Source organism: Ischnura elegans, chromosome 1 (assembly GCF_921293095.1).
Source record: "Ischnura elegans chromosome 1, ioIscEleg1.1, whole genome shotgun sequence".
Taxonomy (NCBI): Eukaryota; Metazoa; Arthropoda; class Insecta; order Odonata; family Coenagrionidae; genus Ischnura; species Ischnura elegans.
The window spans coordinates 81,225,520-81,331,747 of record NC_060246.1 but is presented as its reverse complement, the minus strand read 5'-3'; the positions used below and the strand labels follow the sequence as shown (position 1 = coordinate 81,331,747).

Sequence of the window (106,228 nt, the reverse complement as noted above, 5' to 3'; positions counted from 1 at the left end):
TATAGTACTACGTCTCCTTGGGTTGATGATATGGTAATTTCCTCTTGCCCTCCATATCGCTGTACTACAGCCATTGAAGTAAATGTTATCTCACCTGTAGTGAAATTACTGTGCTGTTCTGAACACTGTGGTATCACCATTGCATGCATGATGAAGATCTGCTGCCCTCTCCCTCAGGAGATGAGAAGGGTAATAACAGTGGCTTCCTGTCACTAAATTTTAGCATCTTCACTAGTAACTGTATCATTCCATTGCCCTATCTTTCCCTAGGATAAACCAATACAACCAAGGGCAGATCCAGGATTTTTTCTGGGGGGGAGGGGGCAAAAGGGTCTGACTGGCTAACGATCTACTCGCACTTGAGAATAAAAACAAGATTAAAAAGTTACTGCACAAAATATTCTCTTTATATTGATATGAAAATAAATGACCAAGGCTTTGTAAAATACTAAATAAAAGGCAATGATAACCATATTAATTTTTTTTTGTTTTTTCAGCATCTGAGAGGGGCATGTGCCTTGCTTATCTAGAGATCTCGTTGACCCACTATGTGCAATTTGGCTCACACGATAAGTTTTAAGTGTTCTAAGAAATAGTCCAGTAGGATGTCCCTCCAGCATGTTAGCGTGTGGTATACAACCCATAACATATGTAACCTTTTCCTCTATTTTACTTGAAAGTAACCGAATAAAGGAGTGAGTTTGAGTAAATTATGAATTGTGGCCCCAAATTAATATTACCTATAATTTATATGTATTTCCAATTGAAATTGATAAGGGAGTTCCTTGATTAGGCCAAATCTGACATTCTTACTTAAAGAATGAAAACCAGAGATCCAGAAATGGCACAACTAATAACTTATGCATAACTAGGACTGGAATATATAAGTAGTTTGAAACCTAACATATATTATACCTGACTTTTCTGTGAACATAAGTTGGGTACTCAGGCAAAAAAAAAACAACTGACAATTTCATTCTCTACCAAAATTTCAAAACTTGAAGGTAAAAATTCCAACAGAACATTAATTTGTACAGAACTACCTATGTATTTTATATTGATGCAGGTTAGGAACTCATGCCAGGTAATTACAATTTCATGCCCACAAAATTGATAGGACAAATGATTTTCCACTGGAATTTTCTCACTTATAGGAGACTTCAAAATGGTACACAGCTGGCAAGTCTGCAGTCATTTCCTTGGGTAATAACAAGAATCAATCACAAAAAAGAACAGGCAAAACAAGACCTGGTGGACACTCAATCATATTACGCTCACTCCTCTGCTTTCATCGTGAGGAAATAAAATTAAAAATTTTCTTTTTCTTTCCTTCATGTAACTGATAAATCCATGAAACCTTTCTCAAACTTCAGTTCTTGATCCTTCATCCACCCAAGGGAAAAGTTCTTCAGCAGTTTAGCGATGTAACCAGTACATTTCACCACTTAATTCTAAAATGATTTCATTTTATCATATCATCTTTATTTAATTATTTTATTGAGACTTCATTTCCATTCAAATTTTAGCACCAAACTGACTTTTGAGATTGCTAAACATTTTTTGATGACTCATCATAAAACTGACCTGATCATGTGTATATATGTACAACAGAATTTAAATGCCTATGATATGCATGCATTAGGCATACTGATATATTATTCTGGCATACAATTTAACGATTTTAAAAACTATCATGGACATCAATATTCCAAAAATACTGTAATGGGTACGATTATATAGGTACCAAAAGTGCAAGGAGAGTTATTTCTCGCAGTGTTACTTACCATAGGATAAGTCGACAACAATTGATATAAATATTTTTTCGATGGGTTACTACAGTTAAATCTCTCTTTCAAATGTACAAAACTTCAGAAATAAAAATAAATATATTCTTGTAGCAATATGACTATACATCTCACCACAAAATATTTGGTTAAAGCCATGCCGATGACTTAATTTTAAGATGTTCAGAATTAAAAAAAACAAAATTCATAACAACAAAAATGCTCATGGCATTAACACACACTATATCTTTAAAGAAATGGTCCCCAACAATTAGACCAACTTGAAGGTTTCACAGCATACAATCATCCTAGATCACAACATTTCCTCACCAAAGAGATGAGATCCATGTACCACATTTTCACACACCAACATACACACTAACACAGACCAACTCATGCACACACGTAAAAAAAACTTATATACATAGTTAGGTACGGCCATTTCTGACTGGAAGAAGGCTAATCATTTGCCATTGTTCTGAAAACTGCTCCAGCAAGTAATTTTGATACACAATTCCTCCAAGTTCCATTCAAAGATTAACAGAGATGGTGACATACAACACCATGGTTAACTAACATGAAATCACGTGGTTTTTGAGGGCACTGGAATAGTATTATCACTTGGAGTGTTCACTGAAGAAGTCACAGTTCCCCCAGGAATGGATGCAACACTAGACATTTGAGCACTGGGTGCAACTGGCTCTTCTCCAGGTATAGCAATGGTAACAGACTTTACACCTGTTTTCCCATCCTTGGTAGTAGAAATAGCTGGAGATATTTTTGGTCTTTCAGCAGGAGGCCAACCTTGTTGTTGCTGTTGTCTTTCAGCTTTACTTAAACGCTCACTGAGGTCCTTCAAAGCTATTTGCCTGTAAGTCACAGAAATGAGAATTTGAAATAGTCATAGAATGAGGATAAATTTTCTTTCAATAAATGCATTCAATGCAGTATTCAAAAAGGGAAAGTTTTACAAACCTCCGCCGTTCCATATCATGGGGATCAATTCCAGGCAAGCTAATAGTTATAGCTGTGGGTGCACCAGCATTATATTTCCGTACAGGTCTTGAACAAATTCCAATTTTTACCAAAGAACCATAGATGGTGTTACTTACAACAGCAATAGGTGGCTGAAGAACGTTTGGGAAAAAACTACAAACAAAAGGGAGAGAAGATGAGATACAGCTATTATTTATCCTTAATTTTTCTTTTATGTATCTCTTCCACAAAATGCAACCGTATCATAGAGTGCTTATAAATATCGAACATAGCTTTTAGCTACCCAAGGAGCCATTAGATGAATCTCAAATTTATCAAAAGAATCATAGATACAACAGTATCAACGATTCACTATGAAACCATTATCCCACAAATATTTTAGTTAGTCAGTTCTTCAGATGATAACAAGCTAAACTATGGAGATCATAATTATAGGTCAACAATCTTGGGATTGGTTTGACACAGCTCTCTCATACGCTAATCTTACTATGGTGACTTCTCTTTGACATCCCAGATAAAGCACTATGAAAATAATTTAAAGCCTTCCTTCATCATACTTCACATACACTTAATAGTCCAACTATTATTATGTAAAAGCAAAATATTAACATTCCAAAATCCAAACTATAAGAGCAAAATATTAATATTCCAAAATCCAATCAGGCATGTTAGAAAATACAGAAGAATACCTAACATGAATTAAAAGTAAAACACAATGCCTAAGGTTTCTATACTGGACATAAATAACATAACAACATTGGGGTCAATGCATTCAGTGGTTTACTGCCTTGCATCATTTATAGGTACCCGTAACTGAAGATAAAAATCATCATAAGCAAACAGATTAGCACCCGTTCCCAAAGTTGATAATATCCGACTGAAAATTATACACAATAAAACCGAGTCCTTCAGGATATAAAGCAAACTCAATGCGGTGCTAAGGTTTATAAATAATAAATGGGAGGGGAGGGACCACTACTAAATTAAACAAGGCACAGGAGAAAAAAGTGAGCTTGCATTATTTTGCTTAAGTGGCAACGATCTGTTTCTTTGGGTTTTGAAATTACTTATCCAACAGTGATGCTCATGGTGACAATGACGTTGAACAGAGGCAGTACTTAGTCCTCCGACATCATCCTATTGGCTATAATTATTGGGACCAATTTTCTCTTTATTCCCTCAGTCTTCAGTAATAGCGAACTTCCACTGCCCAGGGACCAAAAACCGTCACTACTTAAAATTATTGTAAGATTTCATGCTCTCCCAGAGGCTGTATGTGTCACCTGGTTCTCGGGTAGCCGGAGTAAAAATACTTCCATCAACTTTTACTTGTTCCCAAGAGATATCATGCTCAACTACAGCTGATTTTCCACTGAATTACACGTGTTCTCCGTTGCCTTCCGATGGGTCGCGATCTTGGCTGTACCGCAAATTCAAGGGACATGGTATATGCTGGGGGCCTTCAGTCCAATAGGGTCTTCGGCCCATAAAACTATTTCTTTGATTTACGAATAGAATTTTTGAATAGCTGTATTGTCTCTCGGGAATACTTTAGATATAAAAATTGTATGAAAGACAAGCTCCAGTCAAAGGCTGCTCTTATGTAAGGTTACCACCCTTTCCACACACACAGGATATGGTGCAACAAGTATCTCTGCATGTGCTACCACACGAATTTTGCAAATTTAAAGAATTAGTTTAACCATGATGACCGAAGTAAAATTGGTGCCAAAAGCTATACCTGAATGACGAAAATGAAAACACTTGTTTCAAGACAGCAGATACAGGGATGGACAACTAGGTAAACCTTTGCTGATATCTGATAACACATACCATTCTTCAACTGCGGTTAGAATATGGCAAATAATAAAAGCAAACCAACAACAAAATCTCGATAGCAAGAAAGATAGCAGAATTACGCACCTGGAGAAGGTAAAGCTGTCAGCCATGTCACCCCGGGTTCCATTACTGTGGCGTTGATAGAATCTCAAGTATGTCCAACTTGTAAGAAGTCCTGAAGTAAACATAGTTGGGTATGTGCTTTCCAAAAGTCCAACGATCCAGAATATCAAGGATAACGTCAAAACGCTCAAAGGAATATTCCTATTCGTAAGTTTTCCAATCGGTGTCTTAAGCAGCAAGTGATCCGGCATTATCTGTTTCACTGCAACAGATACTGCAGCAATGTATCCAGCTAATCCGTGAATGTGTACAGTAAACAACAAGTCAGTATTAAACGTGCACATATACAGAAACAAATAGAACACCGCACTCAAAATAGCGACACCAATATTGATGATAGCGAAAAAGGTCATCATTTCCATAGCACCCCATAACGGTTCAATTAATTTTCCACATAAGCCAACGGTGATAATGTCAACACAAACTTCCCAGAAGTGAATTTCCAAGAAACAATACGTAAAAGCTGTCCAAATCCAAAACACGGGGGGCATAAGATATCCAGGTGTGACACTAAGAACTCTTATAGCAGTCTCAGAAAAAGACAAGAAATAAGTGCAAAAAACAACAATGCATATAAACTTAACAGATGCGCTGGTATTTCCTAATAATGCAAGAAACTGCTGCCTCAAATACGGTACATTTTTACTGAACGCCCTGAAAGACGCCATTTTCCAAGATGTAACGTAAAACAGTATAACAGCGAATTTACATGTCGTTCTCGATAGGTCGATGTTCATGCGTTCATGCAGTGAATTTCCGATTTAAGGTGGATAAAAAATGCAAAATAATACGTAGTAGCCAGGGAATCAGGGACTCAGCGTTCTAGAAAATTGCCAGAGAAACTAGCTAATCAGATGGGACAGGAACCGGGTGCTATCCGTGAAAACATCGCCTATTTCCTTTGTAGAGAAGATGGTTATTTTTAAAAAAATCCATAAACATAGCAAATTGGATTTATAGTTTATACTTAGCGATTTGAATTTATCCTAAGTGAATGTCATAAAATGAGAAATAGACATTCAGCTGTTTTTGTGTGATGACTTAAATTTCTTTTTCTTCGTCTGATATGTGATGAATTTCGTAAAATGTCAGTAACAATGTGGTGTACAACTACGCTTATTCAATTCAATGTTTTGAAGACCTTGGTTTTAATCTTAAGTGATTAATGTTAAATTTTCCGATATTGCTTTCTGGATACGTACACTTTCGTGCCTATTTCAATCACACAAGACACCCGTCAAAAATGCGTCGGTAAATATACTGTATAGTATGGTCAATCCTTTGATCTCAACCAGTACGTAGTCAATCCTTTGATCTCAACCAGTATGAGCAAATGCTCCTTAGAAGTTAAATATTCGGAGGGTTTTTTTCTTGCAAAAGCTTATTCGTAAACCTCGACGGAATTCCATACCGGCGAGAGCACAGAAATGTTTATTTCAAACATCCGTAGCGAACATAAAATGGAGACTATATTGAAGTATTTCTTTGGAAATGCATTAACAAATTTTAAGAGAAAAGCTTCAATAGTTAATTAGTGAAGAGCGCAGAGCAATAAAAAATGCTGAAAAATGTACAGGAGGGGGTTGAGAAGTAAGATTTTGGCAGCCATTCGACGCAGATTGAAGGTTTGCGAAAGTTCCCAGATACATTCCAGTGAATCCTTCTTCCATTTCCTCTACTAAATATGCAATAAATAAAGAAAGCATAAAACACATAAAATGGCGGATGCATTTTGCTAGGGTTATAAGCGTTATAAGGGTCGATTAGGGGTATTTTTCCTATTTGTTGAGCCGCATAGGTTGCATCAAATCCCAATAGGAAGCGCTGTCCGCTTGGCCTGTTATCGTGCATTCACGTATATGTAACGATTAGAGAAACGCTGTCGATTCGTGATTTTTTTACGTGTAGCCGTGGCCTCTTGCAGGGCAAAATGCAATTTTTAGCGTATTTTATCTTTGTGAAATGTAAAATAAGCCGTGAGATTAGGCAGACGTTCCTGATTGAACTTACTGGCAGGTTTACTTAATCGTACTATATCCCAGCTTTGGATAGTGGAGATCGTCTACGACTCTTTGTATTGAAGACTGATGAAAAATATTTATATCTTTGGCATATCTTATTATCAATTTATATTTCACTTTCATTGGAGAGAGAGAGATTGGTTTTTTAAAAATGCCATGTTAAAGACATTGATTTTGTGCGTCCGGACGAGGTGTGTGGCTTAGTCGCTGATCAATCCCGTTGATTTCGTCTTTTTGTATTTTGGTTAACGGGAATCTTGCGGAATGAAAATTTTTGTCAAAATTGTGGCTTTAGCTCCGTCGTCGTCGTTAGTAGAATCTTTGTGATCGCTTCTACGAGACGTCAGAAGATCAACAAATCAATATGGAGGGAAACATCGAACGGGACTGTAGTGCCCTGGGATTGTTGTTTCAACAAATAATCACAGACTTAAAGGTGAGTTAACCCAATTTAGCCGTTATATGACAGATATTTTCTATCCATGTTTTCGTCATCTTTCATTGAATACCTAAGCACTCTAAACGTTTACCGTGAGCTTGGAATCTAATATTTATAGAAGTACCGAATGCCTAATTTATCATATCAAAGTGGTATGTTAATCGACTAGAGTCTCTCTATTGGTAATATCAAATTTCTCAAGGATTTGCGATGGCCTGAGAAAATCGTAAAATTATACTAGTGTGTGTGTCTTAGCCCATTTAATAAGTATACATCAAAACAAAGTACCGCGATCACTTTTTTCTTTCCGTGGGATAACCCCGTGCACGTCGCTGATAGTCTAGTGTAGTTACAGTAAACAGCAAATGTATTTCAATTCTGGGGTAGAGCTTAACGAAGCTCTAGCGTTGAAATCTAACTCACTGTTATTTAAGTCTTAACCCCGATAGGATTACTTGTTTTATTTTCTGTGAGTACCCGTCATGTTGGAGGTGGCGGTTTTTTAGTTTTTCATTTTTTGTCACTGTAAGCGTACTTAAATATCACAAATGTGTATTACTCTTATCACTTCGGTAATTTTACCCAATGAATGATGGGTGACATGAAGCGTAGATCAAATTTTTTAGTCTTAAAATCTCTACCTCAATTACTTGTTATTGGAGAGAGATTTCTATTTATTTCGTTTTACTCCCTGATACCTGGTCGTAAAACCGAGTTCTAGTTAAATGTTATAACTTCATGTTCATTGCTTTTACGAAGAAAGTACTGTTTGGTTTAAAATGGTGTAGTTTTTAAGATGATCAATTTTATGTCGATGTCTATTATTTTCGATTTATATCTTGCCATATCTCTCAGTAGATTTTGATTTTTATGTATTCCCTATCTTGCTGCCAAATATGTTAGAGCCATCCTCCATAAACTTAGGTTGCTAGTTTATCACCCCCTATGAAAAAATTGTATAAACCTGTATAAAATTTGTATACATTCTTATACAATTGTCATGACAATGTATAAGAATGTATTCAAATTTTATACAGGTTTATGCAATTTTTTCATTGGGGACCTTTATATATCTAGTGAATTGTTAATAAATATATTATTTTTACTCGTTGAAATGGCATTCATAAAGGTTATTGGATTCATACATTCACTGATAAACCTTTTATCTGCAGAGACTCACTCCGCCTTCCTTAGCCTTCCCTTGTGAAGGCCTTTGGTACATTTTTTGGATCCCTGGACACATCAAGGGAATCTTTCAAAACGAGATAGGAGTACTTTACAGCATCAAAAGCTACATTTCCTTGACCTGTTGACAGTATCCCTGCCCAAGAAATGATCTGGGAGCTACTTCAATCTTCCCCAGCCATCTTAACCTTTTCTCATACTCGTCATAAGGGACCATTGTCCTTCGCTCCCACCTACCCTGCCTCCACATTATGCTAATTCATTCCTTCCCCAAATTTTAGCAACTAGAAAGAATGACGAGCTATTCAATTTCGTGTATGTCCAATATGCCTCATGCTGAAGATCTTTGAACTGTTGTGTATTAAAATTTGTGGAGAAAAAAGTTATTATTATTAATAGTTTTTCACAATGATTATAAAATTCCATGCAATCACACCTGAAACAATGCAATTCGTCAATGAAAGTGATGATGAATGAGTGAGTTTGGAAGGCCTACTTTACAAAGGGCGACTAGTAATGATATGCAAGTTGCAATCATCTGATAGATTAATGAATTAAGGGACATCTCACACCTTGGCTAAAAATTAGGTGCATAGATGATGCAAAGTAATTAATTTCCTCAAGCTTATGTATTTCCTACAATTTTATGGTGTTGTGAAGATTGCTATGCCTCGTTTTTTTTGGCATTTCAGATCCCAGAGTATTGTAGTATTGAAGAATGAAGTAGGGTAGGTTGCTTCTGCCAAATATCATAATAATAATAGTTTTATTGGACATTAAACAAATTAGAATTTGCAATAGTCTTCGTCATACACATAGGAATTATTTATCAGTAGGCAGAGAATTGCATTTACATGTTCTCTGCTATCAGAAGTAGCCTTAGCCAAGTCATGATTTTGGCATAAAAATTTTTCATAACCATTAGTTTGTGCAACCATCTTCATTCAAACACCTACCTGGGATCTAAAGCGGCATCATTTCATTCTGTGGGTAATAACCTCCTATGTGAAACAAGACTGGTGTATTTGTAACCGTAGCAGTGGGGGAAATATCTTACTTGCATTAAGATTTAGAGAGGTTTGTGTGGTGGCTAGAGTGCTAGATTCTCATTCTTGAGTGTCTGGTTTAACATCCCATTGGTTTTGGATATTTTTCAGAGACTGGACTATCTCTTTTTGTGTCCTTGATAGAGGAGAATTCTAGCCCATCAGTTGGATAGAGTACTAAGCCATGGTCCCCGTACTACTTTTCGTAATGAGCAGGCAAATGCAAACACCAGGTTTCTCTCCACTCTTCTTTCCCAAAACGGGAATTTTTTTCAAAAACACACTCATGGTGTAAATGGCCTTAGCTGCCAGTTGCCTACTCTAGATACTATACTATGCCATACATTAACTGTTGCAAACATCCTGTTATTAAAAAATGGGCTTGTTCACAATATTTTTTATTGCTGATTGTGGTAGAGTCTGAAAAATGATGAGATCTGCATTTAGTCATTGCTTTGATCCGTCGCCTACTTCTCAAGTTGTCTGCCGCACATAATCAAAAACTTTAACTCTTCCACAGATAAGTTAATGATATCACACATTCATGTCAGGCAGGCAGCCCCTTCACTGCTCTTCCTCTCCTACTTGCATTGACCATTCGTGGCTCTTGGTTGTTGACCCTCCTGTAATCAATCCCTTTCCTCAAAGAGTGGTTCTCCCAGAACAAGGTAATGAACTGGGGCCCTTCTAAAGTCACCAATTCATGAAGAGTGGGTAACAACTTTCTCGTATTTTTATCTTTAACTTATGGAGAATGGCTGAATAAGGAAGATGTATTTTCATTGTAAATTATATTTCTCATTCATCTTCTGTTTTCTTTTCATTAATTTCATTTTGAATCACTATTATGTCGGGAAAAGTTAATATTCTAACCTTACTGTGGCTATTAGTTGAAGAAAGAATTACTTTCTAATGAAGAGTCGTGATACCAATTTCATGCTGACTATTTTTCCCAAGTATACACTACCCTAAATAGTGCAAGTTCTGTACCTAGCGACACTCAATCTATTAATTTGGGATTTCTTAAAATTACTTCTTCAGAAGTGTTGAATGTGTTAGTAAACTTGGATATCAACAAATCATCAGGGCCAGATGGTATTCCACCGATATTTCTTAAGAATTGCTCGCAATCACTCACATTTCCACTCACCCTGCTCTTCAACCATTCATTAGATAATGGTCTTTTCCCCTCTTACTGGAAATTAAGCTACATTACACCTATATTTAAGACTGGTGATAAAACTGATATTAGTAATTATCGACCTGTAGTAACTCTCTCCTGTGTACCTAAAATCATGGAGAAAATTCTGGTTTCTCGAATTACTCCTCATTTCAAAAATATTATAGTACCACAGCAACATGGCTTTATGCGTGGTCGATCAACCTCAACCAATCTATTGGTGCTCCAAGATTTTATAGTTAGTGGTTTGGAGTCCAATTATCAAACTGATGTGATATACACTGACTTCAGTAAGGCTTTTGATCGAGTGAACCATAAGTTATTGATATCCAAATTGTATTCCTTAGGTATTCATGGCAAGCTCTTAAGCTGGTTCGAGAACTACCTAAAATCCAGATCTCTAATGGTCCGTATTAATCATGTTTTTTCTGAGCCGTTTCCCTGTCTATCTGGTGTACCTCAGGGCAGTCATCTAGGACCTTTACTATTTTGTCTTTTTATAAATGATATTCATAATATATTCGATGACGTTAACTTCCTGCTCTTTGCTGATGACTTAAAGATTTATAAGCATATTGCTTCCCTGCAGGATTCTCATGTGCTACAGAAAAACATTGACCTACTAGTGCAGTGGGCTGATGCAAATGAGTTATCACTCAATGTACCAAAATGTAGCGTAATGACTTTCCATCACTCTTGCACGCCCTATTATCATGAGTATACCATTAATTCCACTGTATTAGGTAGACCTACTGCTGTCTGCGATTTAGGTGTTTGGTTTGACAGCCAGCTCTCATTCAAGGTACATCTAGACCGAACTGTCTGCGATGCCCTAAAGAATTTAGGTTTCATAAAGAGAACCTGTCTAAAATTTAACAATCTTCATGCTTTAAGGACTATTTATATAGCTCTGGTACGCTCAAAATTAGAATACTCTATTGTAAACTGGTCACCTTATTATAACACAGACTCAATACGGCTTGAACGGGTCCAAAACAAATTTCTCAAATTTATTAATTTCAAATTAGGAATACCTCATTCTAATTACAATACTTCATATCTTCTATCCCTTTTAAATCTGAAATCCTTATCTGACAGGCGTTCCTCCATTGATGCCCTATTCCTTTACAAAATTATTAATTCTTATATTGACTGTTCCCTTCTTCTTTCTTTAGTAAATTTTAACGCACCCCGACATAATTCCAGAAATCCGCACCCATTTGTTATTAACTATCATAGAACAAATTATGCCTTTAACTCCCCGCTATCTAGAATGATGAGGAATTTTAATAGACTCGGCCAAAGTTACGATTTCTCTATGTCCTTTTCCAGATTCAAATGTCACCTGTGGCAAAGATGAACTTTTTTACTGAGAACATGTTTATACTTTAAATTTTATTTTGTTGTATCTCTCTACATGTTTTATTCATTGATGTGCAATTCTGTATAGATTTTTTTTTTCTTCTTTTTCTGGGTTTACTGCATGTGTGTTCAGTATTTTGTATTGTTTATCATATGTAAAACTATATGTATGAATATGTTAATGGGTTATCCCGTAAATAAATGAATGAATGAATGAATGAATTTGGATAGAGACAATTTTGTACTACGAATTTAGTTTTTTAGGAAAAAACTGAATTTACTGCCATTTTCTGGTGACCATATGGGTTAGATATACATTTTTAATGCAGTGAATAGGTTTTAGTGTGTTTATACTCATTTTTTGTCATTATGTATATATTCTTTCCACTCCAAATTGAATTAATTCCAGTTTTTAGGTGAGGCATAGGAGTCATGTTGTTGCGTAGTCATGTTCACTCTGTGATTCCTGTTTTGGTTAATAAAAAGAAATAGCAGTTAGTTCATTGGCAAGATCAAGGTTGAGGACATTTTTTGCTTGTAATCAGGCTATGAGCAGTGCTCTTCCCAAAATTTTTATAGGGATTTCTAACGGATGGTTTGTTTGTAGAGTTGTTGAGTATGCATTCTAGCCTGCAAAATGCCACAGCATGAAGGTAATTTTCATTGCGTTGCAGATACTAAATTTGTTATTGTATTCTTTCCCAAATTCTTCGATCAATAAAGAGGTTTTCAAGAGCATCTCTGTGTTTCAATTTCACAATAATCAATGAGTGGAATAGACTTAGTTGTATCTTTTTTCATAAAGCTATGAATCAAATTTTTTGGTGATGCAAAGGAAGGTTTTTGTATTTAGGAGATTGTTACTGCTTTACAATTCATGATTTTGTGAGTAAATGAGGAATTAATTTGTGGGGACACAATAGTTGCTATAATTAATAAGAAATTTGGAGTGGGAAATTGCACCCTAAGGGATGCTAATGTGATGTATTTCAGAGAGACGAGGGTAATGGGTTAAAAAATTATGGAAAACATGTTATTTAAAATGTAAACAGCTGAAGGCATTTTCAAACCAAACATTTTTTAACATATGGAAATCGGTGAGGTTGTGCTATCGAGCTGTGTATTTGAAGCAAAATATCAATAAATAGGTCATAAAATTTTGTAAATCTTTTTGTATAAAACAAAGGCAAAAATCGTGTTAGTTACACCATTTATAGCTCTAGAATTGCTGTACTGATTTTAATGATTTTTGGTTTTTTGGATTCGTCTCAGTTTTGAATAACAGAATACATACACATTTAAAAAAATAGTGAAAGTTCATGAAAAAATTGATCCTGATCTTAGGGTTATATTTTTATGAGTAAAACACTCACTATGTTAGACATTTCAATTGTTAAAACATATTTAAAGTAATATTAATATCATTTAATTCAGGTGAAACCCAGCTCGAATCAAGTTGTCAAAAACACCTCTCTATAGTGTGTGTAATAAATCTCCAAGAAATTGTTGACTAACAGTAATGGCCATGTACCTGTCAATGAATAGAGCAGATTGTGTAATTTGGGCAAACAATTTTGGTGGCTAAGAACAAAGACGTGGATGATTCTAACTTCATAATTCAGAATCAAATCGTTGGTACTCTGTATTCATTCAAATCTATTGACTGAAGTAAATGAAGACGAAGTCCCAACTATCAATCTGAATTTTTAAACTCCTTGAATGTGCCTGCCTTATCACCGTACAATTTACAGCTGAAGGTTGGCTCAGTGGTCATGATGCTTCGAAACGTAAACAAACCACATCTATGTAATGGAACATGTTTGGTGATTAAAAAAGACTGGTAATCAATGTGATTCGTGCAACTATTACAATGGAAAATTCAAAGATTCATAGGGGAAGTTCTCATTCTGACGTTTCCCAGGATCCTAACTGATAGACCCTTTGAATTAAAACGAATTCAATTTCCAATTCATGTTGCATTCACAATGATGATAATAAATCACAAAGTGAGTGTTAGTACCCTGAATCTATAAATGCTAAGTTTTTCTCATGGTCGAATATATTTTGTATGCCTCGTGTTGGTAAACCATCTGCGTTATTTGTTCTTCTGCCTGATAACAAAAGAAAAACTGCTGTATACCAGAAGGTACTTGACTAAAGTGACTTGACGTGAATAAAGCCAAATATGTAGGATAGACTGGGGCACATTTACGCATCGGGCACTGGGTCAGGTTTGTGCTGTGCACTTTTCCGAACCGAGTTATATCTAGCATGCCACAAGTCATGGCATATTAATGCTGCTCTCTAGGGACTATTTTCACAAGATAATGAGCATCGGTCGAGCATTGTGTAAACTTGCCCCAGAATGGAGTGAGTCTTGGACATAAAAACATTTTTTTAATATTAAAAATGAAAAAAGGGCAACATCTGAATGCATAAAATTTTGACTTTATTAACTGCTATATAAAACCGCAATGTCTAAAATTTCATAAGTTAAGACGTAAGATTTTGGAAATTCATTGAAATAAATCGTGCATGCGTGCAATGATCTACCCTGTGTAGATTGTATAAAGAAAATATGTTTCTAACAAGCCATTGTACAGCTTATTATTATTGATTTTTTTTCTTAATTTGCTACAATAAGTCAAAAATTATTAAAAAAAAGCACAGTCTCTCTTGATTTATAGTTGGTGTAACTGAACTGTTCATTGATTATTAGGCGGTACGCCGTTTGCTGGATCAGCCAGTGTTGATATACATATATCAATGTAAGCCTGAAATTTGTGGAAGACATATTTCTCTTTAACAATTTGCAATTTATGCTGCAAGCTTTAAGCATTCTGTGCATAGGACAGGTGGAGAAAAAACTGTGCAATTCAAAACGTTAAATAGAAGTTGAAAGTTTATTTTAAGAATTAATTTCCTATTGTTTTTATTTCAGAATGGGACACCACTTTGGGAGGACCTCATTTCCAAGGCAACAAAACTGCATTCTTGCCTCAAGTAAGAAATACTGCTTTAAGAAATTATATGGAATTCAAATTTTAATATGAAGTTTTATATTAAGCATGTCACACTTTCTTTCAAATAGTCTGATTTTATCGAAAGTGGAAAATACCCTAATTCAATAGTTTACTTTGGTGTTTCTGTCACTGAATGAAATAAATAAATATATATTTCATATATCGATCTTCTGCTGCTTATGTATATAGTAGAATATCGATAAAACAGAATGCTTGGAACCAGATGCATTCTGGATGAATAGTATTTCCAGTGAATAGGTCAGTTACCTTTGTGTATGCAACACTGCAGCACAGAAAATATTTTTTCGGAACATGCATAGGCATTAGTGGAAATGATCTGTTGTTGAGGAAAGTGTCAGGTAATGAGAAAAATCCAATCAAATTCATAAAATTTATGGTCAAATGTTATAAAAAAGACTCAACACGCTTGAAAAAATTATTTCTCGGTAAATCACGAAGGTGGATAATTTGTGAAAGTAATCTTTGTGGGACCACCAGCAAATGCAAGGAAATTGGCAGAATATTTTTGAAATCCAGCCAGACATCAATTTTCCCCCCTCTATATTTTTCAATGTGCATCTGTCGCAAATTTCAAGTCATTTTCACAACTATTAACATAAACTTATCTGTAATTACAAAAATCTTCCGATTGGAACTAATGCCACTTTGAATGCGTTACCATACATACTAACCGTTTTTTACTCGTAAAGTTAATATAAGCAGTCGCAGCTAATCTTATAAGTGTTAAAACACAAGTATTTTGGGAAAACTACTTAGCATTCACTTCATAAGCAATCTTCCACGAGTCTGCATGACTCATACGGAGAGAGGCCCTTCAGGCTGCACGGTTCACCTGCCTAATGACCAATTCGAGAGTGTCTTGAATTCTCGGGGCTCAGCATGCCCAAAACGCATGTTCCTGTCTCTTTCCTGCTATTGTGTGAGTGTGCATCTTTCCTTTCATTCTTGTGTCCTTGTCCATTCCTTCTGTTGTTGAGTGGTGAGCTGCCCCAGTTGCTACTCTTGTGAGCCAAGACTGGAAGGGAATCTTGTGTGTATAAACCACCGCCAAAATCATGGTAAATCTAAGCTTCGTGGTAGAGCATCCAGTCGGCCACCGAAAGGTCCTAGGTTCATGTCCCGGTCAGGCCGAATTTGTACCCTCTGATTTCTGACTTTTTCCATCTACCACAGCTCCATTGTCCTTATCCTTTTTCTACTATGTGTTCCTATTCCTTTCTTTCCGTCTCTATGAATTTATTTGTATATTTGTGCTTAAGGCGTCGTGTGAATGAATGAAGGAGTGTATTCGTATCGGCTTTATGGTCATGTTGCTCTGAGTGGATGATTAGGCTTATCGCTCATCTTGAATGAAGTGTGTATTCATGTGTCTAGATAGACTGGTAAGACTCCTTTCGTAGGAACAACTAAGACTTTATTGGTGAGAACAGCTGCACTACTACTCCTTTATTCCGTAAGGTGGGAGCACAATGAAAAAATATGACACATGCGTGCAGCAAAACACAATTATTAATGAAGGCATGCATCGTTTTCCTATAATGTTGCAAATCTTAAACCCTGCTCTCTCTAATTCAGGTTAATTTTTTTGCGCTTCAGAGAAGCCAGTTGTGACATAAGGATATTTAACAATGCCATCTGCTACTTGGGCCAGGGAATGCAGATTTGTGGTTCATTATTCTGTACAGGAGAATTATTTCTTAATTAGAGTCTTATAGTTTTTCAAGAAGAAGATGAATTAAATCTTCATATTCTTGGGTTGCAAAAGAGAAAGAAACATTTGAAATGATAACAAGACAGGCACTTGTTAGAGGAGCCTTCAATAGAAGAAATAAGTCGTAAACGTAAACTCGAATCGCGTAAATAAATAAATACTGCCAAAAATATATATACTTATCACATCCCACAATCACACAGATTGTCATAAGTGAATATGCAAACTTAAATACAAATAAAAGCTGAAATATAGAGATATAAACGCAAACACAACAATGATACAGCTGTGGCGAAGGGATGAAATGATGGCTGAAAACCATGCAAAAAAATTCTTCCTAAAATCAAACCACAGACCTACTTTCCTGAAAGGTACGTGGATGACTGAGCTACCAAATTTACTGTAATTACTAGCATTTTTGGTAGTTTATGCAACTGATTCCCCCCCTGATGTAGCTATGTATTGATGGGTCATTCCTCCTTTCTACCTAAACTTTGCATTCCACCTTTCAAACTAAAAACTCCAAGGCCGTTTTAAATGGAAAAAAATTGTATTATGTATTTGTGGTTGTTTTAATTTTTTTCACATTGACATAATTTAAATTCATAATGTAGTAAACACATTAAAAGTCCATTAGGTTGATTCAATGGCACTTCCTATGTATTATAAATATCAATATTTAATTTAATTGGTTTAGCGTTTTCTGGTCCACGATGTCAAGCGGTGTTGCTTTGGGTAAACCTGCATCACAGTTTAAAATTAAATACGTTAGCAGTTTCATCTCTGCTGCTGAGGACTCCCTCAGAGTAATGGCATTTTTTAATGCATGTTAAATTTAACATCCTCTGAGAGTGGTGGTATTGGGGAGGAGTTGAGGGCAATTGTGGCGCTTTCTCAAAGTTTTTCTTTCTTTTCTTGAAATAGCTGAAAGCCAGGATCAACTTATTACATGTCCTTGTTCTATGTTGAAGGTGTTTGTATGTTTCCTTATTTCACGGTACTTTAAGGAGAAGGTAATCTCAGCACAACTCATAATATTAAATAACTCATTTTGCCAACACTTCAATTTCCAATTTTGTCAGTATGACTCTGAATGAAACATGTGATTTTTTTTGTCATTATGAAGTACAAAAAGGAATATTTTACGTAGAACTTGTGTAAAAAAATGTTTTTCCTGCCTAGATTCCCTAAGAAAACTTAATTTGTCTCTGCAACTGTAGCAAAATGCTATTGTATTGAAATTTTGGAGTTCCAAAAGAGGGTAGGGTTAGTATCTCTTTGTTTCGACCGTATTTGATATGAAAATATAAGCATTAATTTTTCAGTTCCTATCTTAATGGATACTTTTTAATTCCAAATATCTTTTCTAGAGCAACAATTCTGGCAATATCAGCCTATCTTGATGCATTTCAAAGGATAGCAGATTCAGCTACCAATACTAAAGGTCAGTAACTTTACTTCTCATCGCTAGATGTGGCCATATGTTTTTAGCTATTGTACACCTTCATAGATATCATATATTTTGCTTTAAATCTTACTGGTTGCAGTTAGATTAACATTTTATTACTCATAATTTTCGTCTTATAACGATAGTGTCATATTCCTGGTCAAATCACTATTCTTGATTGATGGCATTATTCATTTTTTTAATGCATGATTTTATATGAAATGTGTGTTAAAATGAAATATTTATATTCATGTTTCTGCTCACAAATAATTGTCTTATTCCTGTTTCTTCATGTTGTTTTTATAACATTAAATCTTATTATGATCCACAGGAGCAACAAAAGAGATTGGTACTGCCTTAACTAGGATATGTCTTAGACATAAAGCAGTTGAAGCTAGAGTCAAGACGTTTACTAGGTATGTATTTCAAAACTTAATTGATATTAAATGATTGATAATTTTTACTTTTGCCTCATCATGTTATGTTAACTATTCGCATTAAGTATTCACATATTTATTGGTGGCATTGCTGGTCATTCACTCATTTTTTCACATAGCCTATTCTGATAGTGGATGAGAAAATTTTTAAAACTTAATAATTTATAAACCCGCCTTTGCATTTCAGTGCAATTATGGACTGCTTAGTTACTCCTCTTCAGGAAAAGTTGGAAGACTGGAAAAAATCTGTGATTAATTTGGATAAAGAACACTCTAGAGGTACGTCTTTTTTTCTTACTAAAAAATTTACAGTTTATAGGATCATCTTTCTTCTACAGCAAACTCCTCATTATCCAGGTTAATGATGGGGAGAGGTGGCATGAATAATCAGAAAACACGAATAATCCAAACTCTCCCTATAATTTCTTGTAATTTTCGCAAATCACCTAATGTATTATCATTTACATACATACCATATTTGACGGCATATGAGAAACACTCTTATTTAGAAGGCCACAGGCAAGAAAAATAGCTTCAATAGTCCGCACGACTAGCGCAGTACTATAATAACTTAAAATGTGGTTTCTTATAGTTCTCACATTTGTAAAAGCCAAATAAACAAAGCAGAAATGGGCGGGCAAATCAAAGCAGAAACAAAAGAGGGCGGAGCGAGCGCTATTAGTTTCGTTTACTCTTTGATGGGAATGGTGCGGTGTTGGAAGCAAACCATCCCTGTTCTCTCTTTTGAGCTGTATTTTTGTTGGCAAAAATTTAGTTAAACCAGATTAAATAATTATGGCTGATGTAGAAAAAGTTACGTGCGTCTAGACCTTTACCTGGGCTAATAATAGCATTCAGTATTGAAAGTTAACCTGTGTCCTTCATGTATAAGACGCAGGTAACTTTTTTGAGAACAAATTTAAGAGAGAAAGTGCATCTTATATGCCGTCTAATATGGTATTTATTCTCGTGACTGAGCTTAACCCTTTCAATGCGGCACTGTGAAATGATAACTTTGCCGGTAGGGGAAAGTTTTTTTTTTACAACACAGTTATTTCAGCCCTGGGCTGTCATCTGCACTGAATGGTTTAAAGCCACCGAGTGCCTCCTCCGGGTTGCAGATGGTGGGTTGATCTCTAGATATAGAGGTCTATATGTAGAAATCTAGAGGTTAGCTGCGAGATAAGAGAGTTCTCTCATCTAATAAACTGTCATGGATAAAAAGCAGCGGTATTCTGAAGTGGTATTGGTCTATCCTTATGTAAGGTTGACCATTTAAATAATATTGAAACTTGTGAAGATGCCATCATTTGGCAATTGGGGGCCACCATTATGCCTATCATCACCTGGGGGGAGAGGGCAGCAGCTCTTCTTAACATGTGTGAAGGTGGAGACCATATTGGTTGGTACAGCAACACACATTCCACTACGGGAGTGGTAACATTTATTTTAACGGCTGTAGCGATGTGGAAGGGAAGTGGAAACTACTATATCATCATCTTGAGGAGTCGCAGCTACTCCACTCTCTTTATATCATGACATTATGGAATTCTCTTGAGTAAAATATTCTGAAGGTAAACTAGTCCTTCATTCGGATCTCTGGGCGGGATCTACTCTAGATGGTTAATCAGTCAAAGTTGATAGAATGTTAAGGATAGGAATATGGAATGTTAGATTGCTTCGCACCTGCGGTTGGCTAGAGAACATGAAGGTAGAGATGCAAAGAATGAACCTCAACATAGTAAGCATCAGCAAAATGAAGTGGCCCAAAAAAAGAGACTTTTGGAGTGGAAACTACAGAATGATACACACAAGATCACTTAATGGTAATGGCGGAGAAGGGATAATGCTTAGAAAGAGCGCTGGAATATGTGTTAAAAGCTACCTGTAATTTAATGAAAGGATAGTAATGGTGAAGCTAGAAACTAAACCCATAGCTACTGTTGTGGTGCACGTTTACATGCCTACATCCGATTATGAAGATGTAGAAGATGTCTACCAAGAGAGAGTGGAAGTTATCAAGCAGATAAGAGGGGAAGAAAATCTTATTATTTTAGGTGACTGGAATGCCGTCGTCGGCGAAGGTCAAGATGGAATGATAGCTTGGAAATATGGATTAGGAAATCGAAATGAAAGAGGAAGGCTACTTGAATTCTGCATTGAACACAGGCTAGTGGTTGCCAATTAGTGATGGCATAAACGACTTTTTTTGGAGCTGCCTCACCGCTCATAGCACACTCCTGAGAGCCGCTCTCATAGTGCGACACAGCGAAGCACTTCTAGGTTGAGGGAAGGGGGGAAGAGGAGAAGGTGGTGAGGGGGGATTTCTGAATGAACATTTAAAATGCAACATTTCCTAGATTACAATTTGAAAAATTGTATTCAAATCAATCACGTATTGCATAGTCACAATGTTTAACAGGTGATATAACTAAGGAACCGTTTCTGCTGATAAGTTATATCTTTCATGGAAGACGGAAAATGTATTCCGTCTCCTGTGCTTATAGATGACGGCAATTTAAAAAATTCTGTAGTAAGAAAATATTCAGGGATGCCGACTTACAAAAAATATTGGGGGGGCCCAAACCGGGGATCTTGCCCAAGGAAATCTAGCCTGGAGGAGAGAGTGGTGGTAGGTCAATAGTGCTGATGTTATACCATTTTACAATTTTACCCTATTTACTCTAAAAAGGCTATTCAGGCTTCCAGCCGGGTGGTCTCCCTCCATTCTGCCAGAATGGAGGGAGACCACCCGGCTGGAAGCCCAAATAGCCTTTTTCATATGTATTCGCCGGGAAAGCATGAGATTTTACTTTACCCTATTTATTTTGCCTACCTACCCACCTTATTTCATAACTAAGCTGTTACTTCTGTTATTGATAGAATTTTTGTATTCATTTTTAAAATTCCTTCTCTCATTTATCTGTTCTTTAATTTTTTCAGAGTATAAAAAAGCAAAAGCAGAGCTTAAGAAGAAATCTACTGATACTCTGAGGTTACAGAAAAAAGCTGCTCGGAAGGGTGGTGTTGGAGGAAATATGCCCAATATTGGCAATAACACTGGTTCTGGAGGTAATATATTTTTTGAATCAATTATTTATGTTATCTATTTATTCCATGCAAAGTTATTTAACTAGCCGTCAATCTTAAAAAAATCTGAATGCACTTTTTATTTGTCAATTACGTTTAATATTTATTTTATATGGTGCTGTTACTTCTGTTATTTTTTGTATCAACTTTTCCATGACAAAATAAGGTTGTGTGTGTAATTCTCTAAAATCATCTCATTTCATTTCTTTAGGAAACATTATGACTACTAGTTGTGGTCCCGGAGGTCCTGATCTTCAGCGTCAATTGGATGTGTCAATGGCTGATGTGAATGAGAGGAGACATCTCCTAGAGGAAGCTGAACAAAAGGCAGCATGTGCTGCCCTGGTTGAGGAGCGCAGTCGTTACTGTATCTTTGTGGCTTGCCTTAAACCAGTTGTGGTTAGTGACCAATTTTCTTGGAAATGGTTTTTACATATTTTTATCGTAATTAAGTGGTTGCAAATTTGTGCCTATTATGGGAAAAGAAGGGTTGGAAGTTATTAATTACATTGTAGTCAATGGTGCTCCATATAAACCTATATTCTGTAATCATTAGTTTACATGCTTTTACTCCTGAAATCAAGCAGCGATTATAATCAGAAAAACTGTTACTTCACATCTGTTTACAATTTCATGTCAAGTGTTTCATATAGACTCTAATAATAATAAATAACTAATTAATTTGTGAAGGAAACTGAAGGGTTTTAGTGCTGAAGGTAGTCTTATTTTTGGTGAATTTTTGAAAAACCTTTCTACTTTATTTAAATGTTTAAACTGTCACACATTTTCTGGTGCTTGGTTATTATTTGATTTTATGGATCGTGCTTCATGAAAGTCAAATCTTACCACATTTTGGATTATCATTGCTCAGATTTTGCATGTCACTTTTTAAAATTTGCCAATAGCATACTCAAATGATTGTATCCTCAAAAAGAAGTTTTTTAGGAGTCAGTAGTCAGCGGAAGCAGAATCAGTAACTTATAATTATTCTTGGCTGTGGACATTGCCGTGATTAGCCCTATCTCAAATCATCTCCTCTGAGATTATCCTAAGTGCATGACAAGTTCAGGATGACATCTTTGATATCTTATTTATGGCTCACGTACATCATGAACGCAATATTTTTTTAACTGAATTTGAAAAAATGAGCACTCAAGCCTCATGACTCACAAAAGAGTGATTCTATATATCAATACTTATAAAAGATTTTATATGTCTGTTTGCCTGTCCGCTATGCATTTCTATATGGCTTCACGGATTGAAACCAAAGTTTGTACATAGGTGCATGTCCCAAACCCCACAGTGCTACTTCTTGTTGTGTCCAATGCATTTTTTGTAGCATTTTCTTATTAGCATTTGTACTGTCATGTACAACTTCTGTAGTTGAACATCCTACCAGATAGGCATAACTCTTGGCTTGCTAATTGGGAAAACATAGCTCTAAGCATTAAACACTTAACTATTAATCCTCTTGGTGCAACCCATTTAGCTAGAGTATGCAATCATATGACATTTTCAGTCGGCGCTCGTAAGGATACACGTAACAGTCAATGGTGTGGTGAGGTTATAAGCTGATCCTGAACAAAGTAAACGGAAATCATTTTTTCCATAATTTGCTTTTTTACATATATACCATCCAACTCATACCTGCTTTGTTCCTTTACCTAAAAATCCTGCAACACTGGGTGGACTGCTAGTTTTGAATTGTGTGATGTAAAAAATTGTTATTTTTCATGTGTTTTATGAATTAGAAAGTTGCATTTATTTTCCTTCATAGCACCCCTTCAATGTAATTACATAATGCCTGATTTTTAATGCATTTTTGTCATGTTTACAAAGTCGGTATTTCAAAGTATCCATAGTTTCCAATTATTTGAAGTATTTCTGTTGTTTCACTCATAATAATAATTTTTAAAAGTACCAATGAAACAAGTCTTTTTTGGGTATAGATATCTGTTTAAATCATTTGTCTTCTGATCTTCCTTGGGAAAATGTTGGAAGGTGTTTGAAGAAATCAGAAGGGGTTTATTAATGCTATGTGATACCCTCACAAATTTTTTGTGATGAGGTTCATGTTCATTTTTTTAATTACATTTATCCAGCTTCTTTTCTTTTTTATTTATTTTTATCCCCTTGGGTGCATTAATAAATAAGTGTATTGTCTTAATTTTTTGATTAAAGGATGAAGAAGTGGCTATGCTTGGAGAATTAACTCATCTTCAAGAGGTCTTGGCGCAACTGGAAAAGCACACTGTCGATCCTTATTCCTTGCCAGAAGCTAGTGAACAGGTAGTGTATATTTAAAAAAAAAATTATAATCTGAATGTACGTATACAATTCAGCTAAGTTACAAAGGTTACTAATTGAAGACTATTCTAGAATATATGTACTCTGGACTAAATATTTTTTTTGGGTGAAGGGTTGGGTTAAAAGTAGAGATGTGCGAATAGTATCCGTGAATACTCGAATACTTCAAATACTAGAAAGTATTCAAGATCTCAAATAGCTATGCTAAAGGTACCATCGTGAATATCTCGAATACTTTGAATTTTGCGTCATACACTGTCGCACGCACGTCGTTGGTAGTTGACTCGGAAAAATGTATAGAACTGTAGGCGTTTAGTGCATACAGTGCCGTTTTAGGCAAGTTGACGATTTACATCAAATTCACGGATTAGACCAGTTCCAAAAATCCCTGATTGCCCCCACCAGAAGAACCTCAGTGCCGTGGGATAGTAACTACGTAGCACTATTCCCAAAATCCACAACCCCCTCCATCCATCAGTCCTTGGCTAGCCCCAAGATCCGCTATCCCCCTCCATTCAGAACTAGCCCGCCCTCTGAGGCTTTCCTCTTCTTTGAAATAAAAAAAAGGTCACAGCTCATGCAGGGATCATATTACGAAGACCTTAGCTTCGAAAAAAATACCAAGTTACACGAGAACAATAGAAACATGTTTCACCCCCCCCCCCTTTTCTCACCCATTGACCTTTTTCAGCCTACCTGCTTCAAAGTTCCCAGTTTCTGGAGGTCAACTGCTGCATGAATCTCCTATTAGCCCAAAAGGTATCTTACAATGACTTTCGGCAATGTATATTGCACCTTTATTGGATTGAAATATCAGTAATGTGCGCGTAATTTAAAAAAGATTAAGACCAAACACGATGCATTTCTGACTTTATTTAAGCATTTTACGCGAGGAAATAAATGTCAAAATATGACGGAGACTTAGCATTCTGGTTGAGACTCGATATGAGCAGCAGAGCTTCTCAGAAGTTGCTGCTGTATTTTTTTCCGAAAACATATATCAAGTTACAATTTATGAGTTGTGCTATAAATCTCTTATTGTTATAGTCACAGACAAAGGGATATTTTCTCAGGATATTTGATTTCTCCCTGCTAGCAATTCGAATTCATCTTATTTCGTGAGAACTTCCAAAGATGGACAGAAAATAATTGAAGAAAATCCGGTGGAGAAGCGCGTGTAATTTGCAAAACGCCTCTGATTGTCCGCTAGCACTTGACAGCAGGAGTGGGGGTAAAGTGAGCTACCTGTTGAAAATAAGAATTTGGATGAGGCCGAGTATCAGATGGGCGTGCCACTGAAATGGCGTTTGGTAGATAAGAATGTTTACGTCAGACAGAAATCCATCATAGCAGTGTAAATGTATCTTGTGTTTCCTGCTGCATAGGCAACCGAGTCAAACATTCCCGCGTTCATCGTTTAGTATTCGAGGTATTCGAATATTCGAGCAATCATTTAATATTCGAATTCGATATTCGAGTTCGAGAAATCTGCTATTCGACCCATCTCTAATTTCAAGTGTTAGGATATCTTTACTTTGTTGGTAACCCTGTTATTGTGTGAGATTTTTTCCAAGATTTTTTTAATCCCCATTTTTAAATGGTGAAACGGGAGAACTTAATGCAAATGAGACCACCTGTAAATGGTAATTAACAAAACTTAGTAGTATAGTCTGAACAGATTATCATCATTTGCCTGGCTCATATTGCATATAACGACCATAATTGGAACTATGACCAAAAATCGTTGACAGTAGATGAAATTCCTCGTCTAATTTCCTATTAGTAGCATGTAAAATCAAAGATTTGGGAGGTGAAGAATAGTACATGAACAATGCATACATGTGAAGCAGTGTGAGTTAAAGTATGAATGAGTAATGCATGCATAAGGATTAATTGAAGTAACAGGCAGCAAATGCAGTGTAAGCTTTCTCCCCTTTACAATCCTCTGGTAGAGAGATCACGCAAGTTCATGGAATGTATGTCGAGTTGTACATTCCTGATGCCATGGAATTATGAGAAATACCATTGTGAATTTCTAAAGGCAAAATACAATATTCTTTGGTTGTTAAGGGTTGTTGCATTGGCTGAATATCTAGAAGAAACAGCATACTGAGGAAAAACTTAATAACATCCACATGGAATGCCTGAAGCACACAATTATATATTCAAGTATTTTTCTTGGCGCATGGGATTTAGTATTGTAGTAAGTAATTTTTAAGTTGTATCTTTCCCTCTTGGTTTCATATTTTTACAATTTTACATAATGCTCTTTTCATAGAACTTAATGGTTGACATTCTTTTGATGTGTAACATGATACCATGTTGGTAAGAATTGACTTCAGGTAGGTAATGGCTTCATGCTAAGCAAGTTGCAAAATTGAAACTAAATTGAACTTTACTTCTCCTCAAAGTTTACTTGAATGAGTAAGAATTAAGAATAAATTTTTACAAAATTGTCCACCATTTATCGTATGTTGTTGTAGTATGTCTTTATGGTTGATTATATTACTTATTTTACCCTCAAATTATAATGTAATAAGTATGCATTGTAATTTATATAGGTTATAAGAGAACTGAGAGGTGGGAAAAATATGGGCGCTCCAGGAGGTAATTGTGGCTGGTCTTTGACAAATACATTGGTGTCTTCGTCTGCTGTCGGGGGCCACCTCACACAGCACCACCACTCCGTAGGTGGTCGGGGTCACCGTGGAACTCCGCCAAGTAGCCCGTCCTCATCCTTGGGATCCAGGAAATCTAGTGTATGCAGTAGCATTAGCTCCTTAAATAGTTCATCCTCAGGCAGTTTACGTTCCCATCCATCCCCATCTCACCATTATTGGCATCGTTCTCTATCACAGGTAAGTGTGTACATTTGCTGTACTTTTGGGGCTGTCGATGGATATTTTCTCTTGGTAATTTTTTTTAACCATCTAACCTGATGCTTAAATATTTTCTGTTGAATACATCTGATTCCTTATGCTATTAGGCTACATAGGTTCAAGTTATTTCATAGTGGTGTAGTTTTTGCTCAGAGAATTCATATTATTTATTCTTTTATCCTTAGTAGTAAAAATCACTTATCTCTGTATCTGGGTCAAGTAGTTCAGGCTATTTCATCATCAGCTTTTGGCTTTTTATATTTATTGCCTTTACTGATATTTCTGCTGTTTTTTTTTAAGTAATTGACCAATTGCTTTTTTACCTTCAGTTTTAATGATTTTGTGGTGTATCTGTAGAGTCAGGTTATTTTTGTAGTTTTTTGTAGTTATTCACTTTTATAAGTTATTTCTGTTGTAGAATAGGGTCTTTTGTCTGCATAGGCATAGTATTTGTGCATTACGAGTTTCTAGATGATAAAGTGGTCATCTGTTGGGGATGTGGATTAAATCAGCTGTAAATAACTTATTGCTTTGGTAATAAAGGTTCAAATAAAAATACAATATGAAATTAACTTTCCCATTTTTTTCAAAATTATAATTGCAGAGTCTTTAGTTAGTGTGCTGTGGTAGTCAGCACCTGGCTTATGATTGGAATTTATGTCCTTTGCCGTAAAATACTTAAGAGAATGATAGAAACTTAATGTGGATGTTCCCCTAGCTGCAAATGTTTTTGTCTGTTTAGGCATTCTTCAGAAAGAACTACTACATTAAGTTTTTTATTATCCTTTGCAGTTTTGAAAAAGGTAGAAGCTCTTCCAATCCCTTTTGTATCTCATTCCTGAAACACTTCTCATTGTCTCAAATTATTTGCATATTTGATACTAGAACCTTTTTGTCCAGTCACAGCGTTGGATCAATTAGGCCTAACTTAAAAAATAAGTAGAAGACTCAAGAGGATGTAATAAGAACAATGAAATTATTTAATAAATATTAATAATTTATTATGTACACATGCACATTCATGAATGTTTTTAGCCATTTGTGATGTACATTTTACCACCAGAGGAACATAAAAAATACTAATACCAAACAGAAAAAAATACGAATTTCTAATTATTGTCAAAACTAAGACCCCTTAGTAAAAAGTTCACCTCTCGTTTTACTGAATCACTACATATTTCCATCCTTGCTAATACCGATTCATTTTAATTTGTTCATTTGTTAGTGGTTCCTATGCTATCCCTGGCAAATAAGAACTTTTGATCTACGCCCTATTCATTATATAGTGTTCTACTGTATATGTAACTAATGGAATAGAGATCAAATTGTGGCAAATATGGAGAGAGGTCAAGGATTTTATAGTCTTTAAATTTCCACAATCCAGATCAGAATCTTCTCTATTCTTTTTTTTTTACACTCGTATGCAGAAGTGCTCTCATACAACTCTTTCTTTACTTCTGTATTCCTCTAATGTGCTGTCCAAATAGTTAAAATGTTGTCACATTCACTTGTGCAGTCTGATCAATGTGATTTAGAACTACACTCAAATAGAAAAATCTAAAATTAATCTAAGTCTTCACAGAATATTTTTAGCCTCATTGGATGGAGTGTAACTGCCCGGCCAAGAGTTAGTACTCTACTTCAGGCACTTTTGCTGAGTATGTTGTGATCTCTTTCTCTTGGATACCTTGAGTCTGCTACACTTATCAGTCATTTCAATAAGTTGTCATTGCAAATTTTGGAGTAAGGAGAAGTATTGAAAGTTGGAAGTTGTTAACAACAAATGAGAAATAGGAGGACATGTACAGTGGTGTTTCAGTCAGGAGCCTACTGCATGCATCTCTGAAGCCTTAAAGGAAAACCAGAAAATATAGGTAGCTGCTTCTGTTCAGTATTGCTATGAAGAAGGAGGAATGGATCATTTTAAGAAGGGAAAAGCAGTTGTTTTTTGTGAAGTACAGCAGACTCCTGATTATCTGGGAGCGGTTTATCCGTGTTGTGGATTATCCGTGCATGCGTTAACACTGCTACGATGTATTGCGAGGTCTTTATAAAAAAATGAAATCGGACGCAAAAGCAGAAGGATATTTGCATTTTAATGCATGACTACACTGCCAGGCCTATTATTTCCATTAGAATGCCCTGCATTAAATGGAATTATTTTATTTACTTGCTGACAAGGAATGCTTCCAGTTTACTTGTTCGTCTGCTCTTGCATTGCCGTGCCGTGGACTCACATGTGGTTGAATACGGCCCCCGGGAACTGGAGATTTCATTGCACTCAGGCATGTTTACGTCATGACTAGTGTAGGTCAGACTGGACAGGAAGGAAAAAGTGGAAGTGAAGGCAGTGAGGGAAGTGGAATTGGAGATAGCATGAGTCATTGCCAGGCAATTACTTGCGTAGACAGTTTGCCATAAGCCCTGGTTTCCTGTAACCCCTATTGGGCGATTGGTTGATCCCGTGCCAGTTGCCATCACCAGGGTTCTGTGTTCCTGTTTCCAAGCATCGTGGTGCACAGTCGTGCTCGGTGATCACGGATCCGCATCCCACAGAAGCTGCATCTTGAGCAACTTGTGCAAGACACAGCGTGGTGCCTGACAGTGTAGTTTCCTATGCCGTGCGGTGGTTTTGAAGCATTCATGTAAACTACGTTTCTGAATTTGTGATCTTGCAGCTACAGATGCGCGGTTTTCAGAAAAGTATTACACGGAGCTGTGAGAATGTGAGTGCAATCACGTTATCGCCACTAAAAAGATTGTAACCAGAAATGAAAGCTCTTTAATTATTCTAGTTAGCAATAAAAAATAACATAAAACGTGCGTAGATAGTAATAGATTGATTGATTTTCGTAAATGATGAAAATTGCAGGAAATTATAAGGAGAGTTTGGATTATTCGTGTTTTCTGATTATTCGTGCCGCCTCTCCCCATCATTAGCCCAGATAATTAGGAGTTTGCTATATGTGTTGAATCCTAGGAAGTTGATCAAATATTTAAAGACAAGTAGATAAATGTAATTCTTCTGATGAAACTTATCAAGTGTCAATATACCAATTAGTGTCCATAGGCTTTCTGTACACTAAGTACCTAAGGCTGCCATGATTTCTTTTCTTCACTAAGCCATGTAGCTTCCTATCACTACCAGCACATCCAAAAGGCTTTACCAGTCAGGACTCTTATTTATTCCAGCCTAATGCATATTAGATATGGATTTGATAGAAAAGTAAAGGGAACAGCTTATGATGCCAATCAGTACAAAATCTATTTTATTGAGTTTCATTTTGATGCATGTGATTGAGTATTGTTTTACAGCACCAATCTTAAATCTGAAATTTGCTAAATTATGTAAAGCCACATCCCTAACATGATTATTCAGTTTACTATGATAGACCTATGGAATTTGTTTGGAATGCTGCTGTTTAACAAAGTTAAATTTAATTTTCTCCTGTTTAGTACTTTTACTTAAATTAATAGAGGAAAATTACTGACAGTCTTTTTTAACAGACGGTGAATGCTAATTTTCAGTTAATTAAACTTTTTTTGTGTTTTTGTTGATACTTCACCCATAGTTTGGCAGCCATGAATGATGAACTGTTTGCTTTCAATGTGTGCAACTAGTGAAGTTATTAAATATCCATAATGATTGTTCTAGAAGCATGGGAAAGAAATTATTTGTTGCCAATGTAAATACCAGTTTGTTGAAGAAAAATCACCAATGTGGAAGTATTTCACTTAATCATTTTTTGATGAATTTAGTTGTTTTTTATAAGTTGGGAGTGTAAATTACCCCAGTAATTTTTGTTTCTAATGCATGAAATGTTATTTATTTTGTTTCTTGTGTTTTTTTTATTTTCATTGCAACCTCATTTTGGTGGATTTGGTATATTAATGCCCACACATAGCCACCGCTGACTGTGACTGGTGTTTTTTCTTCCTCTACATCCTCTGGAGACTCTGGCTTTGTTTCCCAGGACCTTTTCCCTCCCTACTATCCGTATCACACCAATCATTTGTCTTTATGGCAGGCTGGAATCTCACCACTACTGGTACCCTCAGTTCACAAGGTATCACTAACTCATTACTCTTGTTATAAGATAACAATAGTATATTTTGATGGCTAAAAAATTTGATGTCTTAGCTAATGAAGTGTATTTTTTTCTCTAAATTTTATTTTTTGTAATGAATTTTTTAAATTACTATTTTCTGCATATTCGTTGCATGACATATTTTGCCAGTTACATGTATATGTATTGCTTTAACAATGCCTTTGGATGATGCCTGAGTGCCTGCCTTGTACGTGAGCATTATGTTGAAGACTGAGGTAAGAGATAGTATTTAACCTGCGACATCAGGTCTCTTCTAGGTGGAAATAGAGATCCTCCAAGAAAGCCATTTAAAGTAAAGTTAGAGTTTATTGGAGATTGGTCTTTTGGATTTTTAAATTTCAAGTTTCTTCATCCATTTCAGCCCAGAAAAATATTTGTTTGCAATTTTGCAAATATTTTGGTATGTTAATCCTAAATCCACCTAAAGAATGTCGGCAAGATATTTTGGTGATATACCTCAACTTTTTCGAGAAAAGACTTGTAGCCACGTGGCTACTTTGGGCGGTTAAGGAGTCAAAATTTTGCGTGTATCTGTGATTTCGGCCTTATGTTCGATAAAATAATAAAGGCATTTTGTTCATTGAATTCGTTTTTGGGATTTTACATGGAAATAAACTTTGGATAAAGATTTTAAATACATATTTTTGGGGGATCGGGTTGGTGTGGTTGCTAGAGTGTTGGCTTCCCACCCGGTGGGCTCGGGTTCAAATCCCGGCAGCGGCAAAGAATTTTCAGAGACTGCCCGATCCCTGCTTGAATGTTGTGTGGAGAACATTTCAAGCGCAACTCTCCGTCCGTCGGAAGGGACGTTAAGCCGTGGTCCCCTTGGCGCCTTTCTTTAAGAGCAGGCTAATGCCGATGCCGGGTTTCTCTCCACCCTTCCTTCCATACCCTTCCCTCATGGCGCAAATGACCTCAGCTGTCGGTCGCCTCCTCCAAATACCCTACCCTACCCTACATATTTTTGTGTGATTTTTCGCTTCTGGACACCAAGGGCAATAATCCACTTAAAAATACAACCTGCAACTTAATCTTGGGGGCAATAATTAATGTCCCATAGAGTCTCCACTGTGCCATTATATAGGAAAGGTGCAACTAGGATGTTTGTGACTAAGAGGAAGGTTACCCATTCTCGATAGTGAAAGGTATTGTACCCGGGGTGTGGTTTGGTGTAGCTGGTTATTCTGAGATGTCACACAGCAACACAATTTGCACATTTTTAGGAAATGTAATACTTCCATTTCCGGATCTTTACAATTACTTTTTGAGTAATTGTTATTGAAGTACGGTATGTAAAGTCCACAGAGGTATTTCGAACACAATGTTCTTACTCAGCTGCTGCAGTAATCACTGGCGCTTGGAAACCTCCTGTTTTCATCATTTTGAATGACTAAGTGTTATCAAACCACAGAAGATTGTGTTCAGAACTGCAGTACACTAAACTACTACCAGGCTCCCAACTTGGAGTATTTTGATGCTCCAGAAAAGGCTGTACAATGGTACGCAGAAATGCAATTTTTGACTCATCTCTACCAGTTTTGCAGCTCAAAATCTAGTCATTGTGTATACTTGCTTCAAACAGTACTTATCTCATTCCTTTCCTTAAGCCGTGGTCACATTAGGCTTTTTAGCAACCCCTACTAGCCATCCGCTGGTAAATATCACCATCAGCCATCGGATCTGTAGGGTTCACATTATAAGTAAATACATAGCCGCTAGTACAGTTGCTGTTGATGACTTGAAAATGCTGTGTGTGCGTGCAACATGTTATCTGTTGGTGTGAGTCATTACATTTTGAGACGTGTGTTAAATATTGGAGTAAGAGAGTTGTATGAACAGTTGTTGAAACAGAAGGTTAATTTCTAAATTTATCTAGAAATGTTATCATGTGAGTCTCGGCTTTCGGGCATTCCTCCACATTGAGTTTTCTATAGGTGACACGATTTAGACACCCATGGCAAGGAAGATTCTTTGCCGAACTAGTTGTGCACTTCTCCTGGAGAGAGTGCAATACACCTCAGCCACATCTTTCATAACTCTGACTGGAATACACGTGATAAGATAACTTTCAAGTCTGCTCAATCCACATTCACTGCATTCAGAGAGATCCAGATTGGAAAGTTCCAGTGTCTGCGATGGAAACAGCACCCAGAGAGAGGCCCTGAAAAGGACCATTCACAGATGGACCTATCGGATGACCAACCAAAAACCCATGACATGGAGGGCCCGGCAATGGCCCTTACAGCCATGATAATAACCGCAATATTATCAATTTGACTGGACACTAACTGAACGATGCAGCTATCTCCATACTATCTAAGGGTCTGAACCTTGCCATTGCCCCTTACACCATAGCCAAGGAAGAAATCGTGGCAGCAGTAGAGGCTGCCGCAAGAAAGCTGTCAAAGGTGAAGGCAGATGATTACAAATCCAAAATTGTCACATTTCTCTGTGGAAAAACGTATAGACCACTATGTCAGACCTGAAGTCGAGGATCGAACGGCAGACTAGGGCGCTCATCAAGTGGTCCTCAATTCCAGAGGAAGAAAAGCAGAGACTTCTTCCTTCAGCTGCGATATTTCCTAGACTATATGGTCGACCGAAAATTCACAAGCAGGGAATACCACTCCGTCCGATTGTGAGCACAACTGGTGCCCCTACGTACAGGCTGGCCCAATACCTGGACGAGACACTGCTACCCTTCTCAGGATACACACATTCCCTCATGAAGAATTCCGCCCACTTCTCAGAGATCCTGAAGTCAATAAAAGTGGCGAGAGATGATAACCTTGTCAGTTTTGGCGTAGCGTTTGGCGTTTTTGACATTCCCATCAACAAAGCAATGGAAACCATCAGGAAACTCGTTGGATAGGACTTACCCAACGACTTCAGCAACCTTACCAATTTTGTTTGAAGAACTTGTACTTTGTTTTGGATAATAAATTTTACGAGCAGACCCTGGTATCAGCAATGGGCTCCCCTCTCTCACTGGTTATGGCGAACATCTTCATGAAGGAGTTTGAACGAAAAGCCCTCAGCAGTACCGTAAAGAAACCTTTGGCTGAGGTACGTGGATGACGCATTCGTCATTTGGCCCCACAGTTGACAAGATCTAGACAAGTTCCTTGGACACCTCAATGGGCAACATCCCGGCATCCATTTCACCTTGGAGACAGAAAAGAGTGGTAAAATCCCTCTCCTGGACGTCATGGTGGAAAAGAAGAGGGACGGAAGCTTTGGGCACTCCGTCTACAGGAAGAGAACCCTCACCGACAGATATCTATATGCTACTTCCCACCACCATCCCTCTCAGAAGGCCGGTCTGTTGAAAACCCTGATCCACCATGCTAAGACCTTTTTGGACCAAGACTCCATGCGAAAAGAAAAAGAACAAATCGCCAAGACGCTTCATAGAAATGGCTACAAGAAAGAGATGGTCCGAAAAAGGACTTTATGGAGTGACAACAAGGGAAATAAATCTACAGAAGATTCGTCGTGAGAGAAACCCCCAGCATACATAGCAGGAACTAAAGAGAGAATCTCCAGAATTCTGACCAAACATAATGTGAAGACCAGGTTCACTTGCTGCAAGAAAACAAGGGACCTTCTGCCTAAGCTGAAGGACAAGATCTTGCGCTTACTATACGGGAGTGTATCTACTGCAATGCTCCTGTGGCAAATTTTACGTAGGACAGACCGGGCGATCTATCAAAACCATGATAAGGGAACATGAACCTGACCTGAAGACATTAGCAGGATGGCTGGAGAAACTCGTCATCTATGGACACTTCAACGCGGAGGAATGCTTGAAAGCCGAGACTCGTATGGAGAAACAATGCCACTTGTTGGTGTCAACCATATTCACTATTGTTCACAAAAAGAGGTAGAAAATGCAGTACATATAACAAAACTAAGTAACACTGCATAAAACCCACAAGACACGTCTTAATTCACCAGCTGCTTGTGAGTTACTAGAGGTTCAAATTGGCTGGCTGGCACCAGTGAGGAAATCACGTGACTGCCAGTTTAGGGTATGCAGCACTAAAAAGTTAAACATGTTCAACTTCTGATTGTGGCTATTAAACACTTAGCCAGCAGTTATTTACCAGCTGCTGGTTCTGGATCAGACTAGGCTGCTTGCTGACAATATTACCAGCGGCTGGGTAGAAGGGGCTGCTAAACAGCCTAGTGTGACTGTGGCTTTAGTCTTGTGTCTTTACAGCTGAATCCGGATTAAATCACAGCTACTTGGTTTTTATATAAATTGTTGATATTTCTTCTGTCATTATAAAACACTCCAACTTCTTTCAAGATTGAAGCATTGAATTACAGTCTATGTTATCAAATGCCTTTTCTAAGTCCACAAATGCAGTGTATGTATGGTCGTTCTTCTCTATTCTCATCTTTACAAGCAGCCTATGGGCCAATATGGCCTCTATTGTACTCTTGTTTTTCCTAAATGTGAATTGGTCTTCATCTAGGAACTCTACTGCTTTCTGTTCTATTTTCCTTTAAATAATTCTTGTTAATATCTTCGTCATATGAGTCGTCAGGCTAAGGGTCCTTAAATATTTAAATATCTTTGTTGTCTTCTTTTTTGGAATAGTAATGATGATTTTCTAGTCTGTTTCCATGTTTCTTGTTATGTACATGTTACAGATATTTTTGTTGAGCTGAGGATATAGCTTTTACTCTGCATTTTTAATAACTTCTGCAGGAATAAAGCCAATTCCAGGTACTTTATTCATCTGTAGGTCTGTTGCTGCTCAAATTTGGATCTTAAGATTGGAGTTCCAATGTGATCCCTTGCAGCTTCACTTTCCTCTTCAATTATTTTCAGTGCAAGATAATTTCTGTTGTATTACTCTTCGAGAAACTCCTTTGATCGATTCAATTTGTCTTCATTTTCAATCAGGAGAGATTTGTTTGTGCTCTTAATAGCATTGCAGCTTGCGCTCTGCTCTTAGAAGTGGTTCCTCTTTATCCTATCAACAGCTTCTACTTTTCCCTGTGAAAGGTTGGTCTGCACATCCTTTCAGATATTCTTCATTTGAATTTCCCTAGCTATCCTTGCTTTGCGAGTTATTTTGTTCCCTATTTCCATGTAGTTAAAATACCCTTCTTCGTTATAGCATTCTTGTACGTTCTTCTTTTTCAATGAGTTCTATGACTTCATCTGTGATCCATGGATTTTTCTTAATAGCTTTTCTTCTGCTGAGAACTTCTTTTTGCCATATCCTGTGGTCCACTTTAGTGATATTCCTCCTTTCTTCCTCTGATTTCTCAGTAAAATTCTCTATCATTTTACTCTCTACTGTTTCTTGAATTGTTAGGTGATGTTGAGCCTCCTTAATTTTTTCTATCAGTTACATATTCTGTGTGGTTCTCTTCAGCTTCTTGGATTTTCGTTGGCATTTCATCATCGCGAAATTACAGTCGCTGTCGAAATCAGCCTTTGGATAGCTTGAGCGGCTTTTCACCTTGTTTTTAAATCTCTACCTTCACCAAGATATAGTCTATTTGAAATTGTTTCATGTCTCATGAAATTTTCCTGGTGTATATTCTTCTAACCCATAGTCTCCTGCTATTCTTCTGTCTATTCCTTCTCTGATGGCGGTGTTCCAATCTCCTAAAATAATAATATTCTCTTCCCCTCTTACATGTTTGATTACTTCTGCAATATCTTCATTAATGTCTTCTTCATAGTCTATCAGTGGCATGTAAACCTGTACTACTACCAGTTTGGTCTCAATCCTAGCCATGATTATCCTTCCATTATGCTGCAATTGGCTTTAAACCCCTATTCTGGTGCTCTTTCTCAGCATTATCCCAACTCCAGCATTAACATTTAGACATCATTTGCGTATAACCCTATAACTTCCACTCCAAAAGTCTCCCTCTTTTGAACATTTCATTTCACTTATTCCAAGTTTGTCAAGGTTCAATTTTTGCATTTCCACCTTCAAGTTCTCTAGCCTTCTGAAGGCCCTAAGAAATCTAGGGTTCCATTTTATTTTCCTCAGAATTTATCACCTTAGAACGATGTACCTTCTTGTGTAGTCCACGCCTGGAGATCTGAATGGGAGACTTGTTTACCTCCACAAAATTTTACTGGAGAGAATGCCATCATATCTTTGAAGTAATCGGTGGAGTAGGTGTGACTACTCAGAAAAATAATGTGGTGGTTTCACCTTGCAGTCCTTGTGGCAGCACTTCAGCCCTTAAAGTAAATGTTAAAATGCCTACAGTTAAATGAGTTGACCTCTTCCCCAAAATATGAGAAGCATAATTGCTGGTGGCCTCCTGTTGACAAGTAATGGCATTGTCACAAACTTAATGTATCATTTGGGCACACTATCCTTTTCTAGAATAGACCCATACCACCTTGGAATGCTGTTGCTTTTTGTCCATGACTCTTTATTTGACGAGTAAAGTCTCTCATATTACAGCTAACCTCTATCTCTAGAGGTTGACCCACCATCCACAACCCACGGGACGCACTCAGTGGTGAACTTAAGCTGAGAGCTTTAATTCGCAGCTTTAGCAATACATTTTTGGGTTACTGTATGATCATTTCATTGTTATCGTTTAAGCCAACATTCTCCAAGAAATAAGCTGACCTAGGTGTGTATTGAGTTATATGATTATTAAATTTGTAGAATTTTAATTTTTGTTTACAAATAAAAAGGCATTTTTGAGTTGAGATAATGGTATGTATGTCATTCTGGATTGGTAAAGTTTTCACACTAAGTCATTACAAGTATTTGGATTATTAAGTCCTATAATGAATTTATATTTAAAGTTTCATTTGCTGATTATGATATCTTGGTAACTGCATAATTGTTGGTAGCATTAAACTTCATCATTTCATTTCATGTTTGAGTATTATGTGAACAGCCCTGGTCAAAAAATGAGCCACTGTATGCAACGAAATGTAGAACTCTTGAAGTTAAGTTTGCCTTTGAATAGGTAACTTCACTGTATGCACTCCACTTTTTCCTGGTTCCTGAGCTGAGGCAATAAATGATAAATTTTGGGGTCATGCTGTGCTGAGGAAAGACTTGCTTCAGGCAGCAATAAATTTTTGGGTCACCGTATTATCATTTCATTTTTATTGTTCAAACCACCTGTATGGCTAAATAATAGCCCTGTTGATTTTCCTTTGAACTATCTGTTGCCGTGTTCTGAAAATATGTGGCATCAAATTATTCTGAGTGTAGTGGTGGGCATTATATTTGTGGTTAGCTTGAGAATCCTTATGCTAGAATGCTGTACAACTCTCATTCTAAATTTTCAGATAAATATTTTTATATTATTATTGATGCATTTACTTGAGGTGCTATGTGAAAACCTGTGTCCCTACTTGGTTCATAATTGTGTCATAATTCATAATTAAATTTAAGTTATATATACAGGATACAAATTCTTAAACTTCTTTTGCACCGCTCATGAAGCACCAATATATTTTTCATGCTAAAAGTGCTGAAAATGGCCTTTTTATTTACCAATGTCACACACAACTGTGTGCATACATTAAATAAGTAGCAACCAACTAACATGTCTTTCTGAACCTTCAAAGACGTGATGGGGGTGCAGCATGGTAAAATCAAGGTTACTAGCTCACCTATTGGGAGTGGTGCCTTCAGTCCAGGCCCAAGTGAATCATTTTTTTGACTGGGACTGTGCAGTAGATATTAGGGATGTGCGAGTACTTGAAAATTTGAGTTGAGTCGAGTACTTGGTACTCAACTTGAATGATTTGAGTAGTATTACAAATATCGAGTCGAGTAGTTTCGGTTACAGAGATATTGAGGTCAGTAAGTTCAGAAATCTTCCGACGGAAGGCGCTATCATGAAACTCTTGTAGTAACATCGTTTATAAAGTCGTTATAATGTCTTGGCTTAGGAGTTTCAGCTATTGTGTACATAGCAGTCAACCAATATGCGTAGTAGTCGCTGTGGGTGCCGAATACCTTTTCGTCAGTCCGACCGTCTTCCGACAGGGCGGAGTTTTCGGAATAATTGGAGTGGACCACATATGTGCTTAAACTTTCTTATGTGATACTTTTGTATCCTAAAATACTTTCTTTACTCAAATGCTGAGGGAATATGTAAAAATTGTTAGGATTTCTATGGAAAAAATGCAACTTTTACGTTTCAGCGGGCAATGCCGGTTTTTCCCTGTATTTAAGGTCACAAGTAAAGCCATCTCTTAGCCTTTTTGAGCATGAAGTACATCTAATGCTAATTTTCGTATATTACTTTGGTGCTTTTGGTTTCCCTCATGAACTAGCAGAAAATAGTTGCTATGGTTGATTAATCGAAGTAAGAAATAAAGAAAACTTCCTTTTTGATCTACAAAGCTAAAGCTAATTTCTAGAGTTTGTTCACTTTGTCCAATAATATTCAAGATCATCCTAAATCGTTGATATCACTTTTTATAAAATTTCCCAAGGTTCCCAGGCATTGCAACTTTGGAAAGAAAGTACTTTTCCAGCTACACAAGTGTGTCGCGAAAGACATTTTTCTGCAGGCAGCAAAACTGTAACATGGAGACGTCAAAACCTGCTGCCTGAGCATTTAGAACAATTGATTTTTCTACATGAAAATTTGAAAGGATCAAATATTACATGATACATTAATGTATACACTCATAATTAAAATTGTACAAATATCTTTGTTGAGGGTTCTTATGAGCAGTTTGGATACATACATTGACGAAATATTACTAGAGGTTAATTCATTTCAATGGTGCTTTTGGAGCTGTTTAAGACATATCCATTTTCATTTGTCTCCTAATTGTAACTCAATCACCATCAATGTTCCTCATTATATTTCCCTTTTCTACATCAAGCTAAGCATTCAAAATAGAAAATTTGCTAGGGGATTGAAAAAAAATGAGAATGTGTTGTAGCATGCATTGCTGTATTGCCTAGTTCAAAAATTACCATACTCAACTTGATACTTGCGAGTAGTTTTCAACTCAATTCGAGGTCAAAAAGTTCTACTCGCACATTCCTAGTAGATATGTATCTATTTTCTGTACATGCTTCTTGTTCTCATAGTGAAAGTATCTATTGTTGTGAGTGAACTGTTATTACTTTTTGTTAGAGATGTGCGAATAGTATCCGCGAAAACTCAAATACTTCAAATACTAGAAAGTATTCGATATTTGAGATCTCGAATAATTATTCTAAAGGTACTATCTCGAATACCTCAAATACTTTGAATTTCGCGTCATACACTGTCGCATGCACGTGGTTGGTAGTTGACTCGGAAAAATGTAGAGAACTCAGTCTTTTAGTGCATTTTGCACCGTTTTAGCCAAGTTGACAAACTACATCAAATTCGTGGATTGGAGCAGTGAAAAGAGTTCGACGTGGGGAACCAAAATCGATTGGGTGAAAAAATCCAAAAATCCCTGGTTTCCCCCTCCAGGGGAACCTCAGTGCCATGGGATAGTAACTACGAAGCACAATTCCCAAAATCCGCTACCCCTTCCATCCATCAGCCCTCGGCCCCTCCTCCGATGCTTTCCTCCTCTCCGAAATCAAACAAAAGGCCCCAGCTGGCGCAGGGTTCATATTACGAAGACTATAAATCAAAAGCTTCAAAAGAAAATATCAAGTTACAGGAGAGGTAATGGAATCGTGTTTCACCCTTCCCTCTTTCTCCCCCACTGACCTTTTTCTGCCTACCTGCTTCAAAGTTCCCTGTTTCTGGAGGTCAACTGCTGCATATGAGTCATCTACTAGCCCAAAAAGGTGTCTTAACAATGACTTTCGGCAATTGATATTACACCTTAATTGGATTGAAATATTTTTTATGTGCACGCAATTTAAAAAAGAATAAGACCAAACACGACGTTTTTCTGACTTTATTTAAGCATTTCACACAAGAAAATAAATGTCGGAAAGACGAAGAAATGCAGCTGAGACCTAGCAAGAATGTATACATCAGACAGAAATCCATCGTAGCTGTGTAAATGCCGAGACGGCATGAAATCATTTTTTCGCGAGGTGGTATGTCCCCTTAGGATATTTGAGAGAGATGTTAGTTGAATCAACTACATATATGCCCAAATTGTTTCCATAAAATTAAAATATTCCATTAGTCAGCTAAATTCCTGTTTCAATTCTTTAAAGAAAATCACAATTACTCACTAAAATCCTGAGTTTTACTGCTGCATAGGCAATCAAGTCAAACATTCCCGCAATCATCGTTTTTTTCGTCCATCCCCTTGAAAAACAGTGGATAGAGCTTCCACTGTATACCTTTGTATTTATATATTCATCAAGGCAAATAGAATAAGAAACGTACGTTTAATATGCTTTGCGCAATTCTAGTATTCGAGGTATTCGAATATTCGAGCGATGATTTAATATTCAAATTCGATATTGGAGTTTGAGAAATCTGCTATTCGACCCATCTTTACTTTTTATATTTGAAAATTTCATTTTCCTAGAAAAACTATTGGAATAGTCTTTTAAAATGGGGGAATTAATTTTTATGTAGGTGTGATTTTTTTTCCATTTTGTTACTTAATCATGGCCTTACATAGAGCAAATTAAAAGGTGTTTTGCTTGCTAATTACATTTTTTATTCTAAGGTTGTGGTAAATAAATTTTGCTTAGCCATTCTACTAAACTAAACTTTGCTTGTTTTGCTTGTAGAATATATTGAGGGGAAATGGATGCAGGAGTTACTCGTTCATTACTTTAGTAGAAAGTAGTTCATGCAAGGTAGTAGCCATTGGTTGGTCAAGTTATTAAAAAAATGTCTTCTCCTTTACCATCCTTAATTTTGGAAGGCACTGCCTTAAGTTAACATCACCAAATTGGACCTTTGCCCACCCCAAAATGCATATCCAATCCAAATGAACATAATACTGGAGTAAAATATTTTTGGCTACTGCCTTGAGTTCATGCACTGATTAAGCATTTATTATGCCTACTTTCTATTATTATTATTATACTTCTAAAGACTTGATGCACTAATTAAACCTTTTATTACCATAGGTATCTCCTGAGCCAAGTGGTGGGAGTGGAGGAAGTGATGTTAGCACACCAGTGCCTCCTGGAAGCTGTAGCAGCAGAGAGAATGAAGATGAGTCTTCTCCTGATGGGTCTGGAATCACACCTGGCAATTCTGTGACTTCGCCTTCATCTTTACCCACAGCAAGTCCTCCTCTCCCTGCTGTTGCATCGTCCACGGCTGCTACCTGGCCAAATCTTCAGGAAACACATCAATTTGAATTGTCCTCTAACGTTATCTCTGGCGATCGACCTCACACAATTTCATCCGGTATGTTTTAAGATCCATGTTTCAAGTATGAGTGTATTTTGTGGCCCTGTGTTATGGAAAAATTGAATCATTTGAAAAGTAGCTTTTATTTTCTACAGTTGGTGTTGCATGATATTAATGTACTTATTTCTAGTCTATAGTTGAATTGAGTGGAAATAATTATTCCTCAGTTAGTACTGTAATGGTGCCAACCACCCAAATTGACAAACATGAACAACAATTTATGTACTAGTCATTTTCCTTTGTCACCTGTCTCCTATTTTAACACTAGAACCGCGGACTTTTTCGTATACCTAGAACCGCGGAGGGGGTCATTTTGACCCCTCGTCTTTTCTTGCCATATTTTTAGTATTTTGGGTTTCTTTTGGATACTGCACTATGTGAAATGAATTATCTGAGATTTACAATGAAATTTGAATGATATATGGGCGGCATAAGCGCTAGATAGGCTACCCGCCTTGCACAAATAATGCGTTTTCCACATTTTTACTATATGTTCGGCTGAGGATGGAGGAAAAATATAAATTTATTTAAGAAAAAATAAACACTTTTATTGGTGCAGAGAAGCATACAGTAATGAAGAATGTCAAGTCAAGCAAAAAAGTCAAGCTCCAAGTTCCTTGCTCCGTACGTGCATACAAAACTGCAATGAAAGCTTCCAGTTCATCCATAGATACCGACCAGTCCTTGTCCCCACTTTCTTCACGAGCCCGATTTTCCGTGCACATCTTCATGTGCTTCAGCATAGTTGGAGTTATCACCAAATATTATGCTGAGCGAACATCACCCTCAGTGAAGAAGAAGATTGAAGACTAGCACTCCCCCGGCGAGAACCACCTCGTCCTCGTACCTGGCCACGAGGAGCGGCAGCAGCAGACTCAAGCGGCTCGTCGTCTTCAGCAGGAGCGACAACAGCATCGCCACTCCCACGTCCTCGATGGCCCCGAGCACCACGGCAGAGGCCCTGGGCAGTTCCAGGGCGACCCCGTCCCACGAGCAGGAACTGTGGACGCGACTTGGTCCACGGGAGGCTGTATTTGTGGACCACGTCCACGTCGTTGTGTGCGGGTGGTTGGCGGCTGATAGGGAACGTACTCCTCACCTTCATTACCTCTACCAACAAAAAAAAATGCTTTATGAAATAGATTTGTAACATTTATCAAAGAATGCGAGTAAAATAAAAATAGGAAACTTACCAGTGTCTTCGCTTGAATCTTCAGTCAAGGACTCTTCACTGTCTTCCTCAGCGTCAACGCCGCCGTCATACACTTCAACAGGATCATCCTCCGCCTCAGAGCAGTCCTCAGGCACATCCTAAAGTTGCTCGAGAATACGAGCGACCTGTTCTGCGGTGTATTCCTTTGATCGACGCATCGCTGGGCGTTGACCGGAGTATCACCCTTGAAACGGTATTGCCCTTCGTTCAGCGCTGAGCGATGCAGCGCAACAATCGAACGGGTGAGACGAACTGCCGCGCAAACTGATGAATTCGGATGAATTGCGAAGTATTACATTGTAATTCATGTAATTGAGCTGGCAACTACAATGACGCTACACTGGTAGGGGAGGCACGGTAGGGGAAGGAAGGAGCCTTCATCTACATCTACATCTACATAATACCCCGCAAGCCGCCTAAAAGGCGTGTGGCAGGGGGTGTTAGGACACCAGCCGTTTACAGCTATTAAAAAAAAAAAAGAAGTGCTCTAACGAGGTTGGGACAAGCGTTTATTAAAGTCCTTTATTGTTCGGGGGAAAAACGAATTCTTATATCTATCCGTTCGGCTAAAAATCTCTCTTAATTTATCGCTTCTGTCGGACCTGGAAATATAGTGTGGCTCTAAGATTATGTTCTCTGTGTCGCTCTTAAATATATCCATTCTTAATTGTTCAAGCAATCTAAGCCTAGCGCGCAGCCTCCGAGTCTCCAACGGCTCCCAGCCTAATTCGCTTAACATCTGGGTAACACTGTCTGTACGCCCGTAGCGGTTTTTGACGAAACGCGCAGCCTTCCTTTGTATCTTATTCAGCTCGCGGATTAAGTCTTTCTGCACTGGATCCCATACACTCGCTGCATATTCAAGGTGCGGTCGGACGAGAGCGAAATAGCACCTTTCTTTTACTTTCTCATCCGAAAATCTTCCCACAATACGCTTGACGAATCCTAATTTCTTCAGGGCTATACCGCAAATATTCTTTATATGAGTTCCCCACGTGAGGTTCGAGGTTATCGTAAATCCCAGGTACTTCACTTCGTCTGTTGCCTTTATGTTAATGCCATCCACTGCATAAACATTGTTAGTGTTGGACGAATTCCGCAAAAAATGTACCGCCATGCATTTGCTCAGATTAAGTTCGAGTCCCCACTCTTGACTCCACAAATGAACGTTGTTTAAGTCCAATGATAGATTTCTATAGTCAGAGTGATCACTAATTTCGCGATAGATGACAGCGTCGTCAGCAAATAAACGTATTTTACTGCTAATGCGGGAGCACAGATCATTAATGTATATAATGAACAACAGGGGGCCGATTACGCTACCTTGTGGAACACCTGATGTAACTTTTACAACATCAGAGCTAATTCCGTCAAGAACTACTTTTTGTTTACGATCTCTGAGGAAGTCGCGTATCCAGTTTACAACTGTTTCGTTTAATCCGCATGACTGTAATTTGTATAAAAGTTTGTTGTGAGGTACAGTGTCGAAAGCTTTCTTAAAATCTAGAAATAGTGCGTCAACTTGTCTTTTCGATTCACCAGATTTTATAACGTCGTGAAGAAAGAGCGCGAGCTGTGTTTCGCAGGATCTATTTTTTCGGAATCCGTGCTGACAGTCATGGAGGAAGTTACGTCTGTCCAAGAAAGTCATGATATTACTAACAACGATATGTTCAAGTATCTTGCCTATAATTGATGTTAGCCTTGAGTGGGGGTAGCCGAGGAAAGGGGGGTGCCCGGAAATTTTCGCGTAGGTCCATTTCTACGCGGCTCGACTCTTACATTCTTTCATGCGTCCGCTGGGCGGGTTGCCTTTATCTGCGGCCTAATAAGAAACGACAGAGGTAATCCATGCGATTCCCACACATTCGACCTTCGAAAATTACGCTTGCGGTGAATTTCTGCTGAGAAAATATAAAGTTCGGGAACGACAACAGAGCAGGGGTCAAAATGACCCCTACCGCGGTTCTAGGTATATTGTTGTCTAGTGTTCACAAAAATAGTCCTAAAGCGTCGGAATTTCGCATGAATACGCCTTTCTACAATTCATTAAAAGTCAGAAAATGTCAGGTTTGTGAAAAAAAAATTAAGTGTGAAATTTACATGTTGAAAATCGTAAGGGGTCAATTTGACCCCCTCCGCGGTTCTAGTGTTAAATTACAGTGAAACCTCGTTAAAGCGAGTACAGGCTATAGGGACACCCCCGCTATTACGAGAGATAGCCGATGGACCGTCAATTGACCCTATAATAAGAGTGTTAAAAAATTCGTTTTTACGAGACCCTTTCGGTGTTGGCTCTCGCCATAGCGAGGGTTTCACCGCCGGAAGACTTTCATCAAGACTCTTTAACCTCTGTAATTGCTAGCGATCTGTCAGAAATGAAGTTAATGGAGTGCTCAGTCTCAAATTTATGTGGTAAACTGTCGTTCGATAAATATAATGATTGATGAAACAATGCTTTGCATGATTTTTATTCAGTGCGGCGCTTATAAATTGTTTGAATAGTTAGTCGTTATTTGAGTAAGGAAATTTAGTGATGCAAAAAAACATCGCCTTTCGTCTGGATTTATGCTTACGTTTATCGGATAGATGTTTATCTGTCGCCGCACCACTCCTATTCCTGTATATCTGTTCGCAAGAGGTATATTGGCTATTATTTGCTCCACCTCCGGTAAAGCGACAATTCGCTATAGCGAGTGTTTATTAATGCATTGTGGGGTGTCGTTATATCGAGGTTGCACTGTATAACACCGGAAGGTCTACACATACAAGGCCTAGGAGTGGTTCAAGTCCATTCATCTGTTGTAACTTGGCTTCACTACTGTCGCTGCATTTTAATCAGAAAATAAGAAAGGAAAGGAATGAAAAAGATCTCAGGCTGGCCAATCTCGGTCATTCGTGAAAACTTGGAAAGTTGGGGATATTCTTATTCTGGAATCCCAATTACTCTGTAATGTGAGCAAATGAAAAATTGTTCTGATTTAAAACTTTACTCTAAACAGTAATGTTTCCTTAATTATTTACACATAGATGTATCTTTAATATTTTAACATTCCATTTTAAACAAGTCATTCTTGATAAGTGTTGAAATTCTTTTGTACTGAAAATTTGCTCCATATAAGTGCATGTAAGAGGTGCACCTTTTTTCTCAGAAATTGCAGCCGAAAATGGGGGTGCGTCTCTTACACAAACTTCTTATCTTCCTCCTCCCCTTCACCGGTTGCAAGTGCGAAGGGAACTGAGTGGCCTTGGTTTTCAGTGTGAGTCTGTCATCTGAAACCCTACGTCAAAAACAAGCGGCAGGCAATGGAGTTTCTCCCTAAGTGATGTATTTTTAAAATGCTCTTGTTTGCTTTTCTTACTTGTAAGCATTGCGCCGTCACGTCAGTACCTCAGAGGTGAACATGGAAAAGATCGCGCGGGGTTTTTCGCTACGGAGGGCGTGCTAAATTTACTGTCACGAGTGGGCATCCCGCGGCATTTATAATGCAAATAGTAATCGCATATCAAATTTAGAGAAACGCATAGTTTTGAAGGACAATACCTGGTTAATAGTCAACATCTGTCGTTCCGAGTAATTTCCATTACGCTAAAGACCAGATTTTTCAAAAATCATCTTCAGACGCTATTATGAGGATTATTGCTACTGAAAATTATATTGGTGTCAAAACCTGCTGTTTAAAAAATTTAAACGAGTGAGTACATTGTTGGACTAAATGGTGGATAGAAGAAATCGGAAATGCTTATAAGTGAAGAGCGCTGAAGGAGAAGTCTAGGGGAAGGAGCACCCTCCCTCCGTCTTTCAAACAACGAGGCTACGAGCGAAGGAGCAATGGAAGAACACGTCCGATCTTGCATGTGACGTCGTTGCCTTCAAAGCGAAGAGTCAATATCGGAGCAATGTGATGTACGCAGTTTGCATTGCTCGATGTTTCCAGTCCATCTATCCTTGTTTGAATGCGCTCATGCTACGCTTGTTTCTTCCGAAATGGTCCTATTTGGACTATGTTGAATATTAGTAGCCTTATTGTGACTTGAACCTCGTGCGTGTCATACAATCATACAATTGCTGAAAGCTATCGAGATATCTTCGAGCTCAGTAGGTGACTCACCTAGCATTTAGCCTCCACAAACTGGGAGAATTGAACCTGGTGGACCGAAAAAGGTCAGTTGGTGAAATGGGGTAGGGATGAAACACGTTTCCATTGTTCCTGTGTAACTTGATATTTTCCTTTGAGGCAAGTGACTTATGGTCTGTGAGGTCTTGGAAAAGAAAACGGCAGAGGCTTTGGCTGATGGAGGGCCGGGGATGATTTTGTGCAATCTACGCCATGGTTATTTACTTACGGCGCTGAGATTCCCCCGATTGTTGGTCAATCTCTTGGGAAGGTTCATGCTATGTGCCTGTCGTGTTTTGCCTTAAAATTTTCCACGGCTGCAATTCTATGGCAATACTCCTACGAGAGCTTTTAAACAAAATTGATCGTACGTAGGACAAACATCGTAGAGCAATGGCATATGCAAAGATAGGATCTGATCTCTTTCTACTCCCTCTTATGGGACGTTGCATTCACGAAAGCTTTGATTTAAAATTTCAGATTCAGTTTCTTTTACGAATTTGGAGTATCAGGTGAAGGGCATTATCCATGGATATTTGGATCCGAGGTATCCCATCCAACCATCCCTCGTAAGCATCATAAGGTTAAGACTACAAGTGAATACCTACATATCTCCGAGCGCCGTACGTATCATGTAAATTTAGCTGAAAAAAATGCTGCGTATAATTTTAGTATTGAAAGAGGAAATTTTGATAACTGTCGAAAGTCCTGGCATATTCTGCATAACCTCGCACTAGGGATAAAAAAAATTCCACAAAATTTTTTTCTTTAGCTTCGATATTCAAAATAGAGGTGCGTCTCTTACATGTGTGCTGCTCTTATACGTGATTTACGGTAATTTAGCTTGACTTGTATGCAAACTTCAACAGTATCACAATGGCAGACAGAAAATTTCTAGGCTTTCCTTGCCATCTTGAGGTCACTAAAATTATTCACAACAACACTATTTCCTTGCTTTAAATGCTTAAATAACGTTAGAAATACGTCAAGTTTGGTCTCATTCTTTTTTGAATTACGCGCACTTTATAAATATTTCAATCTAATAAAAGTATAATGCCAATTGCCGAAATTCATTGCTAGATACCTTTTGGGCTAATAGGTGATTCATGCAGCAGTTGACCTCCAGAAACTGGGAACTTTGAAGCAGGCTGGCTGAAAAAGGTCAGTGGATGAGAAAAGGGGGGGCATGAAACACGTTTTTATTGTTCTCGTGTAACTTGATATTTATTTTGAAGCTAAGGTCTTCGTAATGCGATCTCTGTGCGAGCTGTGGCCTTTTGTTTGATTTTGGAGAAGAGGAAAGCGTCGGAGTGGGGGAGGCGAGTGCTGAATGGAGGGGGATAGCGGATCGCAGGAAATGCGCTAATGTTGCTATCCCATGGCACTGAGTTTCTCCCTATGGTAGTTTCATCTCCTGGGGAAGATTCAAACTAAGTGCCTGTTGTTATTAGCCATAAATGACACATGGTAAACACTTCATCTCATTTATGTCAAACAAAGGATGCGGGAAACGAGGGGACCGCGATCTTCAATCGATCAGTGCGGGAAAATGATACTTCAGGGAACGATGGATGCAGGAAAAAAATTACATTGCCTTTATGGAACTTTATTTGAGACCAGGAATGGCGAACGATGAATGCGGGAAAACGATCAATGCGGAAACGATAGATCGGGGTTCCACAGTATATAGTTCCTCTTATCTCCTGGAATAAGGCATCGGGGGAAAGAATAAAGTCCAGGACAAGCTACTTATTTTTTTCCAAAATTGAATCTTTAAAAAAATGAGGGAGTTGAACTAATTTGGAGAAATACATTAATACACATCCTACATGATCTCCTATTTGTTTATTCTGGCCTTTGTGACTGATGCTAAAATCATTGAAATCTCAGTTGTACGTATCACTATAATAAGTATACTTCTAACATCATTCTTTTCACCAGCATATGAACGAGGACATCAAAGACCACCTTTGACAGTATATACATTTAGGCCGCCATCATCTACATCATCATTGGACATTACTCTCACTCCTGGGTCTGCCTCACAACCTGCCAGTCCTAGTGGGCTAAGTTTGGAAACTGTGTCAAATAAAGACTCTGTGCAGTCTGGAGGTGAAGGAGGATCATCTTTACTTCAATTTTGTCACAGACCTCCTATACCACAACGCTGTTCATCTCTTGAAAGACCAAAGGTATGTTCCCTTTTACTGCTCAGTTCTTGTGAGCTTATCATTGATGCCATCAAAATAGTTGTGAAATTTGCCAGCTTCTGAAGTGGTTGTAATCAGAAGATGAAATGTAGTTGTAAGGGTAATTTTAAAAGTGGTTCATTCCTTATTAACTGGACCATTGCCCAACAAATGGTCAACCAGCCTAACGAGCAAATGAATTGGATGAATCATTAAAATTAATTTTTATGTGCTACTTCAAGACAACAAGAAATCTAATAACTTTTTTTGTGTTCCTTAGCTGCCTTCCCGGGGCCAGCACATTGGCAATGAGAGTAATCTAATCAGCAAGGTAGCTGATCGAGGCAGAGTTAAAAATGAAGGGCTGGACAATAAAGAGAGTAGTTCTTACAACAATGATGGATCTCCCCCACCAATCTCTCATGCACCTCAGATTGTTAAAGGTATGTATGATCTTCCATGATATGATTTCATGCAATATTTTTAATTTTGAAATTGTTCCATTTTGTTTTAATGCTTATTGGGAAACTTGCACTTGCATTTTTTTGTTGTGCTATGATTTTTCAATTATAAACCAACCCTACCTCATATTCATACCCCCCTCAACTCTTAATCCGAATCATTTTGGAATGCCATATTCTCTGGGAAATAGTACACTATCAAACTGCAACTTACGTTTATCTGCGTGGATTGCAGATAGACTGCATATGCAATGTTTCTTATATAATATGTGAAAGAGTGAAATAATTTAGATTTTTATATTTTGTCTAAAGTGAAATAGTTGACAGAAAGATTTTATTTCATTTGTTGTTTTATTTCTATTTTAAGTAAAGCATGTAGTCATAAAAAGGGTCTGCTCTGGCCTTATGCCAGTTGGTCATTTTTGTTCTTAAAGGTCGGTTTGTAAAAGAAAATAGCTGTTAATTAATTGTAGGGAGCTCTTAGCATGATATTCCATTACCCAGGCACCAATGGAGGCATTTAAAGACAAATTTAGTGTGGAACCTGGCTAAATTAATGAGAAAAATTAATTTGGGGTTATTTTATTAAAAATTAATTTTTATACCTTGGGTTAAATTAATTTTTATACCTTGGGTTAAATTAATTTTTATACCTTGTAACAGTTTACTGTTTGTTCTGTGGAAGAATGATAGATTTCGTTCAGTATGCATTGATTTTTTGCACACCACAGAGCCTTCAAGCTAATTTTGTGTTAATTGCTTAATATAATTATGAAATTTTTCTATAAACCAGGCTTTATTTGTCAATTACTCCTTGTGCAGTAGACTCTCGTTATTACGAAGTTCTCTGGACCGAAAAACCGGAGGTTCGTAATAACGAAGTTCGTATGAACGTTTCTTTCAGGAATTGTCAAAAAAAAACAGTATGCAATAAACGCGTTTAACTATTTCGCGCCGAGCTCCTTCACGGTAAGTTGCTTTTGGCTCTACGAAGGGTTTGAGATTTTCTTTTTCGCCCCGTACAGAGTTTTTTTTCGGCTTGGGACTGACCAGGTAGTCACATCCTCCCCTTAATGACCTTTCCTAGCAGGGTCCCGGACCCTTTCCTCGGCAACTGAGCAAATATAATCCTCGACCCTTTTCCCCGAAGGCAGCCCATCCCGGCGTACTTTTGCGGTCAGTTAATTGTTGCCAGTGCAATTTGAATTTTTTAAATTGTTACTGTTGCATTAAATGTCAGTTCATCAATGTATTCCTTTCATTTTGCAATGCCTGTAGAACTTTTAAACGAAGTTCTACGGTTATTTTTAGGGTTTTCAGCAAAACGGCACTATATCATAGACCAACAAATACTTTAAAGGGAATGAAATCTGAGGTTGGTAAGAGGTTATTAAAAATAGTCGCTGTAATTTTGGCTAACGACAAAGAACTGAGAGAATCATATTTTATTACATTACGAGGGCTTTTTTTCATAGAAGTTTAATCGAATATTCTATCGAATTTCACCGCAAATGTACACTTAGAATGTAGCTAACAGAGTAACGTATATTTTTAGATGTAAATCATTACAATATCGCTCCTATAAACTTGCTAGTGAGTTATAAAAATAACAATTAAACATCTAACCTTAGCGTCTCCAAAAATTGTTCTAGGTGATGATCAACTCCGTTAATATGAACGCTAGAATTCCGTTTAAAATTTGGAACCAATCAGCAGAACATACAGAATGTAATTCCTCGCATTGATTTTCAATAAATGCAACATGAACGTTTTTAGTTATTTTAACTTATAAACAAATAAGTGACCATGAGCACCTTTCTTGAGTGGGTCACTAAGTGCCGGAATGGGCCGAGATAATCCCCACGCGGACAATAGGAAAGGGCCTCTCGCGCCGAGGGACCCGAATGGCGGTTGGGACCCACTTGGCATGCTTGACCGCGAAACCGTGAATACACGGCCTTTGGCCTTTTGCTTCGAAAAATTCAAGCCGTGAAAATCTGGTCTTCCTTCTTTAGCATCAGAAAATTCAGGCCGTGAAATCACACCCTGCGTAGGGAAGAGGTTAAATTACGCGAAAATATATATAAATAGGAATATTCATTTCAGTTACTTGACAGAAGAATGCGGCATGATGCTATCTAGGGTTGATATCTTCCCGAATACAGTTAGTCCGATATACGAACTAGATGCGTCCCAAGACCTTGTTCCTAAGTTGATAAACCTACAGTCCGGCCGCCGAGAGTTGTCCGATGATAGGAAGAATGGTCTAGGTTGGGGTAGGGAGCAAGGTTGCCAAGTACGAAAGGGAAACGCCTACGAAGGGTTCCGTGAAGGAAGGAGCCAGAAGGGATGACGAGCGTGAAGGACCCAGCGGAAGAATCACTTGGTTTGGTGATTCGAAGAAAGGGCTTGTTTGGGTGGATCAGGCTTATTTCAGTGCTCCTTATGCATTTGACGTTGTATGACTAGATGAGGGTGTGTTAGGTGCGTTTGGGGGACAGCGATTGGCTGTAAACCGTGCTGGCCCAGGGTTATCTGCCTCTCCTATTGTGCCGTCATTAGACAAATCTTGCCGGCCGGACTGTATGCAAGGAATCGAGGAGTGCGGTTATCCTGCGGAAAGCAACACTGCGGTACACGTATGCGCTAACTCTCGAAATTTGACAAATTTGAATGCTCGTACCCCTGAAAATTCGTAAATAGAAAGTGTGTAGGAATACTATACATCCAATTTACAAGCGGTTATGAGTGGGTCACTCTGATTCCACAGGAATGAAGCTTATTATATGATGTAGCGTATAAACTGAATAAAGAGCCATAACTGACGCTCTTGAGCACAGTACACGAGAAGAACTTAAACGTGGCGCGATTATTAAAACTTATCGTAGTGAATTTCCACCTAAATACCGTTGCTTATGTGTGGAACATAGTAATAAAGTTCATTTTGTAACCGCTGGGATCGGGACTGAGGTTCGTAATGTGTAAAAACAAAAATTTCGTAATAACGTTTCATTTACTATAGCTTGTATAGGCCTTTTCGTCGGGACCGACGATTTGCTTCGTAATTGCGAGGACTTTGTAATAACGTTGTTCGTATTAATGAGAGTCTACTGTATTGTCATTAACAGTGAAGATTGAGATCACTTGAAGGTCAGTGAAGGACTTTTTCTTTCTTTGTTCGATCTCATTCACTATAGCATTTACATTTTTCACTCTGAGATTAATTCTGCTATAGAGACACCAACTGACATGGGTACTCATGAGAATGAAAGGCATTTCCTGTTTTGGAACGTGACCTGAAGGGAAAAATGTTTTTCTTTCTGGGACGAGAATTTTGCAGAAGAACTTGATCTTGGATGCTATCATACCGAGGTAGTTTTATACCAAGAGTGGCATTTGAATTGACCTATGATTTTTTTGTTCATCTGAAAAAACTACTGGTAGAGTGTTACCTTGATGAGTTGAATAACCCATGTATTCCTTCTTCAGGGATCATAAATCCTTCTGAAAATTTGTTTTAAATTTTTGGATGCTATGATTTGGTTTTGTTTATGGTTTTGAATTTGGTTATGTTTGGTTGCTGTTTTAAAGGTGTGGCTGCAGCAATTACAAAATTAGATGTTTCTAAAAACATCTAAATATGTTACAATTACAGGAGGTTTTCATCCTTTTTAAATTAATATGTATTTCACTTTTGTTTTCTAATTGCTGACCATAAATTTTGATGTTTTTTTAAAGGTGTCCAGAGTTATCAGCAGCCTCTATATGTGAATATGAATGAGTTGGCAAGTATGGCGGCAAAGAAAGCACAGGCCAAAGCTAATGCTTCCCCTCCACCTCCTCCACCATTCCCTTGTCATCAACAGCATTCAGTCCCTTCTCCTGGGTCAGCTCCATTGTCAACCAGAAATCTTCCTCCTCCTCCTCCGCCTCCGCATGCTCCTGGAGCTCTTGAGAGAGTAAGTGTCAATAAGCCTACTATCTTTAGTCACTATGAGGTGTTGGTGATATGCAATAAAACAAAGCAAAAAGTTCATCTCTATAAAATTAGGTTTTGTACTGGGTATACAGTCCAGGAATTTGCTGTTAAATTAATCACGGCCTCTCTCTTCGCTTCACATTTATCAATCCTGAAATTCTTGCTCCTATGCATAGAATGACGGGCTTTCTCTCCCTAAGAAATAGACATTCTGAATCATTAAAAACCTTAAGAAACTTAACGCGGTCGCGAAAGAGCGTAAATATAAGCTCAAGCGCCCGGCACACGTCAATGCCGAGCAGTAATTCCAGTGTCTCACCGTGACACAGTAATCAGCATTATAGGATAACTTGTAGCATGAAAAACTTAAGTGTTGGTTCTAACTCAACAATTTTGTAGACTTAAACATGGCCGCTGGCTGGGAACGGAAGGCCACTTTCAGACGAGACGACTTTCCGCCAGCTGCCGTTCAAGGCACAGCACATGGCGTGGCGAGCTTGTCGTCTCGTCTGAAAGCGGGCTCAATGTAGCACTGCCTGCATTTCACGCAGTTGACGGCACACCATTCTGCCAGTGATCACGGCAGCCATCAAAAGTGCCGTACCATCAACGCCGTGATTTGTTTAGTTTGAAGACATTCATAAAGACCTATTGTTATTTGAAACCACAAAGAGCTAGCTGTTGGGGGAAGGGTAGGTAGGAAATGAAAGGATAGGGGATGCTAATTATTAGGAGACGGATCTTTGGTGCTCCACTGAGCTTCAATGCAAAAATAAAATCATTTCAACACACCCTCGATTTAAGTTTCTTTGTATTTGATTGTGTTCAGTTATGCCTGCTTCTTTCCCGGCCTTTCTTGACCGATTGGCAACAGCTGTAATCAATACCAAGCGATTTTGTGGAACCTACCTTCCCTCGGCACCTAGGTGATGGCTATTAAGTGGGAGCCCTTGACATGAAAAATTTTGTTCAAATGTAAATTACACATTACTCTTGGTTATACCATAGCTAACCTTGTTTACTATGTTTGTTCACCTCACTTGTTTAGAAAAGTCATGATTGGTTGTGATTCGTGTTTGGACTGTTTCTTATCATGGCCATGGCTTTAAATATGAAATGAAGGGAAGGAATATTAAAATGCTGTAAATCTAGTGTTACTGTTCGCACAAGGGGAAGTGAATTTGGCTCAGGAGGATTTTATGTGAAAGACAAAGTATTACTGTGTAAATTTTGCAATAAAAGACTTGAATCTGTTAGACATAACACTTCGTTAATGCACATCAGTAGTGATACATGTTTCTCATCATGTACAGTGAGTCCTCGTTTAACGTCACTTACCGTTCCTGAAAAATGTGACGATAAACGAAATGACGTTAATCGAAGCATAATATCCCATAAGAAACAATGTAAAAAGTGAATATCGGCTCCTAGACCTTACAACTCCTGCGCGAAAAAAATGTTAGCATATCATATCTGGGGCATTTTTTACGGTGGGAATGCCAAAGTATCGCATAAATACGAGTTCCTGCCTTCATCGATAGCAATAGCAGCAGTGACGTAAATCCTTCTCCATTCTTGTATCTTCCCGCATTTGCTTTTCGGCTTCATTATGGTGGTCGCCCGGGCGAGCGTCGCCTGGGCATCATCATCGCTGAAACATCATCGCAGTTACAGGAACCAGAATTATTGAGAACTCGGCGTAAAAAGTGACGACAAAAACTCCAAGTTCTACACGGAAAAATGCCTTGAAATCAGTTTTTAGGTTCCTGAAAACCATTATGTCAAGTAAAACCTTGCGCACCTACGCAAGAATTCATTTTGCAGAAATTTTTGCTAAAACCGTAATCGCAATTAAGAATAAACACACCGTTTTACACTTTGCTTGGACTGACTGTATTACCGCCCACTAATTGAACAACCTGCAACGCCCGCCGCTTCACCTTTTTTTTCGCCCGAAATTTAAAAAACTTGACGTTATCGCGAAGCGCAGGTGCAATAAACGAATGACGGTCTCAACATTTTCGTGACGTTATCACGAAATGACGTTAAACGGGGTGACGTAGAACGAGGACTCACTGTAAACGTGGGAAAGAAAGGGGGCCTGCGGAATGATGGCTATCATTTGATCAGACAGTTACTCAGTCAAAGAAGATGAAGATGGAGAAAGAGGAGTTTGTTGATGCTACTACTGAACCATTTTTAAATTCTGGAATTAGTGTAGAGAAACTTAGTAATCCAAAAATTTGGGAAAGGCTCTCGAAGTACATACATGAAAGGTAGTGGGGATTTGCTGTCTGCTGATTGTATTCGCCAAGAATACATCCTGATTATAGGGAAGGAGAAGTAGGAAGACCTTAAATATTGTGTTGTTGGCCTAAATTCGTACAATGAAACTGATAACAAATTTCAGTACTGTTTGGTCAATTTTAACTCTAGTCTTCCTCACAAAGACAATCCCAGGTGAAGTGTTCACAGTGCGCCTTTTCTTGCTCACTCTATGATATTAATGCTTGAACCATTGAATATATACTATGAATACCTTGAACCAATATAACTTGAGCCATTTCCTTCATTCGGTTTTATCAGAATTTTTTTCCAGTTGAAATTGTATTAAATGTTATGTAAAATGCATAAAAAAGTATAGGCAGTCATGAAATGTTTACCAAAAATAATAAAACACCTAGAAATGTGCAAAAATTGTAACATTATGATAACACCGCCAAGATTTTCTTTAGCACTGAAATCATATAGTTTAAAAACGAATTTTAGCCAAAACTAAAACCACTTTCAAGGACATTTTACTATGAGATTTTGAGGAAAAGTAATTTTAATTATTTTCCTTTAAAAAATACTGTAGGATGAGTTTTGCAATAATAATAATAATAAAACAGCTGAACAAGGGGTACAGTGGAACCTTTATCTATAGTTCCCACTTTTATTTGCCAATCCTGGGCCAAATTAAGTTCCATGCGGACAATGTAATTTATTCTTCCATCTATTGTTCCCCAAAGTATCATTTTCCTGCGTTGATCGTTTGCAAATCATGTTGCTGCTGTATTATTTTCCTGCATCCATCATTGGACAAAAATGAAACTGAGTATTATGTGTCATTTAAGGCAAAATATGACGGAGACATTCTAGCCAAACTCAATTTTCTCTCTGTAGAGCTTCATGGCAGTTGAATCAGCATTTTTTTCCGAATACTGATTTTCATGTCTGTTTTTCCTTCCTGCATGTAGCGAAAGTTTTTCAGCTCTAGCCACGTTGCACACATAGCTAGATTAGTTTATGACCATTGCGAGTTGATGCAAAATTGCAATGCAGTGCTGCATGTTGCCGAATAACTACACTTTTCGATGTACAGATAATTTGAGCTGTAATTAATGTTTATAATCAATATCATATTTTAAATTGTATATTTAAAGTGTGCAACACGATTATTGCAGAGATGCGTATTCATAAAATCTTCAAAATGATGCCTGATGACAATTTTAGCTTTTTTTCCTGGTGATAATGAATGCGAAGGACAATAAAATCGGTCGGTACATGAATTTGGGAAATACTAGCTAGGTTTGCACTATTTCACTGAGAATATAATTTTATTCTGTAGATTTCAGAAAAGCTAAAACATAAAAAGGTTCTTCGTAGTATTTACTTGCACCCGAACATAAAAATTCCTGTGAACTTATCATAATCATCATGATCATGAAGTGATCATAATCGTGTATCTTGTGTAATTTGTTTTCAATGTGGTGCAGAAACCAATTTATTTTTTGCTACGGAGCTTAAATTAAAAACGTTAAAAAATTCTATTTTTGCAGTAGAACACAGGTTTTTTAAAGAATGTGAAAAGCTATAGATCACCTTAAAAATGAAAATTTCTATGGAGCTATCCATAACATTGCATCAACCGAAGGGGCTCATGAACCTATGCCACTCATTGGCTGTAGGTTTTAATGCCCAGATAATCTATTTGATTAGCCAGGGTATAGAAATGATGATCCATTAACCTGCCAAATCATAGCCAGAAATCGGAAGCATTTCTTCCTTATAAATGATCACTTTTGTTAAGAATTTTTTTTTTTTAATTTGTTAATATTGGCCAATGACAGTCAAAGACTGTGGCCATGTATTAATTATCCAGTTCACTGTGGTTAAAAACAATCCAAAATCAACATTTTAACCATGTGCTTTATTTTTAAATGTCCCTAGTGTGGATGACTTTAAGAATGAAATTCTTAATCTATGCATTTCATCATAGATAACTCAAGGCAATAATTCAATCCTATTTAGTATGAAATCACTTATGTCATTTTTATGATGTGAAGCTTCTAAAGCGATGGATTATTGAAATTATTTGTAAAAACTTAGAAGTATATTTATTGGTCAAAAACATTTGAAATGGTACTGATGGATTCTTTTTTTTTTCAGCACAACAGTAAGCGAGAGAATGAGTCCTGGGGCGACAGTCAAGGAATTTCAATGTCCAGAAGCAGCTGTGAAAGTTCTGGTGGTGTAATTTCCTCGCATGTATATTCTCCTCCAGAGGATCATTACTCCCGACCAATTCTACAGCCAAGTAGTACTTCTGCCTCGCAACAAATGAGCCATTCTCAGCATGAAGGTGAGAGACATTTTTTCCTAACTTGACTTTGTTTTAATCGCTTAACCCCCTTGTAAATGCCATGATGTTTTGCATGCACTGTTGTATAAAAATATTTTTCCCAACTTTAATCTAGTTTTCATATCATGCTTAAAAGTCTCTTCTCTATTTAAAAAAAATTATACTTTCCAAGATTTGAACTGGAGAGTTGAAACTATGAAATCTGATATTTTGTTACATCAAGGTTGATCAATATATGCCTCTTATTGCGGTCCTTGCATAAATGCATTTGGCTTGAATAATGTATTACCCATTGTATTTATATTTTTGTTAATAATCGTGTCATAGTCTCCAGTGGAACAGAAATATTCCTAATTTGTTATACATTGATATTGGAGACTCAAATAACAGATGGTAGCACTGCAGTCAGTGACATCAAACTGTCAAGGTGGCTCCCCAGACACTGATAAAATCAAAACAAAAAACAGCTCTTTCACTCAGAGAGAACTTATGCATTTATTACTGAAGCTATAATCCTTGAAAGTCAACTGTCTCTGGCTTTTATCTATACCCATATTCTCCCTTAAGTAAATACAGCTTATATTTCACCGGCTTAAGGTATAACTTAAGATATGGGAATGTTTTTTATGAGCCCATGTATTAAGAACCAGTTTGTTTGCATCTTTTTCGATGTTTTACTAAGTTTCCTAGCCAATTGATAAAATGGAGTGTTTGAGGACTCTTAATCATATTCTTCATGCATAATTTGATATATTTTCTTCTTTATGTAACCATAATTCATCATCACTATGGTTTTTGTGTACTTTTATGGTCGTAAGTTGTCTGCTGGACTGAATTGGGTTGCAGTGCCAATGTATTAGCATTTTTCTGTTTAGATAATTGACTGTAATCAAGTACAAAATTAGTGGAAAGGCATATTCGTCCACATTACAGTCTGGTTGGCTTCAGCATTCACTGTTTTTCCCATTCACAATTAAGTGGTATCTACCCTTTTGGAGTCTCCAATAGGGTTATACTTCTCTGGGTAATTCAGGATAAGTCCTCAAACCCTAGGTAGTGGAGTTGAGTTTTGCCGGGGTAGGTTGCCCCTACCCAAAGGTGTTTGTGTTTGTCCATTGTTGATGATTATTGAATTCACCTGTTGTAAGAGGCCTGTGTTGTTTTCGGGATGGTAAGGATAAACAAAGTAAATAAATATTCTCTGAAAATATTGTTGCTGAGAAAGATTTTTCTTTTACTCAGGGAGCACTACATCTGTCAATCGCGGAGGAACCCTTCTGAGGAGATCGTCCACTCAAGGTCCAAAGCCACCCCCACCCATCCGTCGAACGTCATCAATTTCTAGCACAGGTGGAGTGGCAGGAGGGCTAGCGCAGCTACGATCGATGTGTTCTCCTCCAGTTCCCCAGCACTATAATCTTGGTGGCGATGAAGCTACAAGTTCGGCTCCTCCCTCTCCTCTTCCCCCTCCACCTCCGCCACTCACAAGGGATTCATTTGGAGGAGAATCTCGTGGTAGCCTTGAAAACCTTCCACCTCCTCCTGCCTTCCTTCTGGACAGTTCAGATACCTTTTCTCATTGTTCTCCCAAGTCCACTAGAAGTGATTCAGAGACTCAGAAAGAAATTGATGGACTATGTGCTAGCATTAGTGGCCCCTCTGTTCCTATTAATACCTCAGTTAGTGTTGCGAATGCAGTGCGTACCCTAACTGAATTAAACCATCAGCCTGCCAGTCCAGGATCATTAAGACGGGCAGCTCTAATAGGAGCACATCCTAATAGCAAACCAGAGAAGGACAATACAGCTAAAAGTGGCTCACCAACCCGGGCCAACCTAATCCAGGTAACTAATTAGTTTTTATTATCTCCGCTTGTTTATCCTTCTCTAACTATGAACTGTGTTTCCAAAAGTAATAAAATGAAACTGATGACGTGAACATGTAACCATGTTACGAAACCCTGGTTGTGCTTTTTAAATGAACCTTAAAAAGTTTATTCTTTCATTTTCCATGATATTGATGTGTTTATGGTAGATGTTATGTAAAATTTGGGAAATTATTTGGGGCTATTGAGATCACCAAAATACAAAATAACATGAACCAAGAGTAAAGGTATTATCTCCACCAATCGTGGAGGAGGGTGCTCAGAGAGGCAAGCTACTAGTGATCAGATGAATGAATAATCCGATGAAGGAGAACAATATAAGACCAAGAGAAACGCAGAGCAGTTCCTTCGACCTGAAGATGCCTGGAGGATCACTGGCAAAACTGTTGTCCATGGCGATACTGGACAAAGCGCAACCAAAAAATTGGAAAAATCATCATTCACTCTGTTGAAACTTGAGAAGCAATAGTGCTTCCCATTTACATGGCCGTTAAAATTTTGCACCTTTTCAGTGCATACTTTAAGTCTATGATTGGCTCCTTGGACTTGGACAATAAACTAAGGCTATTAACTTTAATTTACAACCATTTCGTCAACTTTTCCATACAACCTTATTGGATATGAGGACAGTGGAGGTATTGGAATGGGTCAATGAAGAAATGACATGGAAAATGGAGCACAGAAGAATTGGAAGAAAGCAGTTGCAGGGCTAGGTAGTAGGAGGTTTAGAAAATTAAGTATTAGACCGTAGTGGGAAAATAATGGGGCTGGAGAATGTTGGTGGAAAGGAGAAAGGAAAAATGTAAGGGCTGCTTGGGAAGGGAGAGGTGGGTGGGCCGATATCTTCGGTGTAATTTTTATCAGAAGTAAAAGAGGGCAAGTGATTTTTTTAAATTAAAGGTAAAGAAAAGCAGTTGGAGACAATAGAATTAAATGGGTTCATAATGGGTGAAAATATTTTGTTATCAATTTGTAAGGCATTGTGAATAGATTAGCCAAATTGAGCATGAAGGATGGAGGCTCAGATGGTGATTTCGTGGCAATGGAAAGAAAGACTTCTGCTTACTAAGGTACAGATAGATGGGAGAGTAGATTACTTCTTTTTGGGTTCTCTCCAAAAACCGTGGTTTGCTTGTGGTTTTTTGGCTTTCTGTTTCAATACTAAGTTATGCATGCATGTAATTAACACATTTTTCAGAATTTTTCGTGATATCTTTGATGTATTTTAGTATGACAGAGCAGCAAATCACAACACATTCTTTGGAACTTTCTTCTTAAACTATCTCTTATAAGTGTTAATGGATTGTCTTGGTCCAAAACTCTTTGAAAGTTTTTTAAGAGAGTCTCATTCCATCATTTCCAACTCATTCACAATTTTTTGCTGCAGGTGAAAAAAACTCGCATTGCAATTTAATAAATAGTTGCTCTAACAGACCTAGTGCAACTTAATAGAGCTACTTACATAAAATTAGTGTCTTTTTAGACCCTCTGAGGACAGTGGCTTTGACTCTTTTTGTTTTTAGGCCCTTAGTGCTAAGTTAGGTGGTGGTGTACCTGGAAGCGGATTGGGACCTGCATGGGGAGGAACATCACCCAGGAGGAGACACTCTGAGGACCTATGTAATCTTAGGGCTGGATCTGTCAACACTATGCCACACCCAAGAGACCGAGGGGGTACAAGTCATGGGAAAGGGTCTGCTTTGAGCAGTTCACCAAGTCGGGGACAGGAAGATTTTTCTATGAGGGGGAAGCACTCCCCTAGCATACAGGCTGAACCCTTAAATTCAAGGTTAACTCCACAGCAAATAGCGCAAAAGGTGGCTCAGCAAGCAGCACAACGGGCTGCTGCTGTTGCAGCACACAAGGCCGGGGCAGATGAATATGTCAGCCATCAGGTATGAGAGATAATTGCCTGTAATTTTGATGTTAACACGTCGACCGCTGCGCAAGACATAGTGACTGGCAATGAAACTTCCCACCTCGCCATGTTGGTCGTACATGAGACCGACCACAAATCGACTTAATCCCAGGGTATTTCTTACGCCAATGGTTACTGGGAGAGATTGTTTTGGCGTGGACCATGACTGAAGTGGTCATTATGACTGAATCACCTCATATTGGATTGAAATTAATTTTAGATTCATTGTAATGATATCTCTACGTGACGTGAATCAGTATTATGTAACGGATGAAAAAAAAACACCGATGGCATCACAGGATATATGTGCCAAAACACCATGGCGGTCAACGTGTTAATGGTGGATGTACTTCCATATGTGAAATATAACTGCTTTCAAAATTAGAGCATAAATTAATGGTTTTATACAATAAATTGTGGTGAAAATGCATGTATTCCTAAATTTTCAAAAAACCTCATTTATGATAGTGTAGTAACATTAACAAAATTAAGTACCACATATAGTCAATGAAATAATGTATGTATTACTTAATTTATCCTATTTTTGTCAATGAATGACCAGTGAATTTTTCTTTAAATGATGTGAATCTTAAGCTCATAGTTTTTGTTGCAGATCATTGGGAAATTGTTTTCAACTTAAAATTTTTATTATTTATTCATGTATATTTTCTGTACTTCAAATTTTTAATAGCTCTTGTTCATATCTGTCTTCACATTCTTTACGTTTGTAGCAGCTGCAGCAGCAGCATCCCACTCATCATCCTAAGGCAGCTCGAGTTCGTCAGTGGATTAGCAGCCGATCTCTGCCAGATCCAAAGATTTGCCATGACTCATTGATGGATCAAATACGTCGGGGAGCACCCTTAAGGAGAACTAGGGGAGTTGTTGGAGCATCAGAATGTCCCATGCCCCAACTTCGAATTGACAACTGATGCCAATGTATTCATGAGTGGGAAGATATATTGTGGAATATTAGGTAATATTGTACGGAAGCTTAAATAACTGCCATGTAAATAAGCTGTGCAGCTAACTTGCCATGGAAATGTTGAAGAGAGAAAAGATTGCACAGTTTTATTGATAAGGGCATTATGTGTGATTTAATTGGTTTGGTACGGATGAGGCTATTAGCCAATTTTTCTATTTATTTTTGGAAAATATTTATGTTTTTAAAAGGAATTACCATAATTTATACCTTGGAAAGTATTTTATACGTGTCATTTGTCGTTTCAATCAGCCTGCATGCTTTGGAAGCTGAAAGCAAGAGGCGATTTGAATTTTATGTGTATGTCCTTATATTTGACATCCATAGGATCTAAGGGAGGACATTACTTATATTACTAGATAGAAACTCTTCAGTAGTACGGTCCTGATTGGGACTTCATGCTTTGAAAGAATTATACGTGAGCCTGTTGACTTTTATCACATTTTTGTTTAAGTATTTCCATAAAGATTCTGGTTAATTAAATTTTTGTAGAAATATGGTATGAGTGATCATAACTACCTCAGGTGGCAACCACATAAACCATGTTTTTACAGATTTATGTTGAGTGCTCTCTTACATGAGATAGGTTATCAGTCATCATCCATCAGCTGAAAGCTACCTTAAAGTGGCAATTGGTGTAGAACGCATATGGGAAAATACAGACCCAATCAGTCTAATAATTTGTTAATATCAGACAGTTCAACAATGATATTACTGTTTTTTCCATCTTAAATTGAGTTTTTGAGTCATGAAAATATTTTATCTCAGACTGACCTGTGAAATGCTTGTATTGTGCCCAGTAAAGTTGCAAGGTGCTGGTTTTGTGGTTTTTGCCAGTGTTCAGGCTCTGAACCATTTTTTATTTTAATTTACCATATTGGTGCCATGAAACTAACTATACCATCAGGCATGGATTGGAACCGTATACTAAGTGATAAGTTTTTCATATTGGCAGAAAAGATATATTTCAGTACTGGATCTATTAGCTTTTTATTTGAACCTTTGCATGTTTTGATTCAGCTGGATGCTGTATGTATCATTACAGAATACAGGAAAATAATGTATGAAGACTGGAAGGAAATGAGCTTTTACTGCTGAATTAGATAAGTAAATATTATTTTAGGAAGGCAATATGAAGTGAACTGTTAGAATTTTTGTCAACTGCCATGTCTAGTTTTTTCCATGGAGATTGATTTTCTCAATCGAAGAAACATACACCATTATGCTTGTACAATAATGTTATTTGTTTCTTATTGACTGTTATCCACTACAGTGAATCATATCCATAGTAAGCAATGGATAATTCTTGCCATAGAGTCAGAAAGTCTACTCAACATCTTATCAGTATCATAGCACATTAGGTAGCAAAAACCAAAAATCCTATCTCAACTATGAGAGTATTAATTGTTGATGTTAATCATAAAAAGGAAACTACTTCTAAACATTCTCTAACTGGACTGTCTTCACAGTAGTCTGACTGAATATTAACAAGTCTTGTTTATAAAAAAAGGATTTATTTATTTTTTGCTTTAGTTGTTTGGCGTTAAAATATTTATGAGTGCTGAGTAGATAAGCTATTTATTTATTTTTTAATTTTAGATGCTTTGGGTTTTATTTTAAAATGGAATATGTATCTTGTGTATTTACTTGGAGAAACTTGGTGTTTGGTATTAAAGAGGATAAGTGCTTATTGCCATTTATCATTTGACAAATTTGCGATTCTTAGAGACACAAGTTATAGTTGATTGCTTCAAAGATGGTTAGAAGCTCCTGAGGAAATCCTATTCTGTAAATTGTTATCTACCATATGAATCAGTACGATACTGGGGTGGTGAAGATTTTTATGTGCATCATTCAATATCGTTGGAAACATCTGGGAGTCCCAAGTTCTTATCCTATGGTTTTAATAAAAGGGATTTATGATAGCATTGTGAAATGTAGCTGGTATTGAAAAAAGGTAGATTAAAAACTAATGTAGTTGTGTCAAGTATAACATTTTATACTGATTTTCATAAGCTGATGTGAATGTTTGTACAGTTGTTTAAACAAGGTATCTCCTAAAACTTAGCAGCAAGAATAGATTTATCAACAGTTTTGGTTTCACAGTCTCTATAATGACAATATATGTATCACATGAATCATTATCAAGTTATGTTTCTGTAAAATATTTCAGTACGTTTCCAAAATGAAGATGAAGTATGGAAAAGTCTGATTAAAGTTAGTCACTCAAGTAAATGATCATACCAAAAGAAAAGTGTTAGCCATCTTTATACCTGGTGGAAAAAAATCATCAGCATTAAATGTCTTCATATGTGTCCTCAAAATTATATGGGAGGCTGTGGTGATTTCATGTAGTCAATACAATGTACATAACATATTCTACAACATCTTGCCTCATTTTTCTATGGCTTTTGTCAAGGGTATATGTTCCATTGTCTTGGTCAACATTAAAATCCTATATGCTACACACACACACTTTTGGAATAATGCAGGGAACTAAAACATATCTTGTATGGTTTTTGCAACTGCATTCATTTGTATAAGGGCAGCTAGTCATAAGTTAAATCCATATAAGGGATTTTAATGTATTGAACTCTCAATTGTATCATGCATGTATATGTTGACTGCTGATATTTCCATCTTGTGTCATTGTGTTGTGTGTCTTTTGGTTTTAAGGGCTGATGAATATGTGATTCACATTTTAAATGCAAAATAAATTCAAAGTGAAAGCTTGTTTTTCATTTTTGAAACAAATTTGTTTGAGGTGTAACTTTGTGAAAGCTATTCATTATGAAAAATAAAAAAGAAGAAACTTTGTGCTTTCACATGAAATATTTATTCACACATTTACATGAGCATGGTTTCAACGTAAGACGTCATCATCAGGTGAACTCTACAGAGGTCCATCACATCATTTATACCACACTCATAGGGGGAGGGAGGAAGGAAGGAAGGTAATTAACTAGTTTAAACGGATTGGTCAACGGAGATGAGGGAGGGGGAAACAACTTGGTCATATGGTAGAAAGAAGTTAGGGGGAGGAGGTTCCCTTGGGGAGGGTATGGCAGGTGGAGGGAGGTTTCAGGTGAGAGAGAAGGCGAAGGGTTCATCATGTCATTAGCCCAGGAGTTTAAGGAGTGGGAGGTTTAGAAGAGGGGAGTGGGAGTCATACGTAAAGTCATTAACAATGTTGTCATTGGAACATAGATGCTGCAAAATTTCCGTCTGCACCAAAGTGTCTAATCTAGGTCCTTTGGGTTCAATATGAAGCAATTCAAATACATAATCAATTTGACGACTGCTTTCTAACAAATGTTTTGCAAAACGTGATTTAGTCTTTTCTATTTCTCATGCAGTCTTGGTTGGTGAAAGAACACTATTCCTATGGGGGACATGGCATTCTTAATGTTAGATACGTAAGATATTGTACCCCAGAGGTTACTGTGAAGATACTCCATACCCCCCTGCATCTCCCAGAAGCCTGTCCCCCACAAAGTTTTACCGTTATCAAAGCCTGTATCCACTTCTTCAGATAGGGCTGTCCATTTTCACCCTTATTTAATGCCTGCCAAGGTGGTAGTGTGATAGTAAGCTTATGACTAGCGTTAGATGTAGAAGTTAAAGTGGCTGAAGTGATGTATAAGTATGTAGATTATATCATGCAGCAGATAATACATGGGAAATCCACCCATTTTAGCCCTCATAGTTTCCATAGCCTCTCTCCACCGTACAACCCTCTTCCCTTGAAAATGTCGAGCCGGGAAAAGATTGGCTTTGATTGTGAATAGAAAGAGGGTTTATTCAATGAATGTGGGATGCTCAATTGCAATGCTGTGGAAGGCTGTGAATGATTTATCAAAGGGTCAACATGCATGATTTTGCCCGTTAAAATTTCCCCATTTGAGAGAACCTACAGGTAATCAACCACATCCCAATTACGACCTTTGATTGCTGATGAAAATTAAATTATTAGACTGGAATATTCTTAAAGGTCTCAAAGTTCATTTAAGCCTACAATGGAAATGTGTCAAATCCGTACAGCCAATTTAACAATAGGCATTATCATAACGCATTCGTTGAATCTCGATATTAGGTGAACGAGTTTCAATTCAACGGTCTTTATTATTTATTAAGTGAACCATTTTCCGGCTGTGCCTTCCTTAACGCGATAATCAATGACCAAGAATTTCATCCTTTTAGTGAGAGAAGAAAGGAAATAGCATTCCGAAGTTGACTTCAATTACAACAAACTTTGAATACGACGACCATATTACATGGCATAAAACGACCACTCCATATTTTTTACGAGTTCGAATCCACCAGTGTATCGAGAAAGTGCGGATGAAAGAAAAATCAAATAATACCGGGCTTAATAGCTTTCGATGATCTGCGAACGTACCTCATGTTTGCGCCTATTACTAGGTAGCAACATAAATATGTTCTCCTAAAGGCGATTTCAAGTAGTATATGAGGGATTACATAATGTAAGCCGGACATAAGGCCTTGAGAAAACCAAGAATTTATCTAAATCGTCATAAATAAATATCAATTGAGTCTGGATTTTAACAGATGACTTACATCACGAATGTCATTAACAACCGATGCAAGCTTCTGGATTTCTAAAATCAACACCAGGATAAAAAATAAGCTTGGTCAGCAACATATTTTTCTACAATTTAACGAATATTTACTAAAAACAACTAAAAATAATATTTATAGCACAAAATAGTCGCGAGCGCCTCTAATCGGTGCGGACACGTTAGATCAAAAACAATTGCTGTTTGAGGGAGTGTTTCTTCTCGCCGTGAAAAATCACAACGGCATCAACTATGAGGTTGTCGTAAATATACTAACAGGAAAGTGTCCGGCCTTGGCGAAATCGTCGAAAAGTCGATTGGGTTGCATCATACGAATATCAAAACAAGTTGGCCGTGACTGTAACCTGAGTTGGTGTAATTCGATGGAATGTCTTCTTCTTAACTAAGTCGTAGCCCTCAGAGGCACATAAGTGATTCGAAATGCCTGTAATTCCACTTGACCGTTTGCCTCTGCCAAATTTACGAACGTACGTTACTGTCAGTGTGTTGCTACTCACAAGTTCTGTGTTTTATGCTGCTGAAGTTACTAGTGACCCCGAATGGAAAAACAACCTGACGACTTACGCTACGGATACCAAGACGGTAGAGGTAGAGAAAAATGAATCTACCGTATTTGTCATGCCTAATGGCATTGTAGAGGAAATTATTCCAAAAAGATTTAAGCCCAAGGAGGTGATGGCCTTCATGATCCGCGACCCTCTATGTATTTGGGTAAGATTTTAGTCTTAAACTGTCTTCTTTAGTTAGCCTTTATCTAGCATCCATATCCACATAATTTAATCCAAGGGTGTTGCATTGTCGTAGCATATATATTATCACTTCATCATTATTTATCTCGAGTAGCGTAATAATTTTATGGAACAATTACGCCGTAAGTATTATTTGCATATTCTCTTTCCGTTGTACTAGCAAAGCAAGCCCTGTCCCTGCTATAAAAAGGCTTTTAGTGTTGTTTAAGTTTTATGCTGGTGTAATCATGAGAGTTTAGTGGAGTATTCCTCGCTCAAGTCTCATGTCAGTCATAAGTGTAGCAGTTAAGGAAGTAGCTAAGAAATTTGTCTGTTATTAATGTTACATTTTAGAATTATCCGTCATGTTAACAATCTTGGTGACTCTGTTAATACTGTTTTTTTTATTTTAGTCTCTCATCAACGGAGCTTACTGCTGTTTGATTCTATTAGGGAAAATAATACAAGGAGCTGTGTTTGGGGAACTTAGAGTGTCTGAACAGCAACACGTTCGCGACAAATTCTGGAATTTTTTATTTTATAAATTTATTTTTGTTTTCGGTGTAATGAATGTTCAACACCTAGATGATGTACTTTTGTGGTGCTCATGGTTCTCCCTGCTTGGGGCTCTTCAGCTCTTATCACAGCTATGCAAGGATCGTTTCGAATATGTGAGTTGCTATGTTTTACAATAAATATTAGGTTTTTATATTTGCTATGCCGTTACATATTACTTTGTGCTATCCTCTTTACGTTGAATTTCTGATTTTAGTTCTACAAATAAGTCATTAGAATAATTTCTTGCCTATGCAACACAAAATTAACACTGATGATAAATCTGATCGTACAATGGTATCATACCAGAATATTCTCTCACAGTTGTTTTGTGTAACTTCTTATAGTGGGACTATTTTAGCATTTACTTATCCTTTATCAATTTATTTTGTGAGGTTTCCTATTCAGTCTGTGTCCTAAGAGTGACATTATTTTCCAATTTTTGGCTAGACATGGCTCTCGGTTTTTTGGAGAAATCTTTCTTGTAATTATCACAGGAAAGTTCAGAATGTGTGTTATTGGAGCCTGAAAGTAATAAATCCTAGGAGATTGTTTTAGAATGACCAAGTTACACTGGATTGTTGGTTCAGATTTTTTTCTATTTTATACTATATAGTCTAGATACATATTTAATGGTTTTATGATCTCTGTCTGGATATATATGTATTATATATTTTATAGATAAATATCTAATGTTCTTATGTGTACTTAATTTGTAGAGTTGTAATGTTAGTTGCAGTTGAGCTTTGATTACCCATCCTATTATGTAAATGCAAAATCAAATGATATTTGATGGCGACACTCTTGGTTGTTCACAATAGTTTTCTTTACTATTTGTACTTTGGTTCCTGTGTCACATCCTGTCTGCCTCTTTTGTGCAACTCCGCCTCCCCTCCGCATATGCCAGAAAAAAATAGTTATTCTGAGGTAGGGAAGGGTCAGAAAGGGCAAAGTTGTGGCAAAAAAATATTTTTTTCTTGGAGGAGTGTTGGCCAAGATGGGAGTTAACATGTAGGAACATTGGATTGTGAAATGATAGACGGATGATCTAACTAGTGGGTAATCAAGCAACGGGCAATCAAGTCTCAACTGTATTTTGTATTAAATAGTAACTGATTTACAAATTTATGGATTTCTCATTCCTTTATACTATTTTTTCTCTAGCTCTCATTTTCCCCCACAACCCCTCGGTGGAGCCACATACGGCTCATGTCCCTTCTTGCAGCAATTCTCATTTTTTCTTGGGGTCTCTTGGCTCTGAGTGCTGCTGTTGGCATATACCTGGGATTGAACACTTTTGCCTTCATGGCTGCTGAGGTAAGACCTAATTATGACTAAATTTTTCCATTATTGTGTAGGAATGAATTTTCTTTTTGCCTATTGTCATGAATATAATCACGGGTATCTTCTTCAGGGTTGTTATAAAATTTTGCAATTGAAGCCTTGTGCCTGTAGTCCTGGCAAAAATCACACTTAAAAATGGAAGGAAATCAGCAATAAAAAATATTACTAGTCGAAAGAGTTTAAAATCAATTCTGTTTTTGCATAAAAACAGAATGTTTTGCATGCCTTATTTTTCTTCCTAAATTCAACTGAGTTTAAAATTCCATGCATAAGAAAGTGCATTAGACACAAACCATTGACAATTTCTGAGTAAAAAATTGTCAAATCACCACTAAACCACTAATTTTGAGAGAAGCTTAGTTCATCTATGGCATCGAGGTCCCTTGAGAGTATAGGACAAGGGTTACATCTAAGGTTTCTAATGTTCTATCTAATGCCGTTCTATTTTTAAGTGTGATTTTTTTCAGCACTGCAGGGATAAGGTTTTACTTGAAGAATTTTGTTGTATGTGTTTTCCATTTCACTGTTCTATGGTAGTTAGTGTCAGGTGGTGGTGGCATGGCATATGATATCTTTTGGTTCTTTACTTTTCCAGTGTTTGCTACTTTCTATCAGAACTCTTCATGTTATGCTTCGCTATGGACTTCACCTTTATGATATCAGTCGGCATCATGTTGAGACAAGACCTCACCAAACCCCTGTCAGTACTTTTGAAGATGCATCCAACCTATCCGCTGAAGATGATGATGATGGGAGCATAAAGCAAATTCCAGAAGCTGTTGCTATTGCATCATCAACCACTTTATCCAGATTACATGACAAAGGTTCTAAGTTCAAGTGGTGGCATTTCAGTGCAGTCTTTTCCCATATTTGGGCACACATTGAAGATGGATGTGTGGTTAGGTGGCTCGGAAGGTTCAGGAATATATCCTCAGGAAATCAACAGAATGTTGGCCAGAGGAAGGGAGGCCTTTTCTCATGGTTGCGCCGCAGTCCAAGATTGACTGGAGATGGTGGGGATAATGGACCAAGCACAAGTTCAGGAGATGGAGGGAGGGAATCATGGTTCCCATGGGTCTCGTGGTACCATGTTGAGCTCTGGTTTGAGCTCGGGGGACTTATTCTCGATGCTGCTCATCATTTGCATATGCTACTGTGGGCTAATGTTTTTCTTTCAATGGCTTCCCTCGTCATATGCATGCAACTGAGATACTTGGCTCATGAAGTTCGGAGGAGGCTTCAACGGCATCGTAATTACCTCTGTGTCTTGAAGCATATGCAAGATAAGTGAGTATAAAAATAACATCCTAAATTAATTCTTCACCTCAGTGCCTAGGGCATTATGGAACTTAGAGGCTATATTTTAGTGGGAATAAAGTGGGGGTATTATTATGGTGGGTTTTTCATCATTATTTTCTCTGATATTGGAGGAATTTTACTGTTTTATAATTAGATTTAAATTAAATGAATGCAGGCAATTATTGCGATCAATAGGATGAAAATGGGCATGCTATTGACACCCTTCGATCCATTTTAGCCCAGAAAGGTTACTGTAATGCCTTTGATGCCCTGGTTTTCAAAATGAAATTTTTTATTAATATGATACAAATTACGTTTTTAAATTTAACCTACGTGTCATAGTAACCTGAAATTATGTAATTTTGTTGCCCTAAGAATTTTTAATGAGGTCAAAAATGACTTTTTGGAGTATGTGGGTGTAAAATCAGAATCCGCTCTTTAATAATAAATATTTTTCACTCATTTATAAAAAATAGGTTTGCAATAAATTTGCAGATGCTGTGCATTGGTTACTTTTCTCTTAAATTTAAATGTGTGTCAGTAGTAACCATTAGTTATTGATAGGGATTTAATATTATATTTCCTAATGTCAAAAGTTTCTCATGCAGTTTTATGTATTGGGAGAATTAGCCACTATTATTAAGAGTTGCATTATATCACAGTGCCATCAAATTTCTCATTTTGCAGCTACCCCATGGCCACTGAAGAAGATCTATCTGCCAACTCAGATAATTGTGCAATATGCTGGGAAAAGATGGATGCTGCCAGAAAGCTTCCGTGTAGCCATCTGTTCCATGAGTATGTGTACATTTTTTTAACCTAATTTAAGTTGGAAGACTATTAAATTTTCAAATTGGCTAGGGAAAATACTTAAAATCTCTCTATCTTTTCACATTTCAAAGAAGAAGGTATGAAATCACTGCCACAGCATTTGAAACACTGTTTTTCTTGTCATTCTACCGTGATGTAAAGTGGCTTCATAACAGCAATTACATAATGGGTTCTGCTAGAAAAGTATTGGACCTTTATCTGGGGACTAAAAGCTGGAATGCCTGGATCATTGGAAACCTGATCACTGTCAAAGTTGTTTTCTTGGCTACACACTTTCTCCTTGGGGTGCTGCCTTTGTTGGAAGCATTCTGAGAAAGCTTTTATCGGAATGGAGTTTAGCTGGTCTTTCGCTGCAGCCATAATAACCTCTCAATTCCGAAATCCTGATTCTTTTAATAGCTCTTGAGTTTTGGAGACAGCCAAGCATAGCAGGGGGCCGTATGAGGAAAGTAAGGAGTCTGCTGAACCACAGGAGTCAGGTTTTATCCCAAAAAAAGCTTAATAGATAGAGTTTATTTGCTCAAGGACTTTTCCTTTGGAGCATTAATAAGTTTACTCAAACTCGGACAGATGTAATCAGAAAAACACACAATAATAGTAAAAGTACAATCTGAAAGTATTCACATTCAAGTGTGAGCAATCATAGTTGGCACTGACTTGGAAAACATGCAAAATATATAATCAAAAATGTACAGTAATTTTAACAATCACATTTGAGGTAAACATATTTTCATAAACATTAATTGCCATTGAGATAGTACAAATAATAATAATAATATGTTTTATTTGCCCAAAGGCCACGGTACATTTATCAAGGTATAAGGTACGTCAATCATAAACATAAGTTACTTAACAAAACATAAAATCAGTCAACGCATATATCACATAATTAACATTCAAAACAAAGAATAAAAAAAACACATTGTATAAAATTTCGTCAAGCCCTTCCTTTACTCACATAAGTATTCCTCCAAAGAAAAATAGGAACCTAGTAGAAGGAACCTTTTTAATTGCATTTTAAATGCACTACATTTTTTAATATTCTTTATATCAGAAGGAAGTTTTTTGTATAGTCGCATCCCCATTTCCTTAGGGCCAAGTTTGTTAAAGTTTGTTCTTGTATTAGTGTGGTGTATGTTGTGTTTGCATCTTGTGTGATGGGAGTGATGGTCACTTTTAAGGGGAAAGCTTCCAATATTTGATTTTATGTACAACACTGTAATCATTATGTAAATGCACGGAATTGGTGGAAGGCCTAGCTCCTCGAATAAGGGTCTGCATGAATGTCTGTATGGTTCATGGGCTATGATTCTGACAGCCTTTTTTTGAAGTCAGAAAATGTGCAATGAGTTAAGATGAAAGGAACCCCAAAAAATTATGCTGCTTAGGATGTGGGAATAAAACTCCCCATAGTACAGACTTAAGGAGTGTATCCCTTCTCACTGTACTACTGAGTTGTCTCAGTAAGTAACATGTGGAACTTAGTTTATGACTCAAAAGATCAGGGTCCAAGAAAGATTTGAACTCAAATATACACCCAGAAACTGGAATAGAAGACACTTGCTCAATTGATTTATGATTGCTCTTAATAAGTAGGCTTGATGTGAGATTTTTAGTGGTAGAGAAATGAATCAATTTGCTTTTTCAGCGTTTACAATTAAATGGTTTTCATTGGCCCACTTATCAAGTAAATCTGTAGCTTGCCTTGCTTCTTCAATCAGGTAGCTTTGTGAAGAGGAGATGATCACGTTTGTGTCATCTGCGTAGAGGATTGGTGTAATATTATCTGTGTATGATAAAGGTGCTGGTAAATCATTGATGTATATCACGAATGGAAAAGGTCCAAGAATATACCCTTTTGGGACACCCTTTGAGGATAAACAAATGTTAGAGGTATGAAGAAGGATTTGGTTCTTTCCCGGCGAATGCTGTTGATGAAATCTTCTCGAGAAATCAGCCGGGTGATGATGGCCATTGCTGCCAACGTTTCGATGGCCTTCTCTGCGCCAGATTCGCCCTGAAGACGATGGCAGAGAAGGCCATCGAAACGTTGGCAGCAATGGCCATCATCACCCGGCTGATTTCCCGAGAAGATTTCATGTTAGAGGTATGTTTAATTCCATCGATAAAAAGATTAACTGTCTGAGATCAATTGAGAAGGTACGATGCAATCCAGTTGAGAGGTGTGCCTCTGATGCCCAAACTATCTAGTTTGCACTAGAGCAGCTTATGATTTAATGAAATGAATCTACGCGGTAGTAACCCCGAAAACCTGTCTGCTATAAGGGATGGTATCTGCATAATAAAGAGACATCAATTATTTCCAAACATTTTTTCTTAAAGATAGAAGCTGAGTTAAAATGAATATCTACTGATGGTTCCACTAAATTATATGCATGCAGAAGTCTGATACCGTATAAGCCTGTGTAAGAGGCACACCCCTATTTTGAGCATCGAAGCTATGAAGAAAAGAAATGTTGCGGCATTTTTTTATCCTATTGTGCAGTGTTGCAGACGTATGCCTGGAATTTCGACAGTTATCGAAATTTCTTCTTTCAATACGAATTGAAAGAGGAAATTTTGATAACTGCGGCGGTAATAGCGGCATAAGAGGGAGTAGTAAGGGTTCCAATCCTCTTTTTGCACATGCCGTTGCTCTACGATGCTAGTCCTACTCACGAACAATTTTGTTTAAAAGCTCTCGCGGGGGTATTGAAATAGAATTGCAGCCGTGGAAAATTTTTAGGCAAAACACGACAGGCAAATAGTATGAACCTTCCCAAGAGAATTGACCGCAATCGGGGCAATCTCAGCGCCGTAGGATAATAACCACGTCGTAGATTTAACGGAACCACACTCGGCCCTCCATCAGCCAATCCCTCTGCCATTTTTTTTCCTTTCCGAGACCCCACAGGAAAATAGGAAAAATATCAAGTTACAGGGGAACAATGGAAACATGTTTCATCCATACCCCATCTCACCAACTGACCTTTTTTGGTCTACCAGGTTCAATTCCCCCGGTTTCTGGAGGCCGAATGTTAGGTGAGTCACCTACTGAGCTCGAAGATATCTCGATATCTTTCAGCAATTGTATGGCATGCACGAGGTTCCAAAAAGAATGACACCTATCGCGACTTATATCTGACAGCATTTAAGTTTTTTAAGCTCTAATTGATTGACACAAAGATTTAGAGTTAAAACAAGGCTACTTATATTCAACAGAGTCCAAACAGCACAATTTCGGAAGAAACAAGCGTAGCATAAGCGCATTCAAACAAGACGAGACGGACTGGAAACTTCAGGTAACGCAAACTGCGTACATCACATATTGCTGCGCCTTCGCCTCTTCTCTTTGAAGGCAATGACGTCACATGCAAGATCGGACGTGTTCTTCCCTTGCTCCTTCACTCATAGCATCGTAGCTTGAAATACGGAGGGGAGGGAACGCGCTCCTTCCCCTCGGCTTCTCCTCAGCGCTCTTCACTTATAAGAATTTCCGATTTCTTCTATCCACCATTTAGTCCAACAATGAACACTATCGTTCGAATTTTTTAAACCGCAGGTTTTGACACCAATATCATTTTCTGTTGCAAAACTCCTCGTATTAGCGTCTGAAGATGATTTTTGAAAAATCACGTCCTCAGCGTAATGGAAATTGCTCGGCAAGACAGATGTTGACTATTAACCAGGTACGTCCTTCAAAACCACGCGTTTCCCTACGTTTGATAAGCGATTACTATTTGCAGTATAAATGCCGCAGGATGCCCACTCGAGGCAGTAAATTTAGCACGCCCTCTGGAGGGAAAAACCCCGTGCGATCTTTTCCATATTCACCTCTGGGGTACTGGCGTGACGGGGGGGGGAGGGGGAGGCGATGCTTACAAGAAAATCAAACAGGAGCATTTTAAAAATATGTCACTAAGGGAGAAACTCCCCTCCCTGCCACTTGTTTTTGACTGAGGGTTTCAGATGACTGACTCACGCTGAAAACCAAGGCCACTCAGTTCCCCTTGGACTTTCGACCGGTGAAGGGGAGGGGGAAGATAAGAAGTTTGTGTAAGAGGCGCATCCCCATTTTCGGCTGCAATTTCTGGGAAAAAAGGTGCGCCTCTTACACGCGCTTATACGGTATTTGACATCACCATAGAGCAATAATTATAATGCCCTTGGCAGGAAAGTGTTCTCTCCATTCATAATTGCTGGTGATGCCTGCGGTGTAAATCTGAAGCCGTGGAAGAAAGGACTCAAATCCTAGCAGAATATCTTAAGAAGTCTTCCCTGTATGATATAACGCAGACGAAACTGTACGGAACTCTCTTACAACCTACTCTCTGACAAAACCCTTGCAGTAGTGGGTGTTTCTTGCAATGATGCTTCTAGAGGCAGATGATTTGCTGTTAGTGGTGACATTTGTGAAAAGCTGATGCTGTCATTTTAGTTTATTTAATTTAAAATATACTGCATTCTATTTCATACTTCACAGTCATTATTGAGAATTTTAAGTCAATAAATTCATACTTGTAAGTTTTGTTCCCCTTAGGGTCCATCGAATGGGCAAGCTTTTTCATTTCTTTGTTGCATACATTACCTGTGCATGTTATATTAATCACAGTTTCTTGCAGCTTGCTGTTGTTGTACTAAATCAGCATAATTTCTGCATTATATTTTTCGTGAAATAATATCAACTTAATATCTTTTCTTATGTTACCAGTTGTTATCCAAATTTTTTTATTGCAGTGCCATAGATACAGTCAATGTATTATTTCAATGACGTCACAGGAGCAACACTCAAAATGGAACTTTTTTTGAAACAACAGCAATTTTAATCACATCATTATACATGCTTAGCAAGCAGACTTTTTAGTGTAGATAATGAAGATATTACATTGGATGCTAAAAAAAGTCTTCCGAGTCAGAATCGTTCTACCACCTTCCACCGTTTTCATCTGCAGAAACAAATGTGATATGTTATTTCACATATCCTCCGCAAAGCATACAGGTGCAACGAACATACACCAATGGAAGCATTTGAGGCATTAAATAACCACGATAAAGTTTTATCTGTACTTGTTTGAATTTTCAGCAAAAAATACCAAAATAATACAGTACACTCCCGATTATCTGGGCTAGTGATGGGGAGAGACGAATACAGTAGACTCTCCTTATTACGAAGTTCACGGGACCGAAAAACTGGAGGTTCGTAGTAACGAAGTTCGTATGAACGTGCCTTTTAGGAATCGTCGAAAAAACCGTATGTTATAAACGCGATTAAATTACGCGGATATATTTATAAACAGGATAATTCGTTTCAGTTTGGGCATGCGGCATGACGTAATTGAGGGTTGATATCCTCCCGAGTACAGTAAGTCCGATTTACGAACTAGATGCATTCCAAGACCTTGTTCATAAGTTGATAAACCTACGGTCTGGCCGCCGAGAGTTGTCCGATGACAGGCAGAATAGTCTAGGTCGGGGCAGCATTACCAGGTAAGAAAGTGAAACGACTATAAAGGGCTCCGTGAAGAAAGGAGACGGAAAGAACGACGAGCGTGAAAGACCGAGTGGAAGAATCACTTGTTTTGGGTTTTCGAAGAAAGGGCATGTTTTAGTGGATCAGGCTTATTTCGCTGGTATGACTAGGCGATGGTGAGAGGTGCGTTTGGGGGACAGCGATTGGCTGCAAACCGTGCTGGCGAAGGGTTATCCATACCTCCTATTGTGCCGTCATCGGACAACTATCACTGGCCGGACTGTATGCAAGGCATCAAAGAATATGATTATCCTGCAGAATGCAACACTTCATAACAATTGTGCGCTAACTCACGATCGTGACGAACTGATCTAGATGTGCATGCGATGCAGCCGGAGCCGAAAAAAATCGCTCTCCGCAGCAAGGAACAACGGGCGAAACGCGAAACAGTTCTTAACTTCACACCGGATTCAATGATACTTTGTTCAGATCATGCCTAGAGTACGCTTTCCTCTACGCTGTTCCGCGTAGCAACGGCCAAATCAAAAGGTGCCAAATTCAAAATTTGTGAATGCTGGCATCTCTGAAAGTTTGTAAATCGAATGTGGGTAGGAAGAGAACTAACTGTACATCAAATTTACGAACTGTAATGAGTCTGCCACCATGATCCCCCAGGAATGAAGCTTATTATATGACGTTGCGTGCATTGTGAAGAAAGAATCATAAATGACGCTCTTGGTCATAGTATACGAGGAGAACTTAAACGTGGCGTGATTGTTAAAACTTAGCGTAGTGAATATACATCTAAATGCCATAGCTTGTGCGTGGAACTTCGTAATAAAGTTCATTTTTTAACCACCAGGACCAGGACTGAGGTTCGAAATTTGGTAAAAACAAAAATTTCATAATAACGTTTCTTTTCCTATAGCTAGGATAGGCCTTTTCGTCGGGACCAATGATTTGCTTCATAAAAACGAGAACTTCGTAATAATGTTGTTCATATTAACCAGAGTCTAATGTAATCTGAAAACTCGGTTAATCCAAACTTTCACTTAAATGTCTCGTAATGTTCATAATTTATGTAAAACAAACAATATATTATTATTTTTGCAGTTATTCTGTTATTTAAGAGAGTTTCCCGGACTCATTGAGAGCGTTCTTCGCCAGTTCGCAATCTTTTTAGTAGCGATGACATGGTTGTACTCGTATTATTAATTATCCATGTAAGGCCTGGTTTCGAAGACCACACACCCGTGGCTGTGTGATCACGGATACAGAAAAGTGGTTTGCACGAATGCTTCGACACCACTGCTTGACGTCAGAAACTACACTGTCAGGCACCACGCCACCTAGTCGCATATTGCTCAAGTTGCCTGGGTTGCAAATGCTGTGCGACGTGTATCCGTGATCAAGGAGTGCGGTCGTGCACTGCGAGGAACACAGGAACACGGTGCTTTTGTGAATGCAGCTAGCGCATTATTGCTTCCGTTTTATGAAGGGGATTCTAACAGAAATTATAAGCCCGGAGTACCTTAGCATTAATGCTGTAATTCCGATGATTTTGCGCCCGATTTTTAAAATAATGATTGAGATGAATGATGAGCGGAAAAAATTGAGCGAGATTGAAAATCATGCATGGATAATCCACAACACGGCTAAACCGCAGCCGGATAATCGGGAGTCTGCTGTAGAATGATCATGTAAATGCAGTTAGTACATAGAAAAGTGGCTTTGTCGGTTGTGCATTGGGATAATGATTGACAAATCAATGCTTAACATGATTTTTATTCATTTTGGCACTTATAAATTGAATGGTTATCTTGTTATTCAGGTAAGGAAATTTATTGATGCAAAAGAAACTACCTTTCGTCTTGATTTATGCTTAAGTTCAGATAGAAATGTCTCCGTCGCCACACCAATCCTGATCCTTCACGAGTGTTGACAATAGATTTATTGGCAGTTATTTGTTCCACCTCCGGTAAAGCGAAAATTCGCTGTAGCAAGCGTTTATTTGAACACCTTGGGGTCTTGTTTTATCGAGGTTGCACTGTATTTCTTGTTAGTGAGTGGTTGTTGGCATATGGTAGATTTGAAATCAGGTGGTAGAATTGTGTAAAATAGTGAAAAACTTGCTTATGAGGAATTCAAAATTGAGATTTAACTCTAATCTATTTGTGGTGTTGTATTTATTTCCTTAATATTATAGTGGATAATAGCAAATGAATATCAGAAATGGTTTTGGAATTATTATCATTCTCCTATTAGTTGGCAGCAAAGCTATTTGGGGTGGAATTTGTGATTTAGTGCCCTTTTGTGATAAAAAATGTTGTATAATCTCATTGAATTCTTTTCTCAGTTCATGTCTGCAATCATGGCTGGAGCAGGATGCATCATGTCCCACCTGTCGGTTAGTGCTTCGCATTGAGAGTGGTCGACCAAGGGGAAGTGCCATGGGGCGTGAGATGGGTGTTGTTGCTGTGGAGGAAGAGTTGACCGGTGGAGGCCTCGGTATTGTTGGAGGAGGAGGTCGTATGGGTGATGGTCACATGCGTCGTCGCCAGCCAAATCACTTCTTCCACTTTGATGGTATTGCATTTTTAATGATTTTTATGAGTACTAATACTAGTTATCAACATAAATCATTTAAAAAAGTTAACCCAAGGCCCTGTACTAGAGTGCATTGTTTGTAATGCAACTTTCAAATCTGATACTAGTGCCACTGGTTTAGAATGTATTTAACATATGTGTCATCACACTGCTTGATACAGATCAGTCACATGCTTGAAGTTGTAGTAGTATGGTGAAAATGAACTTGTCAGTAATTAATCTGTTTAGTTTTGAATGCAGCTCCCGCGGTAATTGCTAAAGGCATGAGAAATTCACCCATGAAGTGTATCAGGGCCATTTACTTCTTTCAGCTGAAACAAAAAACTCGGCAAGGATTGTGTTTTTAAGTATCCAAAGGCTACATCTAGATTTGATGCTGGAACCTATATTTCAGTATCCTCACACTGTCTAACAGGCTCCCTTCATTATGTCTATCAAGGCGCAGAAATAGTGTAAATGTTCGAGGGAAAGGCTTTAAAACATTTTTAGCTCTGTGGAACCAGTTAATTGGAATCGTATCATAATGTGATTGCATGCAACCAATTTGTAATTGGTAGTGAAGGGTGCTCCACCAGATTTATCTCCTCCATAGCTGCCTATGTTTTGGGGTAAGAGCCGTACTGGTGGGGTATGAGTCGAACAACATTCATTTGTACCCCAAAACGTTGGCAGCCATGGAAGAGATAACCTGGTGGAGCACCCAAGTAGCCTTCACTACTAACATACGCCAAGAAAGCATCAAATCTCTTTTCCAATTTGGGACTGATTTAAAATAAATTGTTAATTAGTAGGGATATGTAAAAGTCGCAAATGTGATAACGCGAATTTTAATGTGAATTAATGTGAAATACATTTGCAAGATATGACAACCTCTAAAGCAGCTGCTGTAAAGTCAATACTAATATAGATGGCTTGAAAGGCATCAACCAAACTTAGTTCTCTTATCATAGAAGATCTAAGCAGAAAAATGGGTATTGGAAAAGATCTCAGTTTTTGATCCCCAAGGAGTTTCCACTGCAGTCGTGAACCCTGACTTAAAAACAAAAAAATCATGGCCTCGAGACAATGGAGACAGAGAAGTTGATGTTGGGGTTGGGAGAATTACTACAAAAGCAAAATTCCCAGGGTTCATTGGATATAATTAAAGCAATGCAGGAGCTCAAATTGTCTTGAGACATAGTTTGTATCCAAGTGCCTTTAAGGAATTTGGACTCCCTCTGCAAATGTGGACTCAGAAAGATTTCTTTCCTGTTATAGCACTGTGTTAACAGATAAGAGAGCAAATCTAAAAGAAGACAACTTGATCGCAATAGCAATACAGTAAATTCCGTTTATTACGCGCCTCACTTTACCGCGGTTTCGGATATACCGCGGGTCTCACCATGTCCCCCGAGATGATTACATTGACCTTTTTTTTTGAGGTAGGTAACTTTGTGGCGAATTTTATCTCGGTGTGACTAACGACGCATCGCAACTTCAAGCGACTGCATTAACTTGGTTGGCGACGTATTCCATACATTGTTTCGTAGCCATTAAAAAAACTCGGTGATTCCTGATCGATCATTGTGTCTTGTGAACTCGAGCTGAAAAGTGTTTTTCACGGCTATAATAATTTTCGAGATTCTGGGAGATTGAGATAATTCTCATTCGTACGTTCGCACCGCGGCGCTCAAACCAAGGTAGGTACTCAATGCCCACAGGCTTCGAGCATTTAATGATGAATGGGCTGTTTTACCTTTGTCTTAGGCTTAATATAAATATGAAAATTACTTTTTTACGAAAATTTTCATTGATTTTGGGGTTAAAACGATGTCTGCCAAAAGGAAAACTTACACAATTAAAGAAAAGTTGAGCATAATCGACAGAGTGGAACGCGGTGATTCAAAATCAAGTTTATTCAGGGAGTTTGGTGTTCCTGAAGGAACTATTCGTGGTCGGATGAAAGAAGAAGATAAATTACGATCATTTGTTGATCAAGTGGATGACGAAATAGGACTTGATAGAAAAAAGGCTAGATTGAGTGCTGCTGGTGATGTGGATGAATGTTTGTTTACGTGGTTTGTTCAGAAGCGCAGTGAAGGTGTTCCATTATCCGGTCCACTTTTACAAGCACAGGCAATTAAATTAAATAAACAAATAGGTGGTGCTCATGATTTTGTTGCTTCTGCTGGCTGGCTATTGCGGTGGAAAATTCGCCACGGGATAGTGCAAGTTAGCATGCAAGGAGAATCTCGTTCCAGTGACAGTGAAGCAGCTAGAGAATTCTGTGGGACTTTACGCAAGATGATTGATGAGGGTGAGTACACTGAAGAGCAATTGTATAACTGCGATGAAACCGCTCTCTACGACAGATTGCTTCCAACAAAATCACTTGATATTAAGAAGTCGGCAAATAAATCCAGAATAAAAATGAGCAAAGAAAGAGTGACTTTATTACTGTGCGCGAAAAAATCAGGAAGTCAGAAGTTAAAACCTCTGTGTATTGGTAGAAATCGAAGTCCTCGGTGCTTCAAGCACGTTAATATGACAGCACTACCCATAAATTACACAAACAGTCAGAATGCCTGGATGACTCGAGAAATTTTTTTATCTTGGTTCAATGAAGATTTTGTTCCATCGGTTAAGAGCCACTTAAGATCAAAAAAGTTAGAAGAGAAGGCACTACTCCTGTTAGATAACTGTTCGGCCCATCTGTCTTCTGAGCTTTTGATATCGAGGGATGGCAAAATAGTGGCTTTGCTTTTACCAAAAAATACGACAGCTCTTATTCAGCCCATGGATCAAGGGATAATCAGAGCATTTAAAGCCCATTATCGGCGGGAATTGCTCACTAGTGTCATAAATTCAGAACTGCAGGTACAAGAATATCTGAAAACAGTCACCCTGAAGAATATGGCTTATAATATTGGATTGGCATGGAAGAAAATAACTTCAGCTACAATCCTAAATTGCTGGTCAAAGTGCGAGTATACAGCGGGCGAGAGCATGGAAGACGAAGACGAGTTTTTGGGTTTCACGGAAGAGGACGCACGTGAAGCTTCAGATGTTCTTTCTAATAAACTATTTGTGAGTGATCTCGAGGCCTGGGTTCGCGAAGACGAGGAAACTCCTGTATATTCTTATCAGAATGACGAAGAAATTGTGGCTGCAGTCCAGAGCCGCGCAAAAACAGCTGCATCATCGGAAGATGAGAGCGAGAATGAAGAAGACGAATGTGAGGTCGAGATGCCAAAAATTGCACTTGCAAAGCATAAAAAATTACGTGACGAAGAAACGCCATCAACTATCGCGGCAAAAGAAAACATCCGAGTATTTTAGTAACTCCCGTTAAAGTAGAGCGTCTAAATCATAAAATAAATATTTTAATAATGTATCACGCAAATAAATTGGCTATAAAAATTACCTTTAAGGGTTTTTTTATTGCTTCCCACGCAGTTTCCCGTTATAACGCGGTTGTCCGATAACGCGGGTGTAAACAATGCCCCCCTAGACCCGCGTTATAACCGAATTTTACTATTTCATTTGAAATTACAGACATTTAAAAGTAATTTCTCTATGTAAGCTCGATATATGAATATGCGAAGGATAAAATATATAAAATAGGTGAATTCATTCAATACTCCCATGTATATTATTGTTTAAATTATCCCCGGTCAATAATATACTAAATTTAGGGGTGGACCACTGAAAGCAAAGCTCTCAATCAACGTAAAATATTTTTCCGTTAAAATAACACCGCTTTTGGGGCAAAATAACATCGCTTTTGTAAAAATATATCACCACTTTTGGCTATAAAATAACCCCACCTTTTGCATGTCCCTATTAATTACGTGTTTCTGGTAATATTTTGTTTTAATTTTGAGGAATTTAATGAATAAAGTTGCCTTTCTTCTTGCATTCTGGATAAGGATCAAGATATGTATCCTGGTTACCAAGCTTTTCGGTGGAAGTAACTCATACTCAGTTGTTGCAGTTCGATGATCATCCTCGTCAGGCATCAACTTCCCAATTGGACTCCATGGCCAGAGAAGTGAGTTGTTGTGTTTGAAAGCCTGCAGTGTTAAAAATAAAGTACTTAATATGGGAAAGGAATGCCATAGCAAGGAAGTGCTTTTCATAAGTGGATTGCTCCAGCTAAACTAAGAGAGAGGAAAGAGTGTATTTTAATATATAATTACTTTGTTTCTACCATAGGGCATGAATTCTACCATGAAAGATGGCCCTAGTCTTTATGTTCTTTTTAAATCCCTAAACCTTGCATGGTAGAATTGTCTTTTCCTGAAAATTGTACGTAAATCATAAGATAGGAATACAGGTCTTCAAGGAACTTGTGAAAACTGTAATAGCTTCTTTCACCTCTGCGGATCTCCATTCATCATTGGTTTCCAAAATTTTGTTATTCCCTCCTATATTTTGATACATCAGTTCTTCTGTTGTGGGAGTGAAGGATACAGTGAGTCGTAGAGTGGATCTTAAGCTGTTATCAGAAGAGGTGGAATTCTGTAGATAGATCCTCATAAAAACTTGATTATCAGATCTTTTCCTTGTGATTTTATTGTAATTTATCTCTAAATTTTCCTGTTGGTGTTAGCAAGTTTGTGACTTGTTTTCATGACTTCTCATGGAAGGGTCATTCCGTATTAGTTTCACCTCATGATGTCACCCACTGATTTGGATTTTGTTGAAACTTGGTTCTTTGTTATTTATTCCTGTGTGAAGTATGAAATTGCTAAGATTCTTTTTCATCAGTTTAACAGTTATTCCAATAGCACTTCCTCTACTCAGAGATAGTTCTCATTGTCTCCCATTGACTACACACTCTCCTCAATGAGCAATATTGGGAATATTATTCATATCATTCTTCAATTCACTCAACCTTTCACACCACATGCTTGGGTACAAATTTTGACTATGTTAAGAATTTTTTTTTCCAAAACCAGGCTTCACTTTGACGGCAGCTTTAGAACATTTTTCTTTACTACACACTATCTACCTCCATAATTAAAACAATTAGTAAGTTCTTCATTTTACGCGAGATATTTTCATCCACTGCCACAATTTATGTATTATCTCAAAAAAAGACACTATTATTTATGTCTTTTTTAATATTGAAAAATTCTTAAACATTGTATTATCAATGTTGTACTTTACTAATGATAGTGGATGTGGGGTAAGATTGAAATCATGTTCGGTCTCTTAACAGTAAATTGTAATAGCTTCACTAATTATACAATCGCAAGATTAAGAAAATTACTGTAGAGCATTTGTCCAAGCATATAAGGATAAGCCCAAACATATATTTAAAAAATACAGATAATCCATCAATGATAATTTCTGTAGTGGTTGTTTCTATCAGCCAAATCACATGATCATCTACCACATTCATAGCAGCTATAGTGATTGCTTAGAGATGCAATTTTTTTCATAGACTGCTTCATTGATGGGGATCATCATATGGCCATTACATTTTCAGTCCCTGAACTAGTATGGGAAACACCTACTACCAATAAGTGCACGTTAGAAAATATGTACATATTGTGTTCCGGCAGGTTGTTTACTTCGATATTTCTAATATATGGGTCATTCCATGTCAAATCAACCAATATTTTGACCAAATGACACCCACCGACTCGGATTTTCATGAAACTTGCCATGGTCAAACATCATGGTATGATTAGAGATTGTGTGCAATTTTAGCCTCCAATTGTCAATTGTTAATGAAATATGAGTAATTGAAATTTGAGCATGACCCCTACATTGCCGCAACGTGCAACACATGGTGATTTTTATTTTCATCCATAACTCCATTCCTGTGAGATGAAAAGACATGATTTTTTTTTCTAAAGCTAAGGAGTCCATAATGATCCCACGATTGTCATTAAATATTCACTGCATGAAGTAAGTCAGCTGCAAAAAAATAAAGTTTACAAAAAAATCTTGCTTGTACCATTTTTGATTGTGAGCATCCACAGGGAAAGGCCATGCGAATACAGACTCATGGTTCAGTTTAAAATAATCATTAATGTATGAGCAAAGATCCTGATGAAAAAAAATCATGAGTCCGGCGTTCCTTTTAGTAAAAAAAAATTCTCATTCATGGTCACGGGAAAAAATGGCATTTTTTTCAAGGCACATAGAAATGACACAATTTAGAGGAGAGATAAGCTTATACTCATGATTAAAAAATATTGGAGCATGCATTATCTCACTATAGTGTATGCTACTGGCTCTTACAGTAGGAAACACATAAGCAGTCATGTCAATGTACTCCCCCACATACTGCTAATTGCGTGTTATCAGGACTATTCCTACTATCTCTTCCATGGGTAATGGGTAACTGAATAGTATGGTATAAAATATAAAGGCAGAAGAGAGCCATCAGAAAGTTTTCTCCAATTTCAGTCCAAGTGAAGTTAATTAATTTCTTCATTAATTTCTCATTTATATGGTGCTGCCTTAGTGATATCCTGGTTGAATTTCAGACTAAGTAACTCATGTTAGTGCGTCTGATAGCCAGGCTTACGTTGTAATATCTCTTGTTCGTATCAATGAGGTCTGTCTGCAAAGTACATATTTCATAATAGCAAAACAAATGAACTTCTCAGTTCTCTCTGAAAATATTCAGAACACCATTATCTATGTTGTAAGCAGTTAATCACAAGTAAGTACACCTATCTGAATATCAAACATTGTAACATTCAAGATGTACCTTATGAAGGAGTTACAGTGGAACCTCTATCTATTGTTTTTCATGGGGATGGACAAAGAAAAACGGTGAATGCGGGAATGTTTGGCTGGGTTGCCTATGTTACAGGAAACGCAGGAATTTTTTTTGCGAGTGATTATGATATTCATTACAGGATTCAAACAAGATTTTAGCCGAATACAGAAATATTAGTACTGCATCGAAACACTTTGGTCATATTGTTGATTCGCCTAATATCTCTTTCAAATGTCGTAAAGGAACACGCCACCTCGCTAAAAAATGTTTGTACTCCACTCGGCATTTGCACTGCTATTATGGATTTCTGTCTGATATAAAAATTCTTATACATCAAACGCCATTTAAATACACGTATTTACGAGAGCAATATGTATAGTGTGCCTAAAACAACCGCTTTTGCCGGCGAAGTGATTGGTTGTGAGATCGATCACAAAGGCCAAAAATAGTTTATTATTTGAAAATTTCCTTTCTACTAAATATATTTTTAATATAATTGAGGCAATGCGTAAAGCGTGAACAAAATTACGTCGTCAGCGGCACGGTCACCTGATCCTCGGCTTCATCCCACTTCTTTTCACATGATAGCTCGCTCCACCCCTACCCCGAACGTCATGTGCTAGCGGACAGCCCGAGGCGTTCTGCAATATCCACGCACTTCTAGCTCAGATTCTTTTCATCATCTTCAATGATTTTGAGCCCATATTTTAAAGTTCCTACTTGTTCCTTCGGAAGGGCCATGATCAGAAGATAAATAAAAATAAAACTAATAAAAATGAAACCGGACTTGATTAAACCCACACGGAAAACACTCGCTGGCTTGAAGTCAACACATCCTGGAAAGTACGGAACTACTTGTACGAGGTGAAGTTCGGAACTGATGCTATCGCGTACGGCGTACGCAGAGCATACTGCAGTGGGTGAAGCATGACCATATGACTGCGCCATTAATTATTTTTGTCCTTCAGAGAAGGGAACTTACCCACTCATTGCTAAGTAGGGTAGCGCCAGATGAGCTGATGAATTCGGATTACTAGTGGGGAGAAATAAAGTATCCGGAGAAGATTTACCTTCGTCAGTTACTCTGACAAGTGAGACTTAAAGTATAACTCGAAAGTATACTCTCACTACCTCATCTCATTGTTTCATATCTGATGACCTTAACCATGATGTGGCCTTTGTTATGGAAGTGCAACGCCACCTGATAGAATTTTTAAAGAGAACTTCGCCGATGATCCAAGAAGTTCAGTACTTCACAGATGGATGTGCTGGGCAATATAAAAACTGCAAGTCTTTTTTAAATTTGTGCCATCATTATAATGACTATGGCATTAATGCAACCTGGTCTTTTTTTTCCACGAGCCATGGGAAGTCTTCTTGTGATGGTATAGGTGGTACAATTAAACGAATGGCGAGGAAAGCCAGCCTGCAACGCCCAATGGCACAGCAAATAACAAACAGCAGCGGGATGTATGAATTTTGTAGAGATAATGTGAAAAACATCAACATCCATTACATTAAGTCTAGTGATGTGGCTTGGTCACGTAGTAAACTTCTTGAAAGATCCACCAAGGCAAAAACAATTCCAGGTACAAGAAACTTCCATCATTTTGTGCCTTTATCGGATAGAAAAGTCGCTGCAAAGTTCACTGGCCTGGATGATGAGTACAGCATTATATTTGATTTTTGTTCCGTAACAGTGGATTTCCCAGATAATTTGGTTGTTGGTTCATATGCAGCTTGTATTTACAGCATGCAGTGGTACATTGGAGTAGTGGAAGCTCTCAACCATGAAGAAAGTGATATTTCAGTTAAATTCATGACGCCTAAAGGACCCTCACCTTCATTCTCTTGGCCTGAGAGAGATGATGTTTGCTGTGTGTCACTAGGACACATATTGTGTGTGCTTAGTTCTCCTGCAACTACAAGCTCTGGGAGGTCATACTACTTCTTGAGGGAGGAAGTGGACCACATTAAAAAAATATATATAGACTTTGTGAAAAACAATAAGACATCTTAGAATGTGATCAGCCAGTTAAAAAGAGGAGGCTCACTTTCAAATCAATTGGTAAGGTTGTTTATTTAATTGTACTGTTTCTACCTAAATTTCCAATGATATAGAATCACTAAATGAAACATTGAAAATAAGCATTAGTGTGAAGTACCTGAAAGATTTCTCAATTCAAATGATCTGATGACGGTTCCCTTTGACATTCAATAATGTACATTCCTGTGATGTCAATACATCTGGATATGAAATGTATCTGGTCTTTGGACTAAGATTAAAAGGAATGTAGAATGTGTCTACCATGGCTCATGCAGTTTTTTTTAATTAAAACTCCCTCTACTCAAATAGTCCTGATAACACGCAATTAGCAGTATGTGGGGGAGTACATTGACATGACTGCTTATGTGTTTCCTACTGTAAGAGCCAGTAGCATACACTATAGTGAGATAATGCATGCTCCAATATTTTTTAATCATGAGTATAAGCTTATCTCTCCTCTAAATTGTGTCATTTCTATGTGCCTTGAAAAAAATGCCATTTTTTCCCGTGACCATGAATGAGAATTTTTTTTTACTAAAAGGAACGCCGGACTCATGATTTTTTTTCATCAGGATCTTTGCTCATACATTAATGATTATTTTAAACTGAACCATGAGTCTGTATTCGCATGGCCTTTCCCTGTGGATGCTCACAATCAAAAATGGTACAAGCAAGATTTTTTTGTAAACTTTATTTTTTTGCAGCTGACTTACTTCATGCAGTGAATATTTAATGACAATCGTGGGATCATTATGGACTCCTTAGCTTTAGAAAAAAAAATCATGTCTTTTCATCTCACAGGAATGGAGTTATGGATGAAAATAAAAATCACCATGTGTTGCACGTTGCGGCAATGTAGGGGTCATGCTCAAATTTCAATTACTCATATTTCATTAACAATTGACAATTGGAGGCTAAAATTGCACACAATCTCTAATCATACCATGATGTTTGACCATGGCAAGTTTCATGAAAATCCGAGTCGGTGGGTGTCATGGCCTGGTTGATTTGAAATGGAATGACCCATATATTAAATCTAAATTGTAGGATTGTAAATGGTTCCCTGGCCATCCCTCACAAATACGAGGTTCTCATTATAGGCCCTATTCTGTATAAGGAACTGCTACTCTTTGTAAGTCAGTATGCAATAGTGTCAGCTTGTATACAAGTGCTCAATGTTTCTTCTGTCTCTTATGGTAGTGTCATTCTGTTACAGATACAGCAACTCTTTCCTCGTATGCCTCTGCATGTCTTGGTGGATGACCTGCATGACACCCACTCAATAGAGCTCACTGTGGAAAATGTGTTGGAGGGTCGTCTTCTTCCTCCACCTGCTACCCTTTACCATGTGGCACCAGCGTCAAATTTGCCCAATGCCATACCCTCTTCAACTATACCCAGCCACCAAAGCAGCTCTGCTCTCTCAACACCTACTCACCAGGCTTTGCAGAATCCCCATGGCCCAGAAGAAAAGTAAGTAATCTATATTTTTTTCACAATAAGCTTCTAGTGTTCTGTGAGTTTTAAACATTTGCCGCTTATGAATTAATTGAGATCATTGAGTGAGTGTGTGACCTAGTTTTGAAGCAACTGCCACTTCTAAGACTTTCATATGCATATTTGGTTACAGTTTTCCTTAAATAATATTGTCTTTACAGTTTGAGGACCAAAACATTGAAAAAAGTATATTTTCTGTTGATGGCATTGCTTAAAATACATTATGAAAGGAGAAGTTACGTTACTCAAAATCATCACCTGTTAAGAAATTTTTTTTATTGCGATGGATTAACGTTTTACATTATTTTCCAGTGTATATCACAGAGTTCTGCTTCTCTAAGCACAGCAAAATTTAATTGTGTAAATAGAAGAGAATATTATTTAATGATTCATTTTTAGTTTCGTGTCACTTATTTTATTGTGCTTGGCTAAAATCCTTGCCCTCTATATTGTTTTTGAACTATTATAGCTCCTCTAACAAATACATCAGTATTATCCTTAGCCACCTTATTTATTCCTGATGCTTATCAGCCATTGCCATTGAACCAGTATCCTATTTTCATGAGAAATAAGGATTTGTGTTAGTACAGAGTTGATGTGGGTTTTCTTATGGTGTTACTTATGAAATTAAATGCCTTCTCTTTGGTATCAGAATGGAGTGATTGTCAAAGATTTTTCAATTCATCTTTAAAAACCCCTAACTTCACTCTATCCATAAGGTTGAAACACTTTTGAGTGAGTGAGAGCTAAAACCAGAATCTGAATTATTCTGATTCAGATGATGATCAATTTAAAAAAAATACAAGAAAAGATTGAATGAATGATGTATTAAGTACAGTTGACTCTCGTTAATACAAACAACCTTATTACGAAGTTCTCGTTATTATGACGTAAATCGTTGGTCCCAATGAAAAGGCCTATCCAATCTGCAGGAAAAGAAACGAAAGTACAAACCTCAGTTCCAGTATCAGGGGTCACAAAGTGAACTTTATTTAGAAGTTTCACGGATTAGCAGTGGCATTTGTAAGCTAACTATTGGAGTTTTATAACACACCAACGGTATTTTTATGCACAACACTACATTATAATCCTTGCATAATGTTAAGTTCACTGCGCCCAAGAGCATCAATTATGGCTTTTTCTTCAGTAGAATATACTTCAGTATCCACGCACCATCATATAATAAGCTTCATTCTTGTGGAATCATGGTGACATGCTTATTACCGCTTGTAAATTGGATGTGCAGTTAGTTTTAGATTTACGAACTTTCAGAGGCACAAACATTTAAAAAATTCAAGCATGCCCAAAATTTTAAATTGGCACCTTTCAAGTTGGCCAATGCAACGTGGTGTGGCGTTGAGGAACTCGCACTTTGGGCATAATCTGAACAAAGTATCATTGAATCTGCTGTGAAGTCAGGAATTGTTCAGCGTTTCTTCCTTCCTGTGGGCAGCAATTTTTTTTGGCTCCAGCTGTATCGCATGCCCAGCTAGATCAGTTGGTCACAATTGTGAGTTATCACACAGTTGGGTAGATTCCTTCATCAAAGAAAACGAAAGGAATTGATTGCGATTTGTTACCCATCATTAGTGTATTCATATTATACAAATTACATGATTTTAGAAACCCCAGTTAAGACGAACGTTAATGGTAATAATAATAATAATAATGTTTATTTGTCCAGAGATCTAGAAGTACAAGGGGTGCACTGGATATAGGACACGTCAAGATAAAAATATATATACAATAAATACAAATATACAATGATGCAGGATACATCAAAATTTGTTTAAGAATTCATCTACAGAATAATACATTCTTAATTTCAAATATTTAAGTAGGTTGGTCTTAAAAGTAGTGACACTTGATGGTGCCTTAAGTTCAGGTGGCAATTTATTGTAGAGTTGAAGGCCCATACAATTTGGACCAGCGCTGGTATTCTTGGTGCGCACATACGAAACATGCAGCTGGTCAATTTGCCTCGTGGAATGATGGTGGACATCACGGTTCTTAATGTAATGAAATAGATTTCTTTTTGTGTAAGCAAGTAAATGAAAAATATACACACATGGTAGTGGTAATATGTCCAGTTTCTTGAACAAGGGACGACAAGGTGAATCATAGGGGGCATTGCACATCAGCCTTATAATTCGCTTCTGAATTTTAAAGATTTCAGTAGAATGGGGAGAGGAACCCCAAAACAGGATACTGAAAATAATGTGCGAGTAAAATTCACTATAGTAAATGGACAATAAGACATCATTATTTACCGTGTTCCTGATGCTTCTTATGAGAAAGCATGTTGAACTGAGCTTGCTGCGCAATTTGCTGATGTGCTCTACCCATGTCATATTTTTGTGCAGGATAACTCCGAGGAACTTTGAACTGGAAATTTGTGGGAGTTGTTTCCCCTCTACAACAATTGGTATTGCTTCGGATTCTTTATTTTTGTTACAAAAATGAATAAGGCCAGACTTTTCAAGGTTCAATTTAAGAAAATTATTTTGACACCATTCATATAGGAGTTTAGTGGCAGTGACTGCTGTAAGGGACAAGCTATTCAATGATGGGGCAGATACAATAACATTAGTATCGTCAGCATAGAGTATAGGTTTGACACCTGTGACAGATTTAAGAGTACCTGGTAGATCATTTATATACAGCAAAAACAGAACAGGACCCAAGACAGAGCCCTGTGGCACACCTAGTAGGACTTCTTTACCAGGAGAGATAAACTGAGTGCCATTTTTGTATAATACAACATGTTGGTGACGTCCACTCAGGTACGATTCAATCCACTTATAAGGAGTACCTCGTATACCATAAAAACCCAGTTTTAGTAGGAGTAGTTGGTGATTGACAAGATCAAAGGCTTTAGAAAAGTCAAAGAAAAGACCCAGAGTCTCCATTCTTTTGTCCAGATTTGAAAGTATGTGGGTCACCACTTCATAGGTGGCTGTGGATGTGGATTTAGATTTTCTGAACCCATTCTGAGAAGGGGACAAGAGACTAAATGACTCAAGGTATGATACCAGACGGTTGTAAAAGACCTTCTCAAAAATTTTACTGAGCTGGTTTAACAAGGAAATCGGACGGTATGAATTCATATCCTGTTTGCTTCCTTTGCCTTTGTAGAGAGGAACAACTTTGGCAGTCTTCAGAGAGTCAGGGAAAACTCCCAGCCTTAAAGATTCATTAATGAGGAATAGGACTTGATCCTTAATGACAAGGATAGATCTTTTTACAACTCTCCCGGGGATACTATCTAATCCATGACTATTTTTATTAGGCAATTTGTTAACAATATTGGTCAGTTCAGATTCAGTACAAGGAAGCAGGTATAACGAGTTGCTTGGCGATTGGGTTACAGAGTAGTTAGGGGAATTGCATGGGATTGTGGGATCCGACTGAGACAGGAAAAAATCATTGAGATTGGATGACATGGTAGTATAATCAGAGATCAGTTCCCCTTTAGAGTCTTGTAATTGAAGGATGCAATGTTGATTGTGGTGAGCTTTGGATTCTTTGATGATTTTCCAAATTTCTTTTGATTTATTGTCAGCATTTACTATTCTTTGATCGTTGAAGGATTTTTTTGCTGTTTGAAGAATTTTACGGTATCTTTTCTTAAGCGCCAAGTACTCTAATCGATCTGACACTTCAGTTTTATGTTTGTAGTGAATGGCAGCCTCCTTCATCTCACTTGACAGACGTCTAATTTCATCAGTAATCCATGACTTTTTACGCTTGGAAAGTAAAGGATTTTTCACCTTCTTCAGGACTAAAGGAAAACAAATGTCGAAGTAATGTTGAAAAGTAGAATAGAAATACTGAAAACTATCATCAAAGGACATCAAACTATACATTTCAGACCAATCATGTGAATATAATGTTTCTTGGAAAGTTGCTATATTCTGCTCGGTAATATATCTTTTGTAGATTGGTCAATTTTATGGTTAATTTTATGGTAAATTTAATGGTCAATTTTAACCTCATTTGTAAAGGCCATGCGATGCCACTCCACATGACGTCACGGGGACCCAGATGCTATACGAGTAGTTAGGTGTTTTACATCGTCTGAGATTACCAATGCATGCGTGAAAATTTTAACTTTTCACTTACATAATTGCAAAAAATAGATATCGTCATTTAAAAATCTATAATCGTGAAACTTGTACTCCAGGAGTAATAATCTATCGATTTAGGCAATTAAAAAAATGGGAAACCACCCCGTTGTGATGTAGTGTTGTATTCTGCAGGATAACCACACTCCTTGATGCCTTGCATAGGTTTATCATCTTAAGAGCGAGGTTTCAAGGAATGCATGTTCGTATATCGAGCACTTACTGTATTTGGGAAGATATCGATTGTGTCCAGCTGAATTCCTCTTTCGAGAAAATTAAACGAATGTGCTTTATTTTATGTATTTGCAAGTAATTTAATCTCATATATTATACACTACTCTGAAGCTACTTCGTATTGTGACTAAAAGTATGGGAGATTGAAGAGACGAGAAATTTTGACAAACTATGTTGTTTTTCGACAATTCCTAAAAGAAACGGTCAGACGAACTTGGTTATTACGAATATCTGTTGTTTCAGTCCCACGAACTTCGTAATAATGAGGGTCTACTTTAATACTTTTTGTTTATTTTTATTTTACCGTCTCATTTTTTTTTCGTTATTTCCATAGTGGTGGGTTGATGGGAGGTGGAGCAAGTTTAAATGGGAGTAGCCGGTTCTCAAAGAGCTCATCAGAACGTGAAAAAATTCTGCAGCAGAGGAAGGAGCGGCTGGTTGCCACAGCTAGGAGAAGATATCTTGAAAAGCATGCCTCTTCTAGTGGCTTGGGACCTCCTACTCAAGATGATGCCTAGCCACGTTATTCTTGAGAATCTTCTCAAAGCTGAATCTATTTATCATATAAGGTAATTGGACCGTAATTTATTATAGACTGTGATGCTTTTTTCTGATGAAGTTTGTGGCCCTAATTAACCTAGCATTAACTGCCTGCCACCGGCAGATTGTCAATTGTAAGGATTTAAAATTAGTATTGGTATTTTCTCTGTTGATTGATGTAATGTATTTTTCCCTAGATTTCTGTTGATGATAAGTATTGAAATTTAGAGGCCCACATTGCTTTTTGTCATCTGGGTGATAGTTTTCGTGACATTTATTTGGCTTGTAGTGTCAGGTGTATTAAGTAGTCAATTATCAAGAGGACATAACTGTGCCCATCTGTCACGGTAGACAGTCATTGGAAACTAAAATTATCCTAAGCATCCATTATTTGTCTAACCTGTAAGGAAGAGGGGTTCTGAGTCTTACGTAGATTTATACATCATTCCAGCATTTAACCCCTTCAAAAAGTCATGGGCCACCACTGCCTGGAACACCCACTCCCTCTCCTGGCTAGGGCGTTGCTCAATGAATAATTTCGTAACATTTAGCTCGATGGAGACTTTGCAAGATATTTAAGGCCTTAATGGCATATATGCATTGTGGGAAGAGGGACATTAAGGTTTATGATAATGCTATTCTTGCCACGAATTAGTCTAATAAATTATATTATTTATAGTCACTAAGCTTTTCATTTAACAGGTTAAGAAGAGATAAACTGATGACACTCCACTAGGATGAAGATTGGATTGAAGAAAGGACACGAGCATGTAGTAGAATTTATTGGTCCTCTTAATCATCTCAATGGACCTTTGGTTTTATTCAGAAATAATTTTTAAAGAGCTGATTCCATTAAGATCTTGTATGAGACATAGTTTGCATGAAACTCAAAGTGCAAGTTATCCACTAAATTTCTGCAAATTTGAAAAGAATTCATGAACTTATCTTTCTACTTTAACTGTCTAAAAACGAACAAAGACCTCATTTGAGGTAGTTGTTAGTTTATAAAGGCTTCATGTTTTAGCTGATGTACTACAACCAATTGCCTTATAGCAGGCAGATAAATAAGTCGCTAAATTATATATGGTGTCTTTTGATTAAAATATTAAAAACATTATTTTGGACCCATGATTGCTTTGCAATAGCTGATGGCTGATTCTAAGGCCTAGGTTATGAGTTGCACGATTAAGAATTTTTGTTTGCTTTTTTTGAAAGAATTTTTCATTCTTTGACGTATGAAATATAATTGTGATAAATAAGCCAAATTTGCCATTTTAAAGTTATATATCTTGAGAACTTCTCTTATTTATTTTCTGAGGCAAATTGGACTAACAGATTTGCAATTGGCATCATTTTTCACCTCCATACTTACGGTCTCAGAAGGCTAGTTAGATTTATGTTTAAATTCCCACCAAATTGTAAATACTGGTCTCTATTTTGTTCCTCATATTTTTAACAAAAGACTGAAATGTTTTCCATTTATCTACCCTAAATGTATAATAATATACCTCATTCTTCCATATGATATTGGAGGTGCATCTCACAAGCTAATTTCATTTTGTTCAATTATTTACCATTTTAGTACTTAAAATGCTTAATTAGTTGAATTTTTATGAAATTGATTTTTGTGATCATGAAATTTCTATAGTGCCTGTGTAAGTTGTGTGAATGTTTTTTATGCAAAATAAATGAAAGGTAGTCGTAGTAATTTTTGTTCTTCTCCTAACTTATTAATCACATCTGAAGATTCCTTGTAGTCTGGGGAATCATCTCATGTCTGTGTTATTTCTTTCTTGTATGACCCACATCAAGATACATTAAGGTGTTTTGAAGGGAACCAATCAAAGGGATTTCTTGGGTTTTCATAACATTTATCAAAAGCAGTGCTTCAGTTTTGCATACACTCTAAATATACAACTGTGTTCGTAGTAGATAATGGTCCCAGTGTGCGTTTACTATGAGAACTGTTTAAATTGTTTCTTGAATCCTGCATGCAAATGAGTAGTACAGCTATTTGTTCTACCCCTAGGAAGACACAATAGATAGACCCAGTTCCCCTTACCCCCCCTGCTGGAAGCAAGGGCCCAAGGAGTTGGGGTGTGCACAGATTTGGGGCTAGTTGCTCACTACTTTCCCTAACTGTGGAGGATCCCGTAATCTTTGCTAACAATACAAGTATGCAAAGTAATTGTATGGCTGCAACACAGATGATTGGAGTGGTCAGTCACAAAGGGGCATCTATGTTGCACAGATGGGTACAAATGCAAGGAAATACACGGAGATGGGTGGGAAACGCTTGATTTTTCAACCGTTTGTGGGCTTGTTCCATCTGAAAAACTGGTGGTATCCAATGGACTGAAAAACAAAGTACAAATTTGGCAAAAAATTCATTTGAAATTTCACTGAGAAATGCTAATAGCAAAGCTAATTAGGTGATGTTTTATCATCCCCCACCATGTTTGTTAGTTAATACATCCAAGGAAAAATCCACAAGAAATTGCCGGCCTCGGCAACGGGTGGGTGAATTCCTTGCCTGCTGCACAAGAGGTCGAAGTTTCGAGTCCTGCCTGAGTAGATGGTAGAAACCATCTACCCAGGTGGATCTAGGGGGGAACACATGCCCCCCGCCCCCAGACCCTTAGAAAATATGCAACATATTTACTACGGTCCCATTATCATTGCGTTCATTTTGCATTACGAAGTATCCTTGTGCCCACTCCCCCACAACAAAATCCTAGAAACAGCCTTGCTTGCGCCCTCCCCCCCCAGAAAGAAATCCTGGATCCGCCCCTGGTAGAAACACCTTCGACTGACCTCTCCCCATGTAATTGCGAAGATAAATCCCTGCCACAATAGATTACCTTGAGAATGCGACCAGCATCTATTGAGAAATTTCAGGACCCAAAAATTTACCTTAAAATATACCGGGCAAAATTTCCCAATAAGTTATTATCGCCTTGGTGACTAGTGGTTGTCAAGGTTGTGGTGTAGATATTTCATGATCTCACTTGCAGAATTTTGGCTGCCACCTGAGGTGGCCATTAGTGGCTGATGGGCATGGCTTGGAGTGCACCTGGCAAAAGTAGGGTCATCACTTTCTGCTCTCTATAGAATTTTTTTAACCCTCCAGTGGGCGCGCTGTGGCACAAAGTGCAACATTGTGCCGCTTCGGCCTCACGTTATTTAAAGTAGTTGGTCAGTGAACCAAACACACCAATTATTCCAACAAGGTCATGAATGTACGCTTCTTAATTCGAGTTTTTCTTATTAATATCAGCGGAAAACCAAGTGTTGCACTGAGTGCCACGCGTGCCTGCTAGTGTCAGAGAATATGGCGAGCCTGCTGGAGGGTTAAGAGCATAGCATTCTCAGGTGTTGATTAATTTCATAGAAAATATGAGGGATTAATACACAGCATGTTGGCCGCCATTACAGGAGGAGAGGATAGACACACCCTGGGAGAATAAATATTATATGCAGTGCCAACAAGTTAAAAGTGATGGAAAGGATTTTTAGGAAATATTATAAATTTTAATGTCAATAGCTTTCTCCTACACCTCAGAGCCTAGTGCACTAACAGGAAAATATGAGTGGGGTCAAGACTATTGATTGCCCTCCCATAAGCCTGAAATATGAATCAGCACCTTCATAATATCCAGTCACAATACCCCTTGAATGACAGCATGCAAGGCCTCTGAAGATAGTTTCTTAGGAATTAGTGAGAGTTAAAGAGTCAATTAATTTATCACTTTCCAAATTAGCAGAGGATCAGACGGAAGGCAATGTAGCAAATTTACTTCTACGGAGAAAGGTATGGATTGAAGTATTACAGGGCTTTATACAGATTTCAAATGCTAAAAATGTCGGATCATTTTATATTTACTGGGTTCTGTCGGGATATCACATAGATTATTTAAGTAAAATAATCGTTTCAATGAGCCGTGATTAGCCTCACGACTACAGGATTGAGTGGAGTGTCATGCATTGGATATGGACAATCAATGACAAAATGTCTCAATTAAATCACATTTTTATTGGGTATAACTTGAAAATTGTATAAAAAGGAAAGTCTGAAGTCCATTCTTGCGGCAGAAACATTTTGAGTTTCTGTCAACCAATAAAGTTGACAACCACTAGGTGTAGGATGACATGAGCGAACACGAAATCTGCAAAGCCTCTCTCAGGACTGATACCGGTGAACTGCAATTTGTTTTGAGGATTCACTTGCAACCTCAAACACACTAAAATACAAATGGATTACAAAGAGTGAATATAACAGCAGTATTAAAATATTTACGATTGCAAGGATAAAATAACAGAAATAAGAATCATTCTCCAAACACCAGCAAGTATTGACTCACCAGCAAGAACAAAACAGCTCACACATGAAATAAATCCGCTGAGAAAAGAGTTGAATGGAAATGTTCCAACAAGGCAGCAATACACGAACTGTATTACGCCGGTAAGGAATACGTAAAACAGGTAGGCGTCGATTATTTTCAACTTCTTTGGAGTATGATTGACATACTCATCATAAAACTTGCCAAGAACTGCTATTAGACTGTTCGCCATTTGATTACAATTTTTCGAGTCACTTACCGCTTGTAATAAGGGCCCGAATTAAATGTTCGTTTTGGTTACGTACACTGTTTCCGATCAATTTATCAGATTTTCGTAGAGAGCAAATGAACGACGAAATTTCGAAAAATTATTAACAAAAGAAATCTGTTTTGAAGGACCATAAACCACACCAACCTAAGCTTGAAAATAGTGTGCTCAGGTGACACTAGGAGCGCTGTGTATTTTAAGTTTAGACTCACCTTGGATTCAATCACTTTCTATGATAATGGTCACAAAAAATTACGTTAGTTTTCCAAATGAAAGCGATCAAAGCCAGAGTAAACTAACATTTAATTTTAAAACAGTACAAAATGTGTTTATGCAGCAGTGTTGATCGTTAAAATAATTAATGAGGTATCGTAATTCGTAAAGGCCTTTAGTGATACCTTGCCATCTAGTGAGGAACTACTGAAAGATGTAGCCAACTGAAATACTTGTCCGTAAATAAATTTTCCCCAATCATTCCCATACTCGTACGTATCGCTACCGAAGACAAGAAATTTGAGGACAAGTTGTTGTTATTAGTGGTACATTAAGATGGAGTGTTTAATTGGTATTGCCTTTAGGGATTATGTTTTAATCGCTGCTGACATGACGAATGCTCACAGCATTATGGTGATGAAAGATGGTGAGAATTCATTTTCCTCAATTAATGTTTTTGCTTGTCACCCATGGTTCAGTCCACCCAGGCGGCATTTGGAATGCGTTAATTTTTATTTAATTTGGGTGTATACACATTTGTATACATTTGTACTCAGTTGTGCGTTCTTACCAATAACTTTTTTTGCAGATGAGGATAAATTGTACCAAATTTCAAAGAAGATGGTAATGGCTGTATCCGGAGAGTCGGGCGACACAACTCAATTTGCTGAGTATATTGCCAAAAATATTCAGCTATACAAAATGAGAAATGGTTATGAATTATCACCTAAAGCAGCTGCGACATTCACACGGCGGAATTTGGCTGATTACTTAAGGAGTCAGGTACTAACATGCAGTATTATTATCCTCCATGTGCAATTTGATGTCATATGCATTATTATCTCTTTTCTTGTACACTTTATGAGGTATCATTTCGTCGTCAACTTGCACGTAGGTACATCTTCAATTTGTGTACATCCCACTTCATTCATGTCATTTAGGTAGTTCACTCTGTCTGCCGAAAGTCATTCTTATTTGGCAATTTTACTGTATTTGTTTTTAAGTCATTATTTAACTCAAATTAATCCCATTTATCGCCAGTGTAGATGCATAATCATCTAAACGACATTTTAATTCAGTGTGAAGTTGTTTAAAATAGGATACTTGCCATTATAGTGTATGTACAGTCCAAGCATATAGAAGTTGTGCTTAATTACGTCAGGCCGCATTTTTCATAATGTCACCAGTAATAATATAGATGTAATTTATAATGACATGTATGTGACATCGAAGGTAATTTGGTCTACTCCATGGTAGCAAACTAATTTGCCATAACATTTTGTTATTCTTTTGCATTTCAGAGTCCATATTTTGTTAATTTGTTGTTGGCGGGATATGATGATGAAACTGGGCCAGAATTATACTTTCTGGATCACCTGGCTTCTCTTGTGAAAGTTCCATTTGCTGCCCATGGCTATGGTGGTTTCTTCTCTTTGAGTATTATGGATCGTTATCATAAACTTGGTATGTTTTCATAATTTGCAACACTGTTGTCAAATTATTATTTAAATATTTCTGCTTCCATGTGTGTTGATTAGAAATGAGATGTTCATACATGAAAATTATTATTATTATTATTGTTATTTGAAATTTTTTTGACTTTCCTAAACCGCGTTAATGCTAAATATTCACATAGTTGATTTATGTCTAATATCGTGATAAAGCAATAGAATTTGATGCCCATAAATTGAGTTTGAATTGATAAATGCAATATGTTTTACAGTATATGAATTGTTTTCCTTTCCTACCATGTACAGTAATGTAAGTTGTTTGTAAAAAAAAGCGTACACTCAGACTCACATTTGAATGCTAGATCTATTTTTGTGTAATGTGAATCTTAATTTGTTTGAATTTGCTATATTTTCTGCTTTAAACCATCGTAATCCATTAGTAAAATGTGATAATTTGAATGTGCCACATAGATAATCGTGAAACTCAGGGAAGAAGATTCGATGCTAGAAAATTTTCCTGGACTGATTGCTCTTGTGACTCATGTCTACTCCTTGCATGAAATCTTTGCTCATCCTGGGACAATGCAATCCACCAAGCACCTCGTTGTACATATGTACTGAACTGCCTTACAATGAAGTTGCTATTACCGGATCCCATCAGATTTGTTATATGGAGGTTTTAATTAAAATTTTTGCCCCTCTGGTGGTGCATAGAGCAAGTTCCCCAGTATCCCAACCATTCGGATGAGTAAGAATGGATGCTTCTTAGCCCAAGTGGACTCAGTATAGGAGGGAAAGTGTTCACTATTCCTCTCGAAGTTAGAAAGCAGATCAGTGGAAAAAAAGACAGCCTATTATCAGTACTTATACAACGCCCACCCATTATATATTTTGTATTGTGAAATCTACCAAAGGCGTCATGCAATTTTGTCCATCTGCCCAAGCCCGTGTCAAGCTGATGCGGTTAGGAAGGTGCCTCCCCAAAATTTTTGGGGGATATAGTCTCTCCAAATGAATTCTGCCAAAATGTATTCCCTGTGCAAAGAACCCCATAAATTTTTTTAGCTACAGCCCTGCTTATATTCTTGGTTATGATTCTGAATTTTTTTTCAGATTTAACACCTGAATTAGGTTATGAATTAATGAAGAAATGTGTGAGGGAAATCCATAAGAGATTAATTGTGAACCTTCCCAACTTCAAAGTTCAAATGGTGGACAAGGATGGAATTAAAAATCTTCCAGATATTACAGCCAAGAATCTTGCAATGGAGGAAATAAAATGAGCGATCCAGTTATGATGTTATTTGTACTCTTCTATTTCATGGTAAAAATAAATTTAATTCAATGCTTCTAATCTTCCGTAGCTTTTTTATTATAATCAATTTATTTCTCACCGCTATTCTTATGAAGTACTGAAGTTTTGTCTACTTATTATCCAGGTACCATAAAATAAGCCTAAAAAAGAATTGGTTCTCACCTTAACCTTATTTTTTTCTTGTACTAGTGACTAATTTTATACCTCTGAATATTTTTATATTTTCTACAATCCGAGCACCAAAGCTGTACATAGTAAGAATTGGTTTATCATTTCAGGATTAACCGTTCAATCGCAATACATAGAATATCAACTTATTACTTGTGCGATGTAACCAGAAATCAATTTTTTAAGACATGGTGATGATTGTTTCCCCAGTTTTTCATGGTGATGGGACCCTGCTCAGCATAATATGCATTAAGTTAATTAAACCATAATAAATCCTCACACCATTATTATTCACAGAATTTTTTCCATGTTAGATTTGTAGGGGATTGGTTTGCTGCTGGGGCATTAAACAGATGCTGAAATGTTATAAATCTATTTGTTAAATTTTCAGCACTTATATACTATTTGCAGTACCTAATAGATGTCTTTTCCCCAGTTAATGTCACTGCTTACCTAGTTGGAAGCCATTTTGCCTTGCAAATGAGCATATGCTCAGTTCATGAGTAGAAATCAGATTGAAAATGATGCATAATAAAAGTAACTCACACAGCTGCGCACAAGCATTGAACTAGTTGTCACTATTCAAGACAGCCCACCAATTATATCCAGTGTACTTACGGGAATTAATATACAGTACACTCCCGATTATCAGGGCTAATGATGGGGAGAAATGACACGAATAATCGGAAAACACAGATAACCCAAACTTTCACTTAAATGTCATGCAATGTTCATAATTTACCTAAAACAAATAATTTATTATTGTTTATGCAGTTATTCTGTTATTTAGGAATGTTTCCCGAACTCAATGAGAGCTTTCTTCGACAGTTCGTGATATTTTTAGTGTTGATAACATGGTTGCATTCGTATTATTAATGCCCCATGCAAGGCCTGGTTTCGAAAAGCACTCAGCGGTGGCTGTGTTATCACGGATACAGAACAGTGGTTTGCACAAATGCTTCAAAACCAGTGCTCAACGTCGGAAACTACTCTGTCAAGCACCACGCCACGTAGTCGCATCTAGCACAAGTTGCCTGGGTTGCAACTGCTGCGGAACGTGTATCCGTGATCACGGAGCGTGGTCGCACTCTGCAAGGCTTGGAAATCAGGAACACGGTGCTCCCGTGAATGCAGCTAGCACGCGATCACTTCAGTTTTATGAAGGGTAGTTTAACAGAAATAATAAGCTCGGTGTGTCCTTGCATTAATGCAGTAATTCTGATGATTTTGGGTCCGATTTTATGAAAAAAATAAAATAATAATAATTATATTTTTATTAACGCCGTAGGGATACAATTATCCATGGGTTTCGTCAAGATACAGAGAGACATAAAAGAATCACAAAACACAGATTACAAAATATCATTAAAAAAAAAGAATTCTTGAACACTATAATAACATTTACAAAATATCATTAAAAATTTCTTGAACACTAAAACATTTAAAAGTTATCATTAAAAAATTCTTGAACACTATAATAACCTTTGCTGTATAGCAAGCTTCTCAATCTGTTCTTAAAAACGTTTGATGAGGTAAGGGATTTCAAATCAGAGGGTATCTTATTGTAGATTGCAGCAATCGAGTGATATGGTCCCTTCTGACATTGGCTAAATGAATACAGATAACTGTGAATGTCACTTTTTGATCTAGTGTTGTGACTGTGAAAGTCAGAGTTAACTCGGAAGTAATATGGATAAGACTTCACAAACATGGCACATGAGAGAATGTAAATACATGGAAGTGTGAGGATCCTGAGGGACACAAACAGTGGCCAACCACTTGTTCGGATTGGAACTTTACAGATGGCCTTAATGGCTTGTTTCTGTAAAGAGAAGGCTTTAGCTGCAGTAGGGGAGCTACGCCAAAACATGATACCATATGACAATAGTGAGTGTACTTTGGCAAAGTAAACAGTTTTTAGAACATATATGGAAACAAGAGGAGAGAGTTTCCTTATCATATAAATACCTACTGAAAGTTTCTTATTAATTTCAAAAATATGAGTTGACCAGTCAAGAGTGTCATTAAGCTGTAGGCCTAATAATTTCACAGTGGAAGAGGTGGAGAAATCCGAATGAGGAGGCAGAGTAGGAATCTCATGAGAGAACTTGTTGTGAAAGAGAATACAAGTGGTTTTTGCCTCATTCAGAACCATTCTGTTAAGGTGGCACCACTCTAACATCTCATCTTTTGTAGTCGAGGC

General features: G+C 37.5%; 5 protein-coding genes across 9 annotated transcripts; 3 read left to right on the top strand and 2 right to left on the bottom strand.

The window, feature by feature from the left end:
* Nucleotides 1–1,480: 1,480 nt before the first annotated feature.
* LOC124164355 (transmembrane protein 115) lies at nucleotides 1,481–5,558 on the bottom strand. Of its 2 annotated transcripts, XM_046541654.1 has the most exons (4): nucleotides 5,327–5,506; nucleotides 4,704–4,974; nucleotides 2,760–2,933; nucleotides 1,481–2,653 (listed from the first exon to the last, which is right to left on the bottom strand). In XM_046541654.1, the coding sequence occupies exons 2-4, from the start codon at nucleotides 4,931–4,933 to the stop codon at nucleotides 2,368–2,370; spliced, it is 690 nt and encodes a 229-aa protein (XP_046397610.1). In that variant the 5' UTR covers nucleotides 4,934–4,974; nucleotides 5,327–5,506; the 3' UTR covers nucleotides 1,481–2,367. The 2 variants fall into 2 exon arrangements, with proteins under 2 accessions (XP_046397610.1, XP_046397601.1); XM_046541645.1 differs by having other exon boundaries at nucleotides 4,704–5,558.
* A 977-nt stretch (nucleotides 5,559–6,535) lies between these two features.
* Nucleotides 6,536–66,404, top strand: LOC124164336 (protein MTSS 1). Of its 4 annotated transcripts, XM_046541616.1 has the most exons (18): nucleotides 6,539–7,199; nucleotides 14,917–14,978; nucleotides 18,101–18,174; nucleotides 18,509–18,593; nucleotides 18,802–18,893; nucleotides 21,558–21,686; nucleotides 21,916–22,103; nucleotides 23,886–23,993; nucleotides 26,573–26,869; nucleotides 30,796–30,957; nucleotides 42,018–42,303; nucleotides 49,579–49,829; nucleotides 50,107–50,269; nucleotides 54,026–54,246; nucleotides 58,698–58,890; nucleotides 60,133–60,734; nucleotides 62,299–62,670; nucleotides 63,425–66,404. In XM_046541616.1, exons 1-18 carry the CDS (start codon nucleotides 7,128–7,130, stop codon nucleotides 63,623–63,625), a joined length of 3,558 nt encoding a protein of 1,185 aa, XP_046397572.1. In that variant the 5' UTR covers nucleotides 6,539–7,127; the 3' UTR covers nucleotides 63,626–66,404. The 4 variants fall into 4 exon arrangements, with proteins under 4 accessions (XP_046397596.1, XP_046397572.1, XP_046397587.1 ...); XM_046541640.1 differs by lacking the exon at nucleotides 62,299–62,670 and having other exon boundaries at nucleotides 6,536–7,199; XM_046541631.1 differs by lacking the exon at nucleotides 30,796–30,957 and having other exon boundaries at nucleotides 26,573–26,770.
* Nucleotides 66,405–68,294: 1,890 nt separating this feature from the next.
* Nucleotides 68,295–97,978, top strand: LOC124164328 (E3 ubiquitin-protein ligase AMFR-like). Its single transcript, XM_046541602.1, has 10 exons — nucleotides 68,295–68,984; nucleotides 69,415–69,672; nucleotides 70,721–70,873; nucleotides 71,496–72,187; nucleotides 72,887–72,997; nucleotides 80,857–81,086; nucleotides 85,016–85,137; nucleotides 91,092–91,348; nucleotides 96,065–96,299; nucleotides 96,973–97,978. The coding sequence occupies exons 1-9, from the start codon at nucleotides 68,694–68,696 to the stop codon at nucleotides 96,246–96,248; spliced, it is 2,298 nt and encodes a 765-aa protein (XP_046397558.1). The 5' UTR covers nucleotides 68,295–68,693; the 3' UTR covers nucleotides 96,249–96,299; nucleotides 96,973–97,978.
* Nucleotides 97,979–100,282: 2,304 nt separating this feature from the next.
* LOC124164321 (dolichyl-diphosphooligosaccharide--protein glycosyltransferase subunit DAD1) lies at nucleotides 100,283–100,960 on the bottom strand. Its single transcript, XM_046541590.1, has 2 exons — nucleotides 100,632–100,960; nucleotides 100,283–100,511 (listed from the first exon to the last, which is right to left on the bottom strand). The coding sequence occupies exons 1-2, from the start codon at nucleotides 100,840–100,842 to the stop codon at nucleotides 100,381–100,383; spliced, it is 342 nt and encodes a 113-aa protein (XP_046397546.1). The 5' UTR covers nucleotides 100,843–100,960; the 3' UTR covers nucleotides 100,283–100,380.
* Nucleotides 100,961–101,335: 375 nt separating this feature from the next.
* LOC124164313 (proteasome subunit beta type-2-like) lies at nucleotides 101,336–103,901 on the top strand. Its single transcript, XM_046541577.1, has 4 exons — nucleotides 101,336–101,518; nucleotides 101,681–101,874; nucleotides 102,393–102,555; nucleotides 103,656–103,901. Exons 1-4 carry the CDS (start codon nucleotides 101,428–101,430, stop codon nucleotides 103,823–103,825), a joined length of 618 nt encoding a protein of 205 aa, XP_046397533.1. The 5' UTR covers nucleotides 101,336–101,427; the 3' UTR covers nucleotides 103,826–103,901.
* Nucleotides 103,902–106,228: the final 2,327 nt, after the last annotated feature.

Coding starts and splice junctions, on each gene's coding strand:
- LOC124164313 (XM_046541577.1), top strand. CDS start 101,428: ATGGAGTGTTTAATTGGTATTGCCTTTAGGGATTATGTTTTAATCGCT. Junction 101,519..101,680: donor CATTATGGTGATGAAAGATG/GTGAGAATTCAT, acceptor CTTTTTTTGCAG/ATGAGGATAAATTGTACCAA. Junction 102,556..103,655: donor GGATCGTTATCATAAACTTG/GTATGTTTTCAT, acceptor ATTTTTTTTCAG/ATTTAACACCTGAATTAGGT.
- LOC124164321 (XM_046541590.1), bottom strand. CDS start 100,842: ATGGCGAACAGTCTAATAGCAGTTCTTGGCAAGTTTTATGATGAGTAT. Junction 100,512..100,631: donor GAGCTGTTTTGTTCTTGCTG/GTGAGTCAATAC, acceptor TTTGTATTTTAG/TGTGTTTGAGGTTGCAAGTG.
- LOC124164355 (XM_046541645.1), bottom strand. CDS start 5,479: ATGAACATCGACCTATCGAGAACGACATGTAAATTCGCTGTTATACTG. Junction 2,934..4,703: donor GACAGCTTTACCTTCTCCAG/GTGCGTAATTCT, acceptor TTTTGTTTGTAG/TTTTTTCCCAAACGTTCTTC. Junction 2,654..2,759: donor CATGATATGGAACGGCGGAG/GTTTGTAAAACT, acceptor TGTGACTTACAG/GCAAATAGCTTTGAAGGACC.
- LOC124164336 (XM_046541616.1), top strand. CDS start 7,128: ATGGAGGGAAACATCGAACGGGACTGTAGTGCCCTGGGATTGTTGTTT. Junction 14,979..18,100: donor AAACTGCATTCTTGCCTCAA/GTAAGAAATACT, acceptor TATCTTTTCTAG/AGCAACAATTCTGGCAATAT. Junction 62,671..63,424: donor ATGAATATGTCAGCCATCAG/GTATGAGAGATA, acceptor TTACGTTTGTAG/CAGCTGCAGCAGCAGCATCC.
- LOC124164328 (XM_046541602.1), top strand. CDS start 68,694: ATGCCTGTAATTCCACTTGACCGTTTGCCTCTGCCAAATTTACGAACG. Junction 70,874..71,495: donor TTGCCTTCATGGCTGCTGAG/GTAAGACCTAAT, acceptor TTACTTTTCCAG/TGTTTGCTACTTTCTATCAG. Junction 85,138..91,091: donor TGGACTCCATGGCCAGAGAA/GTGAGTTGTTGT, acceptor ATTCTGTTACAG/ATACAGCAACTCTTTCCTCG.